This window comes from Lissotriton helveticus, chromosome 7 (assembly GCF_964261635.1).
Source record: "Lissotriton helveticus chromosome 7, aLisHel1.1, whole genome shotgun sequence".
NCBI lineage: Eukaryota > Metazoa > Chordata > Amphibia > Caudata > Salamandridae > Lissotriton > Lissotriton helveticus.
The window spans coordinates 130,856,845-131,001,023 of NC_136068.1; the positions used below are offsets into that span (position 1 = coordinate 130,856,845).

Below are 144,179 nucleotides of genomic sequence, written 5' to 3' on the forward strand. Positions count from 1 at the left end.
GGTCAGTTTTCAGTTTTTGGGTAAAGGGGTATTTTTAGGGTTCAGGGTCAGTTTTCAGTTTTTGAGTAAAGGGGTATTTTTAGGGTTCAGGGTCAGTTTTCAGTTTTTGGGTAAAGGGGTATTTTTAGGGTTCAGGGTCAGTTTTCCGTTTTTGGGTAAAGGGGTATTTTTAGGGTTCAGGGTCAGTTTTCAGTTTTTGGGTAAAGGGGTATTTTTAGGGTTCAGGGTCAGTTTGGGGTTTTTGGGGTACAGGGTTAATTTGTAAAAATAAAATAAAATTATATTTAAATTAAATTAATTAAATGTAATTAAATATAAATTAATTATATTTTAATAATTTAAATTAATTTAAATTAAAAAAAATATTTTTAGGGTTCAGGGTCAGTTTTGGGTTTTTGGGGTACAGGGTTAATTTGTAAAAATAAATTAAAATTATATTTAAATTAAATTAATTAAATAATATTAAATACAATTTAATTATATTTTAAAATAATTTATATTTAAAAAAATATTATATTCTTACCAATATTTACGTTGTAATGGTATGCGTTGTAAAGGTACTTGCGTTGTAAAATCTTGCGTTGTAATGGTATGCGTTGTAAAAGTTTTTGCGTTGTAAAAAATTCGTTGTAATGGTAGGCGTTGTAAAAGTATGCGTTGTAACGTCATACATCCCCTCGCGGGGATTCCAGGGCCTCCCTCCAATCATCCTCGTCTAGGGGACCCACATCCACCTCCCATGCCGCCCGGAGGGAAAGCAATGTAGAGGAGCAGTGAGTGACCAGCGTCTGGTAGATACGGGAGACCTTTCTATCCTCCAGGTCCCCCATAAAGACCTTCGCCTCGACCGGACTAAACTCGGGGAGAGACTCCAAGTGAGCGATACTGGGGGTGAGTGCATGACGCAGTTGTAGATAGCGGAAGAACTGGGATTGAGGCATGTGGAACTCCGCACTGAGCTCCTGAAACGATTTGAGGGTAGTTCCAGACATGACCTGGCCCAGCAACGAAATCCCTATGGCCTCCCATCCCTCAAACCCGGCCAGAGTAGAGAGCTCCGGGAGCAGGTCGTTGTGCCACAGCGGCGTTTCCGCCGTCAGTTTGCCCCACCAGCCCATCCGGCGCAACGCCTGTCTCCACACAGCAAAGACCACCCTCGTGACAGACGGCAATGTCCGCCGCAGTCGGGCCGAGTACAAGATGGTGTGTAGCGTATTGTCCCACATGAGCGAGAGGCCTGGTAATAGGACAGCAGATCGGAGGTGGCCAGGCCACCACAATAGGTGGATAAGAAGCACGTCCGGAGCGCGACCCTGGCCGCCCCTCCAGCCCATAGGAAGCGGCCCAGCACCGAATTAACCTGCCGAAACCACTGCGGGCTAACAGGGTAGGGGTAATTTTGCAGCTGATATAGCAGGCGTGGGAGCGCAACCATCTTGAAGATTGCGGATCTGCCGAATATGGTTAGGGGCATTCTGGACCACGTTTTGGCATCAGCCTGGACTCGCTCCCATACAGGCACGATGTTGCGATCCCAAGCAATGGTTGGCGATTCCGAGAGAAACACCCCAAGGTATTTCAGCCCGTCAGATGCCACCCGTAGTCCTGCTGCCCAGGGGTCTGCTATGGCTCCGCCCCCCAACACCCACAGAGTAGACTTGTGTAGGTTCAGCCGAAGGCCGGAAACCTCCCCAAAGATACGCATGATGTCTAGGACTCGGGGACCTGAGCGTTGCAAGTCCGTGAGGAAGAATAGGACGTCGTCAGCATACAATGCAATCCTGTCCGTCAGATCCCCACTCCACACAAACCCACGCATCTGTGCATCTATGCGCACCCAAGATGCGAGGGGCTCCATAGCCAGCGCGAACAGGTATGGGGACAATGGGCACCCCTGCCGGGTTCCCCGACCAATCCGAAACTGTTCAGATATGGCGCCAGCGACCCGTACCGAGGCTGTGATGTCGGTATACAGTAGCTTAAGATATGACAAAAACACCGGGCCTAGATTCAGACGGGGCAGGAGTGCAAAAAGGTATGCCCAGCTGACAGAGTCGATGGCTTTGTCCATGTCTGCTAACAGCAAGGCCGCCTGTTCGCCCAAAGTCCCCATGGCGTCCACCGCTGCCTGTGCCCGCCGGATATTATGGCGTGTCGCTCTATGAGGCATGAATCCGGCCTGGTCGGGGTGGACCAGATCCGCGATGTACGGAAGTAGGCGGTTTGCTAGGGCTTTCGCCAGAATTTTGGCCTCAATGTCCAGCAGGGATATGGGACGATACGAGTCGTGCCTGTCGGGGGGCCTACCCGGCTTCTGAAACACCACAATTTCCGCATGGCGCCAATCAGATGGCAGCCTGCCCCGAGTCCGGGCTGCCTCAAGTGCACGTCGGTAGTGAGACCCCAACAGGAGGTGGAATTTCTTGTAAAACTCACACGGGTAGCCACTTGGCCCGGGCGCTTTCCCGGTGTTAAGTTGTCCCAGGGCCTCCCCAAGTTCCTCAGCAGTGAGCGGAGCGTCAAGTGCCGTCCTAGCCTCATCAGAGACAGCCTTCGGCTGCAGGTCATCAAGAAATTTGGCTACCTCATCTGCTTCCAGACAGTCTCGTGGGGCATACTGCTCTTCGAAGTATCGGGCAAAGCTAGCTGCTAGTTGGCCATCATCACCGATCCGTCCACTGCAGTGAGACCCGGCAGCGCAAGCGGCCGAAGATTAGACTGACACAGCCGATGGAGCATCGTACAGGACTTGTCTCCCCACTGGTAGACTCTACTCCGCGTGGCGAGCCACGCCTGCTTAGCCTCGTCGTGTAAGATAGAGGCATACGACTGTTGTGCCTGCAGGAGTAACCGTATCACAGTCTCATCGCCTCCTCCCCGGCCACGTCGCTCCAGGGCCCCAACCTGCGCGGCCGCAGTGGCAATGGCCTCCCGGTGCTTCCGGCGGGCGGCCGTACACCAAGCTATATCGACCCCCCGTATTGTGGGCTTCATCGCTTCCCAAACCACCACCTCATCGGCATCGCCCACGAGGTTATCTCACCAGTAATGGTCAATCGCCTCCCGAATGTGGTGGACATATTCAGGTTGTTGCAGATGCCACGAGGACATTCTCCAACGGAATGGCTGCCGTTTTGTGTGAAGCTCTATCTTGACAACAACTGGGGAGTGATCAGACAACCCCCTTGGCAATATTGCAGCCTCCCGCACTCTACTCAAGCAGGCACCAGGCATAAACACATAATCCAACCGCGAGAAAGTGCCATGTACCGCAGACACATACGTGAACTCACGCGCCACGGGGTGCATATGACGCCACACATCCACCCAGCCCATACTCTCCACCGTTGCACGCAGCCTGGTATGTGAGACGGCGGGGGGAACATCCGCAACCACAACCTGTCTCCTCTGACGGTCCATACAGGCATCCATTACCTCATTCCAGTCTCCCCCAACCACCGTCAATGACTCTGGGATGTCGTCCCATATTGTAAACAGCCTCTCTGACAGGGCCCACTGCAGAGGGGGGGGGGGCATACACACTGCCAAAGACCACCGGTTCAGCACCCACCATTCCTTTGACAAAAATGAATCGACCCTGTGGGTAAGTCCACTGTTTCTCATGTACATAAGCCACCCTGCGATGCACCAAGATAGCAACACCTCTGGACCCTCTAGTAAATCCGGCGTGATAGACCTGTTGGAAGCCAAATCTCTGTAGGCTGAGGACCTTGGAACCCAGCATATGCGTTTCTTGAAGCAACAGTACATCAACTGTCTCCCTTTTCCCCCAGCGCAGTACCGCCCCACGTTTAATCTTATCGAGCATCCCCCTAACATTCCAGGTTACTACACGCAGGGACTCGTTAGGAAGCATAGTAGTCTGTTCAACCATTGTCAAGGTGATCACCCCAACCAGGCCCTCTGCGCCACCCCCACATCACACTCGGTACATCAGAAAACAGCACGTGCGACCCCCCCCAACCGCCCCTGAACCCCCAGGCAGCAACAGCTACCCCCTCCCGACCCCAGCCCCAAACCACCCCAAACAAACCCCCTCTCACCTCCCCCTGTCCCCAACTCCCCCCACCCCTATACCTCATGAAACACTGAAGTATCTGTCGCAGCATGGACAGCTCCGGACCCAGAACCGAGGACCCAGGGCCAACCATGCCAATGGATCCCAACACCCCTTAACCTTAAGATCACACCCCCCCCTAGACAACTCCCACAACTTGTGGAGGTTGATGACCCCCTATTAAGTCGCCTCCCAAACCCCAGCTGCGATACCACATACGGCCAGGGTATTTCTCAGAGCCGGCAGTACCGCATCACTGGCACCCCCAAACAGGCAGTCCCACTATGGAACCCTCAGCAAACCAAGGCGATACGTCAATAGAGAAGGGCAGAACCCCTCCAGAGTTCAACGGCCATTGTCAGAGTGGTCGGATTCCATTGTCCCACTGGTCTGCGTCGCACTAGCAGAGGCGGATCTCTTGCGTGATCGGGACCTCCGATGCCTCCCCTTCCGAGCAGGGCGGTCTGCCTGCTCCTGCGACGATCCCCTCGATCCACCCGGGTCCAGACCCGGCTGGGCATGTGGCCTGATTCTCACCGTTTCGTCCGTCCACTTGAAGACCTCCTCCGGGGAGTCGAAGAAGTGGGTCCGGGACTGATACACCACCCGCAGGCGAGCTGGGTACAATAAGGAGTACTGGAGTTTCAGGCCCCGCAATTTGGCTGCCGCAAAGGACTGGCGTTGCTGCTGCACAAGCTTCGTATAGTCGGGAAAAATCATGATCTTTTGATTTTCATAGGAGATGGAGCCTTTAGTTCTCGCCTCTCGCAGTATAACATCTCGGTCGTGATAATTCAAAAGTCTGGCAATGACTGGTCTAGGACGCTCACCCTCCGGCGGCCTCTGTGTCAGGGCTCGGTGCGCACGCTCAATCACAAAGCAGTTGGACAGAACCCCCGGTGGGAGCCAGCTCTCCAGCCACCGGGACAGAAACTGCTCCATATCATCCTTCTCGCATCTCTCTGGAAATCCTATAAAGCGGAGGTTATTTCTGCGTGCGCGCCCTTCAGCATCTTCCACCCGAGACGCGAGGGTCTTCTGGACGTGCTCCATCTCTGCCATTCTCCGTTTCAGTGTCCCAACGTCCGCCTCAACCACCGAGACCCTGGACTCCGTCTCCGTGATCCGTTCTACCGCATTTTGCAGGTCCTGGCGCAATAGTGTTACATCTACACCTACCGCCCCAATCTTGGCGTCCAGCATGTCTCTGGACTGAGTGATTGCCGCCATGAGCGCCGCGTTGTCCGGCACCGCTCCATTGCTGCCACTGGACGCACTGGGCCCTCCACTGGGCCCTGTAAATTTGTCGATGGGACTCTGCTTGGGCGGGCCTCCTCCTCCCCTGGTCATTTCTGCGCACAGTTCCACTTCCACAACACCCCGGGTATCCACGTCTGGCCGTGCTCTTCAGCGCCCCAAAGGTGGTCCACCCCATCGACACTGGGGGTGGGGAGAAAGGCGGCCGCGGCTCTAACGAAGTCCGACGGCAGGCGGGCCCCCCAACCGGACCAGTCCACACGCCACCAGATAAGTCCAGACCAGTCTAGGGCCGCCCCTCCCGCTCCGGCCTCCACTTACGTCCAGTCTCGTGGCCCACTGCCTCGCAGCCCCACAGTTGGCTCCAACCGCCCTGCAGGTCCCAGGTGTGTCACTCACGGTTGCGGTGAGCCTTCGACCAGTCCCCAGCCTCACCAACAGGCTGCGCAGCCACTCGCCAGGGCCTCGGCCACACAGCTCCCGCCGACGGTCTGCTCCACTTAGAGGTCTAGGGCCAGGCCCCGGGCGTGAAGGACGGGGCCCCCCGGCCGCCTGCAATGTATACGGGCCTCAGCAGTGATTCGCCTCCCCAGGCACCTCCTCCACTCGTCGGATGGTCTCTCAGGGCACGGCCACGGCCCCACCAACACCAGGGACGATCAGTACCGACCCTCCGCAATCCGGGCCTGGGCCAGCCCGGGGTCGCGAAACTCGAGGCCCCGGCAGCCCGAGGTCCGTACAGGCCTCAGTGACCCCGCGTCGTCCGGGGGCCACCCCGATGTGCAAGGCAGCTCCACAGGGCACCGCTGTGGCTCCCCCAACCTCCGGTGCTGCAATCACGGGCCGGGGAATCGCCCGGCCGGTCCGACCACCGGCCGCCGGCTGCTGACCTTGAAAATCGAGGTCCCGGCTCCGCCAATGGACACTAGGCCTCACTTCGCCGCAGACGACCTCGGCCCACCGGAACGTCAGGAAGGATAACTCGGCACACCGGAGAGATCCAGGCGCCGCCAGGGACAATCGCCACACAGATAGTACAGCTAACGGGCTCGGGGGCCAGGATAAATAAGCAAATTATGTCTGGGCCGGCGGGAGCTCTACAACGCTGCGACCGCCATCTTCGCCCGCCAAGCCACGCCCCCCAGCCCTACCATGTTTAACATCTACATGAGACCTTTGGCTGAGGTGGTGTTGCCCTGGGGGGTACAACTGGTCACCTACGCCGATGACTCCCAGTTAATAATGTCACTCTCGGGTCAGGAATCCACCAGTGAAAATCTCTCCTCCTGCTTATTGGAGGTATGTAACTGGATGAACACCTCCTTCTTGAAGCTGAATGGCACAAAAACAGAGGTCATGATGCTGGGACACAAACCCCCCTTGTCAGTCAACGCCTGGTGGCCTAACAATCTTGGCCAGCCCCCTCTGCCCAAGGAACAAATCAAGAGCTTGGGAGTCTGGCTGGACCCCACCCTCAGCTTTCGGGTGCAAGCGCGTAATGTAGCAGCCACCTGCTTCGCCTTAAGGAGGGTGATAAGGAAGATACTCAAGCTCCTCCCATTCGAAGCTAAGCGCCTTCTGGTGCAGGCTTTGATTTTATCCCGGCTAGATTATGCAAATGCAATCTATCTGGGAGCTCCACAGGGAACGATCAAGATCCTGCAGACGGTTAAAAACTGTGTGGCTAGGCTGCTGCTGGACTTGCCCCGGAGGAGTTCAGCTAAACCTGCAGTACGTCAACTGCATTGGCTACCGGTGCAACAAAGGATATGGTTCAAGGCAATGACGATTGCACACAAAGCGATGACAGCATCTGGACCTAATGTGTTGCAACCCCTGTTCCAATCCTATCAGACCCTGAGGACCTTAAGGTCCAGCACTAGGAAGATAAAAAGAACCTGTTCAGGTGGCAGACGATTTTCCTTACAAGCAGGCAAATTCTGGAACCAGCTCCCTGACTCCTTACGGCTGGAAGCCAACCATCTGCAGTTCAGAAAACTGCTAAAAACATTTTTGTTTTCATGAGCCGGGGAGGATTGACTGGGTTTGTCTGAAGCGCTGGGATGCTCACGGGTAGCCATGCGCTATACAAATGTGTAGTCATTCATTCATTAAAGGGGGATCAAGGAAGGTACATGTACTTCGCTTATCTTGGAGCCTTCCATTTTCAAGAAAGAACATTGAATCAAACAGGCCATCACGAGAAATGCTGCAAGGATCTGGCACTCTCTCACTACACTAGCATGTTGCATGACCTCTAGTGTCACCACCTTTAAAAAAGGAATCGAAATCCTCTTTATTCAAAGAGGGCGTGAACCAATCCATCTCACTCCCTTCCAATCAGCCACTGCTCAGATGTGCAATGGTTTCACCTGCCTGCCCTGTTTTTTTTTTTCAGAACTGGATTTTATTGACATTTCAGAAATGATTGCAGAAACATCTATAGCACTCCAGACACTGGAGGGGCTGTAAGCAAATAATCAAGAAGTACAGTTGCAGCAATCAGTACAGTAAGCAGGATAAAACAGTGATATTAACTACCCGGACCCCCCCAACCCCGGAACACCCCCCCACCCGGGTCCCACCCAAGCCCTGTTCACGATGGTCACCAGGATCTAAACAAAGCAATCTATACAGATATGGTAGTACACTCTCACTCTCGTCCCGGTACATAGGACAACTGGTCCACTATCGCGTCTCGCTGCGGCGGTGGCTCCAGCCACAGCCCCCTGTATTCTGCCCACCTCTTCCAGATTTTATAGTGTTTTCTGGGGCAGCCACGGGCCTCAAACACTGGGCGTTCCAGTCCCATACAATAATCCATGCCCCGTTTCCAAACCTCAATCGGAGGAGCCCCAGGGTCTTTCCAGGCGCGGGCCACATCCCTTTTGGCCACTGTAAGGCCCAGGAGCAAGAGGTGTCTTTTATAGATGTTACCTCCCACCTGCTCCAAGACATGCAGAAGACCCAGCTGCGACGTACGCGGGATCTGCCAGCCCAGAACCTCATCCAAACAGTCCCATATACGCCTCCAATATCTTGCCATTGCCCCGCAGGTCCACACAGTATGTAGGAACGTGCCCACCTCTCTGCCACACCTCAGACAGTCCGGGGAGGCAATCAATCCAGCCCGCCACAGCCTCTCTCTCGTGTAGTAAGCCCTATGTAGGTATTTAAATTGGATAAAGCGCAGCCGTACGGCCACAGCCGCCTCCCTCGGAGCCGCAAGAGCCTCCCTCCATCCTTCTTCATCAAGTTCACCAACGTCCCTCTCCCATTTGGACCGCAGGCCGTCTAGGGAGGACGCACAATGGGTAACAAGGGATTGGTATATGCAGGATATCTTCTTTTCCGTCAGTTCTCCCATGAACAGTTTAGCCTCTATTGGACTGAATTCCGGTAGGGAGTTCAACCCCGCCAAGGCGGGGGAGATAGCGTTGCGAAACTGCAGGTATTTGAAGAACTGGGTATTCGGCACATCGTACTCATCCCTCAACTCCTGAAAGGATTTAAGGGTTGTGCCCCTCATGACATGCCCTAACGCCGAGATCCCTATCGAGTCCCAGCTGCGAAACCCCGGCAGGGCCGACAAGGCCGGCAGGCGGCCATTCTGCCACAACGGGGTTTCCCCGGTCAGCCTATTCCACCATCCCATACGACCAAGTGCCCGACGCCAGACCTGGGAGACAATCTGCGTGACCATCGGGAGCCTCTTCCTTTTCCCTGCCGAGTACAGAAGCGTGTGCAAGGTATCGGGTTCCATTAGATACCTTTCCAGAGCATATGCCGGATCGCCCCGATCCCCATACCACCATTCGTTAAGTATCAAGAGATGGGACGCCTGATAGTAGGAGAGGATGTCCGAAGACGCCAGGCTACCGCAGTATGTAGAGAGGAAACAGGTGCGAAGGGCCACACGAACCGCCCCCCCCAGCCCAGAGAAAACGGCCCAGCGCCGAATTGACTTGGCGGAACCATTGTGGCAAGATAGGATAGGGATGATTCTGCAGTTGGTAGAGCAGACGAGGGAGAGCGACCATCTTAAAGGTTCAAGGGCATACGGGACCATGTCTTCATGTCCGATCTGACTCTGTCCCAGACAGGAACAATATTACGCTCCCACGAGACTCCAGGGATGTCAGTCAGAAACACCCCCAGGTATTTAAAACCCCCGTTGCCTTTTGTAGGCCGGATGCCCAGGCACCAAGAGCCACACCGCTGCCTAGGGTCGACAAAACAGACTTCTTCACGTTGAGATTAAGCCCTGAAACCTCGCCAAACACTCTCATAATCTCAAGAACCCTGGGACCTGACCTATCGAGATCTGTAAGAAAGAACGGCACGTCGTCCGCGTAGAGCGCAATTCGGTCTGACGGCCCAGCCACCCATTCGAACCCCTTCATCTGCGCATCTATTCGCACTCACGCCGCAAGGGGTTCCATTGCGAGAGCGAATAAGTATGGCGAGAGCAGGCATCCCTGTCGGGTACCTCGCCCGATGGGGAAGGCGTCTGAAATCGCACCGGCCACCCGCACGGACGCCGTCAGGCCGGTATACAGCAGCCGTATATACGAGAGAAAGTGAGGGCCGAGGTTCAAACAGGGTAGGAGTGCCCGTAAGTACGTCCAGCTCAGCGAGTCGAAGGCCCTATCGATATCAGCCAATAGAAGCGCTGCCTGGGAGCCGGTGGCTTTCATCATCTCCAGAGCCACTTGGGCCCGCCTAATATTGTGTCTATTGGCCCTGTGTGGCATAAAACCAGCCTGGTCTCGGTGGACCAGAGCGGTAATCAGAGGCAGGAGGCGGTTGGCAAGCGCCTTCGCTAGTATCTTCGCCTCGATGTTTAGGAGTGAGATAGGGCGGTACGATTCATGGCGATCTGGTGGTCTCCCCGGTTTGCAGAACACCACTATCTCGGCATGCCTCCAATCCGGCGGCAGCTGACCCAGTTCCCTAGCAGCATCCAATGCCTTCTTGAAATGGGGCCCTAACTGGAGATGGTATTTCCGTAGAAACTCGCACGGGAAGCCGTTCGGCCCTGGGGCCTTCCCGGCATTCAGCTCACCCAGCGCCTTGCCCAGTTCCTCCGCGGACAAAGGAAGCTCGAGACTGTCACGCTCCTCGTCGGAGATCCCCCGCGGCGGGAGGTCCGCCAGAAATGTGTCCACTGCCTCTGCAGGAAGGGAGTCTCTGGGGGCGTATTGCGCCTCATAGTAGCGCGCAAAACTGTCGGCTATAACCCCTGGATCGGTTTTAGAAGTCCCGGCTTCATCTCTCAACGCCGGCAGTGTCTGAGCCTGGAACGTGCCCTGGCACAACCTGTACAACATTGAGCTGGATTTGTCCCCCCATTGGTATATTCTACTCTGCGTTGCAAGCCATATATGGCGCGACTCCTCAAGAAGTAGGGAAGCAGCATCACTCTGCGCTGGAAGGAGCCCCGCGTGTCTTCCTCCGCCCCCGTCTCCGTAGACCGTGCCTCCAGAGTGCGGACGCGATCTGCCGTCCTCTCCAGTTCCTCCCCTCGTGTCCTACGGGCCCTCGCACACCAGGCTATATCCACTCCTCTGAGTGTAGGCTTCATGGCCTCCCAGAGGGTCACCACGTCTGAATCTGGCCACTCATTCTCCTCCCAATAGTGAGCAATGGCCTCTCGCATATGGGACTGGTAGTCATCTCGTTGCAGATGCCAAGTAGAGAGGCGCCATCGAAATGGCTGTCGCCTTCTGTCAAGGAGGATATCAATCGTAACGGGGGAATGATCAGAAAGCCCACGCGGCAGAATAGCAGTCGACGCCACTCTTCTGACGGCGGCGCACGAGACGAACAAGTAGTCCAACCGTGAGAAGGATCGATGGACCGCTGAAACATAAGTAAATTCCCGACTGTGTGGGTGTTGATAGCGCCAGGCATCCATCCATCCCATACCTCTCACCATATCACTCAGTCTCGTAGGGGCAGCCGCCAGCTGTCCGCCATTCGGCCTGTAGCGATCCGCAGAGCCATCCATTACATCATTCCAGTCGCCTCCTATCACTGACAAGACATCCGGTACCTCAGCCCAGACCGCAAACAGCTTCTCCACCAGAGACCATTGCAAGGGGGGGGGAGCATACACACTACCAAAAACCACTTGTTCCTCAACAATCATTCCTTTGATAAAGACATATCTGCCCTGGGCATCAATCCACTGTGTAGAATGTGTGTAGTACACCCTTCGGTGAACCAAGACCGCCACCCCCCGGGATCCCCGGGCAAAACCAGCATGGAACACCTGATGATACCCATAGCGCTGTAAACTCAGTCTTTGTACCTAGGAGATGAGTCTCTTGTAACAGTACGACATCAGCCTTTTCCCTTTTCCCCTGCCGCAGCACAGCCCCTTTTGATTTTATCAAGCATACCCTTCACGTTCCAACTCACAATTCTCAGTGCAGCTCTGGGGAGCTCCGAGGCAGGACCCCTAGCCGCCATCGATCGGAAAAGTCCGCAATCGCCCGGGCGTAGGAGAGTGCAATTGTCCATAGGACATAAGCCGTACCTGGTGGACCATCGTGTGTGAACAAGTTACCCCTGTGGACCCAAACATAGCGCATCCCCCTCCCCCCTCCCCCAGACCCGTCCCCAACCCAACTCCCAGAAAACCGACCTCCCCCCTCCCCTATACCTCAACAACATTGAAGTACCTGTCGCGGTGCAGGAGCGCCCTAATCCCCAACGGGAGGTCAGCGGCCACCCACTCCAATGGATCCCCAAGAACCCCCCCCTCATAAGTCCCAACTAACCACCCAACCAACAGACCCCCCCCTAGCATCTCCCACTTGAGTAGGAGGCAAAGCCCCTGTAAGAGAGCATCCTGAACCCCCCCTCCGCCGCCCCACACAGTCCCAACTATGATAAAGGAAAGCGAGCAGTGGCTATACATTCAATTAGCAAGCAGCAGTCCAAACGGACACATGAAAGCACCATCTCCCAGCGGGAGCCTGTAATTTCTGCAAGCAAGTTCAGTCCCCCGAGGCCCATCCAACTTTGTCAGGGAGGTCGGAGTCGGTAGGTGCGCCATCTCGTTTCCCACCACGCGAAAAGGAGCGTTTCCGCGACCTCGACCTCCTATGTCTCTTGCTCCTGGCATTCTGGTCCTACCGTTCCGGCGATGGGCCCCTTGAGCGGCCGGACCCTCACTGTCTCATCAGTCCATTTAAGGACGTCCTCCAAAGTATCAAAAAAATGGGTTAGTGACTGGAAGACTACCCGCAGGCGGGCCGGATAAAGTAAGGAGTATTGGATCTTCAGACCTCGTAGTTTCGCCTTGGCGGCAATGAACGAATGACGTTGTTGTTGCACGATTCTGGTGTAATCCGGAAAGATCATGATCTTCTGGTTTTCAAATAGGAGAGAGTCTTTGGTCCTTGCCTCCCGTAGGATAGTGTCCCTGTCGTGGAAATTCAGAATTCTAGCTATCACCGGCCTGGACCGCTCCCCCGCCGGCGGATTCTGCGTCAGGGCTCTATGTGCGCGTTCGATCACAAAGCATCGTGACAGAGCGTCCGGGGGAAGCCAAGTCTCCAACCATTGGGACAAGAATAGTTCCATGTTCCCCTTCTCGCATCCTTCCGGAAACCCCACAAAGCGAAGGTTGTTCCTGCGTGCCCGCTCTTCGGCATCCTCCACGCGGAGCGCAAGGCCCCTCTGGACGTTTTCCATTGCCGCCATTTTCCGCTTCAGGGTCCCAACGTCGTCCTCCACCACCGATATCCTGAATTCCGCCTCAGTAATACGCGCCACTGCGTTCCGCAGGTCCTGACGCAAGAGGGTCACGTCTGCGCCAACTGCCCCTATCTTGGCGTCTAGCATGTCTCTGGACTGGGTAATCGCTGCCATAAGTGCTGCATTGTCAGGGCCTGTCCCGTGGCCTCGGCCCGATGCACCGGGCGCCCCACTCAGCCCCGTAAATTTATCTATGGGCCCCTGTTTGGCGGACCCGCTACCTCCCCCGCCTCTGGTCATGTCCGCAGCACCCCTGGGCTCAACTGTCTCCGGAGTGTCCGTAGATTGCCTCGGTGCCGACACCTCGCACCTCCAACCGTAAACAAGGGCACACCACACGAATAGCTCCAGGCACACAGTTCCTCCACGCTATCGTCGTCCGCTGCCAGGGGGGACACCGGGTTCCACGAGGCTGTCCCCAAGAGTAAGGTGCACCACGTCGTTCCAGCCAGATCCAGCCTCCGCACCGTGAGGTCCCCGCTCCAATCTCTAGCCACAAGGGGGGCCCCCGTGGCCCCGCAATAGGCCACGTAACGACCAGCCACCAGCTCCCAGCGGAGGAGCCCCCCTGCTTCACAGTTCAACTGTCCCGGGCACTCACCGGCGTTGCGTGGGTCGGCCGCTGTCTCTCGTCGCCTCGTAGTCACACTCGGATGGGGCCACACAGTCACCCACGACGAATTCGTCGTCTCTCCAGGCGCCGCCACCGGGCCCACTCAGGCTCGCTCTCCACACTCGCCTGAAGCAGGGGAGCACACCAGTCCCTTGGGCAGGATCTCACCTCGGGGGCACCGTACCCCCAGCCACTCCAGTCGATTCCCCAGCCACCGCAATGCTCCAGCTCTCGCGGCCGGGAGTCTTGAAACTAGAGGTCCCGGTCTCTCGGCCCCGAAGTAGGCCGCAGCTCCCTCTGGCCTCTCTCCCAGCTCAGGTCGGTGCCTCCACTGCAGCGGGCAGGCCCGTGGACTCGCCCACAGATCCGCCTCCAATGGGGGCCGCAGGCCCAGGAGAAATGCAGGCGCAGCGGCCGGCGCGGAGACCTCCCGACCGGGAGGCGCCAAAATCGAGGTCCCGGCTTCACTCCCCGGGACTAGGCCACAAACCGCCGCTGCTGCTGTCTTCGCTGCGCAGGATCCGGGAGCGCCGAATAACGCACCGGACAACACCTCCTGCCCTCCGCTACAATCACCGCAGGTGTGGGCTACAAGGCGGGTTCAGGAGCCAGGATAAATCGCCGGATAACAGTCGGGCCGGTGGGAGCTCTAGCAAGCTGCGTCCACCATCGTTGCCCGCTAAGCCACGCCCCCGCCTGCCCTGTTTTGATGCTTAACTGTGATGCCGATTGTTATGGTAACACAAGAGCGCTATGCAATGGGAAATTGGCCTTTTTGAGTAACACAAAATTCCCATTTGAGACCGTGAAAATAGCTGCTGCCACTTCAAAATGCAACGTTTTTTCAAGTAAACCATATCCTGAGCTATCTATATATTTTAAATTTACCTTGTACCGTTTTTGTAAAAAAAAACTTCGTGGCTGTTCGTTATTAAAAAGAGGACATGGTGCAGCACTGCACAAATGTGTTTAAGGACGGGGGGGGGCTGAAAAATATGAAAAATATTTCGGGGGAGGGGGCGGGCTAATTCTTCCAACCATAGACAGAGTGGCTGTAAGAAAGGGTGAACACGCAACAAAAGCCTAATTTACAATTCAATTGTCTTTTAAAGACCTGTGAAGTACTCGGGTGCGGCTGCAATTAGAGCTGTCGCAGCCCGGGCTGACACGACGGGAGGAGGGTGTGGGGTAATAACTTGTTTTGAAATTGCGTTTCGTGCCCCAGTCTTTTACCATTTCTAAGAGCTAGAATTAACATGGTACAAATGTTCAATACAATGGTACTCAATTTATTTCTACAGTGACTAAAAAAAATACAGATCTGAAGTTGCCCTGGTCATCGTGCCTGGCTACATTCTAGTATTTGGAGTCCCCTTTTATCCAAATATGAAAGGTGGGAAAAGTCCCAGAATGCATAGAAAAATCGAGGCCCGGATGACCTCTTAGACTAGAGACTTGGAAAACGTGTGAGTTCAGCTTAGATCGCTGGCCCAACCCCTTCTGTCACGTCCACGTGCATAGGGATGGGCGATCGAATTTTAGGCATTTGACTGTATTTAAGCAGAGGTTTGAGAAAAAATATCCGGAGGGCCAGTTCAACCATCACATGTGAAAGCGCAGCGCTGTGCTCTGCCGCTGCCAGGCTGGGAGCGGTCCGCTGGGAGCAGCGCTTCTTTCCGATAGCAGGGCCGGGAAAGCCTGAGGCGCGAGCAGGCCTCGTGCACTCCGCAGCCGCGTGTTTCTATATGCAGCTCTCGGTGACGTCAAGCCGGTCCCCCGCGCGCTCTGCGTCGGCGTTCCCGGGTTACTGTGTTTTGAGGCAGTGGTGTGCGCTATTATTAGCTGCCCGCTGTGGGGATTCCTGCACGGTACTTCTTGCCCCCATGTCTTAGATGCATGGGAAGCCTATATAAATGGTTTAACTCGTTTCTCTACCAAACCCCACTTCCTTGAGTATCAGTGTTAAATACGATTCATTTTTGACGCTTTTGCCCCAATATCTCTAGTATGATTGCTATTTATCGATATATATATATATTTTTGCTCGGTGAAAAAATGATGAAATATTATCATTTCACATCAAACTGAAATGTACTCTCTCTGTATATAGGCTTTATGCATCCGGAGACCATATCACGACAGAGCCGCTAATATAGGGTGCAAATGACGCATTGGCAAATTTGGGATAGTGTCGGGCTTGCAGATTAACAGTTGAGTAGCTTGTGCTCGCCTCACTTACTCTTGAATGGGGAATGTGTAATCCCATCATTCCTACACAAGCATACAAGTTTCCATAGCTGCAAACACTACTGTTATGCACACAGAACATATTTCAGTTTTGTGTACAAAAGGAAGTCTGCATCTAACATGGCATTTGTAGTCCAATCATAATCAGGGCCGCGGGGCGCAACTAGACCTGAACTACTTCAGCGGGGTTGGGGTAGTATAATATGTCAACCATTGGTGGCAGGGTTAATACTATAATCAAAGGGGGAAAGCTATCCTTAAAGCCAACACTGAAAAGTACAGTGAGAAATTGTGCATATTAAACATACTTGTTAAACCAGATACAATTACATCAAACATGTTTTAATGTCGTTAAGAAGGTTTATAGGCGACTGACAAAGCTCTTTAATTAAAAACAATTTAAAAAGGGGGAATAAGTGACTTGACAACTTAAAAGCAGTATCTACAAATTTATTCTATTCAAGAGTAAAGTCCACATTTGTAAAGCGCACAATCACCCGTAAGGGTCTCTAGGCGCTGGGGGGCCGTCGGGAAGATTAAGCGAGCTATTGCCCAGAGTCACATGGTGCTGGGCTAACCTGCCGCCGGAGCCGGGGATCGAACCGTGGTCCCCAGATTCCAGCGTCAGTCGCCCTGGCCGCGGCGCCACACCTCTCCCACAAGAGGACCACCCTATTTCCAATTCCTTCTGTGAAATGACAGTGAGCTCATGAAATATTTGTAATTCTATCTTCAGAAGGAAGCTCCTGCCTGACTGTTAACCAAATGTACGTTTTCAGTCTGCTCATCGGGACGTTGCAACCTATGCTTGTTTGTGGCCACACAAGTATAGGTCTCAACATATTGAGCTTAGTGGGTTAACACCCCTACTTTCAGGATCTGTGACTGTTAACTTCCCTACTTTCAGGATCTGTGACTGGCAAGTCACAGGTCTGATTCTTAATGAATCTTTCTTTCCTCCTTTGATTGAAGAAGTGAGTGCCAATCAGTTGGCAATATTACAGCCTTTTAATTTCTCGGCCATGACTCTGCATTATCCTAAATCATAATAAAATAGTTTTTGTTATCACACCACATTGAGCAGTTCTTATGTGACTGAGCTACGAGCATCCATGCAGGAAGCCGCAAGGCCTCAAGAACTGGAAAAAAGGTAGTTGCCTTGAAACAACTTAACAAATTGTATTCAAGTATGCTGTGGGTATAAGTATTCCTTCAAGCTTTAGAACATGTAAAATGTACGGGTGGTAGGCCGTGTCCTCCAAAGAGATCACTCCATCAGAAGCAGAAATTGAGGCTCTTAGTAGCACGTGTTATAATAACAACCATGCTTTCAGTTCTGTTCTCATGCACTTAGCACATAAAGTGCTAAATCCACTAAAATATCAATATTGTTTTTAAAAACTTGCAAGGGCAATGTGCATTATAAAATTCAACATTACAAGTTTCTCCAAACTTCACTTGAGAAGAACAGCCGTATTCTCTGTATTGGTTGATCCTAAATGTGTGTACTAATTGTAGCAATTAGTCAAGCCTAGATATAGAAGGGACAATCTTGAATGGGGAACAACAGGGACACCAGGAAGACAACATGATTACCAGCTTGCCACTGTATCACTTGTTCAAGTAGTGTACAAGTTAGCTTTTTACTGTGCAGGGCTTCTGTATTTAGTAGCCTTTTAAACACACTATCAGATTTATGCAGCTATTGACAGAGTCAGGTTTAGTTTTAGAGCAGAATAAGATTTTATAAGCATTTTGTTGCCAAGTACACTACCTTGACGAGGCAGGACAGAGGGATACAATGTCTACACAAAGAGAGTGCTGGTGAACTTCCCTACCTCCGCATAGACACCATCCCAGAGAAGAAAATACAGACAAGGCATATGTAAAAGCTAATACTGCGTGCTTTACATTATTTGTTAGTATTTACCCTGATAGATTTCCTCAGGCTTTTTGTGGTGAAATCAGTCAGGAGAAATTTGCAGAATGTGGCATTTGGTGCACATCTCAGAATTCAAATCTGTTTGAAAACATCCATTATTAGCTCATGGATTGGGATTTAAAACTCAACTTTGAATAGGGATCTAAGTGGAGTCTGTACATGTACAGAAAGCAGGGGTAGGCGATGTCAACGGATTTGCCTAGCTCTGTATTGGCATTATGGCCTCACAGTGCTGTAGAGTGTTCCCACAGTGATTTTATTTGCTGGATTTTCTGGATGGTAAAATATGTTATGTTGTTCTGTTTGGTTGTTTCCACACCAATTACATTTTGGGTGCACAAACATTATTTTTTAAAAATGTTTTTATTAAACCAAACATTTCATCAACAATCATGACAATACGTAGACAATAATTTTGCATCAATATAATGTTACACGGTTGGATATACAATTCTTACCATGGCGTTAGTATCTCATGTTTTCCCGTAACAGTTTTCCTATTTCTCGCATTTTATCTCTATCCTCATTCCCCCTCTATCTCTTCGTCTGAGCTATCTACTTCAACAAACATTTGTTTTTAATGGGGATATTAGAAGTTGGCTAATTTGGCATAGAGAGCACAACACCAAACGGCACGGAATCTACACAACTCGGCGACACCAGAGAAAGCAAGCGCACTGTTGCCAAGGTGAGCTCTGTGTCCCCCCCCACTCTGCAAGCTGTGCTCTGCGTCCCCCCCCCCACTCCACTCCCTGAGATGTTTTGGAGCTGTGATCGGGGATGTAACCTTGCAGATGGGGGGGGGAGAGAGGTCTGAACGAGTGCAGGTGAGCGAGGACAACCCTACCCCCGTGAGACTGTTGGTGAGATCGTGGATCATTGCTCACATCGTGTCTCTCAGTCAGATGCCCTTCCGCCACCCCCCCCCCCAATAATTGGCGCACAAGTATAAGTTAGTCTGCTCCCAAATGCAGTGTCTGCACAGGCGAGTGGGGGAGCTGCTTGTCCTGATTAACACTGTTGCAGCATGGTGAGCACGGTGTTCATGAGGTTCCTGAAGTTTTAGACAGGCAAATAACTACTATGAATGCTCTGAATGATCTAACACAGCGGTACTGGCATGCAAAATTAATGCTGTGTTCAAAGCGGCCCCTGCACTCTCCACTAACTAAAATGGCGGGGGCCATAAAGAAGAGCCATAAATCTCCTCCACTGCCCACCAGATGACCATGAGGCTACATACCAATGAGCTCAGGGGTCACCAAAATAGAGATAAGACGCGCTCCTCTCCTACTTGCAACACTGGAGCTGTACCTTCTCCTCCCCACCAACTAACACAGATGATGGACTAACCAGACCTGCCCTAGAGTAGAAAGGGAAACCTAACTCTCTAAAGGACTTCAACAACAGACAAAGGACTACTACAAAAGACGCTGGTTTCTGCATGTGTTACTCGGGAGGCCATCTGATCATAACCTAAGAACTGGCCTTTTTATACCAATCCCACCCACCACAGACTTTACTTTACCTGTATTTTGAACATTTGTAATGTTCAAAGCACCTCTTCCACCTATCAATGCAGTATTATACTTCTACCCGTATTTTTAACACCTGTAATGCACAGACTACTACCTCAGATACCTTGGTTGCTAACTAATGTCATTTCCGATTCTTGATTTTTGATTCATGTACACTACTGGCTTCATCTGTGTTCTGCTCTTATATTCGATCAGCAGTATACTTGAACCTGTATTCTGCACTATTCTGCACCTTCCGCAACCTGCACCCATCCCCCCTTTCCTCTCCTGTTAGGCACCGATTGCTCTCCCATATAACACATTCTTCTTTTGTATTCTGCACTATTCTACACAGTTCTGCAACCTGCACACATTCTCACTCTTCTCTCCTGTATTGCACCGACTGCTACCTCATATATGTCTGGCTGCTCTCTAGGGTCATCTCTACCTGTATGTTGAACATTTGTAATTCACAGACTGCTACCTCATATATTTTGATTGCTCTCTAGTGTCACTCCTACCTGTATTTTGAACATTGGTAATGCACAGTTTGCTACCTCATATTTCTTGGTTGCCAATTAATGTCACTTTGATCTGTGATTTTTAATTCATGTAATTGCTGTCTGCACTGGTATCCTGCCCTTATATACTATCAGTACTATACCTACACTTACACCTTGCTCTCTGTAATTTAATGTTCCTCAGGACTGAGTGTCTGCTTTTCTACAATGGTATAATATGTTGCTATACCGTATGCTATTATATTATATGTTCACAGGGGTATTTTATTTACAGGGGCATTATATTCCCAGTTGGATCTTGCACATTTCACACTTCCTTACCTGTAATGCACCGATGTTACCTCATATATTTACATCATATATTTACACTCCAGACGTAGATAGGGTGTCGGCATTCTACAGTGATATTATTATAGGTATATATTCCTAATTGTATCCTACACATTCCACTTTTTCCTCACCTGGATGCACCGATTGCTACCACATATATTTACACGCCAGACGAAGATAGGGTGTCTGCATCTTACAGTGGTATTATTATACGTATATATTCCTAATTGTATCATTATTATGTATCTGTATCTGTATCTGTATCTGGATGCATCTGTCTGACCTGAATATGCTGTTGAGTCCAACTATGCTCCCACATGTACCTTCCCCACCCCAATTGATATGTACTCACATGCTATAACCTTCTTCTGTAAAGCGCTCTGATATCTGCAAAGATCTTGTTCGCGCTATATAAAACTTTCAAAATAAAATAAATAAATAAGAAGCAATGAAAAACAAATCACCTTCTACCTATAAATGGCTTTTATGTGACCTAATTAATTGAAATGGGTGGGAATGCTGGAAATAGTGTCCCTCATTTAAAAAAGTTTTAGAATGACAGTTTCCAACATTTTGTTAAAAATTTTTTTTTCTGGAATGGATAATGCCAACATTCAGGTGCCTGTGGCTGTAAATGAAGGGGGGGGGGTTCTACTTCTTAGAGATGGGCTAACGACTGAAGTCTCAAGCCAGGCTAGAACCAGATGCCTGGCTCTGGCAGGGCCAGCTTTAGGGCAGTGCGACTGATGCAGCCGCACTGGGTGCTGACCTGTGGAGGGGACACTGACCTCAGGGGGGTGGTGCTGTGTTTAGCAATATCTTATGATTGGAGAGATGAGGGGAACTTTTGCCCGGTGGTAGTGAGAGAAACTGAGCAGGTGGTCATTGGGTGTGTGGGGGCCCCAAAAGTGATTGTCGCACTGGGCCCCACCAGCGCTAAAGCCGGCCCTGTGCTCTGGCTCAGCTCTTGGACCCTTCAGCCCAAAGCTAGCTGAATCTGAGCTTTCATGTGGCTTCTCCCTGCCATGCAGTCAAATCTCATGCATAAAGAATTAATAACAACATATTGATGACTGTTGATGCGAAAAAAGGAGAATGAGATACCCATGTAGTGGCTGAACCGTACAGTGTCAAACCAGAAAACCTGGAATCAATTGCGTTTCCCCGCTTGATCAAACTGTGAGATCCTAGGCAAATATTTTATTTCATTGTGTCTTTTTCTTCAGTATCACTTATGAGAGCATCTTCAAATATGAGAGTTCAGGATGTACGCTGTACAAAAACGTCTTGTGTTAGATTCAATGGACAATAATGTTGGTCTGTGCATAATAAGAATAAAGGCCACATTCAGGATACATGACAAGTGATTTACCTTTTGTTTGGCAGTGGCATTGTCATAATGGCAAAGGTGTGCAGGCATGAATGTTTAAAAACTATCACTTTTAATAAATGCCTCCCAGTGCAGTGATATAATCTGATGTACTAAGCTGAAATGCTCATCATGTTAAAGATGTATATGATATCTGTTACTTGATTTACATACCAAATGTTTTCAAGGCTCAGCTAGAGCAAGGGCTCCTAGAGCCAGCCCCTGGCTCGGCTATCCCTGTTATTTTGTTAGCTCTCTCTCCACTGCTACCTGTTATGTGAAGCCAAGTGAGAGGCACACAGTGAAACAAGAAACAACCCGTATCGCCAGGATATCTGCTACCTGGGAGAAATGTAATGTGTGCAATTGGTTAATTATAGGACTTTTAGCCCAACCAGCGTTGTGCACCTGATCAGGCCATATCTTCTGAAGAATACCAAGTTTCCTCAAACAATAACTTGTAAGGTTCAACAGAAGAGAGAAATTGAAACATTCACATTCTCCTTGCTGACATGACTGCTATCAAAAGGCAATTTCTTTGTCACCATTTTGAAAGGAATGGATGCCGGAAGATAAAACATCTAATGAGCCAACACTGAAAGAACAATATTCAAATCCCATACTAGACGTTATTAAAAGAGGGAGTACTCCCGGAGGAGTCATCACAATGCAATTTTCACTGCTTTAACATCATCTCGTGTGAAAAAACAGGAGCAACAAACCCATCAACCTGCTTGGGTTTGGGGTATGAGGATGTATACAAAAACAACAATATCCCAACTTGTTAACGCCGGGACAGCGCTTCAATCACCGTTTTGGATTCACGGCGGAAGATTGATTCTCCGCTTCCTCTGTGGTTACGCCCTATATTGCACTTCTAGAACCACCGCATTTTCCAGCCTGATTGATTCTCCGCCTCCTCTGTGGTTCAGCCTAGATTCACCCTGACCAATTTAAAAACCACCGCATTTTCAGACTCGACATCGAGGGATTCCAGGTTGTTACCCGGTTACTCATCACCTGCCTACACCTGATTGCCCTATTGATTCCCCTTACTTGGGCACAATCCAGCTACCTGACGCACTGCGTTCAGCCCCACAGTCCTGATGATGATCCCAATTACTAGGGATCGAAACGCCGTCGACTTCTCAGCGATAATTTAGGCGCCCTCTATCCAGTGGCTGTCAGAAAACAGAAAAATTGTGAAATTGAATTGTTTGAATTTTATACTGTTTTCATGCACTGTATATAATTCTTCACATTTCACCTTGCGCCGTCCACGCTGCTTGTTCACTGTCACTTGCGTCGCCGTAGTGCCACTCACTTTTGCACTCGTGCACCTAGTACAACCCTGGGCTGTTATTTGTTAATTGTTATTGAATAATTGCAGTGCTGCTTTCAACTGTAATTGCTGTTGTCCTTTTATCCACTTCCCTTTGATAAATAGATATAAATGATGTTTTGAATACATATGATATACTGAATCGAGTCTCCTTGATTCCCTTGGATAATACTGTATAGATGTCCTAATTAATTGTCTACAAATAATACCAGTTGGGATATTGTTGTTTTTGTTAACATCATCTCAGTACTCCATGGCAATGTCACTGATAGTCAACAGACACCCCAGCTTAAGTTTACTGGCCTGTTTTTTTAATTTAATTTTAAAATTGTATTTTTATACAAGAAAACATTCACAAATCTGTTACAGGGTTAGCATAGGTTGTACCAATCGCCGTTTATACATCAGTGTTTGTTTAGTTAACCCCACATGACGTTATTTAGTGAAAAAGAGAGAAAGGTGGACAGAAAAGAACAGGAAAACAAGGTGTTCCAACATCTCTACAGAATGTTAGATGTAATTAATAAGGATTTTTTCTCTCTCATTGCCTGTACCCTACCTCTTTTTTTACTACTGGCCTGTTTTAAACTTTACCTACAGGACCTCCTTCTTTACCCCTCTCTTTAAGTGCTCTGAGATGACTTAACTGCATGATGCGTTCTTAATAAAATAACCCAATTGACATGTCAAGGCTGTCTTGTTTGCAGGATCATTCCCTATGCTGATTGTCAGTCAAATAAGCAATAATCAAATATTAGAAAATCTTTAAAAACTGCTTAGACTTGGATTATAAAAAAACCCATATTTAAATATTGTCACTGGCTTCACATAAAAGAGATGCAGATAACCTTCTCTGACGTTCACTCGAGACTTGTACAAAAAAGCACTTACGTATGCAATGATTTCATTTGGGCTTTGTAAAGCGTGGGGTCTACCTGTGGGCGTCTTGGCGCTGCCATCTGCTTGAAGGAAAGAGAACTGTCCAAAGTCAGCCTGAAGTCTAACGTACAAGGGACGTTGATCTGAGCTGGTGGTTGGGAAGACATACACATTGAGGGTCCACTAAGCTTCCTATGAATTTTTTTAGAAAGAGTAGGTACCAATTTCTATTTCTTCCCACTTAATGCCTTTCAGGATACGGCGAGTGTGCGAAGGGCTATGAAATTGAGAGTCATCAAACCATAACACTGCGCGTAACTGTGTAGAATTGTTTTTCTTAATAAGACTCCTTACAGACTGCACATCTGTATCAGCATACATCATGTTCACAGAGAGTGCAACAGGCACTGATGTGAGGCTCAAGAGGGAGAAAGATCAGAGTTAAAAGTAAATAAGTGAGCCTGCAGAGTAGCGAGGAGCGTAGTAAGTGAAAATATCTGTGTCTCTCCAACACTTCGGATGACATCTTGACCCACAGTACATGTAGAAAGAAATACATAAGGGTGTGAAGAACCTTTTGTAGCATATATTCTCTAGCCACAAGGTATCACCCAACTAATATGATACAGTTTGCATTCAACAGCCAGATTATAAGATCTGTAATTTTCAAGATCTGCATCGAGAGGGGCGGTATAATTGTCTGACTTAAAACTACCTTTGTTCCCACAGGGCCACTAGCCTGTCATTTAACAATTGGTTTGAACAAGCGGACAAGCCAGAGGATGCACAGCTAATCACTAATGACATCAGAAAGTACAAAACCAATCCTTCTGCGTTCATTCTGTGCCTGCCTCTCTTCTTTTACAAAATGCAACTAATTACTATTTAGAGCTAAACTAATCCTCACAGTTCTGTCGATATTGTGTTGGGATCTATGGCTAGTATTTAATGGACTTCGGAGTTTATTGCGGTCTTGTTACAGGTAGCTTAAGGTTTCTGTAGCAGGCAACATGTATACAATACTACCCAAGAGTAGGCTTTGGGTCAGCCACTTGCTTGTAAAGAACAAGTTACTTACCTTCGGTAACACTCCATCTGGTAGAGAATCTATCTAGCAGCAGATTTCTCACTTTTTGAGTATTCTTCAGGCATCAGACTGAATCTGGAATCTCTTCGGCAGTACTTCTGCATGCCAGTAGGTGGTGCAGTGCGGCTCCCCTACAAGGCAGTTCTGCTCCAGAAATGATGTGCAGAGCCTATTTAGGTACCATTCCCGCATGCTGACTTCAGTTGCTTTTCAGACTGCCTTTACCTTCCAGATACTGAATCCCAATAGCAAATTGGTGTGACCAGTGCGCAGATTCCTAGACACAATATATACATAATTCCAACATCGTCTTTGCCACCCACTTCTGTCGCATTTTAAAAGCATCCGCATTGACAAGCCCAACAGCCGTGGCGCAGAGTATTGGCAAGGCCAGACCGATTGTTTTTGCACATATGAATACAATTCATACATTATATACTGAAATATTAGCCTTGCTATGTCACACTTACATAGTCAGACATTAGCAGTTAATGGTTTTGCAACCATTTGAATTGTTTTACTTCAAGATGTAGGCTTTAAATGGGACATGCTTCATCCAAGCTGTCTTGTGTCCCTTGTTTGAGTAATGCAGGTACACATACTTGAATACTGGGTCAAGTGGAAGAGAGCAGGGGTGAATAGGGAGACTGTTTAAACAGTAGCACAACATGAAGAGGTACCCTGAGCAGCAAAGGTTCTGAGGGTCTTCTTCTTGCTGTGGTGCTGTTCCCTAACCACATAAGTCCAGCAGTGTCTATTATTCCAAAGTAAGACACACTTGTGTGCTGGTTGGCTGCTGTGCAGTACTATTACAGAAGCTTGCGAGGTTCACTGCTAGGGTGCTGTAGCACATAGTTTGCTTGCAGCCCTTGCAATCAGTGCTTAATGAGAAAAAAATAAAGAAGGAGCCTGATGCTGGCACTGACGAATGCGGAGGTTGCTGTACAGCAAAGCTGCCAAATGTTGCTGCCAAATGCCGGGTTGCTGAACACCAAAGCTGCCTAGTTTTGCTTCCACCTCAAGCTGGTATTTTCCACATCTTAAATACCACAGTATCTCACTCCATTTCAGTGCTGCTTTCAGCCTTTGTTACTGTTTTCTATCTCTTCATTCTCCCATTCTCTCTCTTGCTCTGGGTCAAAGTCTGATGATGAAAACTAAGTTCCAGTCCCTAAAAACACAAGACGGTATCCACCACTTGCACAAATTGAGCACTGCTTCCCCAAATCACAGTTTTTCAGAGAGGGATATACATTCTCAGGTATTACATTTAAGTAGGACACAGTAAAGCATTAAAGTTATGTATTTTTACTTTTACTCTGTGGGTTAACTGGTGGGCACGGGAAGAGGAAGCTAGTATCAAAGCAGTATAACAGCAACAATTAATTTAAATGAATGTTTCAGGAACAGACTTGGTGCATACATAATGGCACTGTCTTTCAGACCCAGGGATGGGGCAGGGCTGGGAAGGGGGCGTGAAGCAAGAAGGAGATACTGAAAGGTTTGGGATCTTTTGATGCAGGTGTCCCGGGGCCTGTGCTACTATAGCTCTGCAAACTGGGCCAAGAACAACTGCTTCAGCGTTCAACTCTCAACAGTAGCGTTGGTGAGCACTCACAGGCATCTCTGGGTGGAAGAATGGAGGTGCTAAAACACAGAACTGAACAATCACCAAGCAGCACAACAACTGATTGCCCAAGAACTTTATTACACACAAAGAATCGAACTATGCAAGTAATAGTGAACAGGTGAACATGGCGCTGGGCCTACTGTGCTTCAATCTACCATCCACCCCTCTCCCTCTGGGTTCCCCTTCTCCTCTATACTAGTCGGTTCTGCTCACCCTTGTAAGGGTGTCTATTAGCACATATCAAGGTTTAGCTGCAGATGACACCTTTACTACATTTAGTGCACTCAGTTTATCATGGTTCTCATTAGTCTTTGGTAGCTGTGAAAGCAGGTCTCTGAAGTGCATGGCAGAGGGCTGCAGTCAACCAGTGACAGTGTGCCCGCACATTTCCCTTCAGCTCCAGTGGGGTCAGGTTGCGAGGTGGCAGCAGTCCCTGAATAAGTAGGTATTTTATATAATTCCACACCTTAAAATTGTACTGAATTCCTTCTGCGAAATGTTTATTTGCCAATCAGCAAAGAGTCTCCTAATCCAGAAAAAATATCCAAGTTTTGATAGAGGCGCAAATATTACACACGTGTGTAGTGCTACATACATTTTTACATCATGAGATTTTGGTGACTTTTGACTATGTTTTCCAACTAACTCCATTTTGAATGTACATCATCATTTTGTTGTTTCATTTGTGCCGTCTTGCAGCCTCAGAGGGGGATGTTTTTCTTTCTGCTCAGAGCAGAACAGCCTTACTGTAACAGAACGTGTGGGATGTGCGTTTGAAAGCGTGAGAGAGGAATCAATTTCTCAGTCTTGGAGTCAAAACACGGAGGGCTGGCCAGTTTCCGTCTTGACCTCAAAACAGACCGGTACAGTCAGCCTTGGTTTGCAATAGATGAAGGGCGGGGGAATTTCTAGAAGTCTCTCTCTGAGTTAGTAAAAGGCATTAAAGACGGGAAGCTTTGGCAAGCAGACAGAAGCTCACTTGTGGAGTGGACGCACTGTCACAGGAAAATTCTTGCTGTCCCATTGAGACTTCTGGATGACTGAAAAAGGCTTTCAAGTCATGCTGACCGGAATGTTGTGTCCAACCCAATAGGTGATGTATAAGTTATACGTTTCATTGCTCTGTGGTGTTTGCATGTTGTGTATACATGCTCTTTATATTTAGTTCTTGCATTCGACAGGGCTTATCCCTGGCATTTGACAGTGGTTGTTTCTTGTATTGAACGTCCATTATTATTATTTGCTTGTGTTTTACTTTCTTGCGTTTGACTTGTGAATGAGCCATTATTATTAGTTGCTTGTGTTTTATCTCATGCATTTTACTATTGGATTATTTGTGAGTGTTTTATTATTACTTGTGCTTGCGTGCGCACACTCACAAAAATATATTTATATATTTGCATTTTTCTTTCCCCGTTCCGTTTGACATCCGGAAAGTCTTTGTTAGGGAATGTTGTATTTTTTAAACTGCTTTCTGAAGGTTTATTTGCCTTACCATGTGACTGCTGAGTCTCATTTCCATGTGTTTCTTACTGCTTTACTAGTGCCTCATCTTGGTAGTGCTGAATTTCTTTTATTTGGGAGTGTAAAGCAAGACAACATGCTAAGCTGGGGTCTTTAATAGATACCAAAATCCATTACTCTTTAAAAGCAATCTTGGGTTACACTCTACAAATGGGAGAGCTAGCTCTGCATTGGAGAAGTAGAGAGAAGACACTGACCCAGTAGACAGTAGTTTATCCTACTACTAAAGCCTGCTCTTTATGCTAAGTGTCAAATAATTAATTTTCTCTATTTGACTTCATTTTGATGGACAATACGTTAATGCAAAAATCTGTAGCAACTACAATTGACATTTGGTGCATGGTGAGGAACAAAAAGATATATTTAAACTTAAGAATAGATGCAAAACCTATGCAAAAACAAGTTGATGGAAAGAATGCAGAACAATGTCATACATTCACCCCAGTACAGATATCTGGGCCTAAATCTATGTTTTTTTGCTCATCATGCCATTCCAGTTTGAACCCAGCCATATGCAAATCAGTCTTGACCCGGTGCCCCATGGGAACAGTCCAGCCCGAACTGCCAAGCCAGGTCCTCCTGGACTGGAAACCAGCATCCTAGGACCAGTTTCAGGCTTTCAGCCCTGATAGGTTGATTCCAGTGGCATGGAGAGCAAGGGACTCACGTCTGAGCATACCCGTCCCACTCGGGGTGACAAATGCAAAAACAACAGTTGATGGACAGAATGCAGAACAATGTCATACATTAACCCCCAGTACAGAGATCTGGGCCTAAAACCATCGTTTTTTTGCTCACCATGCCATTCCATTTTGAACCTAGCCATATGCAAATCAGTCTTGATCCTGTGCCTTATGGGAACCTATGGTTCAGAAGTAATCTATTTCTGTATATTCATTTGTAAGGCTGTCTCCACTGCAGTGGTAGCAGACACACATTCTCAAAGGGCAGTTTTGGGAAATAATTTTGCTTCATGTCTGATGAGTTCTTTTGGAATATCATGCAAGCCTACTTTTCTCTCTTCAAGAGTTTATTTTAAAAGTACCTTCCTTATTATTCTCTTCTTTCTCATGTGTTGTAAACTGAGATTGGCAAAATACATTTTCAGATCGGCTATTTATGGGATTTGATTTCAGTTAAAGCAGGTTTGAGGTGCTGCACAGTGTTTTCTCTGAACAGAATGTAACCTTTGTAGAGAGGAAAGAACAAGATCTATGCATGGTCACTCAAGTATTCAAGACTTAATAAGAATGATGGTGATTCTACCCCTCCTGTGGGAGTATTATATGCTTGGCATCTCTTAGGTGCAAACATTGGTGCGAACATATGTTTGGAGTGAATATGGACGAGGTACTCATCCCTTAAAATAGCAGTGGGGGAAATGTTTTTACCAAAGCTTAATCAGTAGGGGTGGCCCCACTATGTAAATGTAAATGTGGGTGTACTTGTAAAGCGCACTGCGACTCCATGGAGTATCCTGGCGCTGAAGACCGCTGGGGAACCCGCCCTGGTTTTCCCTGTGAGATGGTCTCTTTCTGGGTATCTCTAAGGTGAAACCAGGCATCCCCGGCGTCTGTGGGGGGCCATTGTAGAGATGAGGTAAGCTTAATGCCCAGAGTTGGCGAGTGTGTTCCCTGGTTAGAGTAGGCACCGAGGCGAGAATTATCGAGTCCGTTTTTGACCCTGGTCCACGACCCTGCCGCGTCGGGAATTGAACCCTGGTCTCGGGCCGTTCTCTGCTTACGGGTCTGCCGCCTCTAACCAGTGAGCCACACCACAATCACCTTCTCAGTGCTAGGTACTGCTTGCTTGTATGTTCAAGCATGTGAATCTATAAAAGATCTAATGCTGCAGAAACAACAGGTTATTTACCTGTAACTACACTTCTCTGGTACCTTTTATAGATCAAAATGTATCTCTAAATTCTCTCCAGAGAAGCTCACATGTGAAATAAGATCCCTTTAGCACTTGCACTGTGAAATCAAAGGCATGGTAGCCTGCAGGGTCAAAGGAGTTCACTGAGCTCTCGTCTCATCTGATGAAGTTCAAGTTATTTCCATTGAGGACAATCATAGATTTCCAGGAATGCTCACATGCAATAACAGTTACCTACATGAAAATCTAGCAAGTCTATGTTCCTGCATGCATACATTTGACACATATGTGCATTTGTGCTGTTTAACTTCATTTTTGTTTCTTTACATGGAAAGCATTTTGCCACATGGAATATAACTATTACAATACACCCCCAACAATGTAGTAGTGTTTCCTTGCCTGTCCCATCAACCCTGGCAGGACTAGATCTCTAACATTGACATATCTTTTTCCATGAGAGGTCCCTCGGAAAGGCTTAGAGAAGTGAGGAATTGGGGATTTAGAGGAGGAGGCATCTCCAACACTGAAACTGTAACACTTCCCCCTCTCCTCTCACTCAATTAAGAGAAGCCGGATCTGGAGACAGACCTCTACATTAGGTCTACTTCTTAAGTGAACCAAGGAGCTGCTCTTCACCAACAGGGTTGCTATCATATGGCAAATGGTCTACTTACCGATACAAACTTGGTAACAGATAGGCACTCCAACACACACCTCAATGTACAGTCAGGAAAGGGCCGGAGTGTACAGGTAATCATCCATATGATAAAGCACAAATAAACATTACATGTGATGCCAGCTACAGTTTATTTCAATCACCGACACAGACAATGAAATCAGATGTAACAATGGAAGTGACAGCAAGTACAGGCATTGATTTAGTTTACTGAAAAATATATTTTATATATAATATCTCTCAAATATACTATACATTTATCATTAGGCAGAGCTTTGGATATTCTACAAGACGTACACAGACTACATCTGACGATGCGGCAGCGACATTCAGAAAGAGCAGCAGTTCACCTTGTCTAGCCCAACAACCCCCCCTAAGACAAAAAAGAGACATCATTCAAATGGAGTATTCAGAACGCTCTATCCCGCTGTCAGGATCAGGTACTGAAGATCTTGAGTATTCAGAACTGTCCATCCTGCTGTCAGGATCAGGTACAGAAGATCTCAGCCTGAGAATGTAAGTACAGAGGAGCCCAGACCAGAGAGCTGAGATCGAGGTCACACCATATGGTATAGCACATGTACAAAGCACCCCCCTAAGAGACCGCACAAGGACAGGACACCCAATACCAAACAGCAGAAGTATAGCACTCATCCTGTCAAACAATAGAAAAACAGAGCATCTCGCACCAGTTAGCACAAGTGCAGAGAATAAAATCTTGGAGAACACAAAGACAGAGCATCTCATTAAAAAGAGCACAAGTATAAAACACTCAGAATCCCAGACAAGCCAACACTGTACCTAGATAGAACAAGCAAATATGTCCCCCGTTGTAGGGAAAAAGGACGTAAAGTCCACTATCCTCTCAGAGCACGACTACAGATTGTGCTCATCTCTTTGCATAAAAAGCCTGATAAATAATACAGCCCACAACTCTGAGTCAAAACCACAAAGCACTCCCATTCCTGATGCACGCATTTAAAATCCAAAGCATCTAGTGCACAGTTACAGACCACCCCCACACATGTGGAACACTCCTATCTGATGCACACTTTGAGCACCTACTTCTCTGAGAGGCACATAGAGTTCTCTTCATCTGGCCTACATCACCAACACGTATTAGAGAGGTTGTACGGCATTAGAACGCGGGCTTTTACCCCGCATGCCATTACAACGCAGTTTTTACAACGCGAGTCGTTACAACGACTTGCGTTGGGGGGCGCTGGATAGTGGAATAGTTTAATTCTCTATTCCAAATCCAGCCCACGTTGACAGTAGGGAAGGTGTTGGATAGAAAATTAAACTATTCCCTATCCTACAGCGCCCTCCAGCGCAAGTCGTTGTAACGACTTGCGTTGTAATAGCAGCGTTGTAATAGCAGTGCGGGGTAATGCCCGCGTTGTTATGGATGTTTCTCGTTAGAGAACCTTAATTTTTGAAACACACACAGAGCATCTAATCTCTGTAGCACATACACAGCACACCATCCCTGATGCACTCTGGGCATCCCTTTATCTGACACAAATATCCAATGCTCAACACATAATGCACAATTAAATCATCCAATTTCACATGCACCTAAAGTGAATCTCTTTCCTGACTCACTCACACATAGACACACATTATGCACTCCATCTTCGATGCAAAGGCAGAGTACATCCTCGCTGACGTAAAAGTTCTGCCCCACCACCTATGGTGCAAAACAAAGCACACTCCATCTTGGGCGCACACGTGTAGAACACATCCGTTGATAACACAAACACAATCATTACTGAAACCGCACCTCCTGCACACATTGAGCTATATTTGGAGACACAAAGAGTGTCCAAATGAGATAATACAGGCAGACCACCCCTTCAGATAGTGAGTACCAACATCTGATGCAGCAGTACAAAGCTCCTCAATCTTTAATTCATACGTGAGGCTCATCATCGATGATGAAACCGTGCACTGGGCACTTCATAACTATAGTGCCATTTTTTTACAGGGGTAGAGATGAGAATTGGGCAAGAGCTGATGTTTATTTCTCTTGTGCTACCCACGCACCATCGTCAGTTCTCAGCAGGGGAAAGGTATACAGTATATATTTTCATGCTGAGTGTGCTTGATTCTGAAACTTAGACCCCTGAAGCAGATCCCCGTAATGTCACCTGCAGGAAAAAAACCAATCACCAGTCATGGTAATAAAAATGATCCTGTACCGAGTTTCTTCATGGATTTCATGTCATCAGCCCACTGTACCCTACTCTTCCGTTAACCCCGGTGCCTGCTCAAAAAGCCAGTTAACCCAGGTGCCACTTTGCTAATAGGAAACGATGTGCCAATTACTGTGGCAGTTAATTCTACTAAAGAGGTGTTATCCATCTTTAAGAGGTTGGATCCTATGTCCAGCACTTTAAATCACAGACCTCTCAAAAGAGCTATGTGGCGTACTCATGTTGTTCTGCAACAAAATTCACTTCTTCATCTCAAAGATTGCTGCTCTTGCCTTTTTACATGGTGGGCTCTTAATGGCTTTGCCTCTCTGTCAAAATCCCTTCCATGAGTTCACCACATGTGCCTAGTTGAACAGTAAAAAGATATTAGTGTCTTTCAAAAAGATGAACCGTTCATGGGACAAGTCATCCATTTAGATCTTACACCCAAAAGCATTAATGCTCAGCAGCCTACTCCATGCCTTTCCCTCATCTGGACACATTCTCCAAGCCTTAAAATAATGATCATCTGAAGTATAAAGAACCCCTCCATCTTACCCCACCAGCCTTTCAAACTTTCCACCAATCTTTGGTGCATTTGCACTGTAAAGGCACAGTATTCAGACCTTGCAGCAGACCTAAGACAACACCTTAGAGTTTAGGGCAAGAACTACTTAATAGTTGTAGCCAAGGATTCCCCTACATTCCAGCTCTATTAGGTCTCTAAGCTGCATTTAATATCAATGAGCACAGTGTGGCCCCAGCTGCCTGGCAACCTAAGCCAGCCATTGGCAGAACAGTGTTTACATGGTTTGCTTGCTTCCTCCAAAATCGCACTCAACAAGTTAAACTTGTCTACTTTCTGCCTACAACTTGCTGGAAGATCATCAATTGGCCTTATCACCAACCCCCTCAGTTATTCCAGGGCTGTGCGCATCTGCATCCACGATACACAGAAGACCAGCTATCTATCACATTTATGCCTAACACAGGCACTGTAGGGGATGCAGGAAAAGCTGGCTTTGGCTCAATGTACATACTATAAACTCGCACACTGACCATGTGAACTGCTGCTCTGTCCCTGTTGTCTGGCCAGAGTCAATGAGCTCAGTCCCATTACCTAAAACAAAAAAGGCTGGAAGTAAACGTAATCTCTAAACCAGGTTTCTAGGTTAGAGGGTGTTGCACAAATTCTGTATTTCCCTGAAAAAAGTCACACTAGTTGCTCACGGTTAAAAACCAATCTATGCCACCTTACTATTGTTTAGTTGGACTACATCACATCAGAACTATAATTCCCCATACTGCACGGGATAAAAGAACGCTTGCACTTTAAGGTGCTTTATTGTATCCAAAAATCATTGTGTGACTTCCTACTGAGCTATCTTGTTTGCTAGATAAACACTACATGTTCAGGACTCCAAACTGTGAAACCTGCCCAAGTAAGAATTAAAAATGGTTTCCAAAAACTAAAGAGGTATTTGACACAAACTTCTTAAATCAAGCTTTTTGCCATTTCCAGGAATTTTTTCATTGATTGGCACCGTTAACATTGTCGGTCAGCTGCCAAACTTGATCATATGCCACTGCTACCCCAGACCAAATTAAAGGGCTGTGGTTTCCTGTTTAAAAGCTTTGACATTGCTCGTTAATTCATGATATGTAAGGAAGTGGACGCTGACCAGTAGACTCCAGCATTTTACCCACAACCACATGGACTGCATGAACCGAATTCCAAAGTGAGCCATTGCTGCAATGGTGAGATACAGTATAAAACAACCAAATAGGATTAAAACAAATTAATCTTTCAGATAGACATAGAAAGCTATGTCAGAGGTTGCATTCCTTCTGGACGCTTTCAGAAAATGATGTCAAGAACAACTTGAGGGAGCTAGGATTTAAGCAACCTTGGAGTAACCCTACATGAGCAAAGTTGTACACAGTTGAAATAACAAAAGGTGAAGTACTTGCATATGAAACATGTGAAACTTTTCCAAGCAACTAAGTACGCTTCTCTGACTCATAGGTATTTTAGTTACAAGTATACTGTAGGCTGCAAGACTTTAAAAATATGATTAATCCTTTAGCCTGACTAACACTGTCTTAGAGGCGGATTTGATAAAATTCTCTAAGTGAGATTGCATATCCAGATATCATACAGAAGATTTGGACAGTGGGTATATGACGAGATTTTGGGGGGCAGAGAACCTACCTTACACTTTTTGATTTTTTGTACTACAACACATTCTATTCAAACCAACCTGTTGATCCACCCCCTTTTTTTTTAAAAGAGTTTTGGTGTCATTGAGAACTCTGACACCCCATCTCTCAGTACTAGGACTGTTCCACAAGCAGTATTTTATGCTGGAGCCACATTTTTTTCCAACTTTATTTTGAGTTATTTTGGAATGGGAAAAGGTACACACATGTATGTAACACATTTCCATTTGGTACCCAATGTTTTGTTCGTAAGTAAACGAAGCATCAACCACGTTTTTATGGGTTGCTTGGAAGATTACAGCTAAGAGCAATTAGCACCTCTTTACAAAAGCACTTTATATCCAGATGTTATTGCTGCCATGACCTAGGTCACGTGGGATTTTTGCAAGTATAGTTGATAGCACTGATTTTAGTAAAATGTGATTGTTTTATATAATGTAATGGTTTTTAGCCTTCTCTAGAAATCATGAACTGAACAATGTATTTTATCTGAAGCCAGTAGTACTATCTATATATTATTATGTGCTTAAGTGCTATGTTGTAATATATTTATTTTACTTTCCAATGGTTAGGTATTTATGTGCGCGTTATATGTTTGTTGTAGCTTATAGCTGACACCAATAAAGACTGATAGATTACTATGTTCAAAGCAACTTACTTTAAATGTAATAGCATGCCTTATTGTATGGGTAATTTTAAAGAAACCAGGTCTCCGCTCTGCTTCAGAAGACTCACAATAAGTTGAATACAGAGGTCATATGGAAGGCTTGCATATTTGCACCAAAGAAATGTGTCTGCTGGAAACAGCATTTTCTGAGACCATCTTCTGGGGACAATAGTATGAATATGACAATGAGCAATATCTCACACACTCCGCTCCAAAAATACTTCCTTAGTGGCAGACTTTCCTTTAGCCGGGCCGTCAAAGATCACAAAATTTGCTCATGACTATTAAAGTTATCATTACAAACTAAGCAAAATGATAGGGATAGAACAATAAATTCAACATTGGTAGAGGGAAACTTAAGCCCAAGAACAACTTTCACCTGTTCGAAATGCTATCTGGAGGACAGGAGCAAAACGCTGGAATGTGAATGGTCATACATTCAGGTATAATTTCAACTGGAAATAATGGTACAGAAAGTCAAAAAGTTAATTGTAGACAAGTCTATGAGTTAAAAAATGTGAACCGAAAACCATGGGTATTAGAATTCTCTTCCAATGTAACCCTATTAATATGTGAGAACAACTTTAAGGCCTTTCTTAAAATCCTTCATTATAGACAGCTATAACAACACTTTTATAAATGTCTTCCTTATCTACAGGTTGCTCATGAAAGTAAATCGAAAGTTGCCTAGTGAGGTTCGGCTACCACGGAAGAAAACAACCTTTGCTATTAGGGATGCACACATAAACCACAAATTGTGAATATTTTCTTTGCAACTGTAATTATTTGGAACAAGAAATCGATTATCCTAAATACAAAATTATATGAGCCAGGCCCATAAATGGAAAGATGCTAGCTAAAGGTGAGACACTATGTCGACCGGCTGGTAGAGGGATATTAGGGTGCCCGGGGTTTAACTACACTTTGCAGAGGCATTGTAACAGAGTTGCTTGGTGCAGATCTGAATGTTTTAAAAATTCCAGCAACCTTGCAATATTTAATCTTTATCCGCCAATAGACATAGGAGAGTCTACTCTCACATACACCTCTCCACCCCCAATGCCACTCAAGTGCTGGATGAGACTGTGTACTAGAAATGTTTTAGTTGGCCTCTATAAAAACAGAACATAATCCACAGAGTCCACTTTGACTTTAAAGAGATCTCCTTTTCTGTAAAGCACCACAAATTGAGGATGATCTCCAGAGCAAACTTTCACCTGGTACTCAAGAAAGTCCTTCGTGTTTCTCGATGGTAAGCTACTCTAGCGATTCGACTGACCGGTTCCTCCATCTTTTCCCTTTCAGGTGATGAGAAATGGGGTATCAGATGTCACCTGCCCGTGCGCACAGTTACATGGATTACGTTAGCAGCAGCTACTTGATCCCCCTTCTTGATTTATACCCCTGGCTACCATTTTTATTTTCTTAGGGTCAAGATATTTTAAAATGACAGAAGTCCATGAAAAAACGAAGTACAGGAATCTTTATTACTGTGGACTCTCAAGTGATGTTAATTTCGGCTCCACTGTTGACATTAGCTGGGGGCTGAACAAGACCAACCTTTCACATCTTCTGTCTAGTCAAAGTGACTACAAACCAAAGCAGTGAAGCACTCAACAGGGTGAGAGGCACACAACCAGTGATATTGGAAACTCGACGGTGCCGCAAGACATGAAGGGATACCTGTGGAGAAGAGGAAGGGTGGAAAGATGGCAGAGGGGGGAGAAGGTGTGAAAACATTGATGGAACAGATGAAGAAGTACACGGAGGTAAGGGAAATGTCATTCTTACAGTTTCCCCTTGAAAATCAATGTGTCAGCAACATTTTCATCATCAATTTAGATCAAACAGAAAGTGTCCCAGCAAGATCTCATATTTACATTATACAAATATGACCAATCTCTCCCCCAATTAGTCATCTACACCTCCCTCTTTTGAAGTTAATACCTGGACGAACGGTCTATATTGTGAACTGCAGTTTCACATTTTGTTTGGCTATGCTTGAATTGTTGTGGTGGTATAGCTTCAAATTAACAAGGGGCGTCAAAATCTGATGACTCGTGTCAATTATGGTTTTCTGTAGGTATAAGTTACAAGGGGAAGGCTAACATACAACTTCGTCCACATTTGAAAAGCCCTGGCAGAGCACGCTCTTCGTTGTCATGTTACAGGTTGCTCACTAATAAACTACTACATCTCCAGGTTTTGGGGTGCAGGCTAACCTCTACCCACATCTGTAGATAACGGAGTGCAGGCTGATTCCCAAAGCATTTCCAAGTTAAGGAGTGTAAACCGGCTTTACACTGCATCTCAGGTTATACTCTGCGGGATGACAAAACACTATCCTCAGGTGTTTAGTACAGTCTAACTACCCAATGTACTGCAATACTTTAGCATACTGGCTAACTTCACATACTATTTTCAGATCACTAGGTGCATCTACCATGATCTCACACTACGACCGCAGAACATTGTACGCAGATTGACTTCACACTTCAAGTACAGTTTGAAGGTACACATTGACCGTGCAGTACATACTATCCTCAAGCTGTGTGGAGCTTGGTGCCTTCACAACTGATCTCAGATTGACAGGGTACTAGCTGCCATCACAAGAGATTTCTGTGTCCTGGGGTGCAGGCCGCTATTATTGTAAATATCTAGGTCATGAGTTTCAGCCTGATCCCACAATGCAAGTCACGATTGCCAGATGCACGTCTATATCCTAATGTATTTCCAAGTCCTAGGGTGCAGGCTGGCCTCCCAAAGCATCGCCAGGTCCTGGCTTGCTGTTAAATTACATTTTCAAGCCGTGGGGTGCAATTGATCACAACAGATGTCACGTCACTAAGAGTATGTTGACATTATAATGCATCTCCATGTAATGGAGAGCATGTCGATACCACACTGCATCTACAGGTCATAAAGTGCAAGTGGGCATCCCAATACACATCAAATTGGATCTCCAGGTTATGGTCCGTAGACTTATCAATGAGATCCAGGTTATGGGATTAAGGAAGCCACCCCAAAACATCTATGGGTTACGGTGTGAAGTGTAATTCTCACAGTGCATGAAGAAGGCATTGGATGCAGGTATATATCCAAATGAATCTTCGGGTCATGGGGTTCAGGCTGATTTCATGAAGCATCCATAGGCCACTGGGGGCACACCCATATCCCTGTGCATCTCTGTGTGTTGTAGTCTGATTCAATACTGCAGCTCCGAGGTAATGGGGTGCATGGTGTTTTCAAAATGGATCTACAGGTCATGGCGTCGAGGGTGACCTCACAATGCTATTCTGGGTCATGAGGGGAAGGTTCTTCTCCTGATCATGGGGTGAAGGCGGACAATATGGTGCATTTTCAGGCCATGGAATGCAATCAATGGCACAACACATCTCAGGGTCATGAGGTGCAGGTTTATCTCATAATGTATATCCAGTATAGGGGTGAGGACTGACATCACAATGGATGTTTGTGGTACTATTGCAACTCCTCACACTGTATCTAAAGCACATGAAATGGACGAACACCACCCTCCCCACCCCCGCTCCCCACCAAATGGAGAAGGCGCGGAGAGGCTTTCAATACTGCAATATTATTTGTTAAAATTGATTAATTATCCTTATGCGCAGAAGTGTTTGCTCATTCTACTAGTAGTGCACTTCACTTTCAGTCTTTGAAAAGAGCCACACAAGAAAACTTGCAATGGAATGAGACATTTGTGCGATGAAGATCGACATGCCAAGATGTGGAGAGATATGTGTTCAACACGAAATGGAGTACAACTAATACTAGTTGTGATTCACCTCCGGCTTTTATGGCGCCTTTAGAAGCAATATCTTCATAGAACTCCCAGCATGCCATAGGAGACCTACATTATGTAAGTGCATTAATTATATGGCTTCACCCAACTTCTGGTGAGCTCAGAGTAGTGTGAGTTGTAAATACTATAATCATTCTACCAAATGCCATTAATGGTGCTTCAAGTGCATCTCCTACGCGTCATGGCACACCATCTAAATACAACTCTCTAAACCACAGGCACACAAAGGTAGAGAAGTGCATGGAAAAACCACTCCAAGCGCACTCTAGAGACCCCCAAAACAAAAGGCACCTCTTAAAATATATTGGCAGCAAGAAACAAATATCAGTACCCCCATGATGCCTTTCCGCCATACTTGAACAGGGGATAAGCTCATGCCAATTACAGAAGAAACATAATGAAAGCAGCATTTCACTGCTGAAACCCACTCGTCCGTATTGCAGAAAACTCTTTTTCAAAAACATGCAATGCAGGCTGAGGTCTGCAAAGAAATGCATGCGTGCTAAGGCTTGCAAATAAAGTGAGCACAGTGCAAGAAAACCTGGCTGGTGGGCCCTAATCAAGAATCTGCCGCCCCATTATACGGCTTATCTCAACACAGCCATCTCCAATTTCTGGCTTCTTTGTAAAGTCATTGAAGCACTCTTTGGCATAACCTGTGGGTGCTTATGTCCCCTTTATGTGAGGAACAGAGCAGCTGGAAAGATAGTAGACGACTGAGGAGAGAATAGCACAGATGAGCAAAGCCTAACAACAAAACTAGAAATCCCTCCTTTATTTGTAGATCTATATTTCCAGTGATGACTAACCAACTCAGGGGAACAGCGCCACATAAGAAACCTGGACATCTTCAGACCAGAGACAAAAAAATGCAAGCAGAAGGGACCAGAAGACTGAATATATTCATCTATCCACGCAGGATCTGGAATATCATCATTCCCACTGACATCAAAACTGCTTGTAGTCGCCTGATGGTCAAGTTAAGAATAGATTTTTAGTATGCACTACACAGGAGAGTGCCCACAAACAATCTCTCAAAAGGTAACTCTTGTTGGGCTCGCATCATACTTAGTCTAGGAAGGAGAGTCCATGTCTTAGCTAGCCAAGAGGAATTTGTTTGGAAATGGCACCTGAAAATGTCCCCATTTTAATTGTAGAAAAAAATTCCTGAAGAGAATGTTTGTGGTACCAAACAGCCTGTGAGGTGCACGCCATAAAACCAATCAATGAAATATGTACAGCCTTGAACGGTATTTCTTGTGGGAATTTGGGCATACTGCAAAAATATAATATAAAACACGGACAACAATTCACACCGGACACACACCATCAACTGATCTTTTCGTACTGGACCATCTATACCAGGATTTTGCCTATGAATGCTGGCTTATGATACACCACAACGCCAGTCTCATTTGTCCTGATGAAACTCCCGGACATCTCCGCCTATGGGATCAAAGGATCAACATTTTAACCCAGATTTAGCCTGGCCACTCACGTTCTCCTATTTGTTACCTACTCGCTAAGAGTGCATGCTTGATCTGCATCATGCCTGGGAATGTATGCACTTGACAAAACCTAGTGAAATATGTAAATCTACGGAGTATCTCTTTCACTTGTTAATGCGCGTCATCAGTTGGTATTGTTTGACTGGTGACTTGGTTTTTAATTAGTGCTGGTAGGAATGGATATAGCCATCTCTGAGTGATTCAGGAAAACCACTGCTCTGATATTATTGTAGTCAACCAATACAGAAATCTTGATGGTGCCTATTGTCGTAAATAAGATGTTCACCACCAGGACATCTGATTTGGGAAGGCCCTTTGGGAAAATCAGCATTGTCTTAGGAGTAATTAGCACATAATCTTTCTTCTCCAGAATCCCTAAAATAAAAAAGAAACTACTTTCTCTTAAAATCCTTCGGCACAGAAGGATCTCTAACCACTACGTGTCTGTTCAGATGCTTCTCTAGGTAAACAACCTTTACAACGCAACTTTTACCACGCAGTGCCTTAACAACGCAACTTTTACAACGCAAACCATTACAACGCATTGCACTGGGGGGTGCTCTAGGATAGGGAATAGGTTTAATGTACTATCCAACACCTTCCCTACTATCCACGGGGACTGGAGTTGGAATAGTAAATTAAACAATTCACTATCCAGCGCCTAAAAGCCCTATGCGTTGTAATGGTATGCGTTGTAAAAACCGCCTTGTAAAAGCATGCGATGTAAAAGCATGCATTGTAATGTCATACATCCGCTTCTCTATAACAAGCTCAACTGATTCAGTAGTTTACGGTTGGGGTAAATCAGCAGCCCCCCACCACCAGTTGAGTGAGGAGATCACTGTTCTGATGCAAAAACGGATGATAATTGGCTCAAAATCCGGACGTTGAAGAATAATAAACTTTGAGGTTGAAGTTGGAGACCACAGGACTGCCACCAGTAGAATTGTCACAAAAGCCTATTCACTTATAATCTTTCCACGATCTGGGAGGTTATAGTGAACAAGGGCTTTTGTGATGAGGTCTACTTTTACTTTCTATTGAGGAATTCCAAGATTTCCCTCAGGAAAACTGGGAAGCCTGCCTCTAAAGAAATGGTTGTAGTGAACAAGGGCTTATGTTAAACACATTTCCATTCATCGTATTGCTTGCTATTGAGTGATTCCAAGAGTTTTGCCTGTGTCTCCAACCCAAATATGTCTGTGTGCCACTGCTAGTGGTTCATGCCATCTGCAAAGGTCACATGCCAAAACAAGGCTTTATGGCATAGTAAGGAATGGCTTCAGTGAATATGGGATCAGTAATATCCACAAACCCTGTAGGCTTTTATGCAGCATTAGGCAGATTCCAAGGAGCAAGCAATGGGAGACAGGAAAAGAAACTCTAGTTGTCAAAAAGAACAAGATATTCGAAACTCCTAAAAGCAGGGAGATGTGAACAACTGTCTAGAACCCTCAAGCATAGAGGAAGAACTATATTCGATCCAGGGTGGTGGGAGATCTCTGCTGCCACTCTGTGAAAGTTTGAGGGTCCTGTCCTCTGTTGGCCTAGACCTCTATCCCAAAATTACTGAGGACAAAGAAATGGATGTAGGAGTAAATTATTCCCTTAAACAAAGAAGGATGGCATAAATGTGTAAATAGACCTATGTGGAGGCGCTAGGTATTTCTCATATTTCACCAAAATAAAACCTCAGCCACTCTCTTGATTTCGGTCATAAAGGCTCCCTCCCCAAGGCGAAAGCAGCAAGGGTAGAACATCTAAAGGTTTGCCTAGTTAGACGGCTATTAGTTATGCTTAAGAGATACATAAATTGCTTCATATGTCCCCACCAGATAACGTAAACCAGACCTAGAAGCAGGGCAGTCAGAAAGGCGAACTGGTCCAGTAAAACTAATGACAGATGGTGATGCCCTTGTAGCAAGAGGGAGAAATTCTTCATGTTTCTTTCTATAACATACACTGATGCAGATACTCTGAAATAAATCTTCACCAATTCAAAAATGGGAAAGCAGGGCATCCCAAACATTGCCGCTTTGAACTAAGGTGCAGCTGAGCTTAGTTCCCAAGTGCTGCCGCCTGTCAAGCAGCGGGAAAAATGAAGTGAACTGCAGACCAGACAAAATTCATCGCTTTGCTCTACCTGCATGAAAAGAAAAATTGTGCCAATAAACACTAAAATTCGGTCTATGGGTGAACCTGAGAAATGAATAGATTTCTAGCGTTTTGCGCTGTTCATATTGTTGGCCCATGGAGAGCTACTGCCGCTTGGAATCTTCCACGAACCAGGCAGTTTGTGATTTTTGGACAGCTCAATAGCTGCTTCCTGTCTTCGTTTCCTATTTTCTGCTGGCAGAAGCAGATCCATGAAATTTTGCAGATTTGCAATGTGATCCACTTTCGGTTACTAGGTAATAAATAAAAAAAACACCAAGCCCATACCGTGTATAAGCAGCACTGTACGTCATGGTGGCATACTCCCCAGAGATTGAAGGCCAACAGATTCAAAGTTAGATCTCCTCCTCTTTGCTTGGAACAGGAAGAAATGTTCCTAGTTTCTTTCTTTGGAGGTGGGAGTGCTCCACATCATCAAAACAACACACCACCCAACTTTCTTTGTGCTGCATTACAAATCATCTATTTTTATTTTCTTGAATACTGTATTGGCAAAGAAGACCAAACCACGTTAAAGGTGTCTGAAACTCATTCAGGCTCTAGACCCTACAGTAGACATCTGATGACAATTAGGTGGCAACAATGTTCTTTAACATGCAAGATGAATGGGGAACGCATACTGAGGTTCTCACCCTGAGCTGATTCGTGAGCAGTCATCTAACGGAGTGCGTATGAGCAGTGAGCTCAGCAAAAGCAGCAAAGTAGAACGAGTAGAAAGATCCTTTAGACAGCAGAGAGTCCAAGTCAAGGATAAAGCAGCAGAACCTCTGACCGGAAGTTTGACTCAGCAGAAAGATCAAACTGTGAAGAAAGGTGTGAAATGTATCTCAGAGAGAAGGTAGAAAACCATGAAGATAAATGGAAAAGAAAAGTCGCAGAAGAGAACGTGGAGTCCGTTGAATTCGGTAGGAGGAAGAAAATTTGAAAGAAAGGAATAGAAAGTAAGGAAGCCTGGTGCCCGGAGACAGAAGCAGAACAGTGAAGCTCCAAAGATGAGCGTTGAGGGTTAGCAGTAAAAGTAACTTCATTTTAAATAAAAATTTTAAAAAAGCAGGCGCAGCCTTAAGCAAAGCCATTGAGTACCAGCAGAAAGGACAACAAGCAATGTGCCCCAAGAATACAGTAAGAGTCTGCAGTGAGGAACAAACAGCAATTCATCTCTGTTACCAGTTGCTGCTGTTTTAAGTACATAACTGATAAGCTAGAAGATCCCAGGACAAGAACAGACAATAATAATCAGTGTATGGGAAGAGGTTACATGAACACCAAGGCCAGCTTTAATGTTCCAAACAACTGTTGTGGGTCCCAGAATTGTCACTGGCAACATACTTCATACAGGAAAAGACTCAAGGCTGGTTGTTCGGCAAGACAATACTACAGTGGGTACATAGGGACCGCCATTAGGGGTACCAACTTGCCTCCACACAGAATGTGGGAAAATGTCACAAACCTGTCATCTGATGGACCATGGAGGAGGGTGTATGAATGGATGACAGGCTGGAAAGTATCCAGATTTGATTTTCTTAAACCCTTTCCCATATTTGCCTAACTAGGGGACTAGAAGCAAGGTTTTACACCAGACTTCACTCTAGAACTGCATTTAAGGAAATTGATCAAACCACTCACAATGGAGGAGGTGGACTGCCTGGAGATTGGCAAACTAGTCGAATTTCATTAACCTCTTCGACGCTCATGGCTCGTCATGAGTCACAGTGGAGCTGTGCTCATGACGAGCTGGGCTCGTCAGAACGGCTGCACGCTGCCTGCCCACACGCGATTAATTCCCCGCTTGTGCGAGAGAATTAATTAGTGGGCGGGGTTGTGACAAGCCCAGCTCGTCATGAGCACAGCTCCACTGTGACTGATGACGAGCTGGGCTCGTCACGAGCACCGCAGCTTCCTGCTCACCACCCTGCTCCCCCCGCACTGTGGAGGAATTACCCCTGCAGCGAAGGGGTTAAATGTCATTACATTCAAGGCATATTTGGTGGTTCCAAGTATTCACTATTGTGGATTTAGATTACCTACAATGCATCCGAAATATACAGTCTTTTAATACTAATTATAGTCATGGGTTTATGAAAAGATTATGTTTTTTTGTAGGTAGCATGGTTTTGTAAAAATCTTCGGTTGACAGTATTTCTACTCACACATAGCGGTGAAGAGAGGAGGAAAGCGTGTTTCTCAAGCTAAAGGCGGATGCTATCTCTGTGGCATGCCAGACTGAAACAGTGGACACATTTCATTGAATGAAAAACAAAATCGTGTTAAGCTACACATAGTGAAGAGAGTCTCATGAGCCTCAGCTCAGAAGATATATTTTACAGTCCGAAAACTTCACTAGACATGATGTGCAAGGGGACCAAAGAGGAGGCACTGAACCTGCTGGGACTTCATAGACTGGGTAGGGGAGGTGTTTGCTACACCATGTCCTTAAAATTACGGGTACCACTATTTCCACAGTGCCCTGGCTAAATACAAGGACAACACGCAATAATCTCTTTATAATCTGAATGGCAGCATGCCCACCAAGAAGAGAAAGGGCACAGGCTGAAGTGCATGTTTAGTAGGCACTAGAATTATAATTTCAATGTATTCCAGGGAGCAGAAAGTGTCAGGAGAGTGCAAGAGAAGGACTATAAATACAATTCACAGTTAAAGAAATAAGTTCAAGCCTATGCCCAAAAGTCACTCCTGTCTCATTCCTTCAACACATCTCCTCTTCTCTAGATTGCTTGAACGCACAAACAAATCACTATCTGTGATTCACAAAACCTTGGACACAAACATTGCAGCGGAACTTAAACATAGAATCTGCCTGAAAGTTCAACACACATGTATTTACCATTCACAGAGTACTAAAGGCCCCCATTGACAACAAGGCCCTTGTCCCAGCGCAGACCATTATACCACATCTGCCACTGTGCCAGTCTGTAAAATAAATGTGTGTGGATGTTGTACAATCAGTGGTCAGAACACAGGTGGTGCAGTGCGAGTGCAGTATAAGCATGTGCAATGATGCCAGCCGCTTGGAAAAGCTGCATGCCACCACTGGAAAGGTCTTAGTCTGTGGTAAGATCGCTAATGCCAGCTCCAGCGAAGATCATGAGATGAGTTTCAGGTCAGAGTTGGCTGCTGCTGCCATTACTGACTGGGCGGCAGCTGATTTTGCGGAGGGAGTGCAGGGCTACGGTGCAGCAGCCACGCATCAGGGTGCTGATGTTGTAGATTGGCTGGCCATGCCTACGCTGGCTACGACAGAGCCAAGCCACTGTGGGTACCAAGGGCACCACAATGGCCAACAGGTCCACGATGAAATGTGGGCTCCAGAAGCTCTTGGATGCTGATGCAGGGGCATCCTGGTCTGCCTCCTTGCCCTCTTCCTCTATGTTGTATGTCGCACTGTCCGTGTTATCAGCAGGAGGAGGGACAGAAGAGCCTGGGGTGGAAGTACTTCGACGGTCCGATTGGATACAAAACCCTGTTTCATCTTGGCTGGTGACCACAACGGTGAAGTTAGAATCAGTTGGCAGAACATCCCCCACTGTTTTCACATCTTGCAGCTGAGGGAGACAAATTGGATCTTCCATCTCTGAAACCCATAGAGATGTGGGGCTACCAGGGCTGCCTGCCTGGGATTGTTTCACTTTCTCAAGAATGGTGTCCAGATCAGGCTGATAGTGCACAAAGTCTGTCTGGACAGCCCGCTCCTCCATGTTCCCAGCCTGGACGCCAGCCTCGACACAGAGAGGCATGAGCTTTTCATAGGATAGACTTTTCATGGAGCTTGTAGGGAACCGCGAGCCCAGGAAGAATGACCCCTGGAGGGACCCTTCTTCCAGGCAGCAATCCACACCAGAAGACAGTAAACTGCTTTGGTCAAGGAAGTCAGTCCTGCTCATGGCATCATCGTTTGCTGCAAATCCACTATCTGCTCCGTCTTCGCCACACGTGCTCAGAGAGTCACCAGCATTCTTGTCGCCTCCTCCGTGATCACTCAGTTTGGTATATGTGGAGCTGCGCGTCAGTGACCTTGCAGGCGAACCACCAGCAGATCCACCTGCCCCCTCATCCCTTAGTGCGCCATTCTGGGCAACCTCCATGCTGTGGAGGAGGGTCTCCAGCTTCTTATTCTGAATGTTTATGTCCACAAAGTATTTCTGGATTCCTTTGTCCTTCTCAGTCAGGTTACTCTTCACAGTGTCAATGACCTGCTTTAGCTGCTTGATCTCCTTGCTGGCTTCCTTTAGAGCCAGCTGGGCCTCTATGCGATGACATTCTTCCTCAATCCAGTCCTCTTGCATCCGGGACAGCTGTAGTTTCAGGTCATCTATTTCGGTATCCCTGAAGAACACCCAAATAAGAATAGTGGAGAGAGAAAAGAGAGCAGAGAATGAACAAATTAAAGAGGAAAGAAAAGTGCAGGCAAGAGAGAAGAATTTTAGAAGCTAAGAGACAGCGGGCAACAAATGAGAGATAATCCCACCATACAGGGACATATTTGGTACTTAAAGAAAGCTTTGATTTTGAAGTGTGATTATCACTTGACATTTCTTTCATGCATAACAAAGGCACCTTTGGTGTATGATATTTTGATATGCATGCTTCTCACACCATGACATGCCCCATCAATCTAAAAAGGAGACAAAGAATGGTTGCTTCACTTGCATGCATCATAATAATTATCTCTCCTGTTAACCTTTCAATAGTGAATTTGAGATATGCACTAAGAGTGCACAACCGCTAATCCCACAGTAGATGCAGTGCTAGTTAATTAATAGGAATGTAGATCTGGAAAGTGTCACTCCATTTGCTACTGCGTACTGTTAAGGAGGAAATTAGTTTAAAGAGACAGACACCGACAGTGAGCAGTGAACAACATTTAACTGACATCAGAACGCATACAAAGCTCACATACAAAATTAACTAGCTGTCTTTGAGAGGCTATATCTACGTGTAGATTGCTTATTTTTTTAATATCCCAGGCACCAGATTTGATCTGGAAACCTTTCCTTAGCTCTTTCATGCCGGTAGGTGGAACAGACTCCATGTCTATGCCAGAAGCGACGTCATCGTGGCGTCACTAGAGTCATAAAGCACCTATCCCGGTGAGCCGAAGTCAGTTTCCCATTCATTTTGTTTGTGCCAATGAAGCAAATGGACAAAAATGAAATTATGTGAGTGGGGGTGCAGTGCAACAACAATCTTGGAACCCTATTACCCATTACAAGGGACCAGACTTTTAGCGGGCCCCATGATATCACATTCATTCATACAAGCAAGACTACATCAGTTGGATCGGTAAGGAATCTAGAGGTGGCTAGAGTATCCACCAGAAGAACATTACTAAAATAACTTTTTTTTCTGATGGATACTTTTACCTGCAGATTTCTCACATTTTGAATAGATTAACAAACAGTACCTCACTCAGAGGAGGGACTTCAAGTAATGGTCAGACTAAAAGGTCAGACAAGAAAATCCTGGAAAACAGAATAGGCAAAGTGGCCATCTCAACGCATCTCTGAATTCAGACGACGCTTAGCAAAAGTGTGGCGAAACATTCATGTTGCATTTCTGTCAGGCAAGGGAGTGCCAAGGCTGAGGTGGAAGACTTCGCTCTAGTACAATGGGTGTGATGTTTTCTGGAGGTTCTTTTTGCATCAAGGCACAACATATCTTAATAGATAGGAAGATCCACCTCGATAAAGTACTCTTCTGGCCTGCTTGATAGAGTCCTGCTATGAACGGCTTTGCCCTTCCTGTTCCTGTTACCCGCGAACCTCAGAAAGAGCTGGTCATCAGTCCGAACTCCCTGGTGCAGTTGATAGAAAAAAATTGACCACCCTCTTAGGGTCCAACTAGTGCAACCTCGCCTTCTCAGAGTTAGGCTCCAGGGGTGGACAGAAAGAAGGGAGTGTAATCGATTGACCCAGATGGAAAGTGGTCACAACCTTGGCGATTAAAGAAATGATAAAAGTAAAGTAAACCACAGAGCCTGTAACTCAGACAACTTGCCAAAGTAATGGCAAGAAATACAGTTTTATTAATTAACAGACGTAACTGGCAACTACGAAGGGGCTCAAATGGTGCCCCATCAGAAAATGCAAAGTAAATTGTGTTCCCATTTGGGCATAACAGAGCAGCAGGAAGCATATTGTTCAAGCCTTCGGGAAGTGCAAAATAGTGGGCGACTTAAACAGGGTGGTTGGTCTGGAAGACATAGGAATGCCAACAAGGCTGCCACGTACCTCTTGACAGTCCCTATTATGCAACGCTGCTACACAGGGAAAAGCTCAAATGTTAAGATGTTTGATAGTTGGACCTTTAAGGGATCCAACCAATTTCCAGCACACCAAGCAGCAACGTTATTCCATCTTCCACAATAAACTTTATTGGTAGAATGACAGCGAGCAGACAGAATGACATCTACCACTTCTGCTGGCAATTGGAATGCGGCTAAATTACCCAGCTCAATCTCCAGCCATGTAGGTGAGGCTCTGGAGGCTGGGACGCAGGACACACCCTTACCGATGGAGACAGAAGATCCACTCTGGGACGAAGACAAATCTAGGGGCACAGCGAGAAAAGTAGAAGGTCTGCATTGAACACCTTTCTTGGCCAATCCTGGGCGATATAGAGGACTTAGGCCCAGTCTCTGTGAATTTTCCCCAGGGCTCGAGTAATCTAGGGTATGGAAGGAAATGCATAGTGAAGAGTAAAACTTCACTTCAACCGAAAACCATCTCCCATGGTGCCTTGCAACGGAAACTGGCAAACTAGACAGCACAGAACTTTTGGCACTGTGCACTGCTAAGAGTGGCAAACAAGTCATACTGGGTGGGTGGGGGTGGGGGTAGCCCTCTAGGTGACAATGTCCTTAACTACCTCCAGATGGTAACGCCACTTGTGGTTTTTAAAGTGAAGTTGACCGAGGTTGTCGACTCAGAGACCGCCAGATGGTCTGGTACAAGCCAAACACTGTGCTGGTAAACCTCAGACCAGTCACTGGGTTTCTCGACAGACAAGGAGCAACCTCATTTCCCCCTGCCACAGTGGTCCCGTTGTTTGTCAATATCTTTAATGAACAAAAAGGGATGGTAGGAATGCCTTGCACTCCAAGCAAATCACCCTCAGCTCCAGCCGATTGATGGGCAAAATCTGCTGCTCTGGACACCAGAGGCCTCTGATCTCCAGTTCCTTCCAATGAGCACCCCACTCTAGAGTCGAGGATTTCGTCACCAATGTGCCCCAGCTAGTGGGGATTATTGACCATCCTTATTGCTAGATGCACCTCCATGCCCCACCAGATTAGATATGCTGCAGTGCCCCCAGGAGATTGTCCCCCATGCTGAAATAACTGCCTGTGGAGAACAGAAGAACAGTGAAAAAGTATTGGTTGGATATTATTATGAATAGCAGGTACCTCCTGTGGGACTTTGGAACATGAAAATACACACCCCGAAAGGGTGAGGACACCCTCCAGTCTTCTGATTCTAGCGATATACGAATCTCCGCTATGGTCAGTATCTTGCATTTATCTTTGCAGAGAAACTGATCCGTGACCTTGAGGTCTATGATAGATTAAAAACAGGTTTTTTTCTTGAGCACCAGGAAGTACCCAGCTTAGCGCCTCTGCCCAAACTCCTGCTGCAGCACCCACTCTACTGCTCCCTTCAGCAGCAGGGTTGCAAGTTCCTTCTGGAGAATGAGATTACTTTTTGTCTGGCAAGAACAAGGACGGAGATAGGGGGAGAAGCCTGGTGGAATGGTGGGGTACTTCACATTTTGGAGAGAGGGCCTCTTTACTGTTAGAGCAGAGGATTCTGGGACTGCTGTTGTTTAAGACTTGTGACGGTGAAAACTGAAGCCTCATGTTGACCCCAAAGCATACAAAACTGTCTATGGTTACATTGAGGGGGTTCCAATAGAAAAGAGCGTGCAGTAGCATGGCTAGTCTTGAAAAGCTCCAAGTCGGTCTTCTCTCCAAACAGCTTGAACCCATGGAAGGGTAAGTTCATGAGGGTTTTTTGCAGTTTCAAGTAGAAATCAGACATTCTGAGCGAGGCATGATGCCGGAGTGTCACAAAAGATTCCACTGCTGTGGCCACATAGACTTCCAGATTGAATAATGTACTGAGACGCCCCCATATCACCGAGGACTAGCTCTGAAAAGTGCGAGTGTAGGTTTGGATGCCGGAGTCGTACCTGGTGAAAAGAACTCGGTGAGGAATGGTTCCAGAGATGGATGAGACAACAACGACAGCTCAGGTTTGTCAAAAGGCACCAAGTCAGAGCATGGATACATTTCTACCAATTCAGGCTCTGACAAGGACTCCATGGGAGTCATAGAGCATCAGAGGGACTTACCTTCCCTAGGTTGATTACTATGGCTCCTCTTCTTTTTACGCTTACGTCTCTTCTCCCTCGACATCGAAGCAGCGGATCCAGGTGACTTCAAACAGGGCAGTGAGTGTTGTTTGCCCTGCTGAAAATCTCTGGCCCTGAAGAGATTTGCTTCACACTCCTAGAAGGTTCTAGGATACATGCTCTGAAAGGACTTGCAGGACCCAGAGTCATGGTCTGAGCCTAGATACCAAAGGCAGACGGGATGAAGGTCAGTAATAGACATCTAAACCGCAGTATCCATGCAGGTTTTAAATTCTAAACATTTTAGGGAGAGATGACAGCAATGCACCAATGAGAGAAACTGCTTTGAACTCCAGACAGAAGTGTCAAAGACCGAGTTTCAGATCCACATTGGAGGTGCTGAAAAAAGAGAACTGACACTGGCATGCCAGGGTGGGTCCTTTATGATTCCGGTGAAGTCATGATGACAACACTTCCAGCGTTGACATGGAGTCAGTGCCACCTACCAGCATGAAGAGCTATGAAAAAGTTTCCGGTTCCACTTTGGTGCCTGGGATATTAAAAAAATCAGGAATCTGCAGGTAGAAGTAGCCATCAAAAGGGCCAGAGATTGTGTGTTTTTGGGAGTAGCAAACAAATCTACTAAAGGTGGGTCTGAATGAAGATAAACTGTGTGCAATCTCCAGATTCAGATGGAACTCAAGATGGGCAAGAGGATGTCTTCTCAGTTTTTCCTCTCTGATGCAGAGTGAACTCGCCAGTGGGTGGAACGGCAGGGAGTTCCTGTGAGGACCCAGCCATATATACAGTCTCAGAGATTCCAGACAGACGACAAAGGACCCTACTCTGCCCTGCTTGTTGCAGTACCACGTGGGAATCATGATGTCAGTCAGAAATTGGACCATCCTGCCCTTTACAGAAGGCTGGAAAGCCTTGGGGGATAGACGGATGGTGCACAGCTCCAAAGGAACAATGTGATGGCGCACCTCCATCAGAGACCAGATTTCTCTTATATTGGTCTCATACAGGTGACCTCCACAGCCCAGAGGGGAAGAGTCGGTCACCACAATAAGGTGCGAACCAGAGTAATGAAAATACAATACAATACGTGAAATTTGCAGAGCACACAGCTGCCTCCGAAGAGGCGTCCCTGCACTAGCGGCACAGGAGAAAGAAGCGAGAGGTTCAAGTCAGCAAGTGAGGTGCCTTATGAGCAGGAATCGAACAGCAAGGTTTTAAGCTTTTTTATGACAATAGGTTCCGAAGAGCTACAGCACAAGTGGAGGGGAAGAGCGATCTACAGCTTGGAGGCAATGAAGACCAGGGATCCACCGCCTCTTCTAGCCTTGTGCATGCAGGGTAGCTGAAAAAGCTTGAGATTATTGGATCTCAATGATTTGACTTGCCAGTGCGGCTTGTACCTCTTCCAAAGATAGATTGGGCCCTTTTGCATGTCGGCCCTGAAAGCAAAAACAAGAGCCTTAAATTGGATTATTTTAGTGACTGGGAGTCCGTGGAGTAGGCGAAGATGAATAGACAACGAATCTCGCAAGGGAATCTTTAGGATTAAGTGTGCAGCAGAGCTTTGACCAGTTTCAGGATGTTGTATTAGGTAGGCAGGGAGTTTTAAATACAAACTGTTAGTATAGCCACTTTTGGCGGATATCAGTGCATGAGTCCATCGGGTTAAGGTGGAGCATTCTCCTAAGTGGCTTCAATGTTGCAGAACACGAGGCAGAGATTGCCTTGATTTGTGGTTCAAATGAAAGGTTGGAGTCGAATTTAACTCAAAGGTTTGTAACAGTAGGGCTTGAACGAGGTGGGAGAGGGCAGGGGTGATACCCAGTTCTGTCAGTCACCAGTTACTATGATCCGGAGATGTCTTGGTGCCATAGACAAACATTTGTTTTCTTCAGAATTGAGCATGAGACAGCTGTCATTCATCCATTCGACTACTGCCTTCAAGCGCAGTTTAAATGAACTCAACTTCAGGAGGAGCTGAGTGTCATCTGCACAGAAGACCAATTACATGTCCCATGCCTCCACGAGTTTCACCAGTGGCTCGAGATAGATATTAAAACAGCCTGCCACATTACATGTTGGCCTCCGTCTTTCACCACTCAAGGTCTTAGCGGATTCTTTTGATATTGGGATGCTAGCCGGAAGGAGCGCTCGATGATGGGCCATTGAAGGCGAATGTTTCACTGAAGGACGTGCAAGTGCAAACAGGCATGAGTAGGATGCATGGGGTTGGGAGCCAATGAAGCCTCAGAGCCATTAGGGCTTGAAAAATCACTGTTGCCCGAAATGTCAGGATCATAGCCATATCACATTGTGGAGGCAAAAGTTCTTCAAAGCCACTGTGTTCAGGATGGCCTCTATAATTGGAATGGCTGAAATGGGATTTCGGGCCATCAGTAGTGAATCCCAGGGTGTGAAGCAACAAGACTGACTTCTGCAAGTGGTCCGAGGCTACCCGAGGTAGGCCCACCTTAAAAGCCAGCCACTGAGGTACGGAATATGTGTATTCACTGCCTGTGAAGATTTGCAACAACCACGGACATGACATTCGTGGGGATGTATGACATTACAACGCATGCTTTTACATCGCATGCTTTTACAACGCGGTTTTTACAACGCATACCATTACAACGCATAGTGCTTTTAGGCGCTGGATAGTGAATTGTTTAATTTACTATTCCAACTCCAGTCCCCATGGATAGTAGGGAAGGTGTTGGATAGTACATTAAACATATTCCCTATCCTAGAGCGCCCCCCAGCGCAATGCGTTGTAATGGTTTACGTTGTAAAAGTTGCGTTGTAAAGGTTGTTTACCGTGGACATCGGAGGGACCAGGTATGGTTGAAGGGAGGGACCAGGTATGGTTGAAGGGAGGGACCAGGTATGGTTGAACGGCAGGACAGTGAGGCGAACAGTGAAAGTGTTCTAACCCCACCACAAGGTGGGGATACCCCCTATGGGACAGCAGGGTTGGGACATTGAATTACATACACTCAAATCCAAGAAAATGGGCAAGCATCATCATTATGAACTTTTCCTTCTTGAGGAAGGCATTCAAGAGCCTGAGGTCCGAAATGTGGTCTCAGTCCCCTGTTCATCCTGGTGACTAGAAAGCACCCTGACTATCATCAGCACTTCCCTGCAGAAAATATCTGCATAATCTCGCAACGTTTATAAAAAATAAAAATAAAACAATGGAGGAACATGGGAAGGAGAATCCAGGAGTAGGAGGGCATGGTCAAATTTAACAATCTTAAGGACCCTTGGTCCAAATTAACTGCATGCCATTCTGTAAGACAATGCTGAATCCTGGCGCCAATTGGCTACAAATGACGGTTGGAGGGTCACCTATAGCCTGCTGGTGATGTGGTCTTTCAACACAGCTCCTTCACTTGCAGCCACAAAAGAAGTGGACTTGCAGTCAGACAAGCTTTGGGAGTTGCTTCTGGCAATAGGCAAGGCTCATTGGGTATCCTTCGAACTTTTGTCTGATTCTACTGTTGAAACTGGTAACTGGAGGAAAGCAGCCTCAGAGAGTGAGCCATAGCTCTGCTGTCCATTACGCGTTCTTGTACTGTCTTCCAAGGCAGTCCATCAATGAAGCTTGAACGGCCCCAAAAAACATGGCGACATGCTTCCAAGCATGATGTTGTATAACAAAACCAGTGTCCATAGCCCTGCAAACACAATCGATAGAGTCCATGCCATTATCAAAATATGCTTTGTCACCTTCTAGCAATCCTGTATTTCTGTGCAAATGAATTCCAGAAATCTTTCAACAGAGCTAGCAAAATCTCACTTTCCATTGTCGCACAGCACATTAGTGTAGTGACCGAAGCAGCATACTTCATTTATGGAGGTGCAAGGCTAGCCAAAGAGAAGACTCTCTTGCCTCTAGAATCTATTTCTTAGATCCTCTGTTCAGTGGCGAAGTGGGAAAGGAATTCATACTGACTTGGCTAATCATGACTAACAATAGGAATATTAGAAGTAGGATGCCGCATCAGGATGGATGGATCACCTGGGGCAGGTCTGTGTCATAGCACAATAGGGCGACTGTCTGACGGGGTCGAACAAGGTTTGAACCAGGCTGTCATGAGAGGCTCAATCATGGCTTCTTTAACTATCAGTAAGAGCTCTGAAATAGATAGTCCAGGCTCCAAAACGTCAATCAAAAGTTAGCCTTAGTTTCAGCAGTAGACAAATGTAAATCTAACACCCCTGTGGCTCTGTGTACCACCACTATAAAACAGGCACTTTTGTCAGTCAGGGCTCTAAAGGGAAAATTTGTGTGTGTTTCTGGAAAAATGTTCAAGCCACTGGCATTTTGTAGATCAAATTGTAAGCCAGTATCAGTGTAATGAGAGTGAGTAGGTTCTCCACCTCCTCGTTGTCTTCAATGTGGGGAACATGCTAAAGCCATGAAAAGAATTGGAGTTAAAGAGGGCCTCTATCCCTCTGAATACTACCTCCGATGCAGGGGGAAGGAGGAGCATCACCGTCAACCTGAGGAGTTCAACATGACACGCAGTAGCCGGTCCTGGATCGGCAGTTGTAGTCGGATCAGAGTCTGATACTGGCGGCTCTGGTACCTATGTTGACTTGGAAACAACAGGGGTAGCATGTGGCAAGGGAGTTGAGGTACGGCATGGCGGCAAAGATGGAATGAGACGACCTGTGGTTGGAAGTCTGATATGAGGCCCCGATCGATCCATGGAGGCCAAAGGCATGCTATAGGGATTCAGAGTCACGTTGAAGAGTTGCAGTATGGCTTCCTCTGAAGTGATCTGTAATTTTTCTAACCTATACCAATTAATATCGGAGGTGGATTTAGAGAATGCACAGACCAAATGTAAGAGGTATTGCACCTTTAAAGCACTATTGATACATAGCATGCTAAGTCCTTAACATCCTTAGTCTCAATTTGCAGCCACCCAAACTAATGGTTTGATAAAAGCATATATTTGAAGTAACACAGTTCCAGGAACTAGAACATGCAGCTTAATGGAAATGCAGTTCAATGTGATGCGATGTCATTTTTTTCAACCATTAGCCCTTTTCCCGGTAGTGACAATTGTTGTTTTGACCATTGCAGACTGTCACAGCTTATTGTCTCCTATAAATAATTTATTCTACCCACAACCATATTTTCAAGGCCTCCACCCACTATGATTTCTATTTGCATTTTTCAGGGACTCTTGGAAACTGATGTGGTACTATTGCTGCTTGTGTTGTAGTGTACGTCGCTGGTACTATTTCACATTCGACCCAAAATGTACATCGTTACGTTTTTATGGATAGAATAAATTTCATTAAATCCCTTGGGGGTTGTTACCTATTGTTAGACAATACAACTGTGGGTATTGTTTTTCATGTCATTTTATGGAAAAATACAAAAGTATTCAAACAGGCAAATTATACACAACCTCTCAAAAACTAACTAACTCCGAAGAAATATTGTGTCCATACAATTTGCATTATAGTCAGTAAACAGCTCAGCCAATAAAAATAAAACAGAATTCTACTGCAATGCATATGAGGTGCAGGATGTTGCGTGCGTCTTTGGTTAATCATTTTGCTATATAAGACTCACAATAAATTAATGTATCCGTCTTGTAAACCATGTAGAGTGTTATATAGACCACAACGAGAGACCCATTAGCCTGCCAGGTAACAGACTCTGGCCTTGCTTCAATGGCGGAGAACTGCCAGCCATATAAGGGAGGAGGTGTGGCGCCGCGGCCAGGGCGACTGACGCTGGAATCTGGGGATCACGGTTCGATCCCCGGCTCCGGCGGCAGGTTAGCCCAGCACCATGTGACTCTGGGCAATAGCTTGCTTAATCTTCCCGACGGCCCCCAGCGCCTAGAGACCCTAACGGGTGATTGTGCGCTATACAAATGTGGATTATTATTATTATTGTTATTATATTTTGAGCCAGTCTTGCAGGATTCTCTAAAGCAGCGGTCTCCAACCTTTTGTGTAATAAAAGCTTTGTATGCTCAATGAAAATGATCACAAGCTACTGATAACGTTAGTGTTGTAATAGTTACCATTTCAGACAAGATTAGTGCCCACCATATGCAAGATTACTAGCAGTGATCACATCATTGCATTAGATTGGGATTCCAGTGGTAATATTAAACAGGCTTTGCAGTTTGGAATGTCTACACATAGGTAATACAAAGCAGCCACAGTGACAATGCCCTTGGCACAAAAGTAATAATGTTAGTAAAAATTCTCCCCATATGATTGAAAACAAAAATAAAAACCAGCTCTATTATTTTAGAAATTCTGACCGTTTTCTCTAAACATCAGCTGATGAGTTCTGAAAAACACACACTTTTGTCTTGAATTTGGCATTGATAAATACATTCAAACTAAAAAGGTCTAATTTAGTGGGCTGGATTGCACACAGGAGAGTTTCTTACAGGTAGGTGGAGATCTACCAGTGCTCACGAGCCACTGGTTGGAGAAGCTCTAAAGCTTTCAGAATAAACCTCACAACAGCAGCTGCTCTTCAGACAAAGTGCTTAGCTGAGCATGCACCATATTTGTCTTGTCTGCTTGGCAAAGTTAGTTGTTAGTCAGTATCACACTCCCAAAGCTGAACTGTGATAACGAAAAAACAATCAATGGCCCCTACTTACAGTGAGTTTCCTTCCTGAGGGTCAGAGTCTTTAATAGATTTTCCCAACTTTGGGCTGCCCTGCCTCGCATAGCGATTCTGGGCAGGGTAATCTAGTGACAATTGCCTGACCTGAAAAGGGCAGGGCGGCCGTCACTGTTAACTAGTGTCCAGTAGTGGAAAGACTGCCAGGTCAACCTTTTCTAATGGCGGAGCCAATTAAGGAGAAACCCTGTGATTCCTACACCTGTAAGTAGGGCAGGGACGCTGTGAGTCTGGCAGAGCCATTGAATCATCAATTTATGGCATTACACATGCTCCGCCAAACTCTGAATGACCTCGCTAGTCCAGTTTACCAACATAAGCGTTGTCCACACGTCTGGCACCTTCACCCATCACTCACCGGTCTTGCAATCTGTCCACTGTGTCTTTCAAGCGGGCCTTCAGATGCCGGATGCACACCTCTTTCTGCTGGAGAGGGGTCAGATACTGCTCCGGGGTGGGTGGCTTTATCCCATGATTCTCACTGCACAGGTTGTATTTAACAGGACGTCTGAAAACAGAAGGCATTGATTAGCTGATCACTCCTTGAGAAACAATTTGAAGACCAAACCTGACAGAGCTCAGCTTGCACTTTCTTTGAGTTTTACATTTGTAGAAGCACATCAGGAAATGGATTCATATTTGGGGGTAAATAAGATACAAAGGTAAGAACAACCCAACATTCCAAATGAGAACTGGAAGACAGCTTAAGGCAAAGGATTGGGTTCCCATGGGACTCGGTTGGAGATGGTTAGCGCTTAAAGACAACGCTAATTAACTGATCAATGGGAGAGGTGATGCTTGGCAATGAATTGTATTTTCAGAAAAAGAAGGAAGGGGATGGTGACATACAATAAATACTTATTTACAGTGTCAGGCAGTGCAAAAAGACGCGGCTGGGATTGGTGTGGTACAAGTGAGGTGAAAAGGGAGCATGTGTACTGCATTATGAGACGTGGGGGCAGCAATCACAAAACATTGAGTCACAAATTCCACCTTTATTTAAAGCATCCTGAAATATTATTCAATTATAAGTTTATTTGATTGCAGTCTGCAGCTACAAGATGGAGGTGCAGTAATGAAAAGCTAAAAGGTGGAAGAGCAGTGGTGACTGAAAAAGGAAAGCAACACAATAACTTCTACCAATATCTCAGAGGGGAATAGGAGGTCACTTATGGCAGTGGTTCTCTAGCATGGGGACAATCTTTAGATCTGCACTCCATCAGAACACGATTCGTAAACTAGAGAGGATCCTGAAACACTGACATGTATTTCAATTAGCAGGTCCCTACTCTAAAAGATGTCAGGGGAAGGCAGAGGCCAAGAAGTCACCATCTAGGGAGTGTTATCTCCGAAGGGAGGCTTTATGTACATTTTTTCTGCTCCATCAGGGGAAAGTCCAGAACCTTCTATGTATATGACAGGCTGTGTCAAATGAGGTGAAGGTAATCTCTCTCTAATGACTAGACAGGATAATATCTGGCCCTACGTACGAGGTTCCTTTGGGAGCTCCACACTGGTGGATTTTTAAACCAAGCCCTGGCACCGACAAAGCCACATGCTTGCATTAGTAATTCCACGCATGATCCAAATTTGTAATTATTTTGTTTTGTTCATATGTTGCGGAAGTGCAGGGAGACTCCTTGGACTGATTTCACCAGTAGTCGGCAACGACAGAGGCACAAAATGGAGTTTTTTCACGCTACCATTTGGCTAGGTGCTTTGAGTTCAAATTGAGTGAATCCAAATGTGCATCCTCTCTCTCTCAGAAGCATCTGCATACAGAGGTAGGACAGGGGCTGTACTCTTCCTAGACAGTGCAGTGCTACCCTAGCTAAACCTATATTCGAGCGGAGGAGCCTGTAACGAAGTGTTCAGAGAGCCTATTGGGCTAATGGCCAATTCCAGTTCCAAGAACAGTGTGTTCTAGGGAAATGCTTCTTGCTATTTCACGGGATTTCACACAGTCAGGAGGTAGGATGGTACAATTTCAGGAGACAGGCAGTTTAATTGCGATGAAGCACCATCTTTTGGACCCTGTTTGGCCGGCCCCTTCTGGTGAGACTCGAGCAGCAGAAGAACATGCTCTGGGTTCCAGATCTGCCTCACCCATACGTGGTCCATCAAATGCAGAGTCCTGAATTTTTTAAATATCTTGCCCAACTATAGGACTATAGATACATCAAACAATTTAGCGTATTTAAATATTTGATAAACCTTTCTTGTACAGCACTCCAAAGCCTTTTCAGGGATCATGATAGGGGTTTTATAAAAAAAATTCAATACTATAATAAAAGTGAAGTTGGCTGTTTAGAAGACCAATATAGTTGTCGCACCCATCTATGGGAAGAATACATGGCCGGCTGATTTGAACTGTTCAACTAGTACAAGAACGACATTCTGTTCAAACAAATGGGAGCTGGTAGGGGCGTTTGTAATGAAGAAGCTATTTGAACTCACTCTGGAGCGACATATGATGTTTTCCGAGGAACTTAGACCTAGGAATTCTGCTGCTTAACTTTGGTTAGTTATAAAGATCCTTGAATTAACTAGTAGACCCTGTGTATGAGGCGCTGTGCAGTTGTTGTTATCGTGGTATTCGACGGATTAGATTTGAATTTGTTTGCTGCAATGCTAGATGGTTGATTGGATTCACTCCCGGGGAGCACCTGTTCACTGCAGAGATCATACTTCCTATCTAGGCATCAGAGGACAAAGACCCAACTGTGGTCTTTGTCCAGGCACACGAGGAGATCCTCATTGCTTTTTGCTAGTGCGCTACGGGTTCCTCTCAAGAGTGTGCAACCTGAGTGGCAATCATAGAATAGTCTCTTGTGTTGCAGATGCTTTTAAAGTCTAACTTTCTTTCCATGGTTGAGCTGAGTTAACAAAAGATTGAAATCAGCCAATTTGTACCCAGAAGTTCCCTTCAGTGGGGGCTGGACAATTCAGGTTTCAAGATGTGTAACTCTTGAGATGGGACAAGATCACGAGCATCAAGATGTCCAGAGTGAGCACTGGGGAGAATTCTAAGACGCATCACGATGGGCATAATTGTGCAGGCAAGTTGAATTTTTATTATTTAATGTGACAGGTTTTATTAGGCATGGACTTGACCTGGAGGAAACTCAATACATAATGAAAAGCATTTTACTAATCCCATAAGTATTTAGAAATGATTACATCCAATACAATTTTGACATCTAAAACATGGATAAACGTAGAAATGACGTCAAACACCATAAAACAGTCCGTTCCATATTTATGCTCCCAAAAAATCTAGTTAAAATAAGGTCTTCCTCTTTTTTTTTTAATTTAGTACAATAAGGTAGAGAGGTAGCTTTACTTGAGTGATGTTTACTTAATGGTTGGATAATGGAATTTGATTTGTTGAACTAGGTGGAATTGAGAACGGCAAACTTACTCGATAGACTGCGGACTCCCTCCGACATCTTAAAATCAGCTAAAAACCTTTGGAGACCACACCTTATTGCTTTAAAAAATAAAGCGAAGCATCCAGTGAGAACTAGTGATGGTCTCTTACACTGCCTGTGATAAGATAGAATGTGTTGCTCTTTTGTCAATCTGTAAGCACCACAGAGCTCAAGTAATAGGGATACCACAGAGTAGGAGACTTTGATCTTCGTTGCAAGTTTTACAACACCATCCGCACCTCTAGGGTTCAAGGTACGGAAGGTAGACCATAGAAGGGGTGGTCATCTCCCAAGAACGGGAGTGGTGCAGCACTCATCGACAAGGTCTTACGGAGTTTAGATGCCCAGGTTCTCCTTTAGTTAGAATGCTCGTTATGTCTTGAGACTTAGTCCATCGGCTGTAGTGTCATACTGCTTCTTTCCTCTGAGCCATAGTTTTTATGTTTTGTGCTTTATGGAGTCAAATATCAGCAAAACCCCCACAAATAATGTATTTAAAAACATATTACACACAATAATAAGCTGATAATAAAAAATAACCCTTACTTTTGATTTACCAAATCATGTAAATTACCAAACCACGTGAGCCGAAGGGGGCTATAAACCTAAACCACTATCTCCTGGCAGAAGTGCTCCCATCTCAGAGACCCTGGCCCAGCCTCTGTTTGATGCCCCACTGCAGGAGGAATGCATGGAGGTAAGGTGGGTGGGGGAGGAGCTTGCATAACCGGGTAAACTGTGGGTCCCGCCATGGGTAGCAGAAAGGGACTAATGATAAGATTTTGGTGGTGGGCAGTTCAGCTGTACAACATGCAGGCTGTCAATGGCATGTACATGACAAAGGTGGAGGTGCACCCAGCATGAACCCAGAAGGCCCAAACAGTTAGAGCTTGATTGATTTCAGCACCCAGGGGCACTTTTGAGACATGGCGAAAGGACATTATGAATTGTAGAGCGGCACAGACCCCAATGGATGCCTGCTACCGGTTGGTTCTCTTACCCCAACATCATATGCCCTTAAGGCCTCTGGCAGCTAACCCAGAGAATAACAACAAATCATCCAGTAGGTGGGCCTGGCTTGGCCATGTCTTTACCTTGGAGTAGGGCTGCCGTCACTACCCTTGCAGGAGCCGGAGTTGCTGCTGCTGCTCACGGAGGAAGTGCAGTAGGTGTCCCGCATGCTCATCGTTGGCGAGGGGCGCCTGGGGGCAGGGTGAAGAGGCAGTGTCTCAGTCTGAGATGCAGGCAGCGTCGCGGACTTAAAGAAAGAGGCAAACCCCTTCTTCCCATAAAACCCACGACTTCAAAACCACCAAGTAAAAAACAAGACAGACAAAATGACACAAGATAAAATGTGCAACAACGGACAAGGACAAACGAAGAAAATCAGCACAAACCAATTTACTAAGGCAGTATCATGCAAACCTTTCAACATATCCCAGCACACCAGTCCTAAACCCTGTTATCCCTGCCCCATCCAATACATTCTACAATAAGGTATTGTGCGCAGAAGCACAAGTTACTTACCTTCGGTAACAATATATCTTTAAGAGACATTAGTTAGTGATAGATTCCTTACCATAGAATTACCCCCAGGCGTCAGACTGGATCCGTAAAGTTTTCGTCAGCAGTACCCCTGCGCGTCAGAAGGTGGCGTTGTGCAGCTCCATGTCCGTCGTAGGCACCATGATCGGCGGGCTGATGTTGCGGTAGCTAATTAGACGACGCCCTCGCGCGTTAACGTCAGTTTTGTACACGACTTTCTGCGCCAGGAACGCAGAGCCATGCAAGATACTGACCACAGGTGTATTGAAACTAGGGCCCTCAAAGGGATGACCTTAACCCTAGAAATCAGATCGCAGAACAGGGAGGATCGGTGGGGCTAATGTCTCTTACAGATATATCATTACCGAAGGTAAGTAACTTGTGCATCTGAAAGAGACATGTTAGTGATAGATTCCTTACCTTAGAATACATACCCCAGCAATACCAACCCCGGTGGTTTGTCTGCGAACCAAGATCACACAAGAAAGTCACGGAGAACAGAACGGCCAAAGAAGCCGTCCCTCCAGACCTGGCTGTCAAAGCAATAAAGCTTAGTAAAAGTGTGCAGCGAGGTCCACGTGGCTGCCGGACAGATGTCTTGCAGGGGGACACCATGTCCCAATCCAGTAGTAGCTGCTGTTGCCCTGGTAGAATGAGCAAGCAGCCCCACCGGAGGTTCCTTTTTAGCCAGAGATTAACAGGCTTTTATACTCGAGACAACCCAGTGGGAGATAGTCCTCTTGTGTACAGCCCGGCCCTTCTTGGCGCCTACATAGCCAACAAAGAGCTGGTCATCCACCTGGAACTGTTGTGTGCGATTCAAGTAAAATGACAGCGCACGTTTTGGGTCCAGACGGTGGAGCCTCTCTTCATCTCTGGAAGAGTGCGGAGGCGGAACGAAAGTTGGCAGGGCGATCGTTTGCCCGATGTGGAAGGCAGTAACAACCTTAGGCAAGAAGGAAGGACGAGTGCGGAGCACAACCTTGTCCGGATGAACAGACAGAAAGGGAGGTTTACAGGAAAGAGCCTGGAACTCACTCACATGCCTTGCTGAGGTGATGGCAACCAGGAAAGCAGTCTTTAAAGTCAGTTAAGGAAGAAGACAGATGTGAAGTGGCTCAAAAGGAGCGCACATCAAATAAGAACCAGATTCAAGTCCCACTGCGGCATCACAAACGAAATAGGAGGGAAAAGGTGTTTAATACCTTTGAGAAATCTATTTACGACAGGGGACTTAAAAATAGTGAGCCTGAGAAAGGCCAAAATTGCTGATAGGTAGCTATTAATAGTGCCCAGAGCAGAGCCCTTCCGGGCCAAAGAAAGAAGGGACAAAAGGACTTCTGAAAGAGGGTCAGGACGGGGATCTACAGCCTTTGCTGTGCACCATGCCACAAATGTGTTCCACTTGCAGGCATATACTGATTTAGTGGTGCGACGCCTGGCTGCCAGAATGATATCACAGACTTCAGGAGGCAAGTCAAATGGAATCAACTGTTGTCGCTCAATCTCCATGCAAGGAGGTGGAGGCTGGACAGATTCGGGTGGAGGACTGTCCCCTGCTGCTGCGACAGAAGATCCTCCCGAAGAGGCAGTTGGATCTGGGGATCCAGGCTCATACTGATTAGCTCGGGATACCAAACTCTTTGAGCCCAGTCTGGAGCCACAAGAATGACTTGGGCACAGTCGCGCCTGATCTTCTTCAGCACTCTGGGTAGAAGTGGTTATGCTTATGTTATGCTTATTTATTAAGCGCACAGATGCTCCAGCGAAGGAGCGTCCTGGCGCCCGACAAGGTAGCAGCACAACACAACTGACAACACAAAGAGGGAAAACAGAGTACTAAGGGAACAAGAAGGTTTTAACAGCTTGGCGAAATGAGAGCAGGTCCCTAAGGGCGCGAATCGCCGGGGGAAGGGCATTCCATAGCACTGCCGCGCGGACTTGAAGAGCGGCCGCCAGCCCTGCTACGCTTAAAGCGGGGGACGACCGCAAGTTCTAGGTCTGAAGATCTTAGAGACCGGACCGGGATAGATCGGGACAAAAGGTTGGAGAGGATCATAGCCGGGGGTCCCTTGAGGATTTTGTAGGCAACACAGAGGGCCTTGAACCGGATCCTTTGTGCAATCGGAAGCCAATGCAGCGAACGCAGGGTGTTGGTAGTGGAGCAAAATCTGGGTAATCCCACCACAGCTCTCGCTGCGGCATTCTGAATGCGCTGGAGGCGGATAATTTTCCGCTTGATTCAGGCCCACTAGAAGGGAACTGGCGTAATCCAGCCTAGAAATCACTGTAGCTTGGATTACAAGTTGCCTAGTGGTGGCATCAAAAAATTTAAGCGGACGTAGTCCACGCAGGATGCCAAAACAGCAGGCCGCCGTACGTTTAGTATGGCAGACAAAGGTCAGAGTTGGATCGAGCCAAACCCCAAGGTTTTTTAGCTCAGAGACCGGGGTTGGCGTAGGGCCCAGATCCGTTGGCCACCACCTATCTCCCCAGAGTTCCGTTTGTTTGCCAAAGATCATAACCTCGGTCTTACTTGCGTTCAGCTGGAGACAGTTGGACGTCATCCAGCCGGCGACCGCCCGAAGCCCTTGTTGGAATCTGGGGGCATCCACGTCCGCATCCCCGCTGATCGTGACCGCTAGCTGGGTGTCATCGGCATATGACACCGTGGTCATACCCCACTGCCTGACTACCTCAGCCAGCGGTCTCACGTAAAGATTGAATAACGTGGGACTCAGCGAGGAGCCCTGGGGAACCCCCAGATCCAACGGGTGGAATTTGGACTGATAAGGCGGGACGGCCACGCTAAAAGAACGGTTGGCAAGGAAGGAACGGAACCACTGGAGAGCGAGGCCGGTAACGCCAGCTTCCTCCAGACGACGCAGAAGGATAGGGTGGGACGCAGAAGGATAGGGTGTCAAAGGCGGCGCTCAGATCTAATAGCACCAGCGCCGCCGTTTGACCCGCATCTAGCACGGAGCGTAAATGCTCTACCATATACAGTAGAGCAGTCTCCGTGCTATGCCCATGCCTATGTTATAGGCGGAGAGGCCTACAACAGACCGCAACTCACTCGTGCCGAAAAGCGTCGCAGAGCGAGTGCTGTCTTGGAAATTCCAACGCGCAGAACTGCTGACATTGGGCGTTATCTTCGGTGGCGAATAGTTCTAACCAAGGCTTTCCCCACTGTTGAAAGAGACCTTGCACCACCTTCGAGTGAAGACGCCATTCGTGATCCATCATGCACATGCGGCTGAGTTTGTCCGCCCAGGCGTTCAAAGAACCTGCCAAGTGTTGAACCACCAAGGAAATGCCATGACGTTCCAGCCATGTCCAGAGACGCAGAGCCTCCTGACCATACCCGCCTTGCGTGTTGCTGTACCACATGGCAGTGGTGTTGTTGGTGAACACCTGGACTACTTTCCCCCGTGACAGAGGGAAGGGAATGCCTTCAGTGCAACTAGGATCGTCCGGAGCTCCAGAAGGTTGATATGGAGCCTGGACTCTACCGGAGACCAGAGGCCTCTGATTTCCACCTCTCCCATGTGGCCGCCCCATCCCAAGAGGGATGCATCCGTCACCACTGTGTGCTCCGGTTGGGGAAGGGAGAGGTATCTGCCGCTGACCCAATGTTGGTTCGTGAGCCACCACTGCAATTGTTGTGCAGTGCCCTCCAAGATCTGGACGTACTCGGACAGGTCACCTTGATGCTGCACCCACTGGAACTTCAGATCCCACTGCAGAGCCCGCATATGCCATCTGACATGATTGGTCAGCAGGATGCAGGAGGCGATGCGGCCCAGCAGCCTCAAGGTAATCCTGACCGAAACCCAGGACAAGGGCAGAAAGATTGGAATCATAGCCCAAATGTCCCGGACTCGCTGTTCGGGAGGATAAACCAGACACTGCGCCGTATCCAGAACCGCTCCAAAAAAGAGTAGCTTCTGAGAGGGAATCAGGTGCGAGTTCGGCACGTTGATGGAGAACTCCAGCAAATGCAGGAGGTCGGCTGTAGTCTGGAGGTGGGAGACGACTGCCTGGGGCGAGCCCACCTTGAATAACCAGTCGTCGAGATAGGGGACGACTGAAACCCCTGATCTGCGCAGATGAGCTGCGACCACCGCCATCACTTTCGTGAACACTCGAGGGGCACTGGTTAGGCCAAAAGGTAGCACGGTGAACTGAAAGTGCTCGTGGCCTACCGTGAACTGCAGGTAACGACACGGTGGGCCGGCAGGACAGGGATATGAAAATAAATGTCCTGCAAGTCTAATGCCACCATCCAGTCTTGCGGGTCCTGGGCAGACAAGAACTGAGCAAGTGTGAGCATCTTGAACTACTCCTTCCGGAGGAAGCGATTGAGGTTCCGAAGGTCTAAGATAGGATGCAGGTCCTTGTCCTTTTTCTGGACCAAGAAGTAGTGGGAGTAACAACCATGACCTACTTCTGGCAGCGGAACGCGTTTGATGGCCCCCTTGGCCAAGAGGGCCGCAACTTCCTGCTGGAGAAGTGCCAAGTGATCCCCGAAATGCGGTGGTACTGAGGTGGCATGGCTGGATGGGTGCTTTGGCTGGCGGCTTCCTCTGTCAGGAGGTTAGTCCTGACGGCCAACGTGGGGAGTTCGAGGTGGATAGCCTCTGCTGCCCTACACAACACCTCTGAATAGGTACCACCCTCCTCCGTAGCCACGGTAGAAGGAGACAGTGCACTAGGTTCTGGAGAGAAATCCAGATCACCTGCCTCCTCCAAATCCTCTGCCCAGTCTGGGTCTAACTCGCATTGGGCTGCGAGAAGGGCTACAGACCCCTCCCAGTCCTCCCCCTCCTCCGTAACCTGCTGGGCAGGTGGGAAAGAAGGAGGAGGATGGAGAAATGGATAAAAATTCCCCATTGGCGTTAGATTCGGCATCGATCGACACCGGTCCGGTGCCGTCTCCATGTCAGGGTGGAAGCCGGGGATGACAACGGCCGGGGAGCCGGCCGGCGCCGTAGACTTCGATGTTGGTGGAGGTCGTACGAGGTCAACCGACATCGGCTGGGATCCATGCATGGATCAATGGATGTCTCACGGTGCAGAGGCCGGAGCCGTCGACGTTGTCGGGGCCGAAGCCACCGACGGAGAAGGGCAAGGACCCCCAGTCGGACCTGCGGGGCCCGAAGGCGAGTTGGCGGGGCCTGATGGGCCAAAGAGATGGCCCATGGCTGACAGAAATTCCTGCAACTGGGCCAGAGTTGCCAACGGACCCGGAAAGGGCGGGTAGGCCATCGGCAACTGCGTAGGCTCTGCTGGAACCGCGGGGGTGGCACCACCCGCACCCTCAGCCTTGTCGCACGTCAGACTAAGGGAAGGCGAAGAGCGACGTCGCTTCTTCGACTTCTTGTGCTTCGTCTTACCTGACCTCGAGTGCAAAGACTTCGTTAAATGATTGTGGCGGCTCAGCGACCAGTCCCTCGACCTCCCACAGGGCCGGGACCTTGAACGGCGCGGAGCCGACTCCTGGGCCTCAAACAACTTTCGGGACAGCTCCCGGAAAGTGTTCGAAGCCATGGCCCGGCAGTCCGGGCACAACGTGGGGTCGTGGTCGCGCCCCAGACAATAGAGACACTCGCGGTGCGGGTCCGTCACCGACATCATGCGGAGACAAACCTCACAAGACTTGAAACCGGGTATTCCTATAACACCAGGAGTCAAAGACTCAAAAAAGACAGAGACAGAAGTCCCAAAAACTCAGTCAAAAATTGACTGGGGGTACCGCTCTCTCGGGATCTGCGCTTTCTAGCACATAAAAAGAAAGAACTGACGTCAACGCGTGAGGGTGGCGTCTAAGTAGCTGCCACGATGTCATCCCGGCGATTACGATGGACACGGAGCCGCACAATGCCACCTTCTGACGCACAGGTGTACTGCTGACGAAAACTTTCTGGATCCAGTCTGATGCCTGGGTGTAATTCTAAGGTAAGGAATCTATCACTAACATCTCTCTTTCAGATAAGCAAAACAGGCGGTGAATTGTATTTCTGAACACAGGTCTGTAAGTGGCAAGCACTAAAGTGCTGCTCCGTGGCGATCCCATATTAGTTCGATTTTCAGTGGATGGATGGTTTCAATAAGGTGCACATTAAAGAAGTTCAAGGGAATCAAGAGAAAAGGAAAAGATAAAGAAAAGTTTTTTGCATTTGAAGAATCCCAGTATTCAATATCTAATGACTATTACTGTGAATTAGCTTCAGTACACATGATGTAAACAGAGAGATATGCAGTTTTTTGTAACAAAGGGGCTGGGTGGCGCACAGTTACCATCAACAGATCTTCCAAGTAACTGCCTCACAATCCATTGAGCAAGCCCCACTATGATACATTAAACAAAGGAAAACTAGCAACATTTTATTTCCATAGTACCTACTTGTTGGCCAACCTATCTAGCAGTATTGACTGGTGGCAGGGCAGAGTGGCAGGGCGGAAGACAGACGAAAATACAAACAAAAATTAACTTCCTTGCTACCCGCCGCTTCTCCTCCTCTCGGCTAAAGTCCACAGAAGGCACCACAGGCTCCCAGACTGCCCTGCGGCCAATGCAGATGCTGCTCTCATGCAGGACAGCAGCGTCAGGATTGGCCTGAGCACCCTGGACTTGCCACCCAGAGAGACTGGGAACCTGCGCCTATTGTCTACAGCCTGGTAAGGTAGCTCAGGTTGGGGACATCTCAGTGCGCATGCCGGTTTTGCCGTCCGAAGGCGGCTGGCCGAACTGCAGCAGTGTGCACCACTTCTGCTGAAATCTGTCACCTATTAGGCCCCGACGCCCAAAAACAATCTCTAGCAAGTTATCTTTTAAGATGGACGGCTTTAGAGGAGGGAGTTTAGAATGAAAAATCCCAAAATGCTCCAAGATACACATAGCACCCACTTCTACCCAACAGGAATCTGAAGTCTCGGAACATGCAATGTGTCTCCACAGGTAAATAGTTTCCTGTGAAGTGATAATGGAAAGTCAGCCACTGCACTTGGGCCTTAAAGTGCTGGGTTATATCTAAGAGGCCCAGGGAAGGAGACTCGCCTCACCTGTGCCTTGCACCGCTGGATCATGGCTGCGAGGCCAGGGCAGTTGAATATCACTCATGGCTCTGAGGCCCAGGGATGGAAACACCCTCCCCTGGCCTTACAAGTCCTAGCCCATGGCTGTGAACACAGCGGAGTAACCTCCCACAGTGCACAACAGCATTAGATATGTGAACCAGGGGTAATGTGCCTACCTCCCCTGGGTCTTGCAGCTCTATGCCATTTCTGTGAGGGCTTCCATAACCTGTGCTCCCCAACCCTAGTCCTAGCAGCGCAAGACCTTTGATGGGAGGCCTAAGGGAGTGGAGGCCAGTACCATAGGCCTTATAGCTATGGTGGAGTCCCTTTCTTGGGACCCAGAGTTTTTGCCTGGTGCCGCGAGGGCCAAAGAAGGTGGGCCATGATTGCAAGGTTCCAGAGAGGTGGGTTACCCTGGTCCCAATAGCTATTGCTCCACAGTGCTGTCCCATCGCTATGTGTATGGGTCTATGTCAGGGGAATAGTAATCGGCAGTGCGGTCGGTGCAGTGTTACCAGCACCCAGGGGTATAAGGCGTCCTACGGACCCAATTTGTGTCTGTACTTTACTGTGCAGCCCGTGTACAAGGGAGAGGGGATCCTTTCATTTCACACTTGAGATCATGGCATCACTGGACATGTTACTTACCTTCGGTAATGCCTTATCTAGTGGAGACATGATGTAGCCACTGATTCCTTACCTTTGAACTTCCAGGAGTCAGGCTAGATCCATACGTTTTTTCTTAGCAGTACTCCAGCGCACCAGTAGATGGGGTCTGTCGACTCCCTGTGATGTCCTCGTGTTCTTAAAATAACCGCCTCTTCTCTTCCCTGCTGAAGAGGATGCCTTTAGGATGACAGTAAGGGACGCACCTTGAGGCAAGTGTGACTACAGGGGTCCCTCAGTCCTCCTTCCCATGGGGCACTTCAGTACCTGACTTGGGGGTTCAAAAACCCCTACTTTAGGTACAGGTTGACATAGGTCACCCTACATGGTGGTAGTATCTGAACCAGAAGAGTTTAGATAGGAGCCCTAGTTATTACATGCTGATGAATGCCACGGACTTTCCGGGCCAATACGACAAACATGTTGACGACACTGGTGGTGATGGGGTACTAGTTTCCCATATCCCCACTCTAGATTTTTAATATCAAGAAAGCACCTAACAAATAAATGTATTTTGGTGTTTACATTTTTTTTTCAACCTTTCACTTTATGGCGGGCCCCCACTTAGTTTTTTAGAAGTGCCTCCCTGTCTCCAGGTGTAGGCTCGCTCTCTACCAAACGTAGTTTCTAGGGAGCGAGGACTGCCAATGATGAAGCATGCCACCTGGTGGTGTGTGAGGACAGTCCTTCACATTTTTTAGAAGCCATGAACCCCACTTAATAAAGTGTATAGTGCTTATGGACAGAATAAGAGATTTATTCAGGGTAGCTTCTTTTGTGTGTGCATATGTGTTTTGGAGGCCAGCTCACCCTGAACACCCTGTAGCCGTTAGTTCCCTCCCCTAGAAAGCTCTAGGGTTATGTGTGTGAATATGCCAAAATAACTTAGCAGACTTTGGAAGGAAGGTCGAAAGCTGTCAACTGTCGCCGCTCAATCTCCACGCAAGGAGGAGGACAGTGGACAGGTCCGGTGGAGGACCCTCCCCTGCTGCTGCGACAGAAGATTCTCCCGTAGGGGAAACCTGATTGGAGGATCGATGCTCATGTCTAGAAGCTCGGGATACCAAACTCTCTGTGCCCAGTGCAGAGTCACAAGAATAAGTTGTGCTCGGTCGCTCTTGATGTTTTTGAGCACTTTGGGCAGGAGTGGTATGGGCAGAAAGGTGTATAGAAGGTCTGAACTCTACTTGCGGTGAAAAGCTTTGCCGAGCGAGAGCTGCCTTGGAAACTCCAATGTGCAAAACTGCTGACATTGCGTGCTCTTTTTGGAGGCGAACAGATCTAACCAAAGCTCTCCTCACCGCTGAAAGAGACCGTGTGCCACTTCCGGATGAAGACACCACTCGTGATCCGCAAGGCACCTTCAACTGAGCTCGTCTGCACTGGAGTTCAGAGAACCGGACAGGTGTTGAACCACCAGGGAAATTCCCTGTTATTCCAGCCAAATCCAGAGACGCAGGGCCTCTTGACAGAGAGTCCATGACCCCACTCCGCCTTGTTTGTTACAGTACCACATGGGGGAAGTGTTGTCTGTGAACACCTGCACAAGCCTTCCCTTTATCGACGGCAAAAAGGCTTTCAGTGCCAGTCGGATTGCCCAAAGTGCCATCAGATTGATATGGAGCTTGGCTTCCACCAGAGACCAGAGTCCACCGATCTCCACCTCCCCCAAATGGCCACCCCACCCCATCCAAGAAGGGACGCATCCGTCACTACTGTGAGATCTGGGTGGGGAAGGGAGAGGGGTCTGCCCTTGAACTAATCGTAGTCCGTTTGCCACCACTGCAGGTCTCTCTCAGTGCCCTCTGAAATCTGAACCAGGTCGGTGAGATTTCCTCGATGCTGTGTTCATTTGAACTTAAGGTCCCACTGCAGAGCCCGCAGGTGCCACCGTGCATGGGTCACTAGTAGGATGCAGGAGGCCAAACAGTCTCAGAGTCATTCTCACCGAAATTCAGGACAGAGGCCGAATCATCAGTATTATAGCATGAATATCCTGGACTCGCCTTTCAGGAGGATAGGCCCGAAACTGCACCATGTCCAGAACCGCTCCAATGAAAGGGAGCGTCTGAGAGGGGATCAGGTCGACTTTGTCACATAGCTAGTGAACCCCCGCTAATGCAGGAGGTTCCAAGTAGTCTGGAGGAGGGAGACAGCAGTTTGGGGTAAGCCCGCCTTCAACAACCAGTCGTCGCGATAGGGGAAGAATGGAACCCCTGATTTCCTCTGATGGGGTGCAACCACCTTCATCACCTTTGTGAACACCTCAGGGGCGCTGGTGAGGCCGAAGCGAAGCACTGCAAATTAAAAGTGCTCATGGCCCACTGGCAAACGCAGGTAGCGATGATGGGCAGGCAGGATGGGGATATGAAAATAGGTATCCTGCAAGTCCAGTGCTACTATGCAGTCTCCCGGGTCCAGGGCAGACAGGACGTGAGCTAGGGTGAGCATCTTAAACTTCTCCTTTTTGAGGAAGTAATTGAGGGCCCTGATGCCTAGAATAGGATTAAGGCCTCCATTCTTCTTTGGGACGAGAAAGTAGCGGGGACAACAACCATTGCCTACTTCTGGCCTGGGAACCCTCTCTATAGCTCCCTCGGCCAAGAGAGTCTTGACTTCCTCGTGGAGTAAGGCAAGGTGATCCTCCGTCAGCCGATCGTACACTGGAGACATAGATGGAGATGTAGTCTCAAAGGGGAGGGAATAGCACCTTCGGACTATCTGCAAAACCTACTTGTCCGATGTGTTGTTTTGCCAGTGGTGGAGATGATGGCATACTCTGCCACCGATCAGCTGAGAGTAATCCTGGGGGATCGGATTAGGAAGGTTTTGCGGTGGAGGAGGGGATCGTGGCTCTGCTCGAATTCTGGTTTCCCGACCCATGGGGTCAGGGTGAACCGAAACCACGGCCCCACAGAGGTTGCGGAAATTGGGGCCGCTGGCCGGAATAGGGTTGGAACGATTGATAGACCCTTCTGTAGCCATGTAAGGAGCGAAAAGCGGATGAGGCCCTAGGGGTTTTGGTGAAACCCAAAGAATTGGCAGTGGCCCGCGAGTCTTTGAAAAGCTCAAGGGCAGTATCCGCTTTGTTTCTGAAGAGAGGGAAGCCATCAAAGGGCATGTCCATGAGGTTAGCCCGGACATCCCCCGAAAAACCAGATGTTCTAAGCCAGGCATGGCGATGAACGGCCACTGTCGTGGAAATCGCTCTGCCCAGCGAGTCCGTCATGTCCAAGCCACATCTGATGGCGAACTCAACTGCATCTCTCCAGTCTGAAACAGTTTGCGAGAGTAGAGCCCGGTCCTCCTCCCAGACTCTGGGTAGCACTTGCTCAACCATGTCCCATGTCGAATCGAAATAGCATCCCAAAGGGCATGCAGTGTTAACCGACCGCCATGGCAGACTTTCAGAAAAAAATATGTTCTGTCTGAAACTCTCCAGTCTCTTGAATTCCCTGTCCAGAGGTGCGAAAAGGAACACGCCACAGGAAGTGGAAGCCAGGACCACCAAGCTTGATGGGGTGGGGTGGGTGGTGAGGAAAAGTGGGTCACCCTGTGCAGGGCGATGGCGGCAGGCGATCTTCCTATTCACAGGAGACCCTGTGCTGGGTTTGGACCAGATGCCCAGAAGGACATCTGTTAAGGCCTCATTAAAGGGCAGGAGGGGTTCCGAACTGGAGACCCCAGGTGGCAGGACCTCTGTAAAGAAGTTAGTCTTGACCGCCACTGTAGGGAGCTGCAAGTGCAGGACCTCCGCAGCACCATGCACCACCAGGGCAAATGATGCTCCCTCCTCTGTAGCCAGAGTAAGGGGAAAAGCATACCAGGGTCTGGGGAGGTGTCCAAACCACTTCAATCACCCAACTCCTAGTACCAGTCCACATCTTGTTAGTGCAGGACTTCTAAGGCATCCTGCTTCCCCTCCCAATCCTCTTCCTCGACCCCCAACCCTTCAGAATAGGGCAGGGTGAACAGCATGGAGCCGTACAGCTCTTTCAGTGCCAGTCTCAGCATCGGGGGACGCCCAACTAGTTTAGTGTTGTTGAAAATGAGGATTGGGTAGGCGCTGGCAACACAGAGGACCTAGACGTCGTATGAGATGCCGGGGAAGGTCACTGTGGAGGTGTCCGGGTCCAATCAGAGGTCGTGGTACCGGGACCAGAGCCGCAGGTGTGGAAACCATGGGACTCCTCCATCCTCTGTGCCTGCAGGGCCCAAAGGTGCGTCAGCAGGGTCGGGCCTCCCAAATATGACGCACACAGTGTCATAGAACTCCTTCAGTAGCGCGGGGGTCGCTCCTGGACCCAGAAAGGCAGGGAAAAGCGAAGCCGACCAAAGCACCCGCTCCGTTGAGCCAGCCTTAAATGCCGAGGTTCCTCCGCTGTGTCGTGAGATGGGTGGGGCGAAGTCGAAGCATGCTTCGGCTTCTTGTGTTTTTTGTAGTGCCTCTTACCTGACTTCAATGACTTCGACGAAGAGGACTTCGATTCACTGGAGAGTTGATCGGACCTTCCTCTCAACCGAGACCTGGACCGGGATCTAGACCAACAAGGCAACCTCTACAGTGCTAGACTGCGGGCCCAGAGTAGCTTTAGGGACCATTCCCTCAAAGTCTTCGGTGCCATGGCCCGGCAGTCGGAGCACGACTTCGAGTCGTGGCCATGCTCGAGGCACCAGAGACACACTAAATGGGTGATAGGCGCCAGACAGCTTGAACCCCAAAGTCTTCTTACTCAACATAACCTAAACACAACAACAAAGTCGACAAAGGGTCGAAAAAAGTCTGCCAAAAATTGACAGGGGGTAGCTCTCTTCAAGGGATCGGCGCTAGCTGGTGTGGAAAGAAAAGACGTCAGTGCGCCGGAGTCGTGGTTATATTAAGGACTGGGATGTCGCGAAGACTAACACGACAATGAAAACGTCACACGGAGTCGACTGACGCCACCTATGGTGCACAGGGGTACTGCTTAGAAAATTTTTCCGGATCCAGCCTGACGCCTGGAAGTTTAAAGGTAAGGAATCTGCAGCTAAATGTCTCAATCAGATACTATGATATGTGCCTCTCGTCCAAGTCATGGTTGGTCACCCAGGGGAGGGGGAACCTGCCCAGCGGTTTGGCAGCACCCAACTATGGCTGCAAGGTCCATGGGATGGGGCCTCTCTCAGGAGTGTAGTTAACAATAATACTGCAAGTGCAGTGGCACCAGGGCTCAGGGATTTTAGGGACACGATGCTCACAAATTATGGTGGGGTTTTATTGTCCAGCATCATTTGCTTGCATCAGGTCCCATGGCGCCATTATTATTCCACTGGCCCAAGAAAGTCCCATCCTCCCCTTGCAGCTGGACTGTCCAGTGCTGTGAGGGCAAGGAGAGGATGCCTCCTTCTCTGAGACTTGCAGCACTGGACCATAGCTGCGAGCCCAGGATAAGATGCTCCTCTGCAGTCGAACAGTGTATCAAGAACAGTGACACCATGGCCCTATGGTGTTATAGGCAAACACACCCAAATTATGGTTGTATTTTACTCTCTAGTTAGTGGCCAGAGGGTAGCAATTTACCATGCTGGCACAAGGGTTCACTGCATCATTTATACGCCACTGGCTCCTCTCCATTCAGCATCTCAGCCATGGTCCTCTAGTCTGAGGCCTAAGGGAGGAGGGTCCCTTCCCAGGCCCTACGCCACAAGGACCATGGCTAGAAGGCTGAGGGTTTGAGATCTCTCTGAGGGACATAACTATCTATAGTGCTAAAGGTGCAGTGGCCCAATGTACCCAAATTATAGCTGTATTTTACAGTACCATGGCTATGAGGTTCAGGGGAAGAAGCCCCGCTTAGGGGTGTAGCTATCAATAGTGCAGCAAACACAGTAGCACCGGAGTCCAGAACTGTTTTGGGCCCAATATAACTAAATGTATCATGTATGTTAGGTTCTGCCAGTGGACAGGAGAGAGAGTAGTCTATTTATCTACTTTCACCACTGCCCATGGTACCACCCACCCCTCATAGACCTAGCAGCCACAAAGCCCAGAGAAGTAGGGTGGAAGGGTGCAGAATTGTTCTTAATTAAAGATGTTTGTCCTGCATCCTGAAGTGAGCCCTTGTAACCCACAGTCCATAATGATCATGCCCGATTTTAAAAGGCTGCATTTCATCTGCATGGAGCACTTTGATCCTTGGGGGGGGGGGGGGGGGGGGGGGTATGAGGACTGAACAAGGATAATGATCGGGATGGTGAGAGGCAATTGTGGGTCACGATGCTTCACTGTGCAAGGGTCAACAGAGGACGAGGTTGAAGGACACCATTTTGACCTGCTGGAACAATGGAGTAGGGTGCACTTTTCTTTGCATGGAGCTCTTTCGAACAGGGAGCAACATTGTGTTACTATGGTTAATTAGTTAACGAGAATGTTAATGGGTCATCGTGACTCACTTTGAATGGTACAACGTGGATAGGGCTGTTGGATTAGAAAATACATGGACTATAAACTAGCTACTTTTCCCCCTTTTTAATTATAAAATTGTTTTAAGATATGTAGCATGCAGATTTGGTGAAAAGGACATTAGGGGGCAGGGTACAGGACACTTGTGGTGATAAGACTACATGTTAGCTTCTATGGCAGACAAATAGACGTGTATGCCTACTCCAGCTTGGTCTGATGCAGCATTTTGTTTTAATTCTGCTTCTTAATTTGCTTGTGTGCCGAGATGTAATGATTTTAATTAATTTAACATCAATAAAATTTAAGTTGGGGCGTGGTTTGGCGCGCAATGGGAGAAGACGTACCTGGGTAGAGCTCCTGCTTGAGCTCCCCTACCCCGGGTCATTTCTACGGCCAAATCCATCCTGTTTGGCTTGAAACTGCCAGCGGACCTGCCCACATCCTTGGACAACACCCAGGCCGAATTTTATCGAGATCGGCTGCGGGGCTCCGCACCGAGACTGGCGACGCCAGCCTGGCCGACCTGACCGCGACCCTGCTGGGGACGAGCTCAAGCGACGCCGAGGCTTCTCGCGGGCTGCCAGGCCTCAAGCTGTGATCCACCGGAAACGGCCCGATCCCTAACGGGCGCGGACAGCAGAGAACACCCCAGCGGTAGCCAAGGCATAATTATAGCCCCCACACGCCAGGCCCCGGAGAACGACGGCGGGGGCGACGGCGGACCGGCCGCGGCAGGAGTCGGACGGAGATCGGGGTTGGAGGAGGCAGGCCTGCGGGAGCGAAGGCGGACTCCCGCCTCCCTCGGAGGCGGTTTGGACTGAGATACGAAGGCGGCGCTAGGGAGCGAGCGGAGCCTGCTTCCTTCTCCCCCTCCATAACTACGCGCTGCCGCCCACCGCCATGCCCGACTCTGGGCCCTGCGGCAACTAGAAGGGACACAGTGAGTACTCGGGTCGGGGCCCCGGCCCGGCCCCCCCCCTCTCACCCCCACATAGAAGAAGCGGTGCACCGCATGCTGGGGGGGCACTGCCGGAGCGCGACTACGGAGGTATCCAACACCCCCACGCACTACCAGCAGCACCGCCCCGGGAGGCCCCATAACGGACCCATAATTGCCCTGGTAGGCCTCAGATAGCGACTGGGCGCGGCGGACTCACTCAGACCCCGGACCTGCCTGGCATCCAGTCCTGACGCAGAGCATACCCACCACACCACAGGACCCTAGAGCTGAGGGGCAGCCACGTGGGCGCTGGGGAGGCGATTGGGACCCAGTGGCCTAGCGGAGCGGCGCAGGACGCCTGGGCACCTGAGCAGAAGCCTGCCAATAATCGGGGCGAACCCCCTCTTCTGGGCCGCGCCGAGAGACGGATGCACTGGCGACACTGGCGCCGTGAACGACGCCCTGATTGTCTGAACTGCCCAACACGCTGCGCCTCGTCTGCCCCCCTGAGCCCGTTTGGACAGACGCAAGCGCTGCCAGTGACACTGCCTGAGCGCACTGCTTGCCATATGTCTGGAGGGGTGATGACACGCACTGGAACGGGGAGTACATCGGTGAAGGGGAAGACGCCGAAGTCAACATCCAAGATGGACGCCGACCACGTGGCGTCGAAGCTGGACTCCGTACTGGCAGCAATGGAGAGGATGGAAGAGTCCCTCCAGCAGACGCGCACTTCCTTGGAAACTAGAATAGACAGTGTGGCGATTGACCTTACCCACCTCAGGGCGGATCACAAAAAACTGCAGGACCGCACCACAACGCTGGAAGGCACGGTGGCGACATTGGAACCGAAGGTGACCCATTCAGATAGACACATACAAGACCTCCTAAACCGGGTAGAATTCTTGGAGGACCGCGCGGAAGATGCAGAAGGGCGGGCGAGGAGGAATAACATCCGCTTGGTGGGCATTCCGGAGAAATGGGAAGGAATGGACCCCACGCAAAAGGTCGAGGACTGGCTACGAGAACTGCTGCCGGAAGACGCGCTGTCGCCCCACTTTGTGGTGGAACGTGCCCACCGGGTACCCACGAAACCCCTCTCTGCTGGCTCGAACCCCAGGCCTGTCATCCTCCGGGTCCTTAACTACAGAGACCGTGATGCAATCTTGCGGGAGGCCAGAAGGCTAGGCGAGATCAGAATCGACAATGCCACAGTCATGTTCTTTCCGGACTACACCGTGCAAGTGCAACGACAAAGACACTCCTTCTTGGAAGTGAAGAGACGGCTGCGACAGGCCGGACTCAAATACTCACTGCTCTTTCCGGCCAAACTACGGGTGGTGGCGAAAGATAGGACACACTTTTTCACGAACCCTGAAGAGGTTGAGGCCTGGCTCGATGAGAATATGCCGGACGTACCCAGGCGGGCACAAGGGACAGCTACCATGGACCGTACACGGGGGGCGCGGCGACGCCGCCGGCGCGGGGCTCCTGCGCCTCCCCAGGTTCGTGAATCACAGGCTCACTCCCCATCTGCACACGAGATGCTACAAGGACAGCAGGACGCTCTCCATAGCGTTACGGAAATCAGCAACACCCCGGCTCCGTCGCCTGCCCCGAACAACAGCCCGGCGCCTCTTCAAAGCGATGATGAGGCAATTTATGGTCTGTCGGATTCCCAACGCACTGATGATCTTCCGGATGTCACTCCTCAGACTGCCGACCTATTTGGCTGACCTGGTCTGGGCGGCCACCTGCTCTCCTGCACTGATTCGAACATGACTATGCTGGTGCTCCAGGGAACCTCCCCACACAGGTAGAGGCCTGCACAGCTATACGCTGATGGACCCTGATCACTTTGGACTTCAGCAAGGTACTGTGCTTACTATATACACACAGCCCAAAAGCCCACTACCTCGAAGTAGACACTTACTCTACACCATTACACATAACAGTAGTCGTCACCTGGGCCGTTCGGGGAAGCTGATCCCCTTCCGGGGGCTTCGCTCCCTCCACTTGAAAGCCTGAAAGAGACGACACCCTTGCATGGTGGGGCAGGACCCAAGCATCTGCCAGGCAGCACTGGCCTCATCACCCCACCCGGGGGGGATGCCGCAAGCCCTATGGACTAATTTGTACTTTCTATTGCTGTAGCTTAAACCACAAGATACCCCTAGAACTGTATAGTTTACGAGCTCACTTGAGCGTTTGGACGGCGACATGTTGTGCAGCCGACCTTTTGGCATTACAGGTTATGTTGCCATGTTGAGGCTATATGTTCCCCCCCCCCTTTCCCTACCTTCCCGCACAGCTGGAGATCAACACACTTTGTACTGCAACCTAGGAGCAACTATGTACAGGGGGCGGGCCCTAGAACCCAACGGGAAGCACTGATCGAGGGTCTGACTCATGGGAGGGCTGGGAGAGCCTACACATACGGAATCTATGGCTGAGACACGAATTTGCACCTGGAACGTCAGGGGAATGCACACACCGGCCAGGCGTTACCAGATTTACTCATACCTCAAACGACACAAGATAGGCATCGCTTTACTACAGGAAACACATTTAAACAAGACAGAGGCCCTAGCATTACACCGCAAATGGCGCGGGCAACTTTATGCGACCACATACTCCTCCTACACCCGTGGTGCACTGATATGGATACGACCCGGGACCCCCTGGGCGGTTACGGACACCACGATAGACCAAGAGGGCAGATTTGTTACGACACATGGCAGGCTAGATGGGCAGCAAGTAGTACTGACATCACTATATGCTCCTAACACTGACCAGGGAGACTTCCTAGCGCGCCTTTCCACAACAATGGCGGCCTGGCACGCGGCCCCGTGGCTACTAGGCGGAGACTACAACTGCACGCTAGACATTACATTGGACCGCTCCACTCCACCCCCCATGGGTGCTCCGACACGTGGCGCCACGAAGGCGCTACTGGAATGGGCAGAACACTGAGGTCTACATGATGCTTGGAGATCACACAACCCTGGGACACGGGTCTACTCATATTACTCTGGCGCACACGACTTGCATGTCCGCCTGGACAGATTCATGGTGTCCACTGAGCTTCTACCCCTTGTGACAGACACATTATACATGGGCCGCACGCACTCAGATCATAACCCACACATTCTGTCCATGGCTTGGGACCGCCCGCGACCCCCCGTTCCCACCTGGCGATTACAGCCAGCGCTCCGGCTTGACGCGGCCTTCCGCGAATCCCTACTTACACGTACTTCCCAGTACTTCGATGATAACGCAGGCACGGCATCTACCCCCCAGGTGGAGTGGGATGCCTTCAAAGTGGTGATCCGGGGACACTGCCTGAGGACGCAGGGCCTAATGCGACAACAACTAGAGAGCGAGTTGACCAGGCTGGAATTGGAGCTGCTTGCGAAAGAGGGAGAGGCCGTAGACGGTGGCGCTGACTCGCTACAGGGGGCGCGCGCAAAACACGCGGGCCTACTGGAGCGACATCAACTATGCTGCGCACTCGGCGAGGACACACCATCTGGGTGACAGACCTGGTAGGCTACTGGCCTGGCCGATCTCACAGTAGACCCGCTCGACCCCAGTGGCAGCTATACATGTAGAGGGGACAGGCCTATTGTATTCGCAACGCCAGATTCATGAAGCGTTCACCGGTCATTATGAAATTCTATACCGCTCCCGTCTAACACGCACACGCACGGATATTGTCGACTACCTCTCCCCTCTGCTCATTCCACAGCTAACAGCGGCACAACAGGACGAGCTGGGGGCCTCGCTTGAACCCGATGAACTGCGCGACGCGATCTTTAACATATCTAACGGAAAATCCCCGGGCCCCGACGGGCTCCCGGACGAATTTTATAAAGCAGGCTCAGATATGCTCATCCCGGAACTTCTGAAGATGTACGCTGCGGCGGCAGAGGATGCAGCCTTACCCTTAACGCTAAATGAAGCTACCCTGATCTCCATCCCTAAGCCTGACAGAGACAGCACACGGATGGGATCTTACCGCCCACTAGCGCTGTTAAACACGGACTATAAAATATTAGCCTCCACACTAGCCCGGAGACTGGCCCCCCATGTGCCCCGCCTGGTGCACCAGGACCAGAACGGCTTTGTCCCGACTCGCCACACCTCCCATAATATCCGCCGCCTTTTCCGGATTCAGGAGTATGCCACCCGGCGGTGGCCCAGAGCGGGATGCCTGATCCTGGACTTAGAGAAGGCCTTCGACTCGGTAGAGTGGCCGTACCTGGGAGCGGTATTGGAAAAGTTCCGACTGGGAGGAGGCTACGAAGCCATGGTGGGCCTGCTATATGACAAACCAACAGTACGTGTCCGCACGGGCGCGCTGCTCTCGGACGCCATCCGGGTACGGAGAGGCACAAGACAGGGCTGCCCCCTGTCGCCTCTATTGTTCTCCCTGGCCATGGAACCCCTGGCTACAATCCTCAGGACCCAGGGGCCGGAATGGGGGATCCCGCTAGCGGATGGCCTACATACGGTGTCACTATACGCCGATGACTTACTGCTGTACGTCCGAGACATAACAGACATCCCTGACTCCCTGGCCGACACCTTTCGAACCTTCGAGGAGATGTCGGGGTTGCGAGTTAACTGGTCCAAATCGGGGGCTTTCTCCTTTAGCCCGGACACGCCGGAGTGCGATGTGCGCCTGGGCGGAGGTAGATTGCAGTGGCATCCCACTACGTTCCGCTACCTGGGGATACGAATATATCGCAACCCAACGGACATCTTAGAGGGGAATCTCCTGAGGGCCATTGCCTCGGTTCGGGCGCAGATCAAATTCTGGAATACCCTACCCCTCAACGTACCTAGCCGCGTGGCGCTCACTAAAATGATAGTACTGCCTAGGCTACTATACTATTTCGCCAACATACCCACGTATGTGCCGAATAAAATATTTCGAGACCTGGAGGTTATGTTGCGTAGCCTCATTTGGAACTCGGGCCGGCCCCGGGTGGCGCTGACCAAGCTCTACATGCCTACGGAGCTGGGGGGTCTGGCGGTGCCTAACATGGAGCTATATTACCTGTCGGCACAGATGCAGTGGGTGTCGGGGTGGCTCAGCGGAAAGCATCTCGTTGACACTGCCTCGACCACTGCTGCCTGGACGCAAACACAAATCTGCTGGCTTTTCCACCCGTTGACCCGCACCCCCGGCCCCACAGAGCTGCACCTAGCTGTGGCGCGCAAATGCTTCCTGCGATGCCTGAGACTCACCCGGACAGCAACGCCATACGCTCCAGCACTACCCATCCTGGGCACTCCGGGACCAACGGACGCACTGACTGTGACCAGGTTAGCTAGCTGGACACAGGCAGGGGTGGACACTTTGGGTGACCTGTACACTGACGGAACACTACTCACTTTTGCGGAACTGACCGCTAGCACAGAACTCCCGCCAGGCCAGTTCCTGTTACACGCGGCTCTCTTACGTACACTCACTGCATCCTGGGGAGACATGACTGAAGAATTACTGATGCACAGCTTCATGCAATACCTACACGTTATGGGAAACGGCTCCCACGTAATCCATTGGCTGGCGCAGGCACTACAGATGCACTCGCAGCCACCCACGTTGTTGCTACGGGAGAAATGGGCGACAGACAGGGGAGGGGCCTGGACTGATAAAGAATGGGCGATAATCTTGGCTGCACCGACGTACATCCCACGCAACCCTCGCTTCAAAATCATTCAGTTTTACATCTTACAGCGTGCTTATCTCACACCCGACAAGATTAATAGATACTTCGCAACCACTGATGCCGCTTGCCCGCGCTGCTCTCTGAATGGAGCAGACCTACTACACATGGTGTGGCACTGCCCTGACATTCACACGTACTGGGACGAGGTCATAACGCTACTTACGCGCAGCACTGACGGACAACTACCGCACACATGGGAGGCGTGCATCCTGGGGCTGTATAAGCGCACGAAACTAAACAAAGTGCGGACGCGCTTCTTGGACATGGGGCTCATAACGGCCAAACGCCTGCTTACCAAACGTTGGAAGGCTGCGACCCCCCCCACACTCGGCACTGGCGCGCCTCCTTTACCAATTGGGCGAGGGCGGAGAGCACGGTGCTCCTCCGAGAGGAAACGGCGGGACTCCGGAAGTTCCCTATCGCTCAGCTTTGGGATGACCTCCTCAAAGCATTCCAGCGCACCTGCCAAGAGCAGGGGATCACTTGAGGAGATGGACCTCATCGCCCTTGTAACACCACTGGCCCCCCCGGGGGCGAATGTGTCCCGGTCATCCTCTCCCCCACCCCCCCCACCTCTTCGGAACACAAGTCCTACAAAACTGAACGCACCCACCAGACATACTCGGATTTGCACAGGACCCCAAACAGCGCTACACGCCCACCATTGCCTCTGCTCCAACCTTCTTGGGTCGATTGTATGTGCTGACGGGGAGATGCCCCCCCCCCCAACCCACCCTACAGGAGGACAGACTCCATGCCGATAGATGGCGTCACCACCTTATGGCGGACTGGCTTGCACTCCGACGGCTCACCATGGGCAGAACCTGGCGGCCCCAGCTTGGGAATGATACTCCCCCCCACCACATACCTCTCAGTACTAGCTGCTCTGCCACGCCCCAACCCTGCTGTTGCGACCGATTATGAAAACCCAAGATGATCTCTCTCACTCTTCCCCCTTCCCCCCCCTCCTTCCTACCCCTGGTTCTCCCCGCCGTTGTATAGGCATAGGGGACAGTTTGTTTGCTGGTCATGTTCCCCGACCAGACCCTTTACTTAACCCGACCGAGGACCCTACATACAACACGTCACAATTGGGTAGTGAAGCCTTATTGCCCGTATGCTACCCGCACTCTGCAGAGATGCGGCGACGTCTACATGATATGTGAGGAGCCGACCTGCACTCGCACCCGCACATGCTAGTGAAGGATACGCTGCATGGCTTACCGACCACAGCCACGTCCATTGCAACACCCCAACACCAACACTGGGAAGGAACACAGACATTGCAGTACTGGCCATCTGAGCCTTGATCGAAATGGCTGAAGACCAACCCTGCCGCACACACTCACCTACTATTATGCCTCAGTGAGCTATACCACCTCATATATTGCCTTTACATGGACAGCATTGCGATTACGGATTTGGTGAAACACCTCATACTACTCACCCCCCCCACTATCGGCTCACTACAACAGCCTCTTGGACCATCTGTGGGGACAGGGGAGATTGCTAGCACAACACCAATGCTGGGTAACAACAGTATGACCACTTTGGATAAAACAGACAAAATCACAAGATCTATTGTTAATGTGACTAGATACCGGATAACTGCATACGCATGGGCGTTAGATTTGCCGCCGGACCCCCGGGTTGCCGGCTCAATGGCTGTGTCATCAAGTTAGAGGCTTACATGCTTGTTTTCTGCTCAGCGGGCCCTGCGGGCCCTCACAGATATTTTGGATGATGTATACCTCCTGCATAATAAAGATCTTTAAAAACCAAAAAAACAAAAAAATCAAAATCAATAAAATTTAAGTTTCAATTACCTTCAGTAAGCCCTTGCAGTGCGCCAAATGTCCACCTATTTTTTTTGCTCACCAAGGGACTGATGCAGTCAAGTCCGCTAATGAATAGGGGATGTAAAACAAACAAGCCAGCCGTGAAGCCTGGAACAGCCCATCCCCGTGGGATGTCTTAACTGTGACTCTGGGAACAACCAGTATGCAAAAGGCCCAGGAAGAACATGGTTTGCCCAAGATCAAAAAATTTGGAAAAGTAGTAAAACCAAGAATGCCACACAGTGCTGTGTGTTTCACGGCACATAACTTTACCACTATACCGCAAGTTTGCCTGTTAAAGAGATTAGAGGCCTGATCGCAACAGGGTGTAATAGGATGAAAACCCCAAGATTAACTCACTGATTTTGTGTAACCTCCATAGAAACATCTTCTTGGTGAAACCACAAGCACGCTAAGTGTCCAGTGTAGTGATAATGAAAGGTTGGCTGCCTTACTTGGGAGGGAGCCCTGTATATATGGTTGGTTAGGGAGGAGCCTGTTTTTCACTTTTAGAAGTCAGGGATCAATTCTGGTCATTAAGGTCTCCCCGACCATTGTCCAGCGCTGCAAGGCCCAGGGAAGGAGTGGTCACTCACTTGGGCCTTGCAGTGTTGGACCATGGTGCGAGTCCCGGGGTAAGACCCTCTCTCCCGTGGACCATACAGATTCTGTCAAGTACTGCAAGACTCGAGTGATGCCATACCCCAGCCTTGTAGCACTAGACCATGGGTACATGGACTCCCCAGCCACGGCCCAGCACTGCGAGGCCCAGAGAAGGAAGGCCCCTTCACTTGGGTATTTTTGGTCCATGGTGTGAGTCCCGGGGAGGTTCTTTCTCACCTTGGACCTCGCAGCCTTGGTGAAGCACTGCGAGGCCCATAGAAGGGCCCTAGGTATGACTTTGATTTCTTCTGAAGTTCAAAGAATAATTACTTCCATTACTTTCCTGTCTGCAAACTGGACTTAATGCACCAGATCCAAGTTCAACTGTGCTCAAAATCCCTCCAACAGTTTGTTGTAGAGTTACTTTTCAGACTTCATATAGCCATGCTAGGTCAACACAGATCGGCTTTGCTTGTGAGAAGAACCAGCTAATCATTTATGTTAGGCTAAAATACAATTCACATACTTTAACTACAAATAAATAATTGGAATTGTAGAATATATAACTGATTATACCAAGCATATGGCCTGGGCTAAGTTGATGGCATATACTGAGCAGTGAAATATCCAGTCTTCCAGTTTTCCACTTTCTTGATAAATTTACCATACATGGTCTGGAGTTTTACTTATGCTTTCTCAGTTTTGTTGCGCAATAGTATGGAGATAAAACAGACGTTAAGTTGTATTATAAATATGTATAGCGCGCAGTTATGATCAGCATCGTAGCACTATTACAGTCACATAACTAGTCTAAATAGTGAGAATTAGAAGTTATTAGTTAAAAATCCATCTTTCTTAAAATAGGTTCTGAAAGGTAACTGGGAGAGAGTTCCACAATTTGGCAACCGCAATGGAGAAGGATCTATCACCATATGCAACCATTTTTCTGGCACAGTAAGTAAGAACTGATTGGTGGAGCATAATGTTTTATTGGGCTGTAAAAATAAAAATGTGGAATTCAGAAAGTTAGGAAGTGGTGATGTACGATCTTCCACACGATCATAAGGGCTGTGAGGGAAACTCTAGATCTGGTGGTAGGCAGTGCAGGCTTCCAAGGAACAGTGATATTGTGCCATGTCTTTACATACATTTTGCATGAGTTAAAGACAATAGAGGATCTTTTCAGGGATGACTAAATAAATGACTATTATAATCCAACCTTGATTGAATCAAGGTGTTGACTACTGTTATGCTCCAGTTGCTGTGGAAGTAATGTAAAAGTTTCTTCAAGACCTTGAGTTGGCCAAAGCAAATACCAGAAACTATTGTCACATTGTCAAATTGGTGTTGAGATGGATGCCCAGATTGGCTATGTCCTTTGGTGGGAAGGGAGGAGGGTGCATACATTTAGGCAGCAGGATATTCTTTGGTCATTAGCAGCACCTCTGTTCTGGTAGGATTTATCTTTAGTAGGTTGCGAGACACCCACTAGCACGTTATGTTTAACATTAAGGCAGTTGGTCAAAGACTTTCCTTCTTGATTAATAACAGTTTTATTTGCACTCAGATCAGACAGGCTAAATATGATTTTAGTGTCCTCTACATACACATAAAAACTGACCATTAGGTGTGGAAGGAGGGTGGATTAAAAAGCAATGGGGACAGGACTGACTCTGCAGAACAGCACCTATGTAATACAAAGGTTGTAACTTAGTGATCTGCAGATGGTCGTATAAAAATTATGCAATCCGTTCGATGAACTGGCAACCTAGCTCCATTTCATCTCAGGTTTTTTTCTGGGAAGAACTATTTATGGTGTTGAAGGCTGTTAACATGTCTAAAAGCATGAGTGAACAAACTCCACCATTATGGATCACGCATCGAAGATCATCCAGAACCAAAAGAATTAACAGTTCTGCACGGTGTCTTGTCCACCAATGCGCTATGGAAGGTATCCAAAAGATTGTTGTGACTGGCATACTGCTGAAGTGTTTTATTTAAAAAAACTGTTTTCCAAAAGATTGTCAAGGAATGGTAGAAAGGACATTGGCTGAAAGTTGTTGTGAACTTGCGGGTTAAGTGTGGGGTTTTCTAAAAAATTATTTCACAGTGGCATTTTTTCATTCAAAGGGGATAATACCTCGTCCTAAAGTTAAACAAGCCCAACAGTTGACATTTGTGAAAAGAAGCTTCATGAATTTAGCTATACATCTGTTTGCCGCACAACAGCTTGTAACAGTGGCATCAAGATTGGTGTGAAAGTTTAAAGTAATCACAGTTTGTATGTTGAGTGGTCAGAAATGTTATCGGGGCATGATTTTTTTCTGCCTGCGTGTTGACACATATTAGTTTGGTATTGTTGAAGAAATATTGAGCAAGATTATCATAAAGTTGTTTGGAGAGTTGTAAGGTAGCCGAGGAAGCTGCAAGATATTATAGTTCTGATACCCTATGGAATAATGTATTAGGATAGAGGCAAAGCTTGGGAGGTACTATCAAAGAAGTAGCTTTCCTTGGCATTCCTATTTTAAATGTATAGGTGGCAGCTATGCTGAAATATTATGTTCTTTTATTGTTATCAAAGTTGCTGCACCATGGTCTCTGTACTCTGCACACTTGCAATTTGAAAGATTCTAATTTGTCAGCAAACCAAGGATTTTTGTATTCTATATAGTTATATTCCAATAAGTCATGTCGAGATGTTTGGTCAGCTGAGAAAACAAAATGTGATTGAAAGAATGTTTGAATTAATCTAGACATAGTCCTTACTTGGGCAGAATTCCAGACGATACCTTTTTACTCACTGTGTTACTACTGTCGGGGACCAACCTTACGCAAAACAGTCTTGGTTCTTCTCGGATAGGAACAGTAAAGCAAATACATCTCATGCCCCCTCAATGGAAACACTAGCAACCCCAGGTTGATCTCAGGCTTGCTAGGCCTCCTCAGTGAGCTGCAAGTTGTGCCATGTGGACCAGTGAACCGTGGAGCCCACATCTTGGCATCTCCAATGAACTTATGGAGTTTCAGTAGGAAGATGAAAAAGGTGAAGAGTAGAACGCTTGAATTAATTACGGCTCCTTGTAATTAATGCAGTAGTATTTCAAGTCATCATTGTTTTGCCTAAAGCACTACAAACCAGAAACAACCATATGCAAATCAACCTTGGTACATCTATAGCAAACATAAGAAAATAGCGTGTGTACCTTCATCCAATTTTTCTTCTGGTTTAGACAAGAAAATGCTTGCCAGGTGCAACCCAAGAGAAGGCGCTGGCCTGGACCACATCCTTCCTCTCCGGCAGAACTCAGAGCGTCCGCCTCCCACCCTTCCGCTCAAAAACCACAGAGATCATCTGCGGCGTCCCTCAGGGATCCTCCCTCAGCCCGACGCTGTTCAATATCTACATGGCACCACTCGCCCACGTCGGACGACAGCATAGCCTCAACATCATCTCCTACGCCAACGACACCCAGCTGATCATCTCCCTCACCGAAGACCGCCAAAGCCAATCTCCACAGGGGAATGAAGGCCGTCGCCGACTGGATGAAGGACAGCAGACTGAAGCTGAATTCAGACAAAACAGAGGTCCTCATCCTCGGAGTTCCATGTTGCGCACACACATGCCCTATGGGCATGTGTGTGCGCAACATATGTGCACAGATCAATTTCAGAGGGTGCAACAGGGTGTCCTTTGGACACCCCTGCACCCTTGAAATTGCATTCTCAATTTGCGATTCTCAAATTGAGAATGTCTTCCCATTCATTCCTATGGGCCTCCAGACCCATCAACACAGTTACTAACCCTGAAATAGATCCAATGGCTCCACTTCAGGTGTGTATCATGTTTAAAAAACACTGTGTGATCTACAAGACATTCACACAAGTGGCAAGTAAATTGGACATATCTGGCAGGGGACCAAGGCCCAGATGCATCAAACAAAAATCCGCTCGCAAAGGGGCAGATTCTCAGAATCTGCCCCTTTGCGACCGGTATTTTTGCATTTGGGATGCATCATCCCAAATGCAAAAATCGCAAATTGAGAATTCGCTAAATTGCGATTATTTGCATTTAAGGAATCTCAAATTGAGATTCCTTAAATGCAATGCATGAAAGTTTTAAAAATAGTGAATTTGCTAATAGGGCACGCAAATTACCATGAAGTACAACTTCATGGTAACTTGCAAAAACTTTGAAAAATGCACTAAAGTGCATTTTTCAAAGTTTCATGGTGCACACACACATGCCCTAAGCGCATGTGTGTGCGCAACATATGTGCACAGATCCATTCCAGGGGTGAAACAGGGTGTCCTTTGGACACCCCTGCACCCTTGAAATCGGAATCTCAATTTGTGATTCGCAAATTGAGATTGTCTTCCCATTCATTCCTATGGGCCTCTAGGCCCATAGGAATGAATGGGGAGGTATTCCTTAATTGCGACTCGCAATTAAGGAATTCTAAGAAATCGGTTTTTTAGTGATTTCTCGATGCATTCCATTTTGCTATTCCTTAACAGCGAATCGGTATTTTTCGCTATTAAGGAATCGCAAAATGGATTCTTGATGCATCTAGGGGCAAGGCCCTCATTGCCAGACTTTAAATTCAAAAGACTCAAGTGCTGTATACGGAGGTGAGCCTTCTGTGCTTGCAGCCCAAGACTGTGGAATAAGCCACCCTGTCCTTAACGCTGCCCTCCATAACTGCTACAAATCAGGAGGACTTGCTGGAATTATGCGGAAATAGAAGACAACATTATGCACTAGGCTTCACAAAACTAGACAGCAAGATAAAGCAAATTATGTGGCTTCGTCCTCCACATTTCGTGTAGGAACTGTTTCAGGATTTTGTCATTTTAAGACACATTGATATTTTCTAAGAAAAGGACTATCGGTTCAACATCCCCTCCCCGTTTTCTGACAGCTCTACATGTCAAAGTCCCCAAAGCTGTGCACCCATCCAATTTGTAATCAGGCACCTGGGCTGCGTCTACCTGTTGCTAAGTAAACATTCCCCCACTATTCTCAAGTCGAGTCCACAGTATATGAATATCCACAAAATAATCAATATAAAAATAATTCCGGTGACTGCATTTTAGGGAGCTATGCACCTTTTTAATGAAAGTTTTTTTTTGTGCAGAGTATATTTTTTATTTGGGTTATATTTTACACGTAAGGTAGTTCTTTTAAACCTTTGAATATTATGGAAGCAGGCTATCAGCATTAACATTGCTGCGATTGCTAACTTATCTTTTTCTAAAAGCCGTTCTAACTAATTAATTGAGAACTTTTCCAAAATGTGTGCATGAACAAGTGTAGATGGACAGTAATCGAGAGATGATTCGTAAACAAGCAGACTTCGTGGCACTAGAGAAACACGACCAAGTCTCTGCTCCTTCAAGAAGTAAATCGAACTGTCTCCTTCTTCGACCCTTGGCTAGCTTGAATCCAGTGGTGCAGTGAGCACGGGACCCTCGTTTGGGAATACCCTTCCCAGTTGGGGCGACATATGCAAAAGAAACAATTGATGGACTGCTCACTACACCACTGGATTCAAGCTAGCCTGGCTGATGAAGGGTGATGCCCAGAAACTGGTCCCAGGATGCTTGTTTCTGGTCCAGGGAGGACGTGGCTTGGCAGTTCGGGCTGGACTGTTCCCACAAGGAGCAGGGTCAAGACAGATTTGCATATGGCTGGGTCCAAACTGTGGTGGTGTGGTGAGCAAAAGAATGATGGATTAAACCCAGATCCTTGTGACTGGGGGTGAATATTTGCATTGTCCAGCATTCCGTCCATCAATTGTTACTTTTGCATAGGTTCATACCTTTACCATCTTTTCTACATTACAAAGAATTATTTTTAAAAGTGCAGTAGTATTTCCTTTCATTTCCCGGTACTCTGTAATACTGAGGTGAAGATAATTTAAGGTGACAAAAGCAAAAGAAGTGTATATGAAGACAAAGTATGTAAACAATACACTCAATGAGAAAATTACAAAACACTATTATGATACATTTGAAAATGTCTAAACATACTACATCTTTAAATTAAGACCATTTGCATTGTCAAGAGCAGGAGTTCCTGGACCTTCATCAGGCCAAATAATACTTTTGTAACTACAAAATTAAAAACATGCCATCTCAACTGAATAAAGTCCTGTTGAGAAAAGTCAGCAATGATCTATATACGCAGCCAAGGTACATAAAATTAGCTCTTCTGAACAAGTGAAACTGAAAGAGTTGCTCTCTTCACCTAATGATGCATGGTTCACACTGTGTCAGCATAGCCACAGAAGTAGTGTGGCCAAAACGGCATGTACAGACCTACATGTCCGATCCCGGGACAGGGCGTACAACCTACTCACCGGCAGTTTTGCGCTGTTGCCACATTGCTAATAGATGCCTGCTTGGAACCCTTTGCCAAACTTATCTTGAAAACCCAACACACAAAACACCAGATGTGAAACACATCATTTAAGCACATGAGCAAACTAGAAAGTCTTACTGTTTCTCTGTTTTTGGAGAGTTCATGTCTTTTTCTAGACTTGAGAGCATCCAACAGAGGCTTAAATGAAACACTGACATTGACTAATCCCCACCTGAATGACAGTGCAACTCAGAAGATGATTGGTCCCTAAGCACTCGGGCCAGAATGCAAAGCCGGTAAATACAAAAAACCAATGGATTTAACAGAAATGGAGCACTCCGCACTTTCTGAATGGGTTCCTAATAGGCCTAATAGGCTGACCACTTTATTCCAGGTCATTACGAATACTCTCTCCGGTTCCGCTCTTATCATCTAAAAATCATTGTTTTCAGGTGTTTAGAAAACAAGATAATACGCAGAATGCATTAGATTTTCACACATGTTCAGGTCTGGAAATACGGTTGTTAATGATCTGGAGAAAGGTGGTCACCCTAGCCCTTAAGAACTCACAACCTTATTCTACTTATGGCTCACCACAGTTTCTATCCCCTAGCCTAGATCAGACAAAACTCAGATGGACATATCAAACTGAAGCAGAAACAGGGTTACATTAAGGAAATCGAACCACTAGCTGTCTGTAATCAATAAGAACAAATCATCAACACTCAATCATCTATTGAGCACTTCCTTGACATCCATGACTTAACTTTAAAGAGAAAATGCCACATCATAGGCCCAACTGCAAACTGCTTTGGAGATTAAAGTCACCACTCTTGCTGATATAACACCTCTCAAACATAAAATCATCTTAAGAAATAGAGAGAAGAGCAGACTAAGGGGATATGCAATTAGAAACATGTGGGATGGTATGCACTGAATTACATGACACAGTATGCACTTATTCTCATTAGGCCGCCCACAGTTCACGGTAGATATTTATTCAGTCTGGTCATGATAGATGAGTTTTCCAGGAGATGAGGCGTTTCCTTTATTTAATCTTTGCCTCGAATTAATGCTACAAATAGAGGCGAAAATTATACTGGCAACAGGCCACTTCAATTTAAGAGTAGGCAGACGCAACAACAACCCAGCTTTAGAAATGATGGACCTAGTCGTAGGCTCTATGCACAACAATGAAAATTTGAGATACACCAGCAACTATGGTTGAAGAATAGTCTCATTCTACTACACAATGTGAAATATACCAAAGGACCATGCAAATCAGATTAGACAGTTCAAAATCATGGATAAGTAAGAATTTCAAATGCCCTTCATGAAAATTGAGAGGAACCTTGCAATAAACAGAATTTAGAAAGGGGGATTAGAAAGAGAAGACTTCATAATACCCTTTACCGTAGCATCTCAACTACATTAAAGAACAAGTTACTTACCTTCGGTAATGTTCTTTCAGGTAGAGTCTCTCTCTAGCGGCAGAGTCCTCACCTTGTGAATATTCCTCAGGTGTCGGACTAGATTTGAAAACCTTTCCATAGTACTTAAATGTGCTACAAGGTAGCAACATGTGGCTCCGCACTGACGCCATTCTGCTCTGGAAGCAACAGGCGGGGTTCTATATAGGTGCCACCCCCGGGTGCTGACATCAGTTGGTCTCAAGATTTTCCATACTCCCAGGCGTAGAGCCCCAAAAACAAACTGGTAGACCAGTGCACAAATTCATAGACTTGGAATCTTATTAATGAGAAAAGTATAATCACAGCACTGGAAGGATGGGAGGTTCGGTGAGGAATCTGTGGCTAGATAGTCTCTCTACCTGAATGGGCATTTCCAAAGGTAAGTAACTTAAGAGGGTGAGGCGGAGCATCGAAAACGCCGGAAGGGTGATCGTTTGACCGAAGTGGTCACAACTTTTGGCAGAAAGGAGGCTCTAGTTAAAAAAAAACTAGCTTATTGGGGAAGAAGGTGATGTATGGTGAATGAACACTGAGCCTGAAGCACAATCACACGCCATGCAGAGTTGATGGCAATCAGGAACACCATGTTAGAGAGGTGAGAAGCAGCAAAGTGCAGCTGTGGAGAGGCTCGAATGGAGTAAATATTAAATAAGTAAGGACAAGTTGGAGGTCCTATTGAGGCATCACGAATGAAGAAAAGGAAAACGTCTTGCAGCCCTTTCAAAAATCGCATCACAACTGGTGATTTAAACAAAGATGGATGATCAGGCAATCATATGAAGGGCAAGAGAACCTAATGATAACCCTTAACTGTGCCCAGAGCAAGGCCTTGCTGGGCGAGAGACTGAACAAATAATAAAACAGACAGTTTGACCTGGAGGGGGTCAACTTGGCAAGTGCCACACCAAATCATAAATTTGTTCCAACAACAGGAGCATACAGTTTCCGTCGAGGGATGCCTGCTTCCCAAGATGACATCAACCACCTCCGGAGGAAGGTGCTCGGCTGTCGCCGCTCAATCTCCATGCATGAAGGAGGAGGTTGCGAAGGCCCGAGTGCAGAACTCTGCCCTGTTGGTGCAAGAACAGGTCCTCTTGGAAGGGCATCCTGATCGGAGGACATCTGCTCAAGCCCAGGAGTTCAGGATCCTACAATATCAAACTTTCCATGCCCAATCCGAAGCCACCAGGATCACTCGGGCATGGTAGGTCCTGATCTTCGTGAGAACTTGGGGCAGAAGTGGTATCAGCGAAAAGTCATACAGGAGTCCCGCGTTCCACTTGAGACAAAACATGTCTGAGAGCGAGAGACGTCTTGGAAACTCCAACGTGCAGAAGTGCTGACATTGTGCGTTCTCAGTTGTGGCGAATAGATTGAGCTAAGGTTCTCCTCATTCGCGGAAGAGAAGTTGCTTTACCTCTGGGTGTAACTGCCACTTGTGATCCACTAGACACCGACAGCTGATTTTGTCTGCCCTAGCATTCAGGGAGACCGCCAGGTAGTTCATCACCAGGAAGATACCTTGGTGGCACAGCCATTTTATAATTTTTTTAAAACATTTATTTATTTCATTTATAAAGCCCACTATCACCTAGCAGGCATACTGGCGCTGAAAGTAGCTCAAGGGGGGAGAGAGGGGAAAACAGGGACCGGCCACTAAGTCTCAGGAAACAGCCAGGTTTTCACACTTTTTCTGAAGGGGAGGAGCTCACTGATTTGCCTGATTTCCCAGGGAAGACTGTTCCACAATTTAGCTGCTGCCACCCCAAATGATCTGCCCCCTGACCTAACCTTTCGAAACCTAGGAACCCTCACTAATCTCGCAGACGAAGAGCGCAATGCTCGTCGGGACGTGCCAGTCAAATTGTTTGCGCATGTGCACAGGCCCGATTCCGTGAAGGGCCTTAAAAACAAGGCAAAGAGATTTAATTGCACTCTGTCTCAGGGGGAGCCAGTGAAGTTCTGATAAGGCTGGAGAAGCGAAGAGCTTCTAGGCCACCCTAAGACTAGTTTGGCAGCTGTCGACTGGATTCTTTGCAATCTGTCCAACAGGAAGTTAGGGGATTCCAACAGGAGAGCATTACAGTAGTCAAGCCTACTGAGAATTGTGCATCTGGCTACCTGTGCCCGTACCGGAGGAGGTAGTAGAGGGAAAACTTTCCGGAGGGATCGGATGATCGCAAAACAAGAGGCAGTTGTTCTTGTGACCTGAGTTTCTAAGGTAAGCTTATCTACGAATATGATGCCTAAGTTGGGGACAGTAGTTGCCGGCTGGACTGCAGACGCCGTGCCTGAAGGTAAAAAATTACCAGAAGATCACCTCTGTCTTTCCTGCATTAAATTGTAGCCAATTAGCCTGTAGCCAGCAGGCCGTGTCCTGCAAACAGTTGTGAAAAGCCTCTACTGTATTCGAGTCCTCCCCCTCAAAGGAGAGAATCATCTGAGTGTCATCTGCGTGATTTGGAGTTGGGACTCGCCCGGAGACCTCAGACCTCTGATCTCCACTTCTCCCAGGTGGCCGCCCAGGCTCTGAAGTGACTTACAGGTCACCACTATGAGCTCTGGGTGGGGAAGGGAGAGGGGTTTCCCTCTGACCCAATCACGATCCAATGCCCACCACTGCAGATCTTTCGCAATCTCCTCTGAAATCTGAACATGGCCGGAGAGGTCCCCTTGAAGTTGGGCCAACTGGGACTTCAGAGCCTGCATATGCCAGCTGGCATGCTTGATCAGCAGGATGCAGGAGGCTATCAGTCCGAGCAGCCTCAGAGTTGACTCCACTGAAACCAGATCTGAGACTGTAAGCTTGGGATCATAGCCTGAATGTCCTAGAATCTCTTTACTGGGGGAAAGGAACCAAATAAACCCATGTACAGAATGGCTCTGAAGTAGGAGTGTGTTTGAGAAGGAGTCAGGTGTGACTTTGGCATGTTGATAGTGAACCCATATAGGACAGGATGTTCACCATAGTCTGGAGGTGATTGATTACTGCCCGGGGCGAACCAGACCTCAACTGCCAGTTATCAAGGTAGAGGAAGACTGGCACTCCTGACCTTCGAAGGTGTGCTGCCACTAGACCATCACTTTTATGAACACTCAAGAGTCACTGGTGAGGCCAAAGGGGAGCACAGCAAACTGAAAATGCTCCTCTCCGGTTTGAACCACAGGTAGCACCAATGGGCTGGCAGGATGGGAATATGGAAATCGGCATCCTGCAGATCCAACACCACCATCCAGTCTAGAGAGCACACAAGACATATGCCGGGGTGAGCATTTTGAACTTGTCCTTCAAGAGGGAGGCATTGGGACGGTGCAGATCTAGAATAGCCAGAAGACCCATGTCTCTCTTAGGCATCAGCAAGTAGCAAGAAAAACAAGCATTCCTTACTTCTGGCACTGGCAGCCTGTCTACAGTTCCTTTGACCAAAAGGTCTAGCATTTTCACCCACGAAATGGAGATGGTCCAAGTCAGTTGAAGGGTTGATGGTGGGAGGTGTAGTGGGAAAGAAGGGAAGGGCAAGGCATAACCTCTGCGGACGATCTGCAGGACACAGCTGTCCGATGTGATCGCTTGTCAACCTGGACAGAATCAGTGGATTCTGCTACTCATCGCATGGCAGAGCCCTGTAAGGACTCACTACAGAAGCATGGCAGGTGGGACTGGGGGGTGGGCATGGGAGTTTGGACTGACAGACATGTTGACCTTGGCTGTGGTGGGCCCCACGGCCTATCCCACAAAACTACTGGGTTCCCTGCTGATGTGTGACAGACTGGCGGTAAATAATAACTTGTCTGCAGCAGCCTCTGGATATCCTAGTGCACTGTAAATTGTTTTTCACTACATTTAATTTCAATTGCCTGAAAAGTAATCATGAGACGCTGTGAAATATTAAAGATAAATTGTGAAGTGATTTCAAGGTCCTCATAACCCACACCAACAATACCCAATGTATGGGTGGCAACCATCATTTCCACAACCTCTATTTCCACAGAATACATTCAGGCCACCTTTTTTAGGCAGGGGCAGGAGGGGAAGGGGCAGAAGAAAGGGACAAAACCAGGTTCACTGGGAGGAGGAGATATTAGTGGGGAACAATACAAGGAGCAGAACACGGGAGCCACAGACGGGGACAAGCAACAGCAGGGTTTAGTTACCAACTTGGCCTCCAGACCCCTCTCCACGATGGAAGAAAAGGTCCTAAATAAAGGACTAGGCTGTGTCCCAACAACCAGGCTGGACAAATTCAGTCTCCATTGTGAATTGTCTGGTTTCTTTCGGAAACAAACGTTTGAAGCTTTCTTTGGAAAACAAGGCGACAGAGCACAAAACCAGGATCAATGTGAGACAGGCTTACGTTTAAAGTTCACATTTATAACACCTCTCCACACTATCCCTGTGGAGGTACTAGCATTCGAGTAAGCCGTCTTCAATGATATTGAAAAATTGGCAGCAAAACAACCCTTCTTCAATATGAGTAAGGATGAGAATCTGGCTCTGGAAAATCTGAAGAACTGTGACGATATCATCATAAAACAGGCAGACAAAGGGGGAAGAGTGGTAGTGCAGGACAAGACAGCCTACCAAGCAGAATGCAGTAGACTACTAACCAATAAGAAAAACTATGTCTCTAACAACCAATCCAACATTGAAGCTGAAACAAGAAATACAATCCCTGGTGGATTCTGCAGAGACCAGGGAATATATCAAAACAGGAAGCTGACTTTCTAACAAATGGCGAAGGCAAAGTCCCTTATTTTTACACAATGCCCAAAATGCCCAAAAATAAAAATCCTCCACCTGGTAGACCAATCGTGTCTGGATGGGTCTCTCCTAGAACCGCTATCACACTTTTTTGACTTTTTTTCTAAAAACCCTGGTGCAGAACACCGAAACCTACTTCAAGACACTAAAAGTTTATTAAAGGATATCACGGTGGACGAGGCGACGATTTTGGTGAGCTTTGACATTGAAAGCCTCTATACAAGTAGTCCTCAGGATGACACCTTGGAAGTGCTTGGGAAAGCACTTAATGAGACAGATTGGACGTACAAAACACCTAAACATTTCATCCTTGAGTGCGCCACGCTAGCCCTGAAAAGAAATTACTTCGAATTTGAGGAGGACTTTAATGGGTAGCGCCTTCGCCCCTAATGTGGCAGGGCTTTACGTCTTCGATTTTGACAAGTAATATATATTAAGTGACACCAACCCCTTCTCTTCACACATTGTTTGTTTGTTTGGTTTGAAAATCTTTCTTTGGGTTGTTATACCATAAAAGGTAGCATTTCATGTCAATGATTAAAAATGAATTTAGAATAAGAATGGTTAAAAAGAATAAAATACATTAATGAAAAGAGAAAAATCGTTCATAATTTATCAATGACCACAGACATAAAAATGCATTTCATTGGAGTTTTAAAAATTGCAGACGAGCCCACCACAATGCAGCAAGAAATTGTGAGGTAGCAAATACTATATGCATCAGGCGGGCAACTAGAGCCAAATTTCAGGGGGGGCGAGGGGGGCTAATTCTTCCAACCACGGACAGAGCGGCTGTGAGAAGGGGTGACACACAACAAAAGCCTCGTTTACAAATAAATGGTCTTTTAAAGACCTGTTAAGTACTCGGGTGCGGCTGCAATTGGATGCTCGCCAGCCCGCGAAGCTGTCTTCCCCCGGGCTGACACACGACGGGGGGGCTGAAGCCCCGTGAGACCAATGGGTTTTGCGCGCCTGATATGCATGCTAGTATCATGTTTTAAAAGCCTATACACATCTGTACAATGAGTTGCACCAAGAATCTTACATAATTGCTGAAGCTCTCTTCTTCTGATCTTGGAATAGCCTTGGCAAACAAAAAAAACATGCAGTTCTGTTTCCTCGGCTAGACCACAGGCGGGGCAGGCCAAGGGAACATCCTTAGACCATTTATTAACAAATGAATGCAGGGGGAGACTGCCATGTCGAAACTGCAATTAGAGTTTCCTAGCTATGGTTGGACGTATAAAATCCAAGCACGGCTCTAGTTGGTAGATGGCTTTTATATCCATGAACTGGCAGGTCACCGAGCCCATATTGGGGGCGTCTGTGATGTTATCAAGATTCGCCCTCCAGTTCCTGGCGCATAAATATGTACGCGTAACCCTGGTATGGGCAGTTAGAGGACTCACCCATAGCTCGGAACAGCCCATCTCATTTAGGCTTTTCTTGATGTGCATAAGCCAGGGTAGCTTCCCTGCCCCCGGTAGGCTGAGTACCTCTTGCATTTTGGCTCTATACTCCGCCAGCTCATTTGTTGCCCACAGACGTCGCCAATACAGGAGCGGACGCCTTGCAATTTCTTGTGCAATAGGTCTCACCCCCAGATCCATGTGCAGGGGCAACAGAGGGGAGCTTCGCGGAAGCCCTGTCAACTGCCTCAAAAAGTTATTTTCCGTGTGGGTAATTGGCCTAAGATTCGAATGCCCCCATAGTTCAGCCCCATAGAGAGCTGAGCTTCTGGCCTGTGTCTTATAGATCTCTATAACCGGGCTCAGGGGGTTTATGATAAAACTTTCTAAAATGTTTAGCCAGACCCCCGGCTATATGAATTAATTTCAGATTAGATCTGACCACCTGACCACCTGCGGTTTCCAAGTCATGTTTTCATTTTAGAGTGAGACCCAGGTAGTCGAATTCTGATACCCTTTCTAACGGTACACCATTCATACAAAGATTGGAGCGGACGTTCTTACTGGGGTTAAAAACCATAAATTTTGTTTGTATATTAATTTCTAAACTCCTATCCATACAAAATTTACAGAAGGCATCCAAAATTTTTTGCAAACCCATGGCGGATTTTGAGAGGAGCATGGTGTCGTCTGCAAACATCATAGCTGGTACTCTCTTGCTTGCTAGCTTAGGGGCGTCAATATTTGTTATGGTACTAGGAAGCGGCCTTCATATCGACCTGGGAGGGGTTAGGTGGAAGGAATGCAACGGCCCCAACATTCAATTTACCTCTCTTTAACAGATTTGAGAGTTTGGAGGAGGTGGTTTTGCTTGTGGTCCAGGGGTCGATATCTTTTATCTTCGGGCATACTCCTCCATTTGTTTATGATTAAATCTTTTAATTCCAGATATTTAGTTAATGAACAGTAAGTACAACATCAAAACCTTATCAATAATGTCACAGAACCTCAAAAGCTGACACAGTTATGATTTAATTCCTACTTACAATGTCAAGGGGGAATCGTAGTATTAAGAAAATGCAGACGCTACCACAGGAGCTACTTGAGGAAAGGAAGAAGCCCCCTTGAGTGCAGTCTCTGTAACCCCACTTCAGCCTCATCCCATGTCTATTTGCAACGGGAAACATCCTTTACAACGCAACTTTTACCACGCAGTGCTATTACAACGCAGGTTTTACAACGAAAACCATTACAACGCATTGCGCTGGGGGCGCTCTAGGATAGGGAATAGATTTAATTTACTATCCAACACCTTCCCTAGTGTCCACGGGGACTGGAGTTGGAATAGTAAATTAAACTATTCACTATCCTGCACCCTAAAGCGCTATGCGTTGTAATGGTATGCGTTGTAAAAACCGCGTTGTAACAGCATGCGTGGTAAAAGCATGCGTTGTAACGTCATACATCCATTTGCAACACATCCAAGATCGTCCTTGCTGAGGCCACTTGAACAAACACATATTCCTTCCCACCGCGCTCTACCCTCAGTTTAATCAGAAAACTCACTGATGCGGATACACCTTTTTTCACCATTTCCTCCCTGATGGTCATCAATTCTCTTTTCCTTGACAGGGCTCCAGCATTCAAGTCGAGTTAGAGCAACAGGATATTTTCACCTGCATGCACTGTATCCTACTCTATTGCTTCTCTCAAAACCGGTTTTTACCTGTGGTCCTGTGATTGCACCATCACTGTGCAGTTTCTTGCCTCCTCAACAGAAGTCTGTAAATGTTCTAACAAGCCCATTATTTTTGTTGATGCTCCCAGTCAGCCCCCTTTTCTCCTACTTCGTGGGGGCTGGGTCTTCATGGGTTGCCACCACAAGTGCTGCTTTATAGGGCGTGTTCCCTCTGACAGAGACCATTTCTATCAGATGCCATGCCACACATGAAGAACAGCTCACCTGCCAGTGTGTTCATGTTACCAAGCTTTCTTCCAATTACGGGGCCCTCTCAACAGACCTGGACCAAGCAGCAGATGCAGAACCAGGAGGGAGGTCTGAGAGGTGGTGGCCATCTTGGATCTTGCTCTGCCTCGTCCCTCTGGAATACGTTTGAGTTTGACCATGGCGGTTTTGTTGCAGATCATTTGATAAAACTAACTTAAACCAGCCCAATGACTTATGGTGTCCGGAGCCACCGAGAGCGTCAATAGCATAAGAAAAGTTACATGTCCTGTAATGGATCCCAAACCCTCCGCACTAATATCAAGTACAACTGTTCTGTACCATGGAGATGGCTAAAGCCTGGCTTCTTATATTTTTAAAGAGACAAGGGAACCCAAGAAGTCAAAAGGGACCTGGGGTACAAGCAATTTTCAAAGAGACAGTGGTTCTTTTCAAAGAAGAAAATAAAGCAATAATACACAGAAATACGATAGCTATGTTTTTGAATTCCAAATGGAATATTATAAATGTATTAAGTCAATTTAAAAAAAAAGAAAACCACAGAAGTGGGACAATATACAACAAGAAAGGCAGTCAATAGAACTTCCGAACTCAGGCATTTCGCGACAAGTGGCTAAAGTACAGACAATGGATAAGCTACAAATGCAAAGTAGCTTTGCTCTATTATAAAATAACTACAATAATAAGCGAATAGGTAAAGTCAAGGTATTGAAGTTGACGATGTTCTGATCCCTAACAGAGTAGGGGGAGTGGGGTTATCATCAGGACACAACGAGTTATGCCTGAGAAAATGCCTGCATGTTGCAGAAGACAATTTAAGCCAAGGTCTGTCACACCGTGGCTCAAATTGTCTTCTGCGACATGCAGGCATTTTCACAGACATAACTCACTGTTGTTGGAAAACGAGGCAGCATCTGTGAGGCCTGCACAAATAACATGACTACATTTGTCCTTCACTGGGAACCAAACACCCAATTGTAGCGCCTGACTCTGAGGGTAGCGTTGCAGAGCAGTCTGAGGCTTACTTAAGGGAGGTGGTGTGGGTTAGTAATCGCCATTTGCAGGGGTGCAAAAATAACACTCAATAATTGATTGTCCAGTCTGTATTTTGCTTTGTAAAAATAAGAATACATTTATTAAACACACACACTACTCAATACTATGCACCAATTTACAAATACACGTAAGCTGTTGGAATTCCCTTGGGACATTGCATAACATCTCCACCCCTCCCGCATGGGGGTGGGGTCTAGTACCATCACTCCCATGTATGCACATCCTCTTGCCCCCCAATGCAATTAGTTGACCATAACCTGGAGCGAGGGCCCTGCGCACTGGCACCATCCCAGTGGCGTTTCCCCCCCCCAATACCTCAACAAGCATTAAACAGGGGTACACCTGCCTTGGTGACACATGACCCTGACTGAGCATCTCCTACTGACCATAAAGTATGCACCTCTACATCTTAAGGGCTAACAGCCTGGGTTCTTCACCTAAGTGCAGCAGCAAGAATACATGTTTACGCACACTTAAGAATGACAGTACTCTTAACATTTGGATATAATTAAAAATGCATTGCAATTACAGCCCCTAACGGCATCACAGATGATCACAGGATTAAGTAAATGCAGTCAGACACCTTAGCAGGAGTGTCTAGCCACTTAAAACCACTTTGCTTATGACATCACCTTACAAATTGTGAAATTCAGCCCCTCCAAAAGAAATAACCATTAGTAAATGCATTTCAATGTAATTGCACCATTTCACCTCCAGGGGATGCCCTTCTCAAGACATCTCCAACTCAGCCCTTCAATCTTTGATGCACTTCTCAATGCACCCCCAGCTGTAGAACAAAAGTTCCAGCCTAGAAGCTGATGCAATCTTCGCCAAGTGTTGAGGGGTTATTCTTTTTAAATCCTCAAGAAACTTGAGGCACTCCCCCTCACTCTGCCACCTCGGGGCCCGGAGATGGGGTCCCGGGCCCCTTCTCCTCTGGATGGGGTTGCGCGATGGTGCGACCCATCGCCATTTGTGTTGGGGCCAGGGTGGGCTCCTGGAACCCCGTGGGGGCAATGTCACAGGGAGCGCGACGGTGCTACCCGGCTTTCCTCCTCGCAGGGGGAAGGGGGGGGGGGGGTGCGACGGCGCTTCCCAGCCTCCAACTTCGGTGGGGGCCAGGGTGGGCTCCTGGTCCCCATGCAGGGCACCTTCACGGCTTTACTTCTCCTTGGGGGCAGCCCCCAGGACCTGACCCACCCAGGGGGCATCTCAGACCGGCGGCGGAGCCCCACGCGCTTCGTTGTTGCCCTTCTTAGGGGTCAAAGGTCCCCTACCTTCCGGGGGCCATATCTCAGCCCCTGAGGGTCTGATCTGCCCCATTTTTGCGTCTTCTTGCTCCTGGTGGCGTCCCCCAGCCACTGGGAGCACTCTCCTTCGCCCTCCCGGTCTCCAAGAGGGTGCATTCTGCAGGGAGCGGTCTTCACTGGCTCCTTGTGCCTCTCTTCTCCCCGCACAGAGGCCCCTGCTTCTGCGCACCGGTCCTGGGCTCTTCCTCTGGCGCTGTTAGGGGCCTGGGGGGGCAGTCAGGGGTGTCCTCCTTCCAACTGCCCATTGTCAGGCTCCAGCACCTTCTGCCTCAGCAGACCACACCCCAGAGAGAGCTTCTCTCCCTGTGCAAGTACTTTTTAAAAGTTGAGTAGAGGGCTGGCAGGAAGTCTCTGTGTGTCCTATCAAACAGCGACACATCACTTCCCTGCCCCTGCTCCCTCCTTCTTGTCCAGTCTCTGGGTTGTTCAAAATGGAGTCGTCCAGTGTCTCTGGCCACATGGCTCCCCATCCCCCAGTGCTGCCTTCACCTTGGTTCAACTTGGTCCCTGGCACCCAGCGACAGCGGTTGATGGATTGGCTTCTAGCTCCACCTATCTCCCTTCCTTGGAGGAAAGATCTTCACTAAGGGAAGAAAGGGCATTAATCTAACCTGCCAGGGCCAGACCCCAGAGAAATATTACATTTCTGGATGACCCAAAAGCAGTACAAATATGACTTTTGGACTCTGCAGAATACTTCTTTTCACCTCCACTACAAGGGACTTTAGTGCGTGTCTGGATTCTGTAGGCCTTGTGGAAGTAATTCTAGCCATGGACCCCACATCCCAATAGGGGAATAATGAAAACACAGTAAAACACACTGACTTTCCATGGCACGTTTCTTTCCAGTGTATAAAGCCTATTCCATGTCACCACCCAATTCTGCATAAGTCCTGCCACACCATTCAATTTGTACCTGCTCCTGGACTGCGCACGCTAGGAATCTCCCCTGCGTTGCCCCTACACGTGTGCACACGCATGTACACGTGTCTGCATGTAACCAGCCCAATTCCCCATACTCCAGCTGCTGCGCAGCGGCATAGTCAAGCCAGGGGGACACCATTAAAATCTCCATGCAGTCTCCTTCATTATTAAGCTCAACAATTAGGTGCTCAAAAAGCGAAAAATCCGGACGGCCCCTAGGGTCAGAACCACCTTCCAACAACTGTGTTCTGATGATGATCCCCTACTCTGTTAGGATTGAAACGTTATCGACTTAAGTACCTTGACTTTACCCATTTACTTGTTATTTTAAATATGAGCAAAGGTACTTTTTATTTGTGGCTTCTCCATTGCCTGTACTTTAGCCACATGTTGTGCAATGCCTGAGTTCTGAAGTTCTATTGACTTCCCTGCTTGTTGTATATTGTCTCACTTCTATGGTTTTCTTTAAAAAACCTATGACTTAATACATTACTAATATTCCATTTGTACTTCAAAAACATAGATGATATTGTATTTCTGTGTATTATTGCTTTAAATGCCCTTTTTGAAAGGGACAATTGTTGCTTTAAAAATGTAAAGCCTGGCTTGAGTATCTGAGAATAAAGAGTTACACAACAGATACTCTTGTAATTGAGTAGTAACAGACAACTGAATTATCTTTGTTAAAATGGAATCCTGGAAATTGTTCTATAATAAGACATTTTTGCTATAAACCTGACCTTTTGAGAGAGGTTTTAACATAGCATATTTTAAAGCATCAGACTAAAATCCCTTCTACAAGAAGGCATTTAATATTACGATATATCAGCCAACAGGCTGATAACTCTAACAAAAGAAGCAAACAAAGTTAGTTATAGAATGAGAGACATCATGCAACCATTATGCGTGTACCAACAGTAGGTGTTACAAATTCAATATTCCGGAAACCTTGACATTTGAAGATCAGAAGAAATTATAACTTAGCTGAGAATATCATAAATATATAATTCTCTATGTTTGCTGTTAGATCAAAGATAAGAGAGAAGAGTTTTAGAAAAACAGACCCCAGTTAATTAGAGAAGTCTTGAGAAATATGTTCCAAGGACTTAGCATCAGGTGTTATATATAACCCCCAGTAGAGCTTACATAATTACTGAGACAAACTGGGTGCTAAGCTGATGCCATCTTTGTAAAAAAATACTAAGATGGGAAAACCACAGTTTATATACTTAATTATGAGCTCTGCATTTATTGTTATCTTTCCATGATTTAAGTTTCTGCTGTTTGCATTCAAGTTGATTACATTTATTGTTTTGATTGCTATGCTCTTTGGAGAATGAAGGATTACCATGAGTTTTGGGCATATCTATTCTCTTCTGTTTATGATAGTGTAGAGTTCCAACATGGTTTAGCAATTAGTTTGAAATAAGTCTAATAAAACAGATGGGCTTCTAAAGATTAGAGACTGGAAACAAGAACTAGATTGGTACTAGCAAGCGGAGAAAGTTGTTTATCAGAGCAGAGGATGCCCAAAGAATTGGGCCAAGATTTGGGGAGCTTGGGAGAAATACAGAAATTAAGTGTGCAGAGTTAGAGGGGGGAGAGTTGACATAGGAGATGCCTACACACAGAGGGCTTGGGAATCACTGAGGTCACTTGGTTGCTGATTGGAATTGAACTGTTCACTTTTTCTACTACCACCAGACTAAGATATATGTACGCATTTCTTATGATGGTGTATAATACACCGCTTTAATAAAAAGAACTTAAAAAAAAAAACAGAGTGGCTATTTTATCTAATAATAATGGGTAGCTACTACAAACGGGTATCAACGATTTCTTAGCTAGAAAATTCTTTTAATTTTCTCATTAACGTATAAGTGGCACTAGAACGCTTGATAGAACTATGAATATCCAGAAGAAGAAACATGTGGGATTTATTTACAGCTTGATATGTCTAATACAATGGAACAGTTTCAGGATTTATAGAGGAAATTAAAATCCAAAACAAAGTCCAACAAAAGACCCATTGTATTCTGGGTAGAACCTAAAGAACCTACTTAAATCTAATATGGCTAAGGAAATATAAGCAAGGCCATATGTTGTATCTAGTCAGACACTGAAACCACCAAAGAGCAGAATTTTAAAAACAAATTCTTGAAAATCAGCAACAAATGTGTTTTTATATTGCGACTCCAGCAAACTAGTCACTGCATAGAACTAACCAGTCTTAGTGAGGGCTCGGTAGAACACTGCAAGAGACTTCAGCCAGTTGAAAATCAAGTTGCGGTGTTGAGTGTTAACCTCAGAAGACAAGAGCACAGGAAACCAGTACTAAAAACCCTCCTTTGACTTCTAGCAGAGGGCAGGTCAAATCCCAAATATTGTGCATCAGGCAGAAGGCCCCCTAAAACAGAGGTCCATGCTGTCTACAAAGCTCAACAATGTGCATGCCAGAGATTACAAATCAGCAAGCACTAACATGATCAAACTACAACAGTTCAAACAGCTAAAGCATTTCAAGCCCACAAGTACAAAGGCGAACACTTTGCAATGCTTTGAATCCAACACTAAATCATCTCAAACCCTCAATCCAGGAAACGACTACCTAATATATTATTTTAGAGATGCCTTTGACTATCCAGAACCGATTTGAGTCTGATTAATGACAGACACACCACACACTGACTTACAAAAGACAACACCCAGGCTGGATATTATTTGAATCCTCTCTTCCCCACATGCACACTGGCAAACCAGATCACAAGTTGAATAAATAAAATAATGCTTTTTGAAGGATTGACTTATCAGAATCCACTAAGTGAACAGAAACTTTGCTATAATGGGCATCATTTAACACTTAGTGATTGAACACCAATTTCAGTAGTCACCTTAGATTTGGCCCAGATTCGAACTGCCAAAACAGGTCAGTGTGTATTCACACACCTTTACCACTACTTTCCGCATTTTCACATTCCCACTTTCCTGTAATGGAGCAATATCTACAGTGCTTAATTTGAGCCAGTTGTTTCCGGTGCTCGGCGCCACATGCTGGCGCTGTTTGTGTAATTTATTGATGAGCACAACAACAGCTGTTTTTTAATTCAATATACATTAAAATGGCTAATATCTGCCACCCAAGCCATTCGTACAGCTTTGGGGGACTGGAACAGACAGAACTCTCACACTCGTTAGAGTATGGCATTTAGTAGTTGGTACTGTTATTGGTAGTGCAGGCAGGGGCAAAGGTGGTACAAGCTGCAGTGACCTTCGGACAGCCCTGGCACATTTAAAAAAACAACAAATTAAGCACTGGATATTTACGAACAAGAGTCACGAACGAGGTCCCACGGGGGCTAGTATTGAAGAGATTTTACTAATATCAGAGAAAGTATAAAATCTGTAACAAGGACTCTGAAAGTGTCATGCCTCTAATTACACAAAGTCTTGTGCTAAATAAATGAGAAATAAGCTGCTACTATCAGAAGAACACACGTGCACCCTTACAGAAGAGGAAAAACTGCAAATAGGCACATACTTTAGCCCCACCCCCGCCAACAACAGAATGAAAAGCACAAGGCTCTTCTTTCACCCAGCCCAAAACAAGGACAGGGTCATTAGCTGCCTGGGCCTTAAGCTATGGCATAGGTTTGATATAAACTCCAACCAAAATAAATGCACAAAGATGCCTACACTCGTACTCCCCAATAAAACTCCTTCGTCTCAGCCACACGTCAGATACAAGACTGTCCCCTTCCCAAATCAATCTCTGACCTCTGAGCTTACCTTCGGGATCCAGTGGAAGGCCTTCGACTTCCGGGAAGCGACATTACACCGTGACGATGCTGGTTTCCGGCACCAGCAGGTTGAAGGTCTAGATCGGGAAGAAACAAAGGGATGGGATGGGAAAAAACACATATATATTACTTGATTCACTAATCTGTTCTCGGTCACAGACCCTACTGCGTAAACACCCTTCTCTTACCACCCGACTGAAAATCTTCACTTCACTCATTCAGCAACAGGCTCATTATTAATGCCTTAGACTAGGTTTAAATCACAACCTCCTTCAAACTCTGCAAACTTACTTTTGTCTACATAAGAGTTTGTCATACACAACATTCACAAAGGTGAAAAGTTATAGTGGAACTCTCTCCATTGTGAAAAATGCCCTAGTTGCACATCAAGTCATGTAAGGGATTTTTGTTACCCTCCTATTTGGTAATTAGCATAATATTGAAACTCCTCTCACACAAGCTCAGAGTGACATTCCCTAATCTATCTCTCCTTGGTGATCATTATGCTTCATTTCTTGAGGAAACGTCTGTAATGTTAAAGGTGATCTCCAAATCTAATCAACACTCCTTCCTGGATGGTGTGATGTACTACATTTCAAGAAGAACCAATTTCTTCTCAATACTCAACCATTACTTCCCGCAGTGTCCCAAACTCTTTTCATATGTGTCACCAGCCAGTTTCATCCTGCAACTTGTCTCCTAGGTTGCAAAGTCATACACTTTGACAGCACTGGCATCTTCCGCTTTGGCACGCAAACTATCCAGGAAGTGAGAATAGTCTCCAAGGACTATAACCTGGGTTCGAGGTTAGAACACACACACACTGAAACCACACTGCGACTGTTATATCTTTATCACCAAAGCCAATTAACCCCACAAGGAGAACCTATCTGGAGCTTGAAATGCGCACAATAATGTTCACCTGCCAATCTTGAGCTAAATATATATTACATTTCCCACCCCTTCTGTTCCTCTGCTAAAGGCATAGAGGTGGAGGTGACGACCTCGAGACAACGCACCTGCGCGCCTTAAGAGGTATCTGGACCTATGAATATTTTCGGCAGCCCACGCAGCAACCCCGTGCACACGCCTAATCCCTGCTGATGAGCGTTAATGAACGCGAAACACGTGTCCAGGGATGGCAAGCACACCAGGGAACACCCTCAAGACTCAACACTCGGGTAGAAGCGCACCCGCTGATACCGACTACATCGACCATCATGCTCCGGGGTCACACGCTGATGGGACGAGCAGTGTGCGACCTCATTCGACATACTAAAGGCATAGAGTTGTTTGATACTTTTTCTGCTTACCATACTGTCGAACAGTTATCTGGTTTGATCCCTGCTGATTGCTATGCCTCAACTAGCTAATCGGCTAGATATATCGTGCCTTTTCTTTTCCAGCCTCCATAGGTTTTTTGGTTGTATCTAGTTGCACAGTCTCCGTCACATGACCCCTGCACCAGCTGGTACTCGCCATCATCCATGTTAATAGTTTCGCGCATTATTTGCTTTTTCATTTTTGGTGTAAGAGAACTTTCAGCTTGCAAGACACTGCTCGATATCATGGTTTCGCGAGGCCTGGAGCGTTCTTAGATTCACATGCTCTTCTTCAGACTGACAATCATCAAAAGATGGTAAAAACGGGAGTGACAGAATGCACTTATTTAGCACTGTATCATATACAGTTTATCCACCTCATTCTATGACTCAGCAGAGAGTGAAAAAGGTGGAGAGGCTGTACATTCCACTGCCCTCACACACCTCCCCACCTCACGATTTATTTTCTACAGCTTGGCATGTAAAAGAGAACTCTCCAGAGGTCTGCTCTTTCTGAAGAATATCTATAGCACAAACCTCTCAAAACTGGGAATGGAATGGAAAGAAGATTTATAAAGCGCGATAGTTACCCTGAGGCGTCCTAGCGCTGGGAAGATGACTCAACAACCTGCATTTACAGATAAGAAATATTTTGAATCCTTTCTTTCACACCAGAAGCAGTTTTTCTTCTCATTTCTCATACCATTCCCAGCTGCAGCCATTTTCCAACTATTTCCAGTTACAAGGCCCAGAGGTTCGCGCTTTACCCCATCTTTGAGTGTTGGACAAGGGGAAAGTTACTTGCATCTCTTTATCTGTTGAATTTCCCACACATTTGAAATACCTGGCCATGTGAAAATCACTGATTAGTCCCTGCCAGACAAGTGGGGCTAAAAAGATGTTTGCCAATGTCCTTCTCAGGCAGCATACTTAATGCCTGCATCCTAATCACATTACTCAAGTGTGTGAACTTTTCAAGACTGTCTCTGCAAGGACATAATAGAGAAATTAAAATCAGTGTGCTATATACCTTCCCCGCTCCACCCTCCCAAAGAAACAAGAGGTAAAGTGGAGCTCAAGAAATCTGGGGACAAAAGTGCAAAGGCCACAGAGTTCACCCAGGCTTCAGAAAACCCGGTTGTCTAAACATACAGTCAACAACAACATTGTGGATGAAGGTAGTGACTGTGTCCTCTGCTTCGTCGCCTATGCCATACTCCACAATCACCTCGGAAGACCATTCGGCCAGCTACAGCACCTTCATCAGTGACTATGTTGATGGCATATTTTTCAATCAAGAAGACATCATGTTTGGGACCATTACTGATGACCAAATGTCCTCCTACCACCTCAACAAAGGCTCTCCAAATCCTGGGCGAGGATGCATGGAAGAAAGGAAGGACAATCACATTGAGGCGGAGCCCAAGGATGCCTTAAAGACAGAAGAGCCGAGCATTCACTTTTTTCCTAGATTGCGAAGAGTATAAGGACTACGACAAGGGATATGGCAAAAGCTATTATCAACGATAGACTCCACGCTGAGAAGAGATCATGCAGAGCACAAACATTAAATTATTTCGAGGACCACAAGAAGGAACAACATAAATAAATAACCAGCTACAACAATGACCTGCGAAAGTCTATCACTAAAAATGCCCCATAAAAAAAGTAACATCAGGATAATACGATCCACTGTTTTCTGATGAACATTTATTTGAAAGAAAGGAGCTCTAAATGTTGGAAGCCTGTAGCACTGACACAGCAAAAGCAAAAATCCTTCCACTCCAAATCAGTGCTTAAGTTGTAAAACAATAAGTGCAGAGGCCCAATGTTTTGCTCAGAAGCCCACAGCCGGCGCTACAAACATCAGAGGTGCCAAATACAAAGGTTGCATAATCTTGGTTCAATCTCATGCCTCTTTTTTCCACCATCAAGCACTCCCTGCCCCTTTATCACACTACTGGACGTTCTTTTTTATCCCTGATTTCTCCCTTTCTCGCTGTTTTCTTTCATCCACTTTCTCTTTCTTTCCTACTTGAGTTATTTTCCTCACTCTCACTCTGGATAAAAGTCTGATGAGGGTAATAAGTGCCTGTCCCCAAAAATGACTAACCTTGGGTGCCGCCTGCATCACCTGCTCAAATTAAGCATTGCACTCCATGCTAGACAAAGATGTCTGTGTCCTTTCTTGCTAGATTTATCATCAGTGTTTGACCCTACTGATAACAACAGATTAAGAAATGCCTAATTATATATCCTTGACGACTGACTCAGTGTTAAAGAAGCAGATCGGTTTCACTTCTTTTCTAGCAACCTGCAAACAATTAGTGAGGTTGTACAACACAATCTCTTAGCCTAATTCATTCTTGTGTGGTGTCCCCCAAGGGATCCACTCTGGGCCTAACGCTATTTAGTTTTTGTATTAATAACTAGTCAGAGATCTGATGGAAAAAACAGACGGAACAGGAGACCGTATGGATAAGTTACTTACCTGTAATCCTAGTTCTCTTCCAGGGGTATCCTCATCAAAGTCATAAGCACTGAATATTCCCGCCCATGTGCGGGACCCCGGAAACAATATAAAAATATATATGTATAAAACACATATATCTCGCTCCACATATATGTATGTACATATATCATTTTTCTCACATCAATGCAGCCCCAAAACTGAGGCTAAACAATGCAAACACATATACATGAACTGCAATTAGTAAGGAATCAAAAAACACATTAGGTCAAAAAATCCTTGAACTTTGTGTTTTAATGAGTCAAACCACTCATAAATCCTGAAAATTGCTTATAAATAGACATTGTTAGCCCTCAGGCTGCATTGTAAAACAATATCATAGAAAATGAAACCATTTTCACAATAACTGGCACCGTGCCTTTAAGGCAGCCATGACTCCAGGCTTCCCATCATGCCTCAGGGGTGACAGTTAGGTCAGTTGTTCTTTGCATAACCCTGAAGACAGGGCTCAACCACAAGATTGAAAACAAAACAGTACCAAATCTCATTTACCTGGGGAGGCGGGTGGGTTGCTTATGACTTTGATGAGGATACCCCTGGAAGAGAACTAGGATTACAGGTAAGTAACTTATCCTTCTCTTCCAGGGGATCCTCATCAATAGTCATAAGCACTGAATAGAATAGCAAGCCCATCAACCACCTGCAGGTAAATGAGAAGTACATGACCCAACCAATCATAACAGCCAAAAGAAATTCTAGCTGTTAAACAGATTCCTCAGGGAGGCCTGGCCCACCTGGGTATCTGCTCTCGTGTCAGAATCTAGACAGTAATGTCTGGTAAATGTATGGACAGACCTCCAGGTCGCCGCTTTACAAATCTCAGACATGGGCACATCCTGCAGGTAAGCCGCCGTGGCTGCTCTACCTCTAGTAGAATGCGCCTTAGGGGAACCCCCTAAAGTCTTCTGTGCCAATTGGTAAGCAAGCTTGATACACGAAACGATCCACCTGGAGATAGAACGTTTCGAGGCTGCATGACCAGTCCTGATCGAACCGTAGTTAACAAACAATTGATCAGAATGTCGAATAGACTTGGACCTGTCCAGATAGAACTTTAAAACCCTTTTCAGGTCCAGAGAGTGTAATGCCCTCTCAGCTGGAGTAGAGGGATTAGGAAAGAAAGTGGGTAAAGAGATAAACTGATTGACATGAAAATCTGATACCACTTTAGGCAGGAAAGAAGGATGCGTTCTAAGCACCACTCTGTTCAGATGAAAAACCGTATACGGTTCTTTAGTACATAGGGCCTGAATTTCGCTCACCCTACGGGCTGACGTAATCGCTATCAAAAAAGCCGCTTTCCAGGAAATATGCTGTAAAGAAGCTTTATGAATAGGCTCAAAAGGTGAACCCATCAATTTTGATAGGACTAGGTTCAGCTCCCAAGGCGGAGCAGGAGGCCGAACAGGAGGGTACACTTTCTTTAGACCCTGCAGGAAATCTTTTACTGCAGGAAGCTGAAAAAAAGAAGTTTGTGAAGGTGATCGCCTATAAGCTGTAATAGCGGCTAAATGCACCTTAATGGAGTTAAACTTCAAACCTGCTTTAGTCAGGTACAACAAGTATGGGAGAACTGCTTCTTCCTGACTTTTTACCGGATTGTGACCATTCTGCATGCACCACATATAGAATCTCTTCCACTTGCATGCATACGAATGTCTAGTGGAAGGGCGTCGTGCTTCTTTCAGAATGGCCATGCAGTCCTGTGGCAGCCCTAGATGGCCGTACTGTATGACCTCAGGAGCCAAGCTGCCAAGTTCAGTGACGGAAGGTTGGGATGGTGAATCCTCCCGTTCATCTTCGACAACAGGTCCTGCCTGCATGGAAGCCTCTTGTGAGGAGACACTGATAGGTGAAGTAGGTCTGTGTACCACCATTGTCTCGGCCAGTCTGGGGCAATCAGGATCATCGTTGTGCACGAGTGGTTCAGCTTGCTCACCACCTTCGGGATCAGCGGAAGGGGTGGGAAGGCGTACACAAACTGCCCCGACCAGTCCATTAACAGAGCATTCCCTCTCGTTCCTGGTCGATAGAACCTGGAGGCGAAGCTTGGGCATTTGGTGTTTTCGTCGTCTGCGAAGAGATCTATTGAAGGACGACCCCAAGACTGGAAAATGTCGTCTAGCACTTCGTCGTTGAGAACCCAGTCTTCTCTGTCTTCGAAGTGCCGACTTAGAGCGTCCGCCCTCACGTTCTGCTCTCCTGGGAGGTGGACTGCCTGAACAGACAACTTGCGAGCTAGAAGCCAATGCCAGATGCGCTGCGCTTCCAGAGACAGAGTCCTTGAGCGTGTTCCTCCCTGCTTGTTTAAATAGTACATCGTGGTGGTGTTGTCCGTCTGTACTAGAATCATTTTCTCCTGAAGCGAGGGAAGGAACGCTTTGAGAGCCAGGTGAACCGCTCTCAACTCCAGCAAGTTGATATGATAAGTGCTTTCCTTGGGAGACCACAGACCCTGCACTTGTAGGGGTCCCATGTGCGCTCCCCATCCTTGCAATGATGCATCTGTGATGATCGTTTGTGTTGGAGGCGGTTGATGGAAGAGAACCCCCATCTGCATGTTCTGTCTCTTTGTCCACCACTGGAGGGAAGATTGAGCAACCTCCGACAAAGTGATCCGATCGTCCCACTGATCTGAGTGTTGGTCCCATTTGTCCTCCAGATCCTGCTGAAGAGGACGCATCCGAAGTCTGGCGTTCGGCACTAGGAAGATGCAGGAAGCCATCGACCCCAAGAGCGAGGCTATCTTCCGCACCTTCTGGGACCTGTGGAGAAGAACTTGTTGGCACTTGAGGGCTATCGAAAACTGTCTCTCCTCCGAAGGAAACACTTTTCCTACTTCGGAGTCTAGCAGAGCTCCTAGGAAGTGGATCCTCTGAGTTGGTCGTGATACAGACTTGTTGAAATTGACATGTAGACCTAGACGTTGACAAAGTTCTATGCATGTCTTGAATTGATTCCTTACATTGCCTGGAGTTGGACCTTTCAACAGTCAATCGTCTAAGTATGGGTATACGAAGACTCCCCTGCGGCGTAGAGCTGCCGCCACCACTGCGACACACTTGGTGAACACTCTGGGAGCCGACTTCAACCCAAACGGGAGGACTTTGAACTGGTAGTGAGAGGTCCCCACCCGGAACCGAAGGAATCTTCTGTGATCTTGCCGTATTGGAATATGGAAGTACGCATCTTGAAGTTCCATCGAACACATCCAATCCCCCTGCCTGAGATGTGGATATATCTGATGAAGCGCCAACATGCGAAACTTTTCTCTTCGTACATGCAGATTGAGTGTTCTCAAGTCCAGAATGGGCCTGTATTCTTCCTTCTGGCCCTTTTCTCTGACCAGAAAATACCTCGAGTACACTCCTTTCTCCCTTTGGGACACCGGAACTCTCTCGATGGCTTCTTTCTCGAGGAGTGTAGCTACTTCTGCTTTTAACCTTTGTAGCTGGTGACTTGATGTTGACATCGGGGAAACGTGCGGAGGTAGACGATGGAAACGAAGACAGTACCCATTCTGCAGCGTAGACAACACCCATTGATCTTTGGTGATGGCCTGCCACTCTGTCCTGTGATGCGCAATGCTTCCCCCCACTAGAGTGGGTAACGGCGCTGGGGGAAGTGAAGACTCATTGCTTCTGCTGCGCTTTATTGAAGTTGTTGCCTTGGCGCTGACTTCCATTTCCCTTGGAATTGCCCTTGCCTTTGTACTGTGTCTTTTGCTGGCCCTGCTGGTTCTGGCCTTTCTGCCATTGAGGGGTTTGAACCCTCTGCTTCGAATAACCCTTGTTGTTCGAACGGAATTTCTTCTTAAATTCCTTTTTCTTCTCGAGTCCCACCGCTTTGAGAGTGTCCAACTCGGTCTTCATCCGCTGCATTTCCTCATCCGCACTTGCTCCAAAGAGAGATGTGCCTGAAAAAGGAAGGTTCAGGATTCTTGCTTGAGCCTCTGGTTTTAATGCTGTGAGGCGTAACCAAGATGTTCTCCTTGCTGTAACTCCGTGCACATAGCCATGTGCCGCCAGAGTTGCCCCATCTGCTGCCGATCCTATAATCTGGTTGGAGACTTGACTGCCCTCCATCAGAACCTCCTCAAAGTCCTTTCTGTCTTCTTCAGGGAGCTTTGCGGTAAATCTCTGAAGTGAGTCCCACAGAGACCTGTCATACCTGCCGAGCAGGGCTTCCGCGTTAGAAACCTTGAGGAAAGAGGCTGAGGTGTTACACACCCTTCTCCCCCATGAGTCCTGCACCTTGCTATCCTTATCCGGAGGTACCGTGGATGAGGAAGCCACCGCATTGGATTTTCTTGCCGCCGTAATGATCACTGAATCTGGCGGGGGATCAGCTTTGAGGAACAGAGGATCCTCTTCCGGAGGACGATACTTTTTGAGAATCCTCGCTGGAACGGACTTCACCGTTGCCGGAGTGAGGAAGACTTCATTCACATGTTCCATTATACCCGGAACCAACGGCAACAACGGTTTGGGTGCTGATCTATGTTGCAGGGTTTCGAATATGACAGTCGTCTTGACTTATGGAGCTGTCATCGGTACTCCCAGTTTCAGGGCTCCCCTGCCCAAGATATCTTGGAACGAGAAAATATCCTCAGTTGGAGACACTCTTGAGCGTGGACTGTTAGTAAGAGTCGGGGAGTAATCCCTGTGAGATCGTGTTCTCGACGAACTTGAAGAACTACTTGTCCTCCTGGACCTAGTTCTTCTGCTAGAACGCGTCTTGGAACGAGATCTCTCTCTGTGACGAGAATGTCTCTTGCTTGAGTGTTTAGAACGAGACCTTTCTCTGCGAAGAGGTTGGTCTCGATATCGCTTTAGGCGCTCCGCCGTCTCCTTGTCCTTTGCTCAGTGGTGAAGAGGTCTATTCCACCTTGGGGAAAGATGAACAGAAGGAGACTTGTGGATGGGATCCTTCTCAGGTGTACGCGACCGTTGAGGTCGTTCCGTTCGATCCTGTTGCGATCTTGCAGGGGATTCGGACCTCCCCCTATTAGATGCGCCGCTCCGTCCATCCGAGGATCTGCCACTCCGAGATGATGAGGATGATGAGGAAAGACTCACCAGAGATCCAGAGGGAGACCTTGAGCGAGATCTTTCTTCTGCAAGTCTCCGTCTCTTGGCGGGGGGATCCTGCACTGGAGATTGTTCCACCTCCGCAGCCGATGCTGAACCTGGAGAACCCAACTGTGGCTCTAGGGCATGAGTCTGGACTAACAAGTCACTTCCCTTGTCCCGAACCACCTCCTTTGATTTTGTAGGAGTAACGTTCTTTGTTTGCGAAGAACTTCTCTCCCTGGATCTTTGTTGATCCCTCGACGGTGGTTGTATCGACGCCGAGCGCCGAGCAGGAAGACGCTCCCTCGACGTCGACCGTGATTTCTCCGTCGACCTCGGGTGGCAATGGCTGTCCTTCGACGTTGAAGGCTGTCTGCTCGACGTCAAAGGAGGCTGTTTCGACGCCGATCGCCGTTGACTTGATGGCGACTGGGCGTGCCTCGACTCCAAATGCCGCTCCGACGTCGAACGCTCTCGTCCAGGCGTCGACGTTGGCTGCATCGACGTCGACCGATGATGTGTCGACAGAGGCTCCCTCGACGTCGAACGACCATGGCTAGTCGTCGACGGAGGATGGCTCGACGTCGAACGTCGATGGACCGACGTCGACGGAGAATGCCTCGACGTCACAGCATGACGATGCTGTTTCGACGTCACACGGCTCGCCGTCGAGCTCTTCCGCTTCGACGGCGACCTGTCCCTCGACGCTGACTGAAGCGGAGGTACCTTCCATGTAGACGCTGAAGACATCTTCTTCGTCGCCGTCGACTGCTTCTCCAACGCCGATCCCGACGTCGAATGTGAACCAGTCGGGGCTCCTCTCGACGTCGACCGCGTCTTCCGACTTTTCTGCTTCTTGGGAGATCTTCCTCTCTCAGAAAGCCCATAAGCTCTAATCCTCTCTCGATCCTTAAGAGTCCTGGAAGATAAAACCTGGCAGTGTTCACAGGTTTTAGAGGAATGAGAGTCTGGTAGGCACAGGATACAGACTGAATGAGAGTCAGTCTTTGCCTTTTTCCTTCCACATGAAGGACAGTTGTTGAAGAGAGAAGGCATCTTTGACAGGAAAAATACCTTTTTTAAGCACAAAAAGTGTTCAAACAGCACTCTATGTCTAAAAGACGTCGAGTGAAGTCAAAAATTCTAGTAAAAGCTGAATATTTTTTGACAGAAAGTCAAAAAGAAAAAGGAGCTGTTTCACCAGGGTCCTGACTGAAGGAGCCGGAAAGAACAACTGACCTAACTGTCACCCCTGAGGCATGATGGGAAGCCTGGGGTCATGGCTGCCTTAAAGGCACGGTGCCAGTTATTGTGAAAATGGTTTCATTTTCTATATTGTTTTACAATGCAGCCTGAGGGCTAACAATGTCTATTTATAAGCAATTTTCAGGATTTATGAGTGGTTTGACTCATTAAAACACAAAGTTCAAGGATTTTTTGACCTAATGTGTTTTTTGATTCCTTACTAATTGCAGTTCATGTATATGTGTTTGCATTGTTTAGCCTCAGTTTTGGGGCTGCATTGATGTGAGAAAAATGATATATGTACATACATATATGTGGAGCGAGATATATGTGTTTTATACATATATATTTTTATATTGTTTCCGGGGTCCCGCACATGGGCGGGAATATTCAGTGCTTATGACTATTGATGAGGATCCCCTGGAAGAGAAATTCTGTTGCTACCCAGCTCTACTTAAAGTCTACATTTCAAGATACCTGCATTCTAAAAAAAACTGTCACATATCTAGCTTCAAGCCTTTCATTGATCCCAAAGTAAAAACATTGGGTTAAAAGCTCAAACCCTCACTCAACCAGGGTATCTCACACTGAACATAGGGGCAGATGTATCAAACGTTTTTTTGTCGCAAATTAGCAGCGTTTGCGTCCAAAAAAAATTGGAAAATGCGATGTATCATTTTATTCGCATTTGCGATTCCTTAATTTTGCGTCAGCATGCGATTCCTTAAATGCTATGTATGAAGCATTCAGGTTTTGCAAATTTACACTAAGAAATCGCAAATTACCACCAACTTCTTGTTGGTGTTCATTTGCGAATTCTTTTACAAATGCACTTTTTGACATTTGTAAAGGTGCCATGCGGCGCTCATACATGCCCTTAGGGCATGCATGTGCGCCATATGCGCACACATGTAAATTTCAGGGGTGCAGCAGGGTGTCCTTAAGACACCCTTGCACCCTTGAAATTATTCTCAATTTGCAATTAGCAAATTGCGAATCGCAAATTGAGAATAACTTCCCATTCCTTCCTATGGGCCTCCTGGCCCATAGAAATGAATGGGAAATTATTCCTTAATTGCGATTAGCAATTTGCTAATCGCAATTAAGGGATTTTAAGAAATCGCTAAAAAATAGCGAATTTTTACATACATACCATTTTGCTACTCTCAAATAGCGATTCTCAAAAAATCGCGCGATTCTCAAAAAATCGCTATTTGAGAACCGCAAATAGGTATATTGATACATCTGCCCCATACTGTGAAACTATGCAGGATGGCTTAATTTATTGAAGAAAATCAAAAATCCTCGCTTCAACTATCAGACCTGTGCTTTTTGTACATGCCCTTATCTCTTGCACTGATAAGGGATGCCACCCTTTGTAGAAGCAATAAAAGTGAACAAATTCCCACAAAGAGATTGTAGACTGTGCAAACAGGCTTGAGTCAAGCAAAAACACATTGATCACGTCACTCTCATTTTGAATATACTACATTGATTCACCAGCGAATCAAGATTCAAATTTAAGATGGCCTGCATTCTCTTTACATATTTGCGGCAGCAAAAAACAGACTTGAGATACAAAGACACTCTTGGACTGGAGTCCTTCTCCAGAGTGGGGTCTCTCCTGTGGATCTCATTGTCCGAAGAAATTAATTTTTTGAGGGTCTTAGTTCGGGGGGGCGAACTAAAACTTATCTATTTAAACTATATTTGGAACAATAATCCGTCTTAGTTCATTCCAATCCCATTGTCTTATTATTCCCCTACTCATTCCGTTGCTAGGTACATCCCCCTCCCCCTTAAACTCTCATCCTTTCCAATTTCTCTCTTCTCTTTCCTCTATCTTTCTTCCTATACCATTCTTGGCATTTCATCCCTTCCTCACCCATTACCCTTCTATCCTACTCCATTTTGTTTTAATCATTTAACTGCTTATTCATTTAATACTGGGTTTTGCTAAACACAGGCCTTTCATCCTCCCTTCTAGTATTTTGTTAATGATTCATAGGCTGTGTACCTCTTGATTCTCTTTAAGCATATAACATATGTGTCTCAGTAAAGCACACAGACACTTTCTTGGTAGAGTGGCACTTCAAGAAAATTAGAAATAAATAATGATCTGGCTTTGTGGCAGGCCATAATCTTAGACAAATGGGTATTCAACATTGTTCTGTGGGGCCATTCTCTGGGATTCACCAATAGAACGCCACTAGATATAAACCACACTGCAAAACATATCCTGTGCATGGGACTAAAAAGATCAATACTGCATGATCCAGGAGAGGCAAAGTGTTTTATTAAAGAAAACTATGAAGAAACAACTGGGTGGTTGGTGAATTATTTTGAACTTCAGAAACTCAAACAAGTATCTGAGAAAAGGTTTCTTGACCAAGCTAGAACACATCAGAACAATGCAATTTTATCCAGTTCATTGAACTCCATTGCATTATTTCGACAGCCCGATAAAGCACAACTATTATCAATGTCTGCACTTCATAATGAAATCTATCCCTCACGTTTTCAATGAATGCTTTGCACCAGTGGCAGCACATCTTTGCTGCTACGAAATTAAAATTAAAATAGTCTCACAACTGGGTGACTGATTGCTGACAGTATCTTCAGTTCAGGTCACTGTCCTGGCTCTGCCAATCATGCAACAGATGGTCTCCCCTAAATGTGCATGGGACTCTCTTCTATCCTGAGGATGGTTTTCCTCTGCTCCAGAACTGGCCTACAAGACGCAAAGGTTTCCCTATGTGAAGAAGGGTGGCCAAATGTGAGGCATCTAGCAAATACTGTGCAGGCAGGGGACTCACACACCACAATAAACTTCAAAGCCCTCCTGGACTTGATGCCACCCTGAACCCCCACATTCAACGTTAACACCTTCAGATATTGTTGTTGAAAAGCTTTATTTCGATAAACAATTGTATCTTAAAAGCATTACAAATAGTAGGAAACTGCAGATAAACAATACAAATTTGTCGCAAGTTAAGAGCAGTAAAAATGCCATTATATGCATGAAATAAATTAGTTAAAACTAGATTAAATTGAGATAGACAGTCTGTTTCTGCGAAGTATCCACGACCATTTTAAAAATTTAGAGATACCACAAACTATAGGAGGAGACGTGTCTGTTAACAAAATACATAGCGCTACCAAATGTTCACGTGTCCCAAGGCGTTTAAATAGGGGTTTGAGCCAGCACCTCCTTGGACGGATATAGTCTGGGCACTCAAAAAGGATATGTGCCACCGTCTCAGGCTTTGTAGGGCAGAAAGCACAAAAGGGCGAAAGCTGCACTGGCGATTTCCATCGGGATATGAGGTCCCCGATCGGGAGAGTGCCTTTTCTGAACTTGATGTAAAGAGCCCTATCAACTGGCATGGTGATCAAATCCAGGTAGGGTTCGTAGGCCACCACATCCTTGTTTCTAAGAAATGCTGCGGTCGAATTGCAGTGACGTGGGTCACCAATAAGTTGGGAGGAAACCCAGTCCCAATACAGTTTTTTCAGGATAACCTTGGGTGGGGCAGATTTTGTGGTCCAACAGTCTCCCAAGCCCAACTCCCCCAGAAGGTTTTTTATCTCCCTCAGCCACTTGATCTTATGCCAGCCCCCCATTTCCATCACCTCAGACAGCCCATCAGCATAAGATTTTAGCTCTGGCACCCTCCACAAACGAGCCCATAGTAGCTACGTAGCAGATATGAACCAACAGTTCGCAATCCTCACTGGATACAGATCTCAAACAATTGGAAGGATGAAGAGCAAGTCTCTGCATGGTTTCAGAGAGCCATGCAGTGTTGGCGAAAGAAACAACAATTGTTCATGGTCCCACCACTCCATTTTCAAGAGCATAGCTTTATCTCATCTCAGACACTACCCTAGAGGTTGGCTTGTGCACCTTGAAAAGCTGTCCACAAGTGGTGACTTGACACTGGATGAATCAATCTTATATATAAATGTGTTGGAAGCCAGGGCAGTGTGGCTAGTCATCATGACCTTTCTTCTGTACATTGAAGGTCACAATCTGTACAGACAAAACAACCTGTATGAGTCATGTCCGAAAGCAAGAACAAACAAGACCTCCAATACCCCCAAAGAAGGCTCAACTCCTCTCCCAATAAGCACTAAGTCAGAGCATTATCTGGCCATCAAGTATGAATCAGGACTCAACAATGACCAAGCAGACCCAGCGAACAGGAACCCAGCTTCAGCCTTTTTCAACATTTAAAAACTATATAATGTGGTGCACAAGCCTAAATCTTGTGCCCAAAGACGAAAAACACCCCAAACTGCATAGGCTTTTAAATGAAAGGCAAAAGCTGGATCACTGAATACGCAGAGACAGGGAGTCATCGGATAACTATCTTTAGTAGAATGTGTTCCAATAATGTTTTCAGTTTCTTCGTAAAGTAGTCATTTATCTAATTATACAGTACGCAGTTACTTAAAATAAGTATTGTATAATTATGCACTCTTCGCAATCTGCTCAAAAAGAGTCATTAGGAATAAAACAGTGGTCACACGTATGATGTTACTGTAAATGAGGCTAGACAGCGCTATTGAGGCAGGCAGAATAGATGAAGCATATTCAGTTGGCATTTCTTCGCCGTGTCAAGTGACGGCTTGAGGACACATGTGCTGATGAAGCCTTTTGATGGCAATCTTTAAAAAAATATATTGTATGTGAAATTTTGTGTGAATATTAACAGATTGCTCCATTTCCCCAGTCCATAACAATGTGGAGGCTCTGAAGACAAAATTAGCTGAAGGTAATACAACTGTAAGAGGCAGAGTGTGATTTGCTCAGGGTGTCTGCATGGAGAAACCCAGGCTGCCAATACATCAGGAAGAAGACATAAAACACTCTGTTACGGGTGTGCCACTCAATTCCGTCTAGATTATACAGGTTGGGTCCTAGGCTAGGAGATATGTGGTTTCAGAAACATGGCTGACCAACATGGTCCAGATTGCTTTAAATACAGGGGGGACATTTCCAAGAAAAGACTTCTGCTATTTAACAAATTCAAGATACCAAACCACAAAAACAAAGTACTTGATTTTCCCTGCAATGAAGTTTCCACTTGGCAGCAAGCAACTTCCTAACCTTCCTATCCACAAGAAAGCATCACAGATGGAACACAGATATGCTTTCTCATGTATGAGTCATCACATTTGGACACCGATTAATTCCAGTCTCTCACCACTTAGTGAGCAATGAGAAGGTTTTCAATCAGAATCTAGACCTAGCCGTCCCATCTGCAGCCTCCTAATACCCATTTATATCTGGACCGAGAAGATCCATCCCCCTGTACAAGATGGCATGACAAGACCTACCCAATTCCAGGTTGCTGAAGCTGCCGAACAATCAGCAGGTGTTTACCATTATACTTTCCTTTTTGTTGCACTATTACTCGGTACTCTTAGACTCATGAAGCAGCTCCTGTGAACCGTCTGAAGATTCTAGCACAAGCAAATACATTAAAAGGATAATGAAGGAATAAAAGAGCTAGTATTTTGTATGTAATATTCAACTGGCCTTACCAATCAGGCCACCATAAGCAATGCATTAATGAATTGATTCAGAATTTTATGCCACCTCCCACCTGTATGTCTCTCTATATCTAGGAAACACTTCTGCTGTGCTTCCAAATCATCCCAACAAAACAGGAGGCAAGGGAACATCACATATTTTATTTGTGACACACTAAGAACAACTAGGACTCTGGTAGCAAGGTTAATATCTCGATCGGCATGTCAGTGAAATAATGCAATGTCTTCCGGATGCAGTAGCATAGCGCTGGCTATGGACCAGTCGACAAATCTGAAAACGTTGTCATAGTGACAGAACTGACAGATGGCAAACCATGTTGCTATGATGCAGACAACTTAATTTTTTGATTCAAAGTCCAAAACCCTGAAAGCCAATAGACCGGCAAAGCTTGACAAAGCCAGCAGTGGAAGGCACTGTGCAATGTGAGGGAGATGTAGCAAAAGCCTGTTTTAGCAAACAAAACCAAACTAAGAGATAGCATAACATCCAAAGAGTCACACAAGGAGAACGGTTTATGGTATCAACGTAGGGTGAGAAGGATAAGAAGAAATGTAAAGTTGGATATGATATGCAAGGGGATACCAGTAAACCAAAGACTAGGGAGCAGGACCCTCATAGTCGGCTGAGCAAGACTTAGCAAGCACTAGGACACCACTGTAGCAACACATGAAAATCAGGGGTAATTGTTAAAACTAGACCTTGCAAGACGATGCATACCAGTAAAGCAAGACCCAGCTGGAAGTGTAGATCTGGCAAGAACAGGTACAATGGTTGAGAAGAGCCTTGCCCCAAAACAGGAAACGGTATAGTAAAACCCAATAGGCATGATCACATAAGTTGATCAAGATGGATAGAAAATTACCCATCATGGCACACTTATTAAGAGCTGCCATAGTGAAGGAGGGCACTGTGGCTTCAGCATCGTACATCTCAAACGCAAGGAAATTGTGCCTCCATTACACCTCGAGCTTTGAGGAATCATGTCAAGGTCTGTGGATGGGTGTGGTATTCGCATCTCTGGAGAAGCAGATAGTCCAGCCATGTGTAGTGAATTTATGCCCCTGGTGGTAATGTGAAGGCGGCAGCGTCAATTTCTCCATTAGCGCTGCGCCCCACCCCCATGCTGCAAAAGCAGCAGAGGTGAAAAATAAAATGATAAATTGAATTTATTACCATTTTATTTTTCACAGCTACTCTCAGCTCGAGCCAAGAGTCTGGAAGTGGCTGGGCCATTGCTGCTGATTTGCAGCAATGAAGAAGTGGCACTTCTGTTTACAGTGCGCATTTCATTTTGGCTGGCTGTCTTGCGACAGCCAGCCTGACATGAGCACTTTAGACATCTCCACCCAAGCTGTCTTAGACAGCTGGGTGGGGAGAAGGCACAGGTCCACAGTGCCTAAAGGAGCAACGAGCCAGACCCCTCCAGCCAATCCTGGCGCTGCTCTCATGCTTCTTAACATTATCAGCAGCATCTGGAGTGGTAGATGAGAGTGGGCTGAGGCTCCGAGACTCTCGCTGGGACTTCTGAAGAGTACAACACTGAGGACGTGTGGGTAAGTAAATATTTTATTATTTACTTTTTGGCCCACTGACAGGCATTGTGAGAAAGTCGAACTGCCTTCAGCCTCAAGTTTAGAGCTCTCAATCATGGCCGACTATAAATAAAACACTCTTAACAAGCAATGATTGAGAGCTTTGGCATTGAGACGAAAGGCATTTATCAGAGTGCCTGTCAATGGATTAAAACATCCATTTCAGCTCTGGCATCTCTCCACATCTATATATCACCACCCGCCACTGGAAAAAGGGCTGTGGTGTATTTAACATGCTACGTCTTGGAGAACAAGTTACTTACCTTCAGTAATGCTCTTTCTGGTGGATACCCTATCTAACCACAGATTCTTCAACTTTCCAATACTTAACAGACTGGATTTGGAACATTTTTAAGCAGTACCCCTGCACGGTGGTAGGTGGGGGTCATGCGGCTCCTCATTAATGTCATTCTGTTCCAAAAGTGATGAGCAGAGCTGCATATAAGCACCACAAATGTGCGCTGATGTCGGTTGCTTCCTAGGCTATCCCCACGGTGTCAGACGCAGAGCCTAACAGCAGATTGGCTTGACCAGTGTGCAGATCTCTAAGCTTGGGACCTTTTTAAATGCAAGAGTCCAGTTCACAGAACGGCGAGGTTTGGTGAGCAATCAGCGGTTAGAGTATCCATCAGAAAAAACGTTACCGAAGGTTAGTAACCTGTTCTTCTGAGGGTTACTTCTAATCACACAATCCTCACATTTTGAATAGGTTCCTAACAGTACCTCCCCCAAGTGGTGTGTCTGAAGTGGCTCAATTTAAAAAGTGCTGCAGGTGAAAGTGGACCCAACTCTCCAGGTAACAATGCTGCATGAACATGTGGACTGATGTCCACGTAGCAGCCTGGCAAATATCTAGGAGAGGCACTCCAGGTGACTGCAGTGGTAGCATCCTTGGCTCTAGTGGAATTATCTCTTAGGCCTCTTGTAGGCTGCTTATTAGGCAGCATTGGAAGATTTTAATGCAGAGAATGATCCATTGGGAAATGGTTCTTTTTAGGTCTCTCTCGCCTGTGTCAGCGCATGGTTAGCTTGCGAGAAATACGGTTTACTGGAAGGGGCTTGGAATCTACACACTGCTTAGATTCGTGGGCTTCACGGTCTCTCTCATTTGCTGCCTCCTGATTGGACAGTTTGGGAAGTTTCGTTTTCTCTTCTTTGGTCTAGAGCGTAAACCAAGAACCGATGGATTTCTTGAATAGAGTTATTCCGCGCTGCTTGGTGTGTCTTTTATGCCTAAATAGTCACATAAATCCGTTTTTATTGTTAATAATACTTCAGTTGTCAATCCATTTCAGAGCTCCTAAAAGGGAGAGAGACATTATTGTTCATGAGACAGGTGGGGCATGGGGATGGAGAAGGGGGGGGGGGCATGTAGCTGTAGTATGTGTAGTCGGCGCCTGTGAGTCACGTGCTTTCATGACCCACGAGGCCAGAGTAATCAAGGGGGCTAGACCTTTCCTTTATTGATGGGGACAGGAAATGGATGCAGCAACAGAGAGTTAATGCTTGCTCGCGCCGGGCCACAATAAGCTTTGCTTTAAGGAAACACACGATCCGGGGAGGGCTTCAGGGCGATCGAAGATAGGTTAACACTGCTGTTGCGTGGAAACAAGAAGGCATTTAAGACCGAGAGGCCGTAAACTGACCCTTAAATGCAACTGATCGCTATGAAACATTGCAATCTTTTTGGCATGAACCAGTAACCAGCAGATTATGACTTGTCTTGTGAGCGATCACCCCCAGCTATTTACATAGATCCCATTCATGGGTAAAGATTGCATAATAGATTTGTTTTCAAAACCGCACTTTCTTGCTGGGGGGCTGTCTGCGCTGTTATTGATCGATGCTGCAGTTACTTGACTCACTGGCAGGATGTGCATCTCCACATGAAAGATGAAATGTTGCCTTGACCCTTCGGGATGTTGATCTTTTGACGTGCATTAGGCAAAGAATTGGCAAAGTATGGATTACATTCTAAATAGTTGGGAAAACACAAAACAGCCATCCTTTAAAGAATTAGACTCAATATATGTTAACTATCACCAGTTTCAATCCGTGACTTTACATATTTATCTTGCTCTAGGAATTTCAATAGAAGGATCTCATGGAATCAGGCGCGTCATGCAGGCCACTGCAGCTCCTGCTGCACAGGCTGGGCCAACCCTTCAAGGGGACCCAGTGTCGTTCAGGTGGCCCCATTCAACCTAAAACCGACGACCATCTATAAAATACGAGAGACTCTCGTGGCCCTAATGACATTTTGCAAGGGGATGGGGGCCATTATTTTGTGTTACAACATTGACTGGACTTTAATTTCCCAAGTCGGCGGCATTCTCATTTCAACCATCTTGTTGGAATTTCCATCAGATAGAGAACTCCGAGTTCAACTTCTTAACCTTTTATTTGTGTGTGCAATCTCAAAGTTGCTGTGAACTTTCATATTTGGATATGAACTTTCTTAAAGTTTTTCTGGTTGAAGCACTTTACTAACCAACTAGGCAGGCCATGGCACATACCCAACTTCCTCTCGGTTCCCACTGCGCCTAAATGTCAAATTTTGTTTTAAAACTGCAAGCAATGTATATATAGTCGAGCCCAGGTCTGAAATATAACACCTCTTATGACATCCCATCTTAAGAATTTCCATTTTTGCTGTGAGGAATGTTGCCATAATTTCATATTAAAAGTTTATACTAAATATGTTCTGACCAATTAGTAAGGGAAAAAATTCCATCTGTGTAGCAAAACACACCTGGATTTTTTAAGGACTAGCCCTGCAACTGAAATGACTAATCACAATAGTCAACGTTAATTCTCGCTTGTGCCCACGCATGGGCTCTCGTTTGAGATGGATATTTTTTACTAGAAGAGACTTGGAGCCCACCCACTGCTTCTCATTCATTGTCACTCTTATTTGCTGTCTCCTAATTGGGCAGCATGTGCCGGTTTCACTTACTCTTCTTTCGTCTGGAGCATGGACCAAGTACTGGTTGATTTCTTGATTAGGGTTCTACCACATTTTGTTTACTTACAAGGGGCTTAGAGCCCGCCCATTGCTTACCATTGGCTAGTTTCATCATGACTCCCTGGTAAGATTGATGGTGTAACTCAGTGCTCTTTTGGGATCTAAGCGATGGAGTTTCTTCTCCATGGAGGGATTAAGCAGAGAAAATGTTTTCTTAAAGGTGACAGCCTGTCTGACATGAAATGAACTGACCACTTTCGACAAAAAAGTAGCCCAGGTCCTCAGTGCCAGCTTTTTTTTTTTTTAGAAAGAAGGTGGTATACAGGGGGTTAAACAAAAGCACCTGCGGCTTACTTACACCTTACACACTGGGCCAATATGAAGAAATGAGAAAGGCTGTCTTCAAAGTCAGTAGCCATAATGGGCAAGTGAGCAGTGGCTCGAAAGGAGTGCACATCAAAAAAGTGAGTGAGGGAACCAACGCCAGAACTCACAGGAAGCTCATTACTTCTTACTTCTGGAGCGGAGCCGCATAATAGGTCCCAATGGCATGCAGAAATACTGCTCAAAAGGTTTCCGGATCCATTCTGACACCTGGAGAATATTCTAAAGATGAGAAATCTGAGGTTAGAAGTATCCATCAGAAAAGAAGGACATATTCCTTTCTACTGGTAATCTGAGGACATTGCTTCCAATGTCACTGTATGCATGTGTAACAGTGCCGAGAAAGTGACAGAAACAGGTGCAAAGAGTACAGGCATGTTCTAGGACAGTCACTAAGATTGCTCAAACCATAGAAAATGGTTCTTCCATTTAAACAGGAGGGAGTAGAGAATTGCCTTACTTCGTTCTGGTGAGGTTCGGTGTGTCCAGGTCTTTGGGGATGTAGATGCGTCACAACAATAAGTAAATATGTGGTTTTTACTCATTACAAAATTGACTAATTCTGTCTAAGCGTAACTTTGTTAATCTGATTCCACTCCTTAGAGGCTGTCTTCTTTCTCCTTTCTTTTCTAGGATGCACCATGGGCTCCTTGTCAAGTCAGGGGCGGGTTTCCTAGAAGGTGATGGAAGACAAACATAACATACAACGGAAAGGGATGACACAATAAGACTCACTCTGTGGGCATACTAGCCCTGGGCCCCCATTCTATGCACTTGATATATGTGGTAGGCATTGGATATTGAATAGGGATTCACCTTACTTACTTGATCACTAGCACCCAACTTCATTACCTTGTCCAACTGACTGCAAGGTAGAGGTAAGTCAGGGATATGGCAGGTGGCCTTTCTCAGAACATCCATAGAGGGCACCTTATCTCGGGTCCTCAAATCTTTCTTGAATTGTGTAATCTCTAGTGTGAATGAGGGGACTGAACTGTAGTTTAACTGTGGGCTGCTTCCCTACAAACATACGCCTCCATAACACTGGGCTTCACTGCAGTGAGAGATCAACTTGGGACATTTTAAAATATAGGGTGGAGGTTCTGTGCATTTTCATGAAAATGTGGGAATAGAGGATGGGAGTGCATTAGCTCATTAAAAAGGCAACTAAAGTCAGCTTCAGGTCGGTCTGATTTACAAAATTATCAATAATGTTTGATTAAAACTTTGCACTTGATATAGCGCTGCTCTTGAATAGAGGCTATCAAATTATCTTGACAGAATGAGAGAACCTCAAATATGCCATTTCCCCATTTATAAAAAATCTTGTCTGTGGTGTCTCTTTGCAAATTAACTTGGGATGCTGCCAAACAAATTTCTAGAGAAAAATAGACCTATGCGGAAATTTCAGTCAGCAGGATACACAGAGTGCATATGGTCTTTATTTGTCCACCATTAATCCATGATGAGTGTTTGACGTCAATTTGTATTCCCTGTTCTGCCTCTAACGTGTGTGCATATTTAAAAACATCTATAATGTAGAAGTTCACCTCACTATAATCTTTATGGAATTTTCCATAAAAATGCAGAGTGTAGAAAAACGAATTTCATTACAGTGACAGGTAAAGAAATGCAGGTTGAGCCCCCAAGAAAGTTGTTGCCTAAACTCAGGGTTCGTGTCAGTGGTCTACTTAGACACAGTGACCCATCAGTATACAATACTCCACAAGCATGCACACCCGCAATCCCTAACATAGGGAGAGCCTGCCATGTTTTGCCAAGGCTGTGTCTGCGATGTAGATTGTACCCCTGTGCAGCTGCACCACCGGGCATCTGACAACTGCTTGTGCAAATCCAATCTATATATTGCTGCCTTAACAGGGACATCTAGTACTATCCTTTAGGATTGCACCCTTGTCCTGCTGACTCAAATGGGACATCTAGTAACAGTCTGCATAAATGATGAGGAGATGATGGCACGGGCCTTATTATGGTAAGGGAGCACTGCCCTGGTCTGTGCCGCAGTGCACCTTTAACAAGGAGCTCCTGGCAGAGACTGGACCAGTGTGCCCTATTACCATCAATACATTCCCCCAAGACATCTGCAAAATCAAGCCAACCATGGAGGCAGCGTATTAGTGAAAGATGGAGCAGCTGCTTGAAGCAGTCGGTTTGCCTTACATGAGCAGGTGGCTCCACTTGCACTTTAAATGAGGGGACAGAGATCCCCTTGCAGGCGGGTGTACTGAATGACTGCACCCACTCGCTGGGGGATTTCTGGGATGGTCAATGTCACCTCCTTTACCTCCTCCAGTGGGCAGACCTCAGTCAATGCACCTCACTGAGGCCTCCTTGGCTCTACACCCGCAATCATTATAAGGCACAGAGGCAAAGCATTTCCCTCATTTCCATGAAGCCATACCCCATGAAACTAAGGGAAAGCTATATTAAAATAGCCATTTAACAATGAAACTCAGAACTCATATTTTTTACATATTTTTGAAAACAAATCTAGTGATCTGCCATCGCGCAAACCACGCCATAGCACACTGCTGCTGTCCCAGGATTATCCTGCACCATCGTGTGCCACACCCCGCCGGAGAAGGACCGAACAGCTCTGAAGAAGGCGGCTGCCTTCATTCTCTCCCTCATGACCGGCTGGTCATTCCCGTCATCGGCAATCTTGATGACGCCAACCCGACATCCCGCCCGGCTTCCAGATCTGTGCCTCACATATATATGAGCTTTTAATCATTAGATATTCACTCCAGAAACGAACACACGATTCTAGTTGACGCTAGCCAGACATCCCGCCCGGCTTCCAGATCTGTGCTTCCGAAAGATGAGCGGCAAAAATGCTCTCAACCAGACAAAATATATTAATGTAGTCCTGATGATGATCCAGTTATACTAATTGAGCAGGGATCGAAACGTCGACAATTTAAAATAGTACCACAGCTTTCCCATTGTGTGTAATCAGTGTGGTTGCTATTTGGTCCAAACTTGCGGCTTCCTAACCTTATATGCAAGTTGGCCTAGCTCAACATCTTTTGCCTGCATTTTGTGTTACTTTGTATGTATTGTTTCCCCCTTACCCCATTTTGCTCCCTTGTATGCTTTTGTCCTTAGGGTACAGGCTTGTGCCCTAATCACCTTGTGCTTTAAATATTCTGCAAAAATGTTATATACCTGTTAATAAAAGACCCATGTCCGGCTGGACATCGGATTTTCATATAGAACCCCATTGTGGACTATATTGCATCTTTTCCATATATGTTTAACCACATCAGCACGGCGCAGATTCCTGCGCTGTGCTGAACGTTCTAATGAGCCAACGGGCTCATGACGGAACGGTTCCGTCATGAGCACAGCTCAACTGACGCTCATGACGGAACTGTTCCGTCATGAGCGTCGAAGGGGTTAATAGTCGCTTAGGACCCTTGTTTTCAAAAATAAGAATCGCTACCCGTGGTCCTCAGCCATAATTCGGGTTCCATTGTTTGTCTAAAAATCATATTTTTTACAATCAGTGACATATGAGGAGCATTACATTGGCACATATAGCCAGCAACACTGAAAGACTACAAAAACAGACAATCAGAAACATAAAAGAAGGACCACACTGACACTTACAAAAGATAAAAAAAGAATCCTTAGTTCCGTCTTTCGCTGTATAAGAGCAGCATTCATATAATAGAGTTCAAATCTGCAGCTATTACACGATGGTGAGGTGCCAAGGGACTCAAACCATTGGAACACAACAGTCTACAAACTAGATGTACCTCGATGGGCCAAGTTAGAGCTGTCAAAATTCAGTATCAAGCTGTACTTTCCCAAACTAAACACAGCCTCTCACCCCTGCAGAAACGCTGGGCAGCAGACATTGGCAGAGACTTGATGACACAGAATGGACCAATATCCTCGATTACACTTGTCAGACTTCCTGTAATGCTTGCTTTAACCGCTACCGCGCTACCGCGTTTTCCCGCTGTGCGCTGGAATTTCAAAAATGCGCGGTTTGTGACAAAGCCAGCTCGTCATCAGCGTAGCTGGCTTTGTCATCCGCATCAAAGGGGTTAAATTGATACTGTAATATTACTTACACGGAGTGTACCTGGTTCCTAAACGACTAAATAGAATGATTCCGGGGTCCCAGGCCTCCTGTCCTCAATGTCAACTTGAGAATGCAGACTTTTACCACATGGTCTGGGAGTACCCATCCCTCACAACCTCTTGGGAAACAGCGACAGCTTTCTTTAATGCACCCACAGGCCGCACCTTGGAGCAAAGGTCTGTGGTTTGCCTATTGGGACTGTTCCACAAACCTTATACTAGAACGATCACCTCCAGATTTACAGACCTGGCCCTCATTCTGGTGCGCGTCGCTGGCACATCCCCATGTCTTGAAGGGCCCCTATGGGTCCCTCTTTATAGGGTTGGAGGTGTGAGCTGGCCAAATGGTCAGAATGCAGGAGTGCTATTCTACAAACAGAAGTGCAGAGAGGTCATCAAAGCCCCGGTCATGCACATGCATGGGACCAGATTCTCCGGGAGAGCTCATTGATTGCATCTGATGACCGTCTGCTTCACCTGCCAGATGGAGTCTCAGAGGGGGAGGATTGAACCATTGGTTGGCCCCCTCCTAGCCACCCTTCATTTTTTTTTTTTTTTTTTAAAGGTAGCCCAAAAGGACATGCTACCCTTCAGTGCTCGGACGCAACGGGATATGTTGCCCTCCAGAACAGCAGCAGGGCAGTGGTAAATATAAACCCCCAAATATTTGAAGCAGCTGGGTGCCCACCTGACCTCTCTAGACGTGACGGGCTGGGGTTCCCCCCCCGCGAACCGGAAACAAGCAAGTTTTCGACCAGTTCACCCTGAGGGCCGAAATCTCGCCGAAAGAAGTGAGTACAGCGTCCGTGCCAGCCAAGGCCCCCTCAGCATCCTCCAGGAAAAGCAACAGATCGTCGGCGTACAGGGAAATGAACTGCCGCCCCGACAAGGTCCGCAGTCCTCCATAGTGGGCCCCGGTGCGAACTGACAACGCCAAGGGTTCCACCGCCAGCGCAAAAAGTAACGAGGATAGCGAGCAGCCCTGCCTCGTACCCCGCTTCACCGGGTATTGTTGGGAGATCAGCTGGCCCGACCGTACTCTCGCTACCGCCGAGAAATACAGCACTGCAGTCCATCGCAAGAACCCGTCCCCCACTCCACAACAACTAAGCACTTTACGGAGGTATCCCCACTCCAGGCTATCGAAAGCCTTCTCTAGGTCAATCGAGAGGATCATGGGTTGGGGAGCCTTGTCGTGGTCCTCTTCCAATAGGCGGAGTAGGCGACGGATGTTCATTGTGGTGTTTCGCTGGGGGATGAACCCCGCCTGGTCCTTGTGCACCAAGGAGCCCATGTGCCCCAGTAATCTCGACGCTAGAATGCTGCTTAATATTTTATAATCTACCGTGAGCATCGAAAGCGGCCTATAGGACGCCGGGTGGATACCCTCTCTGTCAGGCTTATGTAGAGGGACCACAAGGGCCTCACGCATTGAGCCCGGGAGGCGCCCTAGGTGTTTCGCCTCCTTGTAGATTGTCAATAGCCGCGGGGCTAGGAGGTCAACATAGGTGGAGTAGAACTCTACAGGAAGCCCGTCTAGACCTGGAGTTTTGTTGCGCGCCATACGTTTTATGGCACTGCGGATCTCCCCAAGCTCCACGTCTTTCCCTAAATCTTTCCCCTGTTCGGGCTTCAGAGTAGGGATGGGCAAGTCCCGTAAGAAGTTATCAATGGGGGCCGTGGTCGTCCCCCCCTTACTCCGGTATAGATCCTCGTAGTAGTTCATGAAACAACCAAGGATTTCGGGTTGGGTATAGACTTTCACTCCCTTAGCGTCTCGCATAGCAACCGTGGGAGAAGTGCGTCTCGTGGGGTTGGCTAACCAAGCCAGGAGCGCCCCCGATTTGTCACCCTCCGCCAGTGACCTAGTCAGGTAAGTTTTATAATCAAAACTGCGTAGCCTTTCGACTTCAGCAGCCACGGCCTCCCTCGCTGCCGCGGTCTGTTGGTGCAGCTCCGGACGGCCGGGCCGCAAGAGCTCCAGTTCGCGAAGCTTTAGATCCGCCTTGTCAAGGTCCTCTAAAAGAACACGTCGCACCCCTACTTTCTTAGTAATACAATAGCCTCTCACTACCACCTTAAAGGCGTCCCACTCCGTGGCCCGTGCCCCAGTCGAGCACTCATTCTCCGCAAAGTAGGCGGTGATCTTATCCGCCAACTCAGCGCGGAACACCAGATCTTCCAGCATCTCGGGGCGCAACCTCCAAGTCGGGACACAGGGAGTACCCGGGAACCATCTGAAGTCTGCCAGAAGAGGGTTGTGGTCGGAAATGGTCCTCGCTAAATACTCAGATCTCGCAGCCGAGGACACCAAGTTCGCCGAGCCCAAGAAACCATCCAGCCGCACGTGTAGTTCATGCATACCGGAGAAGTGGGAGTAGTCCTGGGTGTACGGGTGCTGGGCTCGCCAGATATCCGTCAGTCCCCACTTAACCTGCCAGTCCAACCTGCCCCTGGCAACCCTGCACGTTGGCGATTCCGCCAGGGGAGGATGAGATCTATCAAGATCTACGTCCACCACCGAGTTGAAATCCCCTCCGATCAAAAGTGGCCCCGTCAGATAGTGGGCCAGGGAGCCCGACATCGCCGCGAAAAAGGCCAGCTGGTCCACGTTGGGCGCGTAAACGCTGCAAATATTTAGATCTCTTCCCCCTAACTTACCCGCTATGGCCACGAACCTCCCCTCCGGGTCCACAGTATGCTTCGTCACTTGCAGGGGGACCCCAGCCCGGACCCAAATCAGCGCGCCTCTAGCGTAAGCCGAGTATGTGGTGTTGTATACCTGTCCCCTCCACCTGCGCTGCAAGGCTAGTCCCTCCGCTTTCGTGAGGTGTGTTTCCTGTAAAATCGCAATCTGTACCCCTCTACGCACTAAGTAAGCATGTATCTTGTGGCGCCTGGACATAGAATGCAGTCCGCGCACGTTCCAGGTAATGCATTTCAAAGTGGACAGTTCAGCCATAGTCCCATTGCCCCCCGCCATGTCTCTCCCTGTCGCGTTCAAGTAAGGTCATGCATAGTGAGTGCCCTGCACCGATGGCGTACCCACCCTCTGACAACCACAATTTAACCCCAAACCTTGTCCCCCCCCCCTCCACCCCCCCAGAACAGGACCCAAAGATTGCCATCTAGTTCCCATCCAAACTGTACTCAAAAAACCAATAACTATCCCAACGGTAGCCACCGTAGGCATGCCTTAAGGACAAACTGGGGGTCGAGCACCGATAGGGGGCCTCCCCACGTCTAAGCTACCAAATAGCGATCGAGCCATTAGCATCAAGGGCAACCCAGGACTCACCCCAACCCATCACTTATCCAATTATCCAACAGTCTCTCGAGGGCTCACCCCCCCGCCAGCCACCCCCCCGCTGGAACCGGCTCACCCGAAGTCATTCCTGACCATGGAGCAGTCCCTCTGCCGTGTCTGGAGTGATTACAGGGAGGGGCACACTATCAGTCTCGGAGCCCTCCGTGTCCGTGCGGTCCTCGCCGCCGCCAGGTTCCGACTCCTCGGTAATGGGGCCACCCTGAGGGCCCGACATACTGGATACCATCTCCAACACACCTCGCCGTTCCGCTGTAGTCTCCACAGTCGAGGGTCGGCCCAGTCCACCTCGGCGACTCCGGATCCGCTTAAACCTCCGTCGCAGGCCCACCTCCAAGGAAGTCGAGAAAGAAGCCCCAGATCCATCTTTGCCAGCCCGATAGAGTTCCAGCCAGCTACACGCCTCGTCTGGGGTATCAAAGAATAGAGTCTTGCCATCCAGTATGATGCGGAGCCGCGCTGGAAACAACAATGAGTACTGGATACTCTCGCTCCTCAGTTCGCGTTTGATCGCCAAGAAGGAGGCCCGCTTGCGCTGGGTCTCATAGGTGTAGTCCGGAAAGATATTCACCTTACTGTTGTCCACCTGGTAGGGACCGTTCAACCTGGCATTATTGAGGAGCAGACCTCTGTCTCTGAAGTGCAGCAACCGCGCCACCACCGAGCGCGGAGGTCGGCCTTGTTGCGGCGGTCTGGACGGAACCCTGTGCGCCCGTTCCAGGGTGTAAAAGGAGGAGAGTCCCTCAGTTGCCACCGCCGTCCTGAGCCAGTTCTCAAGGTAGGCCACCATGTCTCTACCTTCGATTTTTTCCGGCAGGCCCACCACGCGGATGTTGTTCCTTCTGTTACGCCCTTCCGCGTCCTCCGCCCTCCTCTCCAGCGCGTCTACTCGAGCCAGAGCGTCCTTCATGGCAGCTGCCAATGTTTGTTGCGCTGGCTCCAGGGTTCCAACCGAGCTCTCCACCTCCTTGACTCTGTCCGAGAGCTTGCCATGATCAGCTCTGAGTAAGCCCAGGCTCGACGCCACCTGGGCGATGTCTTGTTGGAGTGCCGATCTCGTGTCAGTTATCGCCTCTAGAATCCTGTCTAGTTGGTGCTGTAGGTGTGGGTCCCCCGTCGTCCCTGGGTCCAGCCGGCCACCCCCGTCCGACGTTTCCACCTCCGAGGCGGTCTGCGTATCACCCTTAGCTCCCTTCGTCTTCCCCATGGCGGTCGAGGACTCCGGCTATGGATCAGGCGGTCGCCCAGAGGAGGGGAGGTAATCCGAGAGCCGGACGCCCCGTCCCAGCTCTCGCAGCGGCGTGGTCCGCCAGCCAGCCCCCGGCACGGCGGCGGAGCGACTCACAAGCACCCGCGGTCCAGGGGCACAGAACCAGGAGTTTCCGCACTCAAGCCCTTCTGCTCTCAGTGCAGACGGGGGTTCAACCAGTGCGAGTGTCCGGAGCCGGTAACAGTGGCATCCGCCGCAGACTCCACGTGGCGTGGGCACCCTCTAGCCGCTCTCTTGTCAGGGCGTAGGATCGGGGGCCCTGCGGGGGATGGCAGCCCACCCCCTCGGAGCAAGGAGGGGGGGGAAGGGGGCAGAAAAGAGTCACCCTTGGGTCGCAGTGCGCCAGCAGGGGCCGTGTTCCTCTCGAGTCTCCCTCACCTCCGTGCCAGCCTGCAGGCCTCTGCCTCCGTCGCCAACGATCCTCAAGGCCCGGCGAGCATGCGCAGTGTTCGGCCCCCAGCCCTCCGCGCCGGTCCTCCCGTAGTGCGAACCCAATGGGCACTCGTGCCAGCAGTCTCCGGGTCCGGGGTGGAGGGGGCTAGAGTCGTCCCGAGCCTGCCGGGGTTTGGAGCAACCCCCCCCTCTCCGCCTCGCCCCGCAGTGACGCCGGGGTCCCGCCAAGCGGCGGTCTCGACGGGCACCTCAGCGAAGAGTCACAGGTGCCGTTGGGTGCTCACGCAGCCGGTATCCGCGTTGTATCTCCAGCGAGGTGGGGGGGGGGGGGGGGGGGAAGGAGGCCAGGCCGCGATCACCGGTCACCCAGGTCTCCGGTTCGCCTCAGGAGCGGCAAGATTGAGCAGGCGCCATTTTAGGCTCGGCGCCGCTCGGTCGGTGGGTACTTCAGCAGTCCGAGTTCACTCCGACCGCGTCCCATTGTAGCTCCCCAGCATCGCCCTCCGGCTCAGCGCCCCCCTCGCTCAATTATTCGAGGGTTGGGGGAGCCCCTGATGCCCGGAAAACAGGATTAATGGCGGCTCGATCGCAGAGCCGAACGTTCAGGCGACCTCCACCATCGGCGCCCTAGCCACGCCACCCCCTCCTAGCCAGCCTTCATAGCAGTTTAATGCATAGTCCCATGGAGACCACTATATAACCCGGCGCACCACCTCCCCCTCTCCCGACTGCCCTGGTACCCACCTCCCCCGGCCCTACCATCACTTTACTGGAGATCGTGCCTACATCTCGGTGACACAGCAGCCCCCAGTTTCACTATGTTGGCATTTGGTTGGTTGTTCGGCATGTATTGTTTTTCCCCCTTCCTCCCTGTAATTGTCCGTTATGATGTTGGGGCTCAATCACGGACGTTATGGACATGACTAGTGTGGTTACCATTCCCAGTTTTGACACACAGTTTTAAGAGCAACCATGATGATGCAGGATTGTGTTACCTGTAACAGTATTGCAAATATGGAAAATGCCAACAAAGCTTGTTAACATTTTTTTTTTAAAAGATCATTTGCATACTTATTTTTTAAATTATACTTTGAGTAAGAATGTGCTTATAATGTCAATTGTTTTATTTTGAGAGGTCATTGCCTTAATTTGAAAGTACTCTTTTCATTCACCAAATACTCCTTGTCACATTGTTAAAAGAAAGTTACTCCTATATGCAATAGATGCACTTCCCAAAAGGTGCAATGATACAACGAACAGCCGCCAGTATGAGTTGAGAGAAGCATACCCCTCCTGGCTGATCCAAAATGTGATTGACAAAATCTCAGAGCAATGGGTGACTGGGCTTACTTGAAGAAGCCACTGCCTGAAGGGAAGGAGTCAAAGACCACTTTATTGGAAACAATAGCTCTTTCAGACAGCTGCACTGTATTTACAGAAACACACAAAGACTAACAAATGCCAAAATGTGAAAAATGAGACAAAATTCATAAAAAACCTGCACCCCAGCACTAAACATCAGAATTGCTAGAGGTACCTCCTCCTGCACCTCTCATGGGAATGCTCTACAGAGGAAACCTTGCTCATTAAATTTACAAGCACACCTCACCAGAGACAACCCAGCATGCATTGAATTCTCCAGGATGTCCATGTCAGAGATTTGCAAGGCACATACATGGGTATCCTCAGATGCACTGTGGAAGCATTTTACGTGATATTTAGTCCAGAAACAATCCAGCTCAACGGTTTTAAGGAACCTTTCTTTGCTAATTCTCTTGTAGGTAAATGCTGCTAGTTCTCTTCCCAAAATGTCCCCCTTTTGTTGTTGAATGTACTCAAGGGCTGGGAAGGAGAAACAGAACAATTTGCTTGGTGCTCAAGTTGTCAAAGAGTCTCAAATTTAGAGGGAGATGAAAAAATAACAGTCACTGCGCATGTCCACAAAGTTCTGAATATCTGGATCACCCTTGTGTGCTGGAAGCGCAATGTGCTCAGAATAACCACTGGTACAGAAGTAGCACTTAACTCCTGTCCAGAGGAGCGCTGAGTGAAATCTAAACGGTCATCATCTTCTTAGATCTGATGGCGAGAGGGGGGTAAGGGTGCTCAACAACTCCCGAGTCCTCGAGTCTGGATCAGAGACCAGATATTGACTCAGGCCAACTATTGTGAATGACTACAAGTGATTTGGTGGCCAGACTTATGCTGGTGCACTCACTTCCCAGATATTAGTCAATATAACAAAATACAAGTGTCCATTGGGCGGTGTTCAGCAAGGGGGACGAGGAGCAGCAGCACAAATACTCAAGGCAGGAAACAAAGTCCCAGAACTTAAAACATGAAATATGAGCACTTCCGAAGAAGACATCTTTAAAAGGTGTGATAGTGTTAAATCTTCTTTATTATCACGGTTTCTTTGATCAGGACCTAGCCAACATGGGTTTCGTCACATCATGTTAACCAATGACTTCATCAGGGCTACACCTGTTTATGTAGACAATAATCCACAGCAAGAATCAATTGTCTTTGTACACCAGGGCTTAGGTGATCCGAGTAATACAATGGAGCAATAAGGGAAATAATGTTTCAGGTCATAACTTCAGGCCGCGGCCGAAAACTAGTATTATGTGTATTTCACCACCCAAAATGTACAGTTGGTAACAGCAATAAACCTTTCAGGCCCATGAGCAAAACCATTTATTCTAGCTCCCTTGTGCAAATACCAGAAGAGATTAAAAAAACAAAGAAGAAACACCGTATTGGACCATAGCACTCTAGGTATCGTGCTGTGAGAACAAATGTGATTCTCTAGCAACGGTTTGGAACGTTTCACCATATCCTATTTTTCAAACTCTCTTCCAGCGATTCACAGAAATTTAACAAAATGGTTGAACTTTTTTTTTCAACTCTAATACATTAGATGAACATTCATTACTGGCTGACGCTATACATGCTCATTAATCCAATGGGTCATTAAGGTTAATTACTGGCTGCACTATTAACATGCATGTCCACACAGGAAGTGTCTTTAGCCCGGTCATGAAACATTGGAATGCATGAAGCAGTACATTCTCAACTCACAGTTATATTCATAAGGTGGAGAGGAATATGGAAAAATTGTGTTAAAGGGGAAGGTCTTGATACTGCAATTCACATAAGTTAAAAATATATGAAGCACGTTAAACAATAAAAAAAATGTCCTACGGTGCAGTCATCAGCTTGTCAAAGAAAAACAGTAATCATAACGGTATCAAGGGGTTTTGTGATTTCTCTCAAATGGGAGGGGGGCTGTTGTTGTATATCGTGAAACTCCAGAACAGACACAAGATGCATTCAAAGATGTGATTCTAATCTTTAACTCTGTGAATCAGTTTCTCATACACTAATATTCTCATTAGATCCGGCTCCAACCATTCTTTGTACTTTGAAGCACCTACTGTCTTCTGCCTTCTTAGAATATTCAAATTGGCCCTTGTAAGATATACAGCAATCCATCATTTTGAAATTATGGAGCAGCTTTGTAGTATAATCAGTTGTTCATCCTTCTTGAAATTGTAATATTGACGTTCCAAATTCCTGCACACACCTTGTTTCTATATTGGCAGCTTCTTGAGCAAGATCACAAGGTATGGTCAGTGTCCCAGTATGATTGCTGCAATGGGCCACTGATGTTCGTTGTTGCTTGAGCAACTGAAGTTCATTTATGTCAGGGGCCACTGCTGCCCATTAATGACGGAGACCATCGAGGCTCATGACCGCCTAGGGCCAAAGATGCTCATCCAAATGTGCTCAACAATACTTGAAGTTTTGAGGTTCCTTACTGCATGAGACTATTGATTTTTGTTAATGCATATATCCATTAATTGTCGGTCCTTACTGTCTTGCCCAAAATATACCTAATGGTTTCCTTAAGTTTGACAAGGGACTACAGTGACGACACCACAAACCCTACAGGGCAGGGAAATTGTGAGGCCTGGGTGCTGAGAAGATCTAAATCCCCTTCTTAATTGCCAGAGGTAATTGCACCTCTTCCAAATAGCCAGTGTGAACAGATTAGTAGATGCAACAGGTGACAATTTAGAAAGAAAACCACATCAGGTGGCAAAACAAAAAAAACCTTCTTGGCCATCTTGTACGTCTTGACTAAATCGGAAGGACTTCCTTCTTTCCATCTTTTTTTTTTATTGCCTTTCAGTCAAAGGACCCCTTTACAACTACCTGCATGCGATCTTTTTGGAGTAACAGGACCAATGAAACCACTGATCAATTAGACAAAGAGACTTTAGGATTAACTAGAATAACTTACTTCTTTAATTCCATCTCTCTTGTAATTTATGTTCAGTTAAAAGCAGTAAATGGACACGTTCAAAAAATTAAGCAGAATGTTGTGAACAAACCAAATAATCCTTGAACACTTCACTCAAATCGTGTCCACAAAGAGTCATCGGAGCTTTTTAACCCATGTGGTGTCAACTGCCAATCGAGGGAACCGAATCACGGAATAGTATATATGAAAGGGGACAAATGACAAAAACAAAGCGTAAAAAAAAAAAACCTCCCTTGGCAATGTTGTACTTTTTGACTGAAGATGAAAGTTAATACTGAAGGGGTTGCAAATGCACCAAACTACTCATATCAGAGAGGAGAAACGAGTCAGACGGTGGTATCCAGAAGAAGAACCTGAAAGAAAGGTCTGAATCCAAAGAGCAAAAATCAGGAACAAAATCGTAACAAAGGGGCGATGAACGTGAACAAAAATAAG

General features: G+C 47.2%; 1 protein-coding gene across 2 annotated transcripts; it reads right to left on the reverse strand.

The window, feature by feature from the left end:
* Positions 1 to 45,334: 45,334 nt before the first annotated feature.
* On the reverse strand, positions 45,335 to 109,726 carry SNPH (syntaphilin). 2 transcript variants are annotated; one of them, XM_078650438.1, is made up of 4 exons: positions 109,636 to 109,726; positions 62,829 to 62,936; positions 58,662 to 58,811; positions 45,335 to 47,586 (listed from the first exon to the last, which is right to left on the reverse strand). In XM_078650438.1, the coding sequence occupies exons 1-4, from the start codon at positions 109,677 to 109,679 to the stop codon at positions 46,365 to 46,367; spliced, it is 1,524 nt and encodes a 507-aa protein (XP_078506564.1). In that variant the 5' UTR covers positions 109,680 to 109,726; the 3' UTR covers positions 45,335 to 46,364. The 2 variants fall into 2 exon arrangements, with proteins under 2 accessions (XP_078506564.1, XP_078506565.1); XM_078650439.1 differs by lacking the exon at positions 62,829 to 62,936 and having other exon boundaries at positions 45,822 to 47,586; positions 109,636 to 109,721.
* Between the last annotated feature and the right edge of the window lie 34,453 nt (positions 109,727 to 144,179).

Coding starts and splice junctions, on each gene's coding strand:
- SNPH (XM_078650438.1), bottom strand. CDS start 109,679: ATGTCGCTTCCCGGAAGTCGAAGGCCTTCCACTGGATCCCGAAG. Junction 62,937..109,635: donor CCTTCCACTGGATCCCGAAG/GTAAGCTCAGAG, acceptor CCCTGCCCCCAG/GCGCCCCTCGCCAACGATGA. Junction 47,587..58,661: donor GTGGACAGATTGCAAGACCG/GTGAGTGATGGG, acceptor GGTGTTCTTCAG/GGATACCGAAATAGATGACC.